At 41.7% G+C, this 107,739-nt stretch overlaps 2 protein-coding genes across 8 annotated transcripts in view; both read left to right on the top strand.

Annotated features, from left to right (window-relative positions):
• Positions 1–11,324, top strand: part of stpg1 (sperm-tail PG-rich repeat containing 1) — a 14,555-nt gene extending 3,231 nt beyond the window's left edge. The window contains exons 4-8 of the mRNA XM_034161199.1: positions 869–1,048; positions 1,150–1,258; positions 1,364–1,526; positions 2,365–2,555; positions 11,251–11,324. Coding sequence (XP_034017090.1) covers positions 869–1,048; positions 1,150–1,258; positions 1,364–1,526; positions 2,365–2,555; positions 11,251–11,324 — 717 coding nt within the window. The remainder of the gene's footprint in view (positions 1–868; positions 1,049–1,149; positions 1,259–1,363; positions 1,527–2,364; positions 2,556–11,250) is intronic.
• A 7,319-nt stretch (positions 11,325–18,643) lies between these two features.
• LOC117502395 (MAP7 domain-containing protein 1-like) lies at positions 18,644–86,915 on the top strand. 7 transcript variants are annotated; one of them, XM_034161426.1, is made up of 18 exons: positions 18,644–18,964; positions 50,012–50,227; positions 52,377–52,445; positions 54,679–54,699; positions 65,506–65,669; positions 68,166–68,274; positions 69,465–69,599; positions 75,545–75,664; positions 77,836–77,963; positions 78,501–78,643; positions 80,187–80,422; positions 80,635–80,959; positions 81,458–81,638; positions 83,792–83,896; positions 84,003–84,053; positions 84,141–84,195; positions 86,443–86,697; positions 86,803–86,915. In XM_034161426.1, the coding sequence occupies exons 1-18, from the start codon at positions 18,898–18,900 to the stop codon at positions 86,811–86,813; spliced, it is 2,391 nt and encodes a 796-aa protein (XP_034017317.1). In that variant the 5' UTR covers positions 18,644–18,897; the 3' UTR covers positions 86,814–86,915. The 7 variants fall into 7 exon arrangements, with proteins under 7 accessions (XP_034017317.1, XP_034017315.1, XP_034017316.1 ...); XM_034161424.1 differs by having other exon boundaries at positions 77,812–77,963; XM_034161427.1 differs by having other exon boundaries at positions 18,645–18,964; positions 69,495–69,599; positions 77,812–77,963.
• The last annotated feature ends 20,824 nt before the right edge of the window (positions 86,916–107,739 follow it).

The raw sequence follows: 107,739 nt of genomic DNA, 5'->3' as shown, positions 1-107,739 counted from the left end.
TTTGAATCATGTGCGCTTGCATCAGCCAAGCTTGAACCTTCGTGCGCATGCGTGAGTTTTTTTCACGCCTGTTGGTTGCATCATTCGCCTGTGGGCAGGCTTTGAGTGAGCACTGGTCCACCCTCCTCGTCGGATTTTCATTGTCAGGAAAATGGCTGAGCGATTGGAGCAGCGCTGAATCAAATTTTTCCAGAAACTGAGAGACAGCCAGGTGGAAACCATTCAGACGATTCAGACGGCTTTTGGTGAAGATACTCTGGGCATCACACAGATTAAGGATCATTACAACCAGATTAAAGATGGCCCACAGCGGCGCAGGGCGCCGCCCTCCGAGCGGCGATCGACAGGCTGAAACGACCAGATCATTTCCAAAGTGAAGGCTGTGTTGATTGATGATGATTCAAAGCAATATAGTTTTTTAAAAAAAATAAAAAGGTCAGATAGTTTTCTAACAGACCTTGTATACAAAGCCACTGAATTGGGCAGCATGGTAGATTAGTGGTTAGCACTCATGCCTCACAGCAAGAAAGTCATGGGTTTGATTTCCACCTGTGGCCTTTCTGTGTGGAGTTTGCATGTTTGCGTGGGTTTCCTCCGGGTGCTCCAGTTCCTTCCCACATTTAAAGACATGCTGGTTAGCAGAACTGTCAACTAGATCTCCTTTGTAAAAGAGGTCTCAATCTCAATGGTACTAACCTGGTTAAATTGTGTATGTGAAGTCTTCAAGTTACATGTAGTTTGAAAATAGCTTGTTTGTCCATTTCTTTCATTTCTGAAGCTTAGGTCCAGTGGCCATCAAAGCCACTGCTGCTTGTCTTGAGATTTTGAGCAACATAAATTAACTTGGCATTATTGTATCATCGACTAGGCTGCCGGGATTCCTCGTCACCCACAAAGAAACATCCCACCACCAAATGCATACAATCTGCAGGGCTCCTTCATAAACAAGTACGACTTTAACACTGGAGTCTCCAGAGTGTTCAGGCTGCCTGTCGCCGTGCAGCTGGAAGAGCCAAAGCATCAAAGTCCAGCCCCAAATCAGTACCACGTACGTACATGTGTAAATAATGCATGTATTGAGTGCGTTCAGAGTGCATCCTTTGAGATGTGTGCTGTAGAGTCGGAGCCTTGTCGTTTGTCTCTGTGCAGGTCTGCAGCAGCTTTAGTAAAAGTAAATGCTCGATGTCCGGTACCTCATCTTTCCTATCAAAAAGTGCACGCAACTCATTCTGTGCAAACACAAACGTGCCGTCACCATGTAATTATGTTCCTGTAAACCCATGCAAAATCTCATTTAACCATTTTTTTTTTGGACTTCATTCTGTTTGTTGTGTATATTTAAAATGTTATGCATTTCTTAAAGGTCATTATAAGGTGAAAGATAGTTCAATCTTTCTCGGCCCAAAGACAATTTTGTCTCCTTTTAAATCAAAAACTGTGAGAGTACCTCCTCCAAAGGACTACTGTGTGCCAGGTCCAGGAGCATACAGTCCCCATCAGGCCCCCACACCGGTGAAGAGCAAACTGTGAGCAAACTTACATTGTATCATATATCACACTATGGTTGTGGGTATTAGATAACTGAATGTTAATTATAATTTTTACGTCCACCAAGGACGTAATAAAATCATGGCCATTTATTTATTTATTGGTCTGTCTGTCTGTTAGCAGGACTACATAAAAAATTACTGCACAGATTTTGATGTAATTTTCACCACAGATAGATATTAGGCCATAGAAGACTCCATTAAATTTTGGAGGTGATCCAGATCCAGATTCTGAATCAAGATTTCACTTTATATAGGTTTTGAAAGATTATGTCAAAACTACTTCAGGGATTCTCACCAAATTTGCACCACAGATAGATATTAGGGCATGCAAGACTCCACTGAATTTTGGAGGTGATCCAGGTCCGGATTGGCAGACGTCAGAAATCTTTTATTGCTCTTGTTTTAATTGTAATTTTATTGATGAGTCCAATAATGCACCCATGTTTTGAAAAGCCTTCCTTCAAATGCTTTTTCAATTTTAAATTTGCTTTTTCATTTGAATCGTGAGCAGTGTTTAGCAGGTATTGTTTCAAATTTATAAAGCAAAAGTCATTTTCTTTTTCTTTTTAATTTTCTGATAGAATGTGTATACTTGAAGATGAAAATTAAAATTCAAATAGGATCATTAAATTTTATGTATGAGTCAAGTAATGCACCCATGTTTTGAAAATTACAGCGCCTTTCTGCTATTGCTTTTGAATTTTCAAATTTGCTTTTTCCTTTTGAATTATGATCACCAGATGCTTCCATATGTGGGAATATTTTCCCTTGTCATTTGTTCCGACATACCTAAAAGTGTAATCTGTCTTTGAAGGAGGAGATATTATTTGGCAACATCAGCACCTCCCGTCATTGTTCCTAAGGACCCTCCCTTACCAGGACCTGGCCACTATGACATCACAAATAACAACAGTCCATTGAAGCATCACATGTCTTCTGCTGCATTTGCATCCACAACTGACCGGATTCTCCATGACTCACGTGCTGCTCTGGGACCCGGTCCAGGTAATGCTATGAGAGAAAAATCCAGGACATTTTCTTATTTATTTTTGGTACAGCATGTTGTGTTACATGGGCGACACGGTGGCTTAGTGGTTAGCACTGTTGTCTCCCAGTGAGAAGGTCCTGGGCTCGCTTTTGACCTGGTCCTTTCCGTGCAGAGTTCTCCCCGTGTTCGTGTGGGTTCCTTCCGGGTGCTCTGGCTTCCTCCCACTTCCAAATACATGCAGGTTAGGTAGACTGGTGACTCTCAGTTGACAGTAGGTGTGCATGAGTGTGTGAAAGACTTCCTTAGTCTATATGTATGTCAGCCTTGAGATAGCCTGGCGACCTGTTCTAGGTGAACCCCACCTCTTATCCAGTGGTTACTGGGATAGACTCTCGCCCGACAACTGGCCCGGCTTTGAATTGGGCCGGATACTGGCCTCCATCTTGGAGTGAGATTTCCCACTCCTAAACGACCGATAGGAGTCTAGGGCTAGGACAGACTCCAGCTCCTCTGTGACCTGTAACTGGAATAAGTGGGTTTACAAAATGGGTGGATGGTGTCTTGCATTATAGAAAAAGGTCATGGATACAAGTGGTAGAAATGAAGTTCCTCCATTGGGTATCTGGATTTGCATTCAGCAACAGGGCGGGAAACTCAAATATTTGAGAGTGACTCTGAGTAGAGCCGCTGCTTCTTTGCATTGAAAGGCCCCAGCTGAGACAACTCATTCGAGCTGGAGAGGTTATACGCGTATCTCCCCCAAATCAGTTGAGAATGTCTCTGGAACCCCCCATGAAGAATTAGTGGGCTTGGCCAAGGATAGGGAAGTGTCGGATGAGCTGCTTGTGACTCGGACCTGCATAAGTGTCATAAAATGAATAAATGAATAATTAACATCTGTCCACTGTTGAACTCATTAAGATACAGGTCAGTTTAATGAGAACTGGATGTGCAAAAATAAGGTTTTGTCATTTAATCACAAAATAATTTCTGCAGTCTGGCAGTGTGAAGCTGGTTTTTCCTTTAATTCTTCTTTTAGACAAAGCCGTGGCACATTTAAAAAAGGAAATCCCCCTTTGGGATTTGAGGAAGCTCTTGGTTGAGCTCATTGAACATTCATCTCTGTCTCTTGGAGCGTGAAGCAAAAACGAACAGTAACTCTCTTACACATGGTGATCTGAAATTAATGCAGCATTTATTATACCGCACTGTGCACGAGGTCCACACAGACATACGCTAATGTCCTGTGTCCATCTGAACTCAGACTGCTCAGCAGATTTCCTGTTAAAACTGAACTGTGGCCAAATGCTGACATGAAAAATTTTGGATAGATACCATTTTTATGGATGTGAAACTGTGACTTTTTCCCCCAGTTGTTTGCCATAAATCTCTGCAACCACTTTTCTTTTAATTAAGAATTGTTTTTTTCTTCCTGTACTCTTAAAACAACAACAACAACAAAAAAACAAAAACAAAAAACAACAACAAAAACCAGGGCATAAATACTTAAAAGGGGAGGAAGTGCATGTGATTTTTGAAGAGTAGAAATGTATGTGGCTTATGTCATTAATTTGCTTCGAGGAGAGGCACACGCCTGGGCTATGGTGCTCTGGGAGCAAAATTCACGGCTCCTAACGACATATACTGGGTTTGTGAGGGAGTTTAAACAAGTGTTTGATCATCCCAATAGAGGCGAGACCGCTTCGACCGTGCTGCTGTCAATGAGACAGGGACGTCGGAGTGCAGCCGAGTATGCAGTCGACTTCCGCATCGCGGCTGCGAGGTCCGGCTGGAATAACGTTGCACTCCGCGCCGCCTTCATAAACGGACTGTCTCCGGTCCTGAAGGAGCACCTGCTGGCTAAGGATGAGCCGCGGGATTTTGACGGGCTGGTCGACCTGGTTATATGGTTAGACAACCGGTTAGAAGAACACCGTCGGGAGCAGGGCGAAGGGCGTGGCCGGGCGCGAGCAGTCCCTCTTCCTTCCGGGTCTGAAAGGGTGCCACCGTCCCCACGTTCCACAGTCGGAGAGCTCCGTGGAGTTACAGCTCCCCCTGCTGACGAAGCTATGGACACGAGCAGGGCTAAAGTAAAATCAAATGACAGACAACGGAGGCTGGCTCGTGGAGAATGTTTTTTCTGTGGCTCTCAGGAGCACATACAAAGGAACTGCCCCAAGCGGTTAAACTTCAACGCCCGCCCTTAGAGACTGGGTTAAGGGTGGGCCATAACATACACGCGGGGAGATCCCGTAGATCTGCACGCATCCCAGTGACGATCCTGAGTGGGGATCTTACCCTTCACACTCCAGCACTGGTGGACACGGGGTCTGAAGGGAATCTGCTGGACAGCAGATGGGCCAGGGAGGTAGGGCTCCCTCTAGTGGCTCTACCTTCCCCATTGAAGGTACGGGCACTAGATGGCACCCTTCTCCCATTAATCACACACCAGACACCTCCTGTGACTTTGGTGGTGTCTGGAAATCACAGGGAGGAAATTGTGTTCTATGTAACACCTTCTACCTCCCGAGTGATTTTGAGATTTCCATGGATGTTAAAGCACAATCCCCGGATTGATTGGCCGTCTGGGGTAGTGACGCAGTGGAGTGACACTTGCCACCGGGAATGTTTAGGATCCTCGGTTCCACCCGGTGTGACAGCTAACGAGGAGGTTAAAGTCTGTCAAAGTCCAATCTGTCAGTGGTGCCTGATGAGTACCATGATCTTGCTGACGTCTTCAGCAAAGATCTGGCACTCACTCTTCCCCCGCACCGTCCGTACGGTTGTGCCATTGATTTGATCCCAGGCGCTGAGTACCCGTCCAGCAGGCTGTACAACCTCTCTCGTCCTGAGCGTGAATCAATGGAGTCCTACATCCGAGACTCCTTAGCTGCCGGGTTGATCCGGAACTCCACCTCCCCGATGGGTGCAGGTTTCTTTTTCGTGGGCAAAAAGGACGGCGGACTCGTCCATGCATAGACTACAGAGGGCTGAATGAAGTCACGGTTCGTAATCGATACCCGCTGCCTCTGTTAGATTCAGTGTTCACGCCCCTGCATGGAGCCCAAATCTTCACCAAATTAGATCTTAGGAACGCGTATCACCTGGTTCGGATCCGGAAGGGAGACGAGTGGAAGACCGCATTTAACACCCCGTTAGGTCACTTTGAGTACCTGGTCATGCCGTTCGGCCTCACCAATGCGCCCGCGACGTTCCAGGCATTGGTTAATGACGTCTTGCGGGACTTCCTGCACCGGTTCGTCTTCGTATATCTGGACGACATCCTCATCTTCTCCCCGGATCCTGAGACTCATGTGCAGCATGTACGTCAGGTCCTGCAGCGGTTGTTGGAGAATCGGCTGTTTGTGAAGGGCGAGAAGTGCGAGTTTCACCGCACTTCTTTGTCCTTCCTGGGGTTCATCATCTCCTCCAACAACGTCGCACCCGATCCAGCCAAGGTAGCGGCGGTGAGAGATTGGCCCCAACCGACAAGCCATAGGAAGCTGCAACAGTTCCTCGGCTTCGCAAATTTGTACAGGAGGCTCATTAAGGGCTATAGCCAGGTAGTCAGCCCCCTGACGGCCCTGACCTCCACTAAAATCCCCTTTACCTGGTCGGACCGGTGCGAAGCTGCATTTAGGGAGTTGAAACGTCGGTTCTCGTCTGCACCCGTTCTGGTGCAGCCCGATCCCAATCGGCAGTTTGTTGTTGAAGTGGATGCCTCTGACTCAGGGATAGGAACTGTGTTGTCCCAGAGCGGAGAGTCCAACAAGGTTCTCCATCCTTGTGCCTATTTTTCCCATAGGTTGACCCCGGCAGAGCGGAACTATGACGTCGGCAATCGGGAACTCCTAGCGGTGAAAGAGGCTCTTGAGGAGTGGAGAGACCTGTTGAAGGGAGCTACGGAGCCCTTCACGGTTTTCACGGACCATCAGAACCTGGAGTACATCCGGACCGCGAAGCGTCTGAACCCCAGGCAAGCCCGCTGGTCACTGTTCTTCGGGTGTTTTGACTTCCGGATTACCTACTGCCCCGGGACCAAGAACCAGCGATCTGATGCCCTGTCCCGGGTCCATGAAGAGGAAGTCAAGGTCGAGCTGTCAGATCCACCGGAACCTATCATCCCCGAGTCCACTATCGTGGCAGCCCTCACCTGGGACGTGGAGAAGACCGTCCAGGAGGCCCTGGCACGGAACCCGGACCCAGGGACCGGCCCAAAGAACAGACTCTACGTCCCACCAGAAGCCAGAGCTGCTGTCCTGGACTTCTGTCATGGGTCCAAGCTCTCCTGTCACCCAGGGGTGCGAAGAACCGGGGCAGTGGTCAGGCAGCGCTTCTGGTGGGCATCTATGGAAGCCGACGTCCGGGAGTATGTCCAGGCCTGCACCACCTGCGCCAGGGGAAAGGCAGACCACCAATGGGCACGGGGTCTCCTCCAGCCGTTACCTGTGCCCCACCACCCCTGGTCTCACATCGGCCTGGACTTCGTCACGGGCCTCCCGCCGTCCCAGGGCATGACCACCATCCTCACGATAGTGGACCGGTTCTCCAAGGCGGCCCACTTTGTGGCCCTCCCGAAGCTCCCGACGGCCCAGGAGACTGCAGACCTCCTGGTCCACCACGTCGTACGTCTGCATGGGATTCCATCCGATGTCGTCTCTGACCGTGGTCCCCAGTTCTCCTCGCAAGTCTGGAGGAGTTTCTGTAGGGAACTGGGGGCCACCGTGAGCCTCTCGTCCAGGTACCATCCCCAGACCAACGGACAGGTAGAGCGGGCCAACCAGGAATTGGAACAGGCCCTTCGCTGTGTGACCTCGGCGCACCCGACAGCCTGGAGCAACCATCTGGCCTGGATCGAGTACGCACACAACAGCCAAGTTTCATCTGCCACCGGCCTCTCCCCGTTTGAGGTGTGTTTGGGGTACCAGCCCCCATTGTTTCCGCTTGTGGAGGGAGAGGTCGGGGTGCCCTCGGTCCAGGCCCATCTGAGGAGGTGCAGTCGGGTGTGGCGCTCTGCCCGCTCTGCCCTGCTCAAAGCCCGGACGAGGGCCAAGGCCCATGCAGACCGCCGGCGATCCCCGGCCCCTGCATACCAGCCCGGGCAGGAGGTTTGGCTATCGATGAAGGACATTCCATTACAGGTAGACTCACAGAAACTGAAGGACCGGTACATCGGCCCCTTCTCCATCATCAAGGTCCTCAGCCCTGCCGCGGTGAAGCTGAGGCTGCCAGCTTCACTGCGGATACATCCTGTCTTTCATGTCTCCCGGATCAAGCCTCACCACATCTCTTCCCTCTGTACCCCCGGACCGGCACCACCTCCTGCCCGAATCATCGATGGGGAGCCCGTGTGGACAGTTCGCTGGCTCCTGGACGTCCGTCGTAAGGGCCGGGGGTTCCAGTATCTGGTGGACTGGGAGGGTTATGGACCCGAAGAGCACTCCTGGGTGAAAAGGAGCTTCATCCTCGACCCGGCCCTCCTGGCCGACTTCTACACCCGTCACCCGGAGGCGCCCGTTGAGGGGGGGGGGTCCTGTTGTGTGGGCCGCTGAAGAGGAGGTACTGCTGGCCCACCACCAGAGGGTGCCCTGCCTGAAGTGCGGGCTTCAGGCACGAGAGGGCGCCAGAGCAACCGGGAGTGGCAGCTGTCACTCATCAACAACACCAGCTGTCACTCATCATCATCATCCACATCTCCATAAGAGATAAAATGTAAATGAGTCCACCCACCATTTTAACCACACTTTAGATCTTGTTCTGACATATGGCATGGAAATTGAAGACTTAACAGTATTCCCCGAAAACCCCATTTTGTCTGATCATTTCTTAATAACATTTACATTTACTTTAATGGACTACCCAGCAGTGGGGAATAAGTTTCATTACAGTAGACGTCTTTCTGAAAGTGCTGTAACTAGGTTTAAGGATATGATCATTCCTTCTTTGTTATGTTCTTTAATGCCATATACCAACACAGTGCAGAGTAGCTACCTAAACTCTGTGAGTGAGATAGATTATCTCGTCAATAGCTTTACATCCTCATTGAGCACAACTTTGGATGCTGTAGCTCCTCTGAAAAAGAGAGCCTTAAATCAGAAGTGCCTGACTCCGTGGTATAACTCACAAACTCGCAGCTTAAAGCAGATAACCCATAAGTTGGAGAGGAAATGGCATCTCACTAATTTAGAAGATCTTCACTTAACCTGGAAAAAGAGTCTGTTGCTCTACACAAAAGCTCTCCATAAAGCTAGGACATCTTACTATTCATCACTAATTGAAGAAAATAAGAACAACCCCAGGTTTCTTTTCAGCACTGTAGCCAGGGTGACAAAGAGTCAGAGCTCTATTGAGCCGAGTATTCCTTTAACTTTAACTAGTAATGACTTCATGACTTTCTTTGCAAATAAAATTTTAACTATTAGAGAAAAAATTATCCATAACCATCCCAAAGACATATCTTTATGTCCGGCTGCTTTCAGTAATGCTGGTATTTGGTTACACTCTTTCTCTCCGATTGTTCTGTCTGAGTTATTTTCATTAGTCACTTCCTCCAAACCATCAACGTGTGTATTAGACCCCATTCCTACCAGGCTGCTCAAGGAAGCCCTACCATTAATTAATGCTTCGATCTTAAATATGATCAATCTATCTTTATTAGTTGGCTATGTACCACAGGCTTTTAAGGTGGCAGTAAATAAACCATTACTTAAAAAGCCATCACTTGACCCAGCTATCTTAGCTAATTATAGGCCAATCTCCAACCTTCCTTTTCTCTCAAAAATTCTTGAAAGGGTAGTTGTAAAACAGCTAACTGATCATCTGCAGAGGAATGGTCTATTTGAAGAGTTTCAGTCAGGTTGCAGAATTCATCATAATACAGAAACAACATTAGTGAAGGTTACAAATGATCTTCTTATGGCCTCAGACAGTGGACTCATCTCTGTGCTTGTCCTGTTAGACCTCAGTGCAGCTTTTGATACTGTTGACCATAAAATTTTATTACAGAGATTAGAGCATACCATAGGTATTAAAGGCACTGCGCTGCAGTGGTTTAAATCATATTTATCTAATAGATTACAATTTGTTCTTGTAAATGGGGAGTCTTCTTCACGGACTAAGGTTAATTATGGAGTTCCACAAGGTTCTGTGCTAGGACCGATTTTATTCATTTTATACATGCTTCCCTTAGGCAGTATTATTAGAAAGCATTGCTTAAATTTTCATTGTTACGCAGATGATACCCAGCTTTATCTATCCATGAAGCCAGAGGACACACACCAATTAGTTAAACTGCAGGAATGTCTTACAGACATAAAGACATGGATGACCTCTAATTTCCTGCTTCTAAATTCAGATAAAACTGAGGTTATTGTACTTGGCCCCACAAATCTTAGAAACATGGTGTCTAACCAGATCCTTACTCTGGATGGCATTACCCTGACCTCCAGTAATACTGTGAGAAATCTTGGAGTCATTTTTGATCAGGATATGTCCTTCAATGCGCATATTAAGCAAATATGTAGGACTGCTTTTTTGCATTTGCACAATATCTCTAAAATTATAAAGGTCTTGTCTCAGAGTGATGCTGAAAAGCTAATTCATGCATTTATTTCTTCTAGGCTGGACTATTGTAATTCATTATTATCAGGTTGTCCTAAAAGTTCCCTGAAAAGCCTTCAGTTCATTCAAAATGCTGCAGCTAGAGTGGTGACAGGGACTAGAAGGAGAGAGCATATTTCACCCATATTGGCCTCTCTTCATTGGCTTCCAGTTAATTCCAGAATAGAATTTAAAATTCTTCTTCTTACTTATAAGGTTTTGAATAATCAGGTCCCATCTTATCTTAGGGACCTCATAGTACCATATCACCCCAATAGAGCGCTTCGCTCTCAGACTGCAGGCTTACTTGTAGTTCGTAGGGTTTGTAAGAGTAGAATGGGAGGCAGAGCCTTCAGCTTTCAGGCTCCTCTCCTGTGGAACCAGCTCCTAATTCGGATTAGGGAGACAGACACCCTCTCTACTTTTAAGATTAAGCTTAAAACTTTCTTAAAGCTGGATCAGGTGACCCTGAACCATCCCTTAGTTATGCTGCTATAGACTTAGACTGCTGGGGGGTTCCCATGATGCACTGAGTGTTTCTTTTTATTCACCTCTTTTTGCTGTGTATGCACCACTCTGCATTTAATCATTAGTGATTGATCTCTGCTCTCTTCCGCAGCATGTCTTTTTCCTGATTCTCTCCCCTCAGCCCCAACCAGTCCCAGCAGAAGACTGCCCCTCCCTGAGCCTGGTTCTGCTGGAGGTTTCTTCCTGTTAAAAGGGAGTTTTACCTTCCCACTGTTGTATGTAGACCATGGTATTTAGCAGCCCTTACTGGTGGTTCAAGGCACCCAGTGGAAGATATGAAACAAAAACTCTGATTAAAACCTTTTATCTGCTTCTTGCAGGGGTGGTGGCCAAGTGGTTAACACGCTTGGTTTCAGTTCAGAAGGCTCCGGGTTCAAATCCCACCCCTGCCGCATTTCTCCATGTAATGTGGAGTTATGTCAGGAAGGGCATCCAGCGTAAAACCTGTGCCAATTCAACATGCAGATCCACCTTGGATTTGCTGTGGCGACCCCAAGTGCAAACAAGGGAGCAGCCGAAGGGACCTACTTAATTCATGTGCAAAAAAAAAAAAAAAAAATCTGAATTTTGTCTTCCTCTTTTCAGGGTTCTATGAGCCACGATTGTTGTCAAAGCAGTCCTTCCTTTATAGTGAGTCAAGGATCTGGATTCCTGTTTGAAGCGTATGTACATATTCATGTTTTATTTGACATTTGGTTTATATTTTATTAAGAAAAACAAGTGGATTTTTTTTTAAGCAATGAAAGAGAATGTCTGGGATATTTTTGAAACAGCGTTTTATATGAGGCTGAATGGTGATGAGATAGTAGCAAAAATTTTTTAAATCCTTATTTTTTAAATGAGTGCAACAGCATCGCAGTGATGCGAGAGTCAATGCGGCTGGCGGTGCATTCAGACGTGTGCCACAGTAGAACAGCTGAAAGCATGAGATGACACCACCATGACAACTGCTGGAGGGCAAGCAGCCGGGTGGAGTGTGACTCAGTGTGAGAGCAATGTGACTGAGTGGGCATGAAGCAGAGATGGCATTTCAACTCAAAAGACAAATGCACCCGTCGGTCAACCTTTTTATAGCCACGATTACAGCGACATCAAGGTCACAGCACTTACAATTTGCATCAGAGATGGAGTTTACAAGATGATACCACCAAAACATCTTTGTCTTGCTTGCTTTTATGCTTAGTCTGAACATGATATCTCAAAAACTATAAATTATACCGTCTTTTAATTTGTCAACTTAAAAGGGCATATAATGATGCTAAACTGATTAGGCATGGGTTAACTTTGATACACCAGATCACCCCAAAAAACAGCTGTGTTGAGCTCATGCAACACACCATAGATGAGCCCTGCCACTTGCTGAACACTGCCATCTGCAGGACATGTCAGGGGCCATTACAGGGACGAATCATATCATCACATGCATGATGGAAATTAGGAGCAGTTGTGGGTGAAGTTAGCTGAATGAGCTTGTTTGTCTGTTTCTTTTGTTCATCCAGCTAAAACCCAACATCATCTTCTTCTAAAGAAAAGAGCTGGAGATTCTTTTTTCCTCAGCGTGCTCTAAAATGTTCCATGTTATTGTCAACCGAGCAACTGCAGACATGCTTGACTCCCACACTGTAACAGCTGATGATATATCCAGACTGTGACTTCACTACCCTGCTCTCCAAACATGTGTACTCGTCCTGTAAAAGCAAATCATTGGGTTCTTAAGTGAGAATTTTTCAAACTTTCCTCTGGTCCTGACAGAAGTTCTGAGTAAAACTTAAGGTTCTTGTTTGGAGTGATTCTGGGAGAGATTTATAGGGCTTTGGTGGTAGTATCATGTAGGAGGGTAGGAGGTGCAGTTAACAGCATGCCTCTGTGGGTTTATGGGAGTCTCCCAGAACCTCCCTATGTCTCAGTCAGGTGCAGGCAAGTGTGGACATGCACTGCCTCGGAGGAGATGTAGATAGGAATGCTTTGTAATGTCCAAACATAAAGATTCAGTCATTGATCAAGAAGAATTTCTTTCACACTTAAGTGCTCTTGTAGAATTTATATATCAAATACGGGGTCTAACTGTTCCAGGGAGATTAAGAAAGTCACATTTTGCTGCATGCATTAGTGTACCGTTAATCATGTCAACTAGGGCTGTTGCTTACCAGCAGAAATAGGGTCCATGCCAAGCAAATTGGAATTTGACCTGGAATTGAGACAAAACTCACTGAATTTTGGAAATGACAAAATTGGAATTGGGTATTTTTTTGTCAGCCAGATCGATCAGCTGATGTCCGAGGTTCGTGAGTTAATGTCTGTTAGGTTGAATTGTTGTTGCTTTTCTAGTGTGTGCATCATTTCATAGTTAAATTTTGAATCACTGGGGCAGCGTGGTGGTTAGCACTGTTGCACTGTCTGGCTTCCGCCCTCATCCGAAGACATGCAAGTTAGGTGAATTGGAAATGTTATAATTGCCCAGATCTCCCTTGTAAAAGAGATATCAATGGGACTAACCTGGTTAAATAAAGGTTAAAAAAAATCTGAATATCAAAAAGCAGCATCACCAAATGCAACGGTAAGCTAAATAAATGCATGAGGTTATACTGTTACAACACAGGGGTTACAGAGAAACCTTTTAGAACACATACTGCATAGCCTGCCCTTCAAAATCCCATGACTGTATTTATGAATTATATTTGCAGACACTCCTTCACAGACACCACGGGTCCACATTAGCCATGATGGAACTGCTTCTTTTCACAGAGTGGATAATGGATTGATTCACAATGTTTCAACCAGGCTATCTCTGGCTTCCATGTGCAATGTTGGAAGGATATTACAAATAAAAACATGTTGAGTGGAATTGAAAGTTCTTTCTTGGTTTTTAATTTATTTATTTTGAGAACAAGGTGCATTAACCGATAAATCACCAAAAAATTTATCGGAAGCTACAGCTAACCACTAACTTTCAGTATTGTCCGATACACTCTCAGCTACTGACAAGCCGATTTTGAGTTTAAACACTGCCAGTGCTTCTGACTGAATCAAAGGCAATCACAAACCCAAACATAGCCAGTGAGTCAGTGCTTCTGTCTTTGTGCACCCTGCCCACTGCTGTAGGGAAGCATCATTTACCTTGACAGCATACAGTGGTCCAGCTGTGAGACAGATGTCTTGAAAAGGAAAGCAGGTTTGACTTATGGTTTTGATTTATAAACCAAATTAATCCAGATAGTTTAACTACATTGTCAAGTCTGTCATTTGTACAAAGTGAAAATATAACACATATCTTTTAATTTTAAAATAATGCACTAATTCTGAAGTTTTGAACATATTAACACACACAGATGCCAAACTGCATTATGGGTAAATTGAACCTCAATTTAAATTCAGTTTATTCACATTATATAGTGCCAAATCACAGCAGAGTCGCCTGAAGGTGCTTCACACAAAACAATTCAAAAAACAAATAAAATGAATTAAAAGCATAGTAAAAGAGTAAAAAAGTAAAAAGCATAGTAACATACGCATAATATGCCAGTATGTAATATGCAATCCAGTAGATGGGTCATGAAGCTTTGACTTCATGCTTTGTTTGTGCTCTGATATGCACTGTCAACTGTGGGACCTTATATGTAGACAGGTGTGTGTCTTTCCACATCGTGTCCAATCAACTGAATTTACCCCAGGTGGACTCAATTAAGCTGCAGAAACATCTCAAGGATGATGAGTGGAAGCAGGATGCCCCTGAGCTCAATTTTGTGCTTCATGGCAAAGACTGTCAATACTTAAGTGCATGTGATTTATTAGTTTTATTTATTTTTAATAAATTTACAAAAATATCCTAAATATTTTTCACATTGTCATTATCAGGCATTGTGTGTAGAATTTTGAGGGAAAAAATAATTTAATCCATTTTGGAATAAGGTTGTAACATAAGAAAATGTGGAAAAAGTGAAGCACTGTGAATACTTTATATCTTGTAAAATGCAGTCAGTAGATAGATAGATAGATAGATAGATAGATAGATAGATAGATAGATAGATAGATAGATAGATAGATAGATAGATAGATAGATAGATAGATAGATAGATAGATAGATAGATAGATAGATCAGCCTATTCTCTCTCATTTATAAACACAATAACTCATCTCAAAATCTCAAAAAACTTTTTTCACATCATCATTATGGGGTATTGTGTGAATTTGATTAATTTTGGAATAAGACTGTAACATAACAAAATGTGGAAAAAGTGAAGTGCTGTGAATACTTTCTAGATGCTCCGTACATATGGAAACTTTGTGGACCTAACTGCTCACTGACACACTGAGTGGTGGACTCCAATAGTCATATGTATGCTCTGCAAATCGCAAAGAAAATAATCTGCAGCATATATTTGTGACAGTCCCGACTTCTAATTTTTCATTGTTCTTCTAACAATTGTTCTTCTAACATCATTCTTCTAACAATTTTCATTGTTACGCAGATGATACCCAGCTTTATCTATCCATGAAGCCAGAGGACACACACCAATTAGCTAAACTGCAGGATTGTCTTACAGACATAAAGACATGGATGACCTCTAATTTTCTGCTTTTAAACTCAGATAACTTGGCCCCACAAATCTTAGAAACATGGTGTCTAACCAGATCCTTACTCTGGATGGCATTACCCTGACCTCTAGTAATACTGTGATAAATCTTGGAGTCATTTTTGATCAGGATATGTCATTCAAAGTGCATATTAAATAAATATGTAGGACTGCTTTTTTGCATTTACGCAATATCTCTAAAATTAGAAAGGTCTTGTCTCAGAGTGATGCTGAAAAACTAATTCATGCATTTATTTCCTCTAGGCTGGACTATTGTAATTCATTATTATCAGGTTGTCCTAAAAGTTCCCTGAAAAGCCTTCAGTTAATTCAAAATGCTGCAGCTAGAGTACTAACGGGGACTAGAAGGAGAGAGCATATCTCACCCATATTGGCTTCTCTTCATTGGCTTCCTGTTAATTCTAGAATAGAATTTAAAATTCTTCTTCTTACTTATAATGTTTTGAATAATCAGGTCCCATCTTATCTTAGGGACCTCATAGTACCATATCACCTCAATAGAGCGCTTCGCTCTCAGACTGCAGGCTTACTTGTAGTTCCTAGGGTTTGTAAGAGTAGAATGGGAGGCAGAGCCTTCAGCTTTCAGGCTCCTCTCCTGTGGAACCAGCTCCCAATTCAGATCAGGGAGACAGACACCCTCTCTACTTTTAAGATTAGGCTTAAAACTTTCCTTTTTGCTAAATCTTATAGTTAGGGCTGGATCAGGTGACCCTGAACCATCCCTTAGTTATGCTGCTATAGACTTAGACTGCTGGGGGGTTCTCATGATGCACTGAGTGTTTCTTTCTCTTTTTGCTCTGTATGCACCACTCTGCATATAATCATTAGTGACTGATCTCTGCTCCCCTCCACAGCATGTCTTTTTCCTGGTTCTCTCCCTCAGCCCCAACCAGTCCCAACAGAAGACTGCCCCTCCCTGAGCCTGGTTCTGCTGGAGGTTTCTTCCTGTTAAAAGGGAGTTTTTCCTTCCCACTGTCGCCAAGTGCTTGCTCACAGGGGGTCGTTTTGACCGTTGGGGTTTTTACGTAATTATTGTATGGCCTTGCCTTACAATATAAAGCGCCTTGGGGCAACTGTTTGTTGTGATTTGGCGCTATATAAATAAAATTGATTGATTGATTGATTGATAATTTTTAATGTTATGAAATAATATGAGGAAAACTCAAGAAAAAAAAGATGTATCAACCACAGCAAAGACTCTGGACCAGTCTCTAATCAATCACACTGTTGAGTCCTGAACATAAAGCCCTTCGCCTTAAGTGGGTCATGCATTTTTAATTACTGTCTGAATAAACTCACATACTCTACACTTAGTGTACCACTACGATCTCATTACTTTATATGCTGCTGCTGACTGAGCTGAAAAAAAAAGAGATTTTTTTTTTCCATGCACTAAATGCCATCTTTTATTAAAGGAAACTGTGATGAACACGGAACCCCCCCCCCCCCCCCCCCCACCACCACAAAAAAACAAACAAACAAACAAATAAATAAAACAATGCCATCTTGATGTGATTTATAAGTGCATCTTTAAAAACTTTATGCCAACTTTCTTTGTCCACATGGAAGCCAATTCTTGATCAAAGGGAGCAACAGAGAAAAATGAAAATTGACATTGTGTGTGCATAATAATGACAGTCTTTAATAAAAACTATCCAAATATTTTGATTGTTCTAATATGGATCATTCAAAAAGTGTTTAAGACAGTCCAAGTGTAATATTAATTTATTTATGTGCTGATTTATTTATTTTTAACTTTGCTGTGGGTCTAGTGAGTTTTCAATGTGTATTTTTTTCATTTTTTTTTAATGTTACCACATATTAATGCAATTTTACAGCTCCTTAAAAAAAAAAAAAGTTATTTGGCTGTTTGTTTTTACAATCGTCTAATTAGCATAAGTATACTAATGGTAATAACCAAGCGGCAACGCTCACACTCCCATTTTGACCCCATTGCAGAAGTCATTTTTCTTGTACTTCCTTAACTGGCCACTTGAGGCTGGCTCCAAAACAGAGCAAATTTCCATAGAAGCCCATTTTTAAAACTTCCAATTTTAGAGCATAAATAAACATGTTTACAGCCTGGTACAAAAAAGGTTTTGGCGTCTATGGGTAGTTTCCTTCTCCTGACAACTGTATGGGGTGAATTTTTCCAAAGTTATTAGTTTAAGATGTTTTATTGTGGGTGTGGTTGCTTTGTGTGACAGCAAATGTGTCCATTGACTCCTCTCCTCGTTTGGAGTTTTTTATTGCAAACGCCTGGTATAATACGGCTTGTTGTGTGGTGAAACATCCTAACGGATCATCTAAGACTTCCCTGTTGCAATATTGATGCTGAGTGAAACTAGCGTCTTATTTAATATTGTATGCTAATGGTGTTAGCACCTTTAGCAGCAGTCTGTAGGTCCACTTAATGTCTGATTAATAAGGAATATGCAGTGGATACTTTTACTGTTCACACCAAAGTAAACCGTTATGAGAACCACCGCACAGTCACCAAAAATATGAATTAATAAACACCAAAGCCGAGGTTAGCTGCTGGTTCTGAGTCAGAGAGAGGGGCGTGTTCAGATGCTCCACCCCTTTATGCATTAATGAGTTCATCATGTGCTGGTGGGACTCTCAACATGGTGATGCCCAGAAAAGTATAGTCTCTGGTAATTACACAGACAGAACTTTAGTACACTGTTATTACAACTCATGGCTGTTTCAGCTGAAGTCATCTGATGGATCAAACTATTCATGGGGTTCAACAGTTATCACAACACGTCTGGACTGCTATTTTAGTTAAACATTGGTTAGATAAACCTAAAAAAAAATTAAATAGTTGTATTTTTTTTTATGTAAAATCCACTTTTAACTGATGTTTGTCCTGGTATTTAATGAAAGAGTGGCCTTCTTTAATTTTCCAGTCAGATGGTACAGGCCAGTGATCCGGCATGTGGCTTTGGGATCAACTTCATCAAAGCAGCGACAATAAGCAAAGTAAGAGCTGTAGCTTTCAGAATAAAATCCAGTTGACGACCTTTGATGAGTTCATTAACAAATTAATTCAAGTAGCAAAAGTTAAATTCACGGTAAAACTCTAAATATATTTCTTTATTGTTAGATTACAGCTAAAGGTGAGGTTCGCAGGCTTTCTTACATTGCTTGTTAGAAAGTCTATGGGAGAATCTGTATAGGACAGTTAAAAGTCAACAACACACATCTTTACAAATTTATTACAGCATCATTCCAAACCGAGTTTGGGTTATTTATTTATTTTTAAACTACTCGTGAAATTATTTGCATTGTTCACATTCGCGACACTTGCAGTAACATGACTCGTGTTTCTTCCGTTATTCTCGGTAGCTTGACTGCAGTTCTGCTGATCAGGACTCTGAAGCTTTTTTTTTTATTCTCACACAGATTTTCCGCTAAAGACAAACAGCATTGGATTTACAGTGCCTATTTTAATCAGACCCGGCTCTAATCTGTCGCTTTAGACATTCCCCGTCATTTTAAAATCGGACCTTTATTTATTTCCACGTTATTGTGAGTCACTTTTTGGTTGGATTTACAAAGGGCGTGTTTGGGCGATCTGATACCGGGAGTTTGAGGAATGACAGCAACTGGAAAACGACTGTGATCCGCCTGAATGGAAAACATGGATATTAAGGAGCTCGGGCACAAATTCGACGAGAAGGTGACACTCACGGAGAAATGTGAGTATACGGTCGACATTAAATGGGTCAGGAATAACGTTAGAGTGAAGTGGTGACGGTGGCAGGGTGGGGAGCTGGTATTTTATTATGTTCTGAGCACAACACAAGTGTTGTTTTGCAGTTGACGACTCTTTCTTTTCTTTTTATTGATGTATTATAATGGGATATTTGTTCGTCCTGACGACCGGTTGCAGCTCTTCCACACCAGTGTGTGGAATCTCTGCGTCTCTCTGCCTCGCCGGCGGGTCCCTGAACGCACCACGTCCAGACCGCAGACTCTCTGTTGCCATCAAACGGCCCACATACATCCAGACTGACAGGCCTCAAACTGGAGCTGGTGGCACAAAAACAGCCAACACTCACTCTAATCACAACAAGGATTCAATATCTTGCACAAGGGCACTTCAGGAGCGCAGATCCTTGCTGACGCAGTGGTCTCAAACTGGTGGCCTGGGGGCCAGATACGTCCTGCGAGGCAATAATTTTACAGTCCTTTGTTGATATTTATACTGGATTTTTGTCTGCCATTTTTACATAGTTTCAGCCAACACCAACATTTCAGATGTAATGTTTTGAGAACATTACAGTTCTGTAAAAGCAGCTGGTATGTATCAGAATCAGAATTTTTAATTCCCAGCAAGTTTTTAAATTAAATCAGGAGAAATTAAAATCTTTACCAAGGCTTGGATTCACTCTCTCAATAAGTTATTAGGAGAAAAATGAATCTGAAGACATTTGGCTGTAAAAGTTAACACTTTTCTTTCTTTGGTCGAGTGTTTTATCTGCCAATTTTTCTTACATGGATTCACACAGAAAAAAAGCTGAAGCTTTAAAAAGGTTTGAAGGGGTTTTTGAAGTGACTCTTATGATAACAAATGGTGGCTAATAAAATATCATAAACTAAAAAAAATGTTAGGAATTGGAAAACACATTTTGTAACAGTCAACAACAATAATAACAAGGTGATCAGAGATAGCAGATTTCACCACATTCACACAACTAGTGGAATATAACATGTAATAGACCATTTTTAATCAAATAATTTGTGCAAATAAAGAAATATTAAATGTTTTCAATAAAAAAGTGTATATAAACATTTTTCAAATATGTATATATTTTATTTTTAGAATATCAGTTGGGCTAGTGACCTAGTCATGAAGATCTGTTGATCAGTTGTTCATCAGTTACACTCCATTGCAGATATTTTTCAAATATGTATATATTTTATTTTTAGAATATCAGTTGGGCTAGTGACCTAGTCATGAAGATCTGTTGATCAGTTGTTCATCAGTTACACTCCATTGCAGATATTTTTCAAATATGTATATATTTTATTTTTAGAATATCAGTTGGGCTAGTGACCTAGTCATGAAGATCTGTTGATCAGTTGTTCATCAGTTACACTCCATTGCAGATATTGTCAAGTGCAGAAACGCAAACAGACAGACACATACACATACAGAGGCACTAAAACAATACTTCACTCCTATCATGATTATTATTATTATGATTTATTATTATTATTGTTATTGAAAGGGTAATTTCAACAATAGATACAAAGTGCTTTGAAAATGTAAATACAGCAAACAAATATATAATAAATGCAATAAAACAACAGTCAACAACAACAAAAATGATGATAATAAAACTAATAATAATAATAATTATTATTAAAATAGTAATTTCCAACAATAGATACAAAAGGCCTCCTCAAGTCAAAATGCAACAAATAAATATATAATAAATACTACAAAACACCATACATGCTTTAAAAATTAGCAATAAGATCACAAAAAACAAACATTAAAACATAACATAAATTCTAAGATAAAAGTTAAAAATGTAAAAGTAATTTTCTGCTCTGTGTAAGCCTGATCCTGTTAGAGCTCAGGAGCTAAGCAGTGCAAGACCTGGTTAGTACTTGGATGGGAGACCTCTTTGGAACACCAGCGGCTGTCTGTGTTTCTCCAAGTAACACTGGTGTTGCGTCAGGAAGGGCATCCGGCGTAAATCTTGAGCCAAATACCAATGCGGATCTGGCTATATCCGCTGTGACGACCCCGAACAAAAACGGGAGCAGCTGAATGGACAACAACAATTAAAGAGATTCCAAGTATTTGTGCTGCATCCTTTCATCATTATCTCTTGTTGCTTTGGGGCCATAAGTAATATTTTGCTGCTTTAAATAAAATGACACCTCTTACAAACGTTGTAATACAGACAAGAAACTACAGTCGACCAAAAGGTTTTTTCCTCCCAAAATGAGACGTGCTGTATTTCTTTACAAATTACATCCTGATGTGCAGCACAGCAGCTGCAAGAGCTCAGCTCAGATATATGGAAAGACATTAATGCCAATATTGTCTGAAAGGAAATGCTTTTGACAAAAACTACACATTTTGTTTATTCCTATTTATGTCCAGAGATCAAGAATCCACCATGTCAGTTTTTGTTATAGTGTTGTTTTTTAGGACATCATATTTATACAAATAAGAAGTGTTCACTATGGTCCATGAAGTATAATGAATATATTAAAAGAAGTGTGACAGTGTATGTTGTACACAAATAAAAGAATGAAGATTGAATAACAAGACGCATGCGATTTTTATTTTGTCATTGGGCAAAAATACATCTGTCAGATTTTCACTCTGGATCCAGCCCTGCCTTCTACTTGCTGGCATCTTGGAGCTTTCAAGTACTTTATTTGGTCGGGGCGGACACTTTAGGAATGTTATGTTTAAAATCACTGCATCCCTCATTTTACCAAAACCAGAAAAATGATGTGCAGTATACCGCTGCTGCACACTCGTATGCATGCATGCACCTTTAAGTCACTGTTGGAAGGTGACTTCTGTTTCATGGGAGCCCCCCCACCATCCTTTCCACTTGATGTGGAGAGCGTTGGATGCTGCAGCTCTTTATTACCATGCAGGGAGGTTGTCATGGCATTCGCTGCCTGTGCAGGCTTACACATGAGCTGATGTGGGAGGTTAAGCGAACAATTTATACATCTTCAACAAAGTGGCCGACTTCAAAAGACATTTTTTGTGCCTGAAATGCCGTTTAACACGTGACCTCTGTGCCATTTCTTCTCTTGGGGTGTCATTTTTGGCATCGCGGTTGATTTATTGACATAATGAATCACCTCACATAGTGTTTGAGCAAATTCTCAGTTTAGATGACAAACAAAGGTTCATTTTGATTCCAGTCTTGTTGTGACTGTCGCCTGATGCACTCAGCGTCAATCAACGTATGATGTAATGGGGGAATGCTAGACGCCGAAAAAGGCAGCAGCGTTGGATAAACAGAAACATTCTTTACCTCTGGCTCATTTCAGAGAGCAATGCGTCTCATTCTTGTCATTAAAAAAAAAAAGAAGTCCAGCCAGGGTTTGTTTGTATTTTACAGCATGGTGTGCCTGCAGAGCTGTAAAAGAGGATCATAATCTGTTTTATTCAAGCGTAAGGTTGATAGTACTTTGCTTTCACTCTACTGCATGCAGACTCTTTCATGTTATTTAAATCCCTAACACCCCCTCCCACATTTACTCCTCCTGACCTCATCTTCTCCGCCAATCCTCATTACCTCAGCCAGCAAGGTCATGTGATCTGTTGTTTTGTTTCAGTCCAAATTGCTAAGAAATTTGATGAATTGATAATTGCTGTCAAGAGGTAGAACCTATTGGAGCAGCACAAAATATACCCCCCTGCCCAGACTATATCCAGAGTTAAAGAGGACTAGCCTGTTTGATCCAGTATGGTTCTCTTAGATCATCACACACAAAACCAAAGAGATCTGAAGACCGTCCTCTCAGTGGGTGCAGAGATGCGGAAAACCAACAAGAACCAAAAGAACAAGATGCAGCCCTTCATTAATCAATGCTGAAAAAGAATAAAACCAATAAGAAACAAAAGAACAAGATGCAAACCTTCATTAATCAATGCTGGAAAAGAATATTGAAGATTGGATGGACGGTAACTAATGAGGAACCACAGGAAAGAACCAGACAAGAACCTCTGCATATTCAGATCCTATAAAGAAGATGGAGATAGTTTGGCCAAACCTTGAGAAAGCCACCAGACAATATAACAAGACAAGCACAGAGGTGGAGGGCCAACAAAAAAAGAGGGCACCCCAAAAATATCTGGCACAGAGATATTGATGTTGAAGCTGGAGTGGAGCCAGACCTGGAACACCATAGAAAAGGCTGCATGAGACTGGACATCATGAAGAAGTGAAACTTCCAATGGCCTCTGCTCCACTTGGAGCTAAGTGCAAAATAAGAAGAAGCCTGTTTTATATAATATGGAGCTATTGTTAGGGAGTATTACTTATTACTATTATTAATCTGCTGAAGACACGACCTTATAAACTAAATACATAGTTCACTTTTATATTTGTTACCAGGTTATCTACAGCTATCAGCAACAGGTTGGTTGTTTTGGACTAGGCTAGACTATACCAGAGCAGCTGACACTGTGGGATAGGAGTTGGCTGACCGGTACATATAGATTGGGTTTTGATTCTAGCTCTGTGCTTCATGCCACCGGTCTGTGTCCTTGGATAAGGTACTTTATCTGCATTGTCCCAATACACCTAGCTGTAATGGGTACAGTCCTTCGCACACAGAAAGACCACAGGTGGGAATCAGTCCCATGACCTTCTTGCTGTGAGGCATCAGTGCTAACCACTGAGCCACTGTGCTGCACATATGAATCCTTTGTAAAAATTTCATAATGATATATAAAAACTTGTGAGCTCCAGGCTGTTTACAAACAAACAAACAAACTGGGGCAAAAACATAACCTCCACCCAACTTCGTTGGCGGAGGTAGTAAATAGATTCATTATATTGATGCCACACACACACACACACACACACACACACACACACACACACACACACACACACACACACACACACACACACACACACACATACACATTTCATGCTGCGGTATCCGGGGATTTGAACCAATCCAGTGGGCCTTATGGCCTATATAGTACTTATTTCACTACTTCAGACTATACCTAGGCCTTGTATATTTTGGCGATGGTGGTGGGGGTTAATCTTGTCTCCTACACTAGGTTTAATCAGAATCTAAACATGGATTCTGAATTGTTTACTTTTTGAAAAAGGCGTAATGAGATGGTTCATATTTTGATTCATTTTCCAAAAATGGAAAAAAAATCTACATTGGGAAGTTGATGAAGCCTGCCAGCCAGATGGTCACGTGAAATCTCTTCAGATTGGGGATAGTACAGATACACGTATTGGCAGAAATATCAGAGAAATATTCCTGAATTGTGCTGTTTTGTCAGAGGTTTCCGCTCACTGAGTAACTTTGTGTTGCTACATGGAATCAGTGAACCAATGCCATTAACTTTTTAGCCTGCAGGTCTTCTTGAAGCTGATGGTGGGTGGGGGAGCAGTTTCTTTGAAGAACAGAGGTACTGGCTTTTTTTTGTGCTCTGTGACTGCTGAAGTCAAACCTAGCCTCTCCAAGACGTGACATGTTCAAAGACTCTCTGTTTGTGGTTCACGATAGGAGTGGCACCGGCTTCCTTCACCCAGACAGTTTACTTGTGCAAAACAGACAGAAAGCTGAACTTTAAAGGACAGAGGCTTTTCATCAGTGTTAAGCAAAATAAACATTTATTCAGATTGTCTCTCTTGATATCGGTGCTGTTGCCATGCCGATGTTGTCATATTTGCTCTGCAGTCACAGCTTTGTTCGTGGAAGTAATCATAAGATGTGGACTCCCTTTGGCCGCGTGAGTTTCCCGGTAATCCTGACGTCATTTTTTTGGCGCGTGTTCAGCAACACAGTCAGTCAGCAAATGTAGGTTTTGGCCTAGAAATCTCTTTGGTCTGCATTTTGCTTTAGCTTTATATTTATCTTCCATTAAAAGAACCCCATGTTTTGGTTTCCAGCTTGAAGAAATTAATGATTTAAGTGCACAATACAAAGATCTCACAGAGGATTACACATGTTTTTATGGCTGATGTTGATCTGAATCATTTAATTATTACTGGTTATTCGTCAGACATAACAGTGAGATAAATCTTGAACGCAAACAATTGGTCAGTTGATTAGTTGATTGTCACAAAAAAATAATTTTAATAACTAATTAAGTCATTTATCAAGAAAAAATGCCAAATTTGAACTTATTCCTTGTTGAATGTGAGGATTTGTTATTTTTAATAAACTGATTTTAACTGGATTATAAACTGGGATACGATAAACAGTGATAAAATAATAAAAATGTTTGTTTTTTGTTTGTTTTTATGTAAACATTTTAATCTGGTTTAAATCATGCTTTTTCCCATCACTGGATTTTAACAGCACTAAATCAACATTAAAATTACTTCAGCAGGCTTCAGACTGGTTAAATTTCATGTTATTTGAATTTAGTTTGTACTTTATTTCAAACTGTGGTCGTGATAATGGATAAGATCACTTTTTTACAACCTTATACATGTTAAAACATTGCTAGTAACCCACACAGTAAAATCATCAGGGTTAAATTATTCACTGACAGTGAACATACGAGGTCTGTTAGAAAAGTATCCGACCTTTTTATTTTTTTCGAAAACCATATGGATTTGAATCACGTGTGATTGCATCAGACAAGCTTGAACCTTCATGCGCATGCGTGAGTTTTTTCACGCCTGTCGGTTGCGTCATTCGCCTGTGAGCAGGCTTTGTGTGAGCACTGGTCCACCCTGTCGTTGTTTTTTTATTGCAAATAAATGTCTGAACGATTTGGAGCTTTGTTGCATCAATTTTTTTCCAGAAACTGTGAGAGACCTCCAGGTGGACACCGTTCGGAAAATTAATATGGCTTTCAGGGACGATTTTATGGGGATTATACAGATTAAGGAGTGTTACTGCCGCTTTAAGGACCGCCCACAACTGCTGAGAACGCGGTGCGCTTCCAGCGCCAATCGACAGGCTCAGACCCCGCTGAAACAACCAGATCATTTCCAACGTGAAGGCTTTGTTGATCCGGGACCTCGTCTGACTTTCACAAAAAGGCACAAGTCGTGGACATCAGCACTTTTTCGGCACATTCCACTGTTACAGGAGTTTTTTTCATGAAAAGAAAAGCGGAGGGACGCGCCACGGAGCTGTTCATTACGCGGCACAAAACCACCTCGGTGTTGGTCTCACAGGACGGCTTTCAGGTGGATTTCAGATGGATTCCGGTTGCTTTTCAGTCGTGTGATTATCCGATTGTGATTGTGCATGAGCTGGACATGCCCCAACATGTCCTGGAAGGCTTCATCACGGCGTGGTTTGCGCCATGCAGCTCCACCGCGACGCGCGGAACTCCTCCGCACGTCTGTCTTGATGTGCTGATGTCCACGTCTTTTCACAATTCCTGTGCTAGTCAGACGACATACCGGATCAAGACAGCGTCCAGTTTAGAAATAAATGGCACATTCCACTGTTACAGGAGTTTTTTTCATGGAAAGAAAAGCGGAGGGACACGCCACGGAGCCGGAGCTCTCACAGTTTCTGGAAAAAAATTGATGCAGCAAAGCTCCAAATCGTTCAGACATTTAGTCGCAATAAAAAAACGACGAGAGGGGTGGACCAGTGCTCACACAAAGCCTGCTCACAGGCGAATGATGCAACCGACAGGCGTGAAAAAACTCACGCATGCGCACGAAGGTTCAAGCTTGTCTGATGCAATCATACGTGATTCAAATCCATATGGTTTTTGAAAAAATAAAAGGGTCGGATACTTTTCTAACAGACCTCGTATAGTCCAACTCTGAGCAGAGTAGGACCATATGAACACTGGCAGTGTTAGTTTTTCATTGGTGATTTTACAGTGTAGCATCTGGGTGTTCTACTCGTCTTTGATGACTGCTTTGTTTGTGAGAAATGCTTTTTTGAAAAATTGTTTTAGGAAGTTAATCCATCGGCACCCACAGCGGGAGTTATAAATATATCATATGCTCAAAATAGCAAGGAAATCATGCTAACAAGCTACTTAAAAAATAAAAAAAATAATCACTGACATGTTCATGAGACAAAGCTTCTGAAGAAATACAGGTCAGATCTGTGTATTTTTCCCATGGTGAAAAAACAGTAGACTATATGTCACTCAGTGGGGAGTCAGTCAGTCAGTCAGTCAGTCAGTCAGTCAGCCAGTCATGCAACATTTCACTTGTGAACATTACTTCAGTTGTACTGGTCCAATTGTCACCAAACTTGGTTTATGCATCAAACCTATTGATTTTGGGGTCAATGGGTCAGAGGGCAAGGTCAGTGGAGCTTACTTTGTAAAAATCTTGTGAGTGCAATAACTTCTTTTTATAAATGCCCGATTGTCACCAAACTTCGTAAGTGTGTTAGGTATACTGACCCCAAGAAGCCTATTGCCTTTGAGGTCAAAAGGTCAAAGGGCAGCCAAGGACACTGGTGCATATTTTGCAAAAAAACCTGGGAGCACAATTACTCATTTCCTTATTACCTGATTGTCTCAAACTTCAAATGTGCGTTAGACATGGTGAGAAATCACGGCACTGTAGTTTGTGCCACTTGTCAATGGTATATTTATCAACATTTTCCCATGGTGCCATGGGTTAGTGCAGATTATGTGCTTATTATTTAAAATTTTCTGCATGTGTAAAAGCTTAGGACTCGGTCAGCATTCTTGCCATCCAGTTACTAAATTGTAACTGCGTTTATCAGCTTAAACAAACATGAAAATAATAATTAGTTGCAATTGGAGGAAAATCGCAAGACAAAACTCCACAGGCTCCCACCAGGCACACTGCCCTCAAATTTCCACAGATGTGCCAAATGGGTCTCACATGTGGGTGAGATAGCGGCATGTTGGGAGGGCTGAGTTTGAAAGGGATTGGCCGGAATGCCCGAAGAAGTGGACGCGGAGTGAGTCGAGGATAGCAGAAGGAAATATTCTGTCAGATCGTTCCCTCGTGCTCCACGTCAGTGAGGCCTGGGAGCAGCTGCTATAAATCACAGCTATGACACACAGGAAAGGCGAGGAAATGCCCCGTCCTGTTCCTGAGCATGAAGAGAAGGAAGGAGGACAGAGCTTCCTGATCGCTGTTGCACAGATTAATCACATTTCCGTTTGTGTCCGCCATCGGAAGATGCAGAATTCATGAATGAAGCGTCGTCATTAATAATCCTGTTTGCAACAGAATCCTTTTAAAGATTGATGTGAGGCAGAGTTTAGTCAGAGAACAAAGAACTGTCACGTCACATTTCGTAGATTAGTCACGACACACCTTCATATCTGCTTTCTATTTTTTAAATTCTAGTACTGTGGGAAGGAAAAGATAAGTGACATCAGGTGACAGAAGAGCCTCACGGCAACTGTTTGACTTCGTCTGAAGGAACATGACAATAACTGTGGAAATGTCAATCATGATGTTTTCACCCAAATATCATTTTGTTTGGTTATATTGTGACTACTGGGTTTTGATGCAGATTTTCAACAAGAGCGCCGTGCTCTTACAGCATTAACCTCCGCTGACACTAGTTTCCAATTCCACAAATTTTTATCTTGAAAAAAAATGTCATTGTCAAAGTCCTGTTAGAAGTGGCTTTTCATAAGCTAAATCAGATGTGATCAAATGTCAGGAGTATGTATTTAGTTCATGCACTTGAATGATGGTGTTTTTTGTGGTGTTGTCAGCACGTTTGATTAAGGTATAATGTAAGTATACATTAAATACGGTTTTCGGTGTTAAATTTAAATGGCCACAAAATCTGTAATCTGGATCAGATCCTGATCAAATTTTGTCAGTTGATAAAGGATATCATCCTACATAACACTCTTCAATATGAAAGAAATTCAGTCTTTTTTCCAAGATTTTTCCTGATTTTCACCTATGAACTTGAAATTGAATCAGTTCTTGCCTATCAGGGTATTTCAATTTAACCAGGTTAGTCTCATTGAGATCAAGATCTCGTTTACAAGGGAGACCTGGACAGTTATAAAGTTTCCAATTCACCTAACCTGCATGTCGTGGATGTGGGAGGAAACCGAAGCACCTGGAAGGAACCCACGCAAACACAGGGAGAACATGCAAACTCCACACAGAAAGACCACAGGTGGGAATCAGTCCCATGACCTTCTTACTGTGAGGCATCAGTGCTAACCACTGAGCCACTGTGCTGCACATATGAATCCTTTGTAAAAATTTAATAATGATATATAAAAACTTGTGAGCTCCAGGCTGTTTACAAACAAACAAACAAACTGGGGCAAAAACATAACCTCCACCCAACTTCGTTGGCGGAGGTAGTAAATAGACTCATTATATTGATGCCTCACATTCTCACACACACACACACACACACACACACACACACACACACACACACACACACACACACACACACACACACACACACACACACACACCGATGTCAATGTGCTGCTCAACTGCACACCGGGAGCAACTTGAGGATTAAAGTGTTTGCCCAAGATACCTTGGTGATGTTCCGGTCTGACGGGGAATTGAACCAAGTATCCTCTGGTCACAAGCCCGTGTCTTCAACCTGATTAAGCCCGTCAATTGTGTCCTTGGGCCTTTTCCACAGTTTCTACTGCTGCCTGCTCAGGTTTAATTGATCAGCATTAAGGAATTCACTTCCTGTTATAAACAGGATGTTTCTTACTTCAAAGAAGATGCACTTAACACCCCTATTCCACAGGGCGTCATTCTATTACGATCCCCCACGATCCAGAAGTGCTAAAACAGAGCCTACTCCGGCATGCCTCCTATCAGATTGGCTTATAAAGTGCAGAACTGGCAATTGGCTGGCTTATAAAGCACATACCTGGCAACTCGCTTAAAAATGAAATGTGCCCGGCTGCCATCCCAACTAGAACCGCAACGAACGTTGCTTTCACTTCAAATTTTTATCCCGATGGAGCACAATCAAACAAGTTAGCTGTGCTCCCGGCCCCCGTTTAAAGATGTTTGAACATGAGTGAAGTGTTATGTGTCGGACGCAGCTCGGAGAACCGACCAGCGTTTGAAGGACCCAGTATGAAATAAGCAGAGCACGGTACAAAGGCTAACTGAATTTAATACATAACAGTGAAAATGTAATAACAGAAAGGTGCGGCCTGGCGTGGTGCGCTCCCAGCAGCGCTAACGGTCCGGAGCCAGAAGCTGTTTCGGACCCAAGGACCCCGCCGACACCCCCCAGGTGGCCGCAACAACCGAGGCTGTGAAAGAAGGAACCATTATGTGAGTCCACACTCTACACACAGAACACTTAAAGGTGTACAAACAGCAAACACTTCCTGGCTTGATTACTGATCAGCTTCCCAACCTGCAGGCATGGAACATCCCGTTCACAAAACTCCACCGCAGTGGAAGCTGATACATGACTAACATACAGCTCAGTACAATAAGGTGTGAGGGACACCACATTTACTGACTGTATAACTGTTAGTCACAAAATCCAACGTACCTCAGGAAGTGTGCTGACGAGCGTGAGACCTCACCCCCTCCTCTTTCACAGACCGTGCATCAAACCTGGACATTCTCAGCGTCCGCTGCTGATGAGATGGCTCCCAAGACGACGATCTCACCCGTCTGGTCACAAGGTCGAGTCTCTGGCAAATACACACTGTGCACTCCAGTCTTAAATGCCAACATGTTCCAATCCATCCAGATGCACCACAGCTGTGAGTCCTGACGAGTCGCAGGTGATCAGGGTGAGGTCCTGACAGCCTCAGCAACACAGCCACTCAGTCCCAAATGCACGCCACCTGGGAGGAAAACAAAAAGACAAACAAACCGGCAGCCAGGCCCCCCCAGCCATATAACATGAAGACTACAAACACCCAGACGTGACTGCATAATGACGCTGATTTAGTGAATTGGGATGAAATGTTTGAACAGCTCGAAAACTTCACCCTGATTTCAAAACTGGTGCTGATGATGGCCGTAACTACTGCGTATACCAAGTTTGTTCAAAATTGACAAAAGATGGATCAAGAAGTTACTGTGATGCTTCAAATCATGCCCTGATTTGCTATTTGGGATGAAATGGGAAGGAGCGGCACTCTGTGGAATAGGGGTGTTAAGTGCATTACGTTGGACAGTTGACCCCAAGTATTTAAACTCGTCTACTTTCACCACCTCTACTCCTTGTAACCACACTATTCCACTGGGCTCCCTCTCATTCACACACGTACTCAGTCTTGCTCCGACTGACTTTCATTCCCCTTCTCTCTAGAACATATCTTCACATTTATACCCTGGACTCAACCTGCTCTCCACTCTCACGACAGATCACAATGTTATCTCCAAACATCATAGCCCATGGAGACTCCTGTCTGATCTCATCCATCAACTTGTCCATCACCACTGCGAACAAGAAAGGACTCAGAGCTGATCCTTGGTGTAATCCCACCTCCACCTTGAATGAGTCTGTCATTCCTACTGTGCATCTTATCACTGTCACACTATCCTTGTACATGTCCTGCACTACCTTCACATACTTCTCTGCCACTCCAGAATTCCTCAAACGAGGAATTCTCGTACAATACCACAACTCTTCTCTTGGCACCCTGTCATAAGCTTTCTCGAAATCCACAAACACACAATGTAACACCTTCTGGCCTTCTCTGTACTTTTCCATCAGTATTCTCAGAGCAAACATTCCATCGCTATTGCTCTTTCTAAGGATGAAACCATACTGTTCCTCCCAGATCTTCACCTTTTCCAAGCCTAGCTTCTTCTACTCTTTCCCATAATGTCATGCTGTGACTGATCAACTTTATGCCTCTGTAGTTACTGCAGCTCTGCACAGCACCCTTGTTCTTAAAAATAGGAACCAGCACACTTTGTCTCCACTCCTCAGGCATCCTCTCACTTTCCAAGATTTTGTTCAACAATCTGATTAGAAACTCCACTGCCATCTCTCCTAGACATTTCCATTTCCATACGTACACTGGAATGGCATCTGGACCAACTGCCTTCCACTCTTCATCCTCTTCATAGATGCCCTCACTTCATCCTTAGTAATCTCTTGTACTTCCTGATTTACTCTCTCCACATCATCCAGCCTTCTCTCTCATTTTCTTCATTCATCAGCTCCTCAAAATATTCCCTCCACCTTCTCAGCACACACTCCTCTCTTGTCAGCACATTACCATGTGCATCTTTTACCACCCTAACCTGTTGCACATCCTTTCCAGCTCAGTCCCTTTGTTACAAGTCCTTTTCCTCCTTCCTTACTATTCAACTTCTTGTACAGCTCACTATGTGTCTTTTCATTAACTTTCGCCACTTCTCATTTCACCCTACACTGCATCTCCTTGTAATCTTGTCTACTTTCTTTATCTCTCTGACTATCCCAATTCTTTTTTGCCAACCTCTTTCTCCTTATGCTTTTCTGGACATCTTTGTTCCACCACCAAGTCTCCTTGTCTTCCTTCCACTGTCCAGATGTCACACTCAGTACCTTCCTAGCTGTCTCCCTCACCACATCTGCAAGTACTTTTCCAGTTGTCCAAAATTACTTCTCCTCCATCCAGTGCCTCTCTCACCTGCTCACTGAATTTCACACAGCAGTCTTACGCCTTCAGCTTCCACCATCTGATCCTTTGTTGAGCTCTCACTCTTTTCCTTTTTTTTCACTTCTAAAGTCATCCTACAAACCACCATCCTATGCTGTCTAGCTACACTCTGTCCTGTCACCACCTTACAGTCTCCAATTTCTTTTAGCTTGCATCTCCTACAAAGAATGTAGTCCACCTGGGTGCACCTTCCTCCATTCTTATAGGTTGCCCTGTGCTCCTCCCTTTTCTTAAAGAAGGTATTCACCGCAGCCATTTCTGTCCTATTTGAAAACTCAACTACCATCTGTCCATCCACATTTCTGTCCTTGATACCATATCTATCCATTACTTCCTCATCACCTCTGTTCCCTTCGCCATCATGCCCATTGAAGTCCGCTCCTATCACCACTCTTTCATGCTTGGGCAGACTCTCCACCACCTCATCTAACTCACTCCAGAAATCTTCTTTCTCCTTCATCTCACAACCTACCTGTGGGACATATGCACTGATGATATTCATCATCACCCCTTCAATTTCCAACTTCACACTCATCACCCTGTCAGACACTTGCTTAACCTTCAACACACTCTTACGAGGTCTATTAGAAAAGTATCTGACCTTATTATTTTTTTCAAAAACCATATGGATTTGAATCACGTGTGATTGTGTCAGCCAAGCTTGAACCTTCGTGCGCATGCGTGAGTTTTTTCACGCCTGTCGGTTGCGTCATTCGCCTGTGAGCAGGCTTTGAGTGAGGAGTGGTCCACCCCCTCGTCGTGTTTTTCATTGTTTAGGAATGGCTCAGAGACTGCCGCTTTGCTTGATCAAAATTTTTTCAGAAACTGTGAGGGACATCAAAGTGGACACCATTCGAGAAATTCAGATGGTTTTTGGTGAAAATGTTATGGGCTTCAAAGAGATTACGGAGTGTTACTTTTGCTTTAAGGATGGCCCAGAGCGACTGGTGGTGCGCCGCGCTCTGAAGCCGCCATCGACAGGCTGAGCGACCATTTCATTTCTAAACGGATGGCTGTATGGATCCGTGACCATCGTGTGCAATTTCTCTGGTCAAGAGCTGGACATCAACCATTTTCCGGCAGATTTCACTTTTAACAAGAGATTTTGTCATGGAAAACCGAGCAGAGGCTTCGCGCGTCACGATGGATTCGCTACTAGAACGAGACAAAACCACCTCCGTTTTGGTCTCACAGGACGGCTTTGAGATGGCGTTCAGACAGCTGTCGGTGCTAAACAATGAAAAAAACGACGAGAGGGGTGAACCACTCCTCACTCAAAGCCTGCTCACAGGCGAATGACGCAACCGACAGGCGTGAAAAAACTCACGCATGCCCACAAAGGTTCAAGCTTGTCTGACGCAATCACACGTGATTCAAATCCATATGGTTTTTGAAAAAAATAATGTCGGATACTTTTCTAATAGACCTCGTAACATACTCTTCCTTTAAAATGACCCCAACACCATTTCTCTTCCTATCCTCACCATGATACAACAACTTCAACCTACCGCCTATGCTCCTGCTCTTACGTCCCTTCCACTTGGTCTCTTGCACACACAGTATGTCTACCTTTCTGCTCTTCATCATGTCAGTCAGCTCTCTCCCTTTACCAGTCATACTGCCAACATTCAAAGTCCCTACTCTCACTTCCACCCTTCTAGTTTTCCTCATCTCCCTCTGTCTGTGGATACATTCTCCTTCCCTTCTTCTTTTTCTTCACCCAGCAGTAGCCCAGTTTCCGCCAGCATCCTATTGGACAACGGCACTGGTGGTGGTTGTTGTTAACCCGGGTCTCGACCAGTCTGGTATGGAAATTTGACTTGTACTCTGCATGGTTATTTTGGCTTGTTTTACACCAGATGCCCTTCCTGATGCAACCCTCCTCATTTATTTGGACTTGGAACTGGCACTCGGAGTGTACTGGCTGCACACCCCATGAGGCTGAGATTTGATAAACTTTACGGATGACGCCCTGCCTCCTTCTACCCTCCTCATTTATCCAGGCTTGGGTGCAGCACTCAGAATGTACTGGCTGCACACCCCATGTGAGCACCGTTGATCTGACCCTGATAATATGAAACACTTTTTGAGCACAACGCTGTACACAGAATAACTTTATTTTTGGGTGTGTAATGATCTATCATCATGTGGCCGATCAGATGATTTCCTCCTTATCTTTCTTTCTGCCCTTTGAAACCTTTCTCATCTCCAGAGGCGACTCTTGAAAGGCCGATCACAGAGTTGCTAACGTGTAGCTTCTGCTGTTGCACCAGCTGGCCGATTACTTCTGCAGACATTACTTAGCGAGGCCACAGCAGCCCATCAGTCTGTGGTTCTGAAGTGAACGGTGAGCTGGAAGATGAAGGCTTGAGTGCTGTTCTAGTTGATCGGTAACAAACACTGCAGCACTGAATCATATAGAGAGGCTTTAGGCGGTTGCAACATTGATACTGTTATCAGTGCACTAAAACCCTGGTAGTTGTCTCTTTAATTTAATGAAGCAGCAGATTAGTTGAGTGCATGCCTTACATTACAAAGGTTAAGCTGGTGATACTGTGTCCAAAACGTGCAACAATGCTGATCCCCAAAACAGTAAGACTAATAAATGTAATAACCCTGCATCTGGCAAAAATAATCCGGATTCTGATTTTAGTCAAAATTGATGTTCTATCAAACATGCATGTAGTGAAAGCAGTGTGTGTGTGTGTGTGTGTGTGTGTGTGTGCTCCCCCAGCTTTTAGATCATCATTTGTTGACCTGTTGTGACCAGACTCAACGTGATGAAGACACTTTGCAGCTGAAACTAGACCTCGGCTGAAATTAAACTTGGTCCATCACACCTCGCCGTGCTGCCGGGTCAACATGAGTCAGACGGCTTCAGTTATGCCCTACTATTCCAGGCCAAAACAAAAGTGCTATGGAGCAGCTGTGGCCTGTATAATACGTGTGTCGATTCTTTTGTCATGTTTCCATCACTCGTTTCCATTCCAAACAGGCAATCTCAACTCTGTACGAACTCCTAGACCAACATCGAACAGAAGATATGAAATTGAAGCTCAGTATTTTTGTAGGACAAGTATCTTATTGACATGCTATTTCCAAAATAGAAGGTTCCCAGTTCAAGGCCGTTTGTACCCAATTCTGAATGTAATGTGGTGTTGTATCAAGAAGGGCATCTGGCATAAAACTTTGTCCCAAATCAGCATGCCTACCCATATTGATTGGTTCATCAACTCCTCTCAGGACCTTTAGCCAGTTTCCATCAAATTTGGTTTATGGATGAAGGTTGACCTTGGAATTGCCATTAGAGGTTGATTCTGACAAACATTAAGGTTATTGGGGTTAAAAGTCAAAAATTTGATTTTCTCTTTCCAGTAAATGTGGCTCACATATGTAGTTGGATTTAGTGAGATCAAACTTGCAAAAGGTCAGTCATTGTCCTCACGGTCATGTCCTCCTCTCAGGTTCTTTTGTTGATTTCTACCAATCATGGTATGTGGGTGAAGACTGATTTTAAAATTGTCTTAAAGGGGTTTATTTGGGCAAAGGTCACTGGAGTTCAGGCTTACCTTTTTGATTTGTACCAAAACTTGCCACACTTGCAAGGTCAGCCAAAGGTCATTCATTCAGGTTAAGTCAAGGTCCCTGGGGTCAGAGGTCAGATATCCACCCAATAATAATGGGTGGAAAGATATAATCAAGAGGCATGCATCTATCCTGGTACTTCTCCAGTGAAAACTAGTACTAGTACTAGTGCATAGCAGAGTGCAAATGTTAAGGTGCCTTCACATATAACACAAATGAACATAAATGAGGCCGAATCAGGCTGAATGGGAGGAAAATGCCAAACCTTGTGATGTGGTCGGGAGGGACAGACGGTTGGACAGTCATGTATGGATGCTGTACGACCACCAAGAATGTGGGTGGATCTCGTGGTGACGGATTCGTGTACGATTGTGTGCATGCGCATGAACACATGTGCATGTGCTGTGGCCGAACGGACGTGCCGACTGCTGTGAGACAGCTGTAAGAGGCATTCGAGTGCAGTTCTAATTTGTGCGCCATTTCGTCTCATTCATGCTATGTGTGAGGGGCCTTCAGGATATGATCTAGATATTCTGCGGGCAAACAGACTGTTGGACTGTTGCTCAACTCAATAATGCTCTTTGTTTTGTATACTACTCTGCTTTCCTGTTTCGTCAGCTTGGTAAAACTTTGTAAAAACCTTGTAACTGTTAGAATGGTCTAAGCAGTGGTTCACCCCTCTGAGCCTGGACTGCTTGAGGTTTCTTCCTCAACATCATCAAAGGGAGTTATTCCTTACCCCTGTTGCCTGTGGGTTGGTAAGGCAAGGTTAGACCTTATTTATGTGAAGCGCCTTAAGGCAGCTTTGTTATGATTTCGCACTGTATAAATGAAATAAATTGAAAAATTGAAATCGGACCTTGGTGGATGTGTGCCCTCTATGAGTGCCTCTAAGACCCCCGTCACACATAGTAAAAACAGGCAGGCAAAAATGGCCATAAGCTGAATGTTATTGGGAGGGAAAGAGGTGTGTAGATTGTGGGCGGATCCCATCCAGGCTGCCTCGTCCACACCTGCATGATTGTATCCATAGCATATTTAGACAAAAGTTAGACAACACAGACTGCTGTCAGACGGCCTTAAAAAGCACAGAAGACTGCCCAATGTCCAAATGTCTGGATGGCAAACACGGGACTGGAGTGGGAGCCAGTGCTCTGTCCTCCCTTTGCACAGTCCCTCCCGTTACTAGACATCAGAGTACAACCAACGTATGGACCGGACTCACGCCATATGTGTCAAAAGCATTGGTGCTGTCACTCACTCACTCCAATGCAATCATATCTTCGCACGTCCTCTCTTTCCCAGCACTCACTGACCTCACAGCGGGAGATCGCATGTGTGTGTGCATGCGTAGAACAGGTGATGAAATGATCACTCAGCTCTGTGTGTGTTCATAACGGCTGAACGAGTTGCAACACTTGGCGTGCGGTACACGTATGTGCGACGCTGTCAGCCACTGGACACCTTTTGCTGCTAAAGTTTGCTGGCAGTGGGCCAAGCTTCCCCATGCGCACACCATTCGTCAGACGCCGCCTTTCCTGCGAACTTTAATTTCTTTTTTTTTGCCCACTCCAGCATAGGCAGCACAACGCAACTCTGTATACCGCGACTTCTGGTTGGATAATCGGTGCGGCATGTCACATGGGACTTATTTAAACTGTGGTTGTTTGCAGCACACAGCACAGCCGGGTGAGAGGGTTTCACCACAGGCTGTGGTCCCTGGCTCCTGTCTGCCCTGTGCTGTGAAACACTCCTGGGGCTGTGCCAGAGGTGAGATTCATGTTTAATAATGTTGTCATAGCCTGGCGAAACAGTTCCACGTCATACCTAGTACAGAGTTAGATGGTGATCCAGTAATAAGCGAAGTGCGCATCTCAGGCCGTGCGGTGCATTATGGGTAGGCAAAATTTTTCAGCTACCAACCCACAAGCTATGGCGGCGGAAAGCAGCGAGGAGTGCTGTGATTTGGATAATTTCAACCGCTGGAAAGTTTTTGATTTAAAGCGTTTTTGTAAGCTCCGCGGATTGCCTGTTACAACCAGGACTACGTATGGCAGTGGAGAGAAATGGAAAGAAGAGCTGGTTGTGCTTGCGTGTGCTGCATCTGTACAGAAACTACCATTAGTGCCGACGGAGGAAGCGCACACTGCTGTTGAAAATGACCAGTCCTTGTTGATAGTTGGAGACAAACAAATTTCTGACCCCTTGAAGGCAACTGACGGATGATTAGACGAAGTCCAGAGACAGAAACTGTGGATATTGCAGAATATTTGCTAAGCAGGGATGAGAAATCGCTACTCCGCCGGCTTCGTAATGACAACAATGATGGTGAGTCTCACATATAACCTCTTTGGTGTCATGTTTGTTTTGATAAGTTGACAGACATACAGTGATATGTGCATGCATGCAGTTTGTTTATAGAACATGTCAATTTTACAATATTATGCGCCGTGTCATTCATGGCGTGACATTACAGTCATACGCTGATGCACGAAAACCGCGGCACGGTCTCAGGATATTGACAAAATAAATGTGTGCAAGAAACTTACAATTGTAGTCCGTCTTTTACGTCCGTCTGAATCTTTCTTTTCTGTGGCGAAATTGTGTAGAACGAATGGAGGTTTACAACCACATTTTTTCTTCTTTCCGTCTTTGTGTGGACTCGGCGGAGCTTTGCAGTCGTGTGTTTTCAGCCAACTTTCAAGCCTATAAATTCCGTTCAAGCATTTGAAAACAGCACAATGCGCCCCTGTCATTATTGTATGTGTCGTTTAAGGCTTAAAGCCTTTGAAACAATCCCTGTAAAAGCCTTAACTTTTACAGTCCGCTAATGCTACTGTATAAGAAATTCAATGGGAGCAGTGTGAGTGTGGTAGCTGGGATTTTTGCCCCCGTTTGATCCACGCATGCGCAGATGCGATGCGCACTTCGCTTATACTATGTATATTACAGCAGTGAGATCCATTCAGGTGCGAGCCTCTGATGCTTGCAGTGACTCATTGATATACATGAGACAGCAGTGGGACCCATCTCCCCACGGTGTCACAGATATGATGGGCACAATATTTCACATTATTTATCAATCAATCAACTTTTTTCTTGTATAGCGCCAAATCACAACAAACAGTTGCCCCAAGGCGCTCCAATTTATGTTGCCCATAGGAAGGAATGGAAATATATTATACTGTAAGGTCTGTTATGGATATAACAGCCTGTTCAGATCTGTGGCAGCGTGTGCTGTGCGGTGCATTGACCTGCAGTGGCACATGGTGCTTTTGGATTGACTGCGTGCGGTTCACATCCACTGCATAGGATGAATACGTGCCACATACATGTTATTATATATCAACATTTACTTTGCACTCCCTAGCCGGGGTCCAGTGGAGGTGGACATACGTGGCACAAGCAGGACGTACTGGCAGGCTTTGCCGTGACCGATCCATCTCAGCGCTCAATCAGTCGCAATCAGATCGTTTCAAATGTTGTTATGACACCATCAGAATATGTAGATTGCGATTAGATGGTGCACAAACTGCACATAGATCGCCATCTCGGCGGCACCAAGAGTGTTTTGAACTGTGCAACACACTCGGGACAACGGAGTGAATGGGACCAACTATGTAGACTGCCCTGAGACTACTGTCCGTCCGTCTTCAGACCGCACCTCGACACTTCCCGACTGTGGGTGGATGTGTCATTCTGACGCCTTTGTGTGATGGCGGTCTAAGTTTCCTTTATGGTGCTTCTGTTGCTACACCACCCTCTGGCTCTTAGTGTGTTGTGTTTGAAAATGAACATGTGTCAATTTAGAGGATCATCTTTGTATCCTAAAATAGCCAAGACTTTGTGTCGATGACACAAGGACAGTCTGCACGTCACTGCCACTAATCAGCTTGTTGTTTCTCTGAGCTTTTGTGACTTTTGTGTCTTGCTTATCGTTGCTGCGCCGTTGAGATGACCTCATGATGAGATCATGGCTGAGGACGAGAAACTCCATCACAGAGAAGTCACAAACCACGGCTGAGCTATTTTTTGCATGTCTTACTGAGATGTTTTTCTGAGGACACACACTTTAAAATGCTTTAAAAGTCTTTTCTTGCTGCATGGAGAAACCACCTTTTACCTTATCTTCAGTATCAAACACAAGTTGGCGAATGCAGATGGAGGGGAAGGTGAATAATTGATGATCCACATATGATTCACTCTTGCCTTTATTTATTTATTTTGTCTTATTGAGTGGGTAACCCTGTGGTTAAAAGCATCTGTAAATCCCTCCCAGGTGAGTGACATCCTGTTGTCGGCTTCCTCAATAGTCCCAATGACTATGTTTTGAGCTCTCACAGTCCTAACTGCACTATCTTGGACAATTTTGTTTATCCCCTTTACACAGGGATTTGGAGCAGACTAAAAGCTGGTTTCTGGTTTGCTACACACCCTCTCTGACTCTCAGACATTGAGGCCTACAGATCCTTTCATCCCAGAGATTTTAGATTGAGTTTAGAAGACTTCTTTATCTTCCATTAATAACAAAGAAAAACACAATAAATCCAACTGATTAAGCAAATACAAGCCCAACAATGAAGACAATGTAGAACAATTCAGTTTAAAATTGAATTGGGGCAAACTGTGGGGAAGGTTGTGTCCTAAATAGATGGTGCCCAATTCAAGATCACCTATGACTAGGGCGGAGTATCGAATGTTGATGCTTTTGTGGCACCGATTGCAATGCTTTGATACTACTGAATATCGAAAAAATTATTGTTTTTTTGACACCAAATTTGAATAAAAAGATTGTGGTAAATTTTATGGTTTTTATTTTTGTTGTTTGTTTTTATCAAATGGAAAAATGTCATGCTGCTGAAACATAAGGGTTCAGGCAATTTATGTTTTTCATGTTGTGAAACTGCTCTGAATTTCACATGGAAATGAAAAATAAAACCAACGTAACATGAAATGTCATTTTCTTTTTGTTGAAATAGTTGTTTTTTTTAATATTCATATCCAAACAAGTATTGTTCAGGAACTAGTATCAAAGCCAAGATATCAACACTGGTGTAGCAGACTGAATGGTCCATCCCTAAAAATCGGTCCACCTTTTGCATCTGCGCCTGTGTCATTATGGACCACAGCAGCACGTCTGAGATGGACTCTCTTCACCCAAAGCAATCAGATTAATGTGATTATTAACCATCAGATGATAAAGGTAAAACCTCTTAAATTATTCTAAAGTCAGTCTTAAGCAGAAATGAGGCAAAATTCCGTGATGCTTTGAAATGTCCAATGCATGGTGAACGCATCAGCTAGCGGCTCATTTAGCCTCGGCACTTTGCTCGCTTCTGCTGCCTTTTATGATGAAATAATGCTGAGTTTATATGGAAGTGATTGTTGTACAAAAGCTTCAGATATCTGTCGCTGAGATAGATGATGACTGGAGTGCAGTTTGAAGCAGAAACGAGGTGATAATCCATGAACCGTGTCATCGGGGGGACCGATTTTTAGGGGGACTGTTCGGTCTGCGAAACCGGAACCATTATTGAAATTTTTTGAATGATAACCACGCCGACCTGTGATCCATCATCCTTGTACATCTAGACTTGCATCAGGAAGAGCATCCAACGTAAAATATACATGTGGATCTCTGTGGTTACACTGTGGAGACCCTGAGCACAAAATTGGAGAAGCAAAAAGAAACTAGTTCAGAAGCTGAATATATGAAGTGAAAGCCTTTGAAGCACTAACATTATTGGTACTGGTAAATTGTTTGCTGTGATCTGACACAGGCTCCAACAGATTCAAGCTTTTAGGGTCGTGTTGGACTTTGATGTTTCCTAAAATTTATGGTTTCCTGAAATTTACCTAATAAGTTAATTTAACCCCCCAAAATTGTTGAAACTGATGACATAAAATGCAACTGGTACCAACAAATTTTTTGAGTTAAAGGAGCATTCTTTATTGGGTAACTTATGAATATAGCGCAATGGTAAAATACCCTCAGCTATATGAGCATTGTCTTCTTTATAATTTGCAGTTGTTTAATTGGTACCCCAGTACTATTACATATATATATATATATATATATATATATATATAAATTAAATTATTAAGATCCTATCGTCTTACTTACAATTTGTACATGTTCAATAAAGCCTCTCTATCAATCAATCAGTCATAAACAATATTTATGTTTATGAGCTGTTGACAACAGTGGAAGTTATTTTTTAGTTATGTCTGCGAAATGTCTTGTAAATGACTCCAGAGGTGTTAGGACACGAAATCTTCGCAAAACCCAGTAGCCATATTTGATGGCCTTGTGTAAAATTTATTTGGTGCCACTTCAGCTTTTTGCATAATCAGTTTCAACATATTTTTTGAGCTAAATTATTTATTTATTTATTTTACAGTGATAGATTGCTTCAATTTTTGTGCATCACAAGAGGGAGCTGGACAGTATGTTGGTAATTTAACACCATGATCAGAAAGCCAGAGGACAAATCCTGCTAATTTTTTTTTAAATGTTTATTGAGTGTATTGAGCTCACACACACCCTGTGATGGCGGCTCTGCAGACACCAGAAGTGTCGTTGTGTGTTTGGACCTCCAGGAATGTTCTTCCTCTGCTTTTCCCAGGGGCGTGGATGCTTGTTACCCAGCTGAGTTTCCGTTTTTCCCCTGCATAGACCAAGAGTCCATCAGCTGCACCTGTGAAAATGTATAACCAGACAAACACGTCCTTCAGAAAGTTTTTACATCTTTCGCAATTTTCCAGTGCCGTTTCATATGATTATGCATATTTTGCTAAGATAAGGAAAGAAATGGCCTTGTTGGGATACAAATGTAATTTTTAATCAATTTTACTGTGCAAGTTCCTGTAAGTCCTTGTTACACAGACATGCAGACGCTTATAAAAGACTCACAAATGTGCACGAGAAATGTGCATGCCAGGGATTCCTGAGGTTGACCCGACCCAGATCAGATGCTCCATTCCTCTCTCTCTCTCGCTCTCTCTCTCACACACACACACATACACACACACACACACATGCGCGCGCGCACACACATGCACATACATAGAGGCTCTGTCTTACTGTACGTACTGTATGGCTCAGTACAAACCAGCCGCTGCACACGTGCACCCCTCCACCTTTCAAGAAATAAGCAGATCAGTGTTTATATACTCACTAGGGCTGCACAATGTGGTTCAGATCAATATCTGATGGCTAAAAATATTTTCCTGACATTTGTACATTGCATTTTGCCCAGTGCATGCAAAACTAAATGTGCAATGCAGTGACTCCAGTGAACATTAAAGGAATATGGCCACTGAGCTTTTTAAGATTTAAGGCATAAAAAGAATTTCCACTGGCAACACTGTAATTTTATTTATTAGCCTTTAAGCAGGGGTTTCATAACATGACACTACCAATATGATCAAAATTCACATTGTCGAGAAAAAATGAATAAAAACATCCCCTGAAGGGTAAATTTACAAAAGAAGGGACGACCTTGAACTCCTGACCGGCAGTGACGATTGAGACCGATAGTGACATAGATCACGCAGGGCCTTCAATAGACTTGTGCAAAGCATTATGGGAAGAACAGGGTGGCAGCCAATCAGATTAGAGAGGTATAATGACGTGCTCTGGTGTGCGTCTCACTTTGGTTCCTCCTCCAACATTGTGGAAAACACTCCAAAACTGTGGCATTTATGTGTAAAGCTAAGATGTTTCTCATTTATTAAGTAAAAGCTAGTGAGAAATAAACACTTCTAAAATGAAAAACGCTGTTTTTGTAACCTATTACCACCTCTGGAGTGATTTACAAGACATCACGGACGCCAGCGTCACACAACGTATCAAGGTAACTTCTGGCGCTCATGCATGTGTATATATACACACACACACACACGTATCGTCCTGCAGATGGCGTAGAAAATAAAATATTTTTTTATGGAATTTCCCCCCAGATAAATATGTTCTCTTGATTAAAATGAGTTAATACTTTCAAAAATAAACTGATGTTATAATGCTGGAATTTCAGGGGAAACTCAGTTTTGTCAGTTTAGTGAAATGTGTGTGGCACTCTAACTTTAATTAGTGATATACTTAATTATTACTGAATTATAAATATTATCTCAAGTACAAACAAAATCCTAAAAATGAAGTGAGCTTTTCCTAAATATGCACATTTTCATTGAAATCAATTTTAAAATAAAGTTTAATTACATGTTCACAATGAAAATTATTTTACACATAAAGGTCAGATGTATGTGGGTATGTCCACCTTTCACTGGCCTGTTGCCTAGCAACAGTATCCATTGCAGCATCCCCACACACACAAGCCCCCCTCAACACACACACACATGGCCCCAACCCTAACCTCACCTGACACACACACACACACACCCCGGGATCACTAGTATTTATTAACCATGTGAATTACAGCGTGTCGTTTAGTTGAACCTGCTGAGTTTGCAGACTGTTTAAGCATTATTTCATATTATTTAATCTCAGCCGTTCAGGATCATGTAAAACATTAAAATATCAGCATTATCAGAAGCCACGCTTGCTGCCTGTAATCCCGTCATTCACCTTGCGACAGATACGCCGTCCCTCTTAGAAAACAAATTCTTAATCAGCACGGGTGAACTCGTAGCTCTTGCTGACATTTAATGTGGCTGTTTTGCTCTTATGTGGCAGATCGCAGCATATTTAATTCTATTGCTTGAAAACAAATTTGGATGTTACCACCAACAAGGCCCACACACGAACACCGCCTGCTGCACCACATGCTGCCATGTGCGATTCCTTTGGAGTCCGGCCTGCGGTCAGTGTGCCGTCCCAGAGTGCCTCTGTATAAGCCAGACCCTTTTATGGCCGACATTCTCACCAGGGTGCTTATTGCTATTTATAACACCAGAGTCTCTCGCAGTGACACAGAAACCTGAGACTGCTGTGGAGGATCGAGGAGAGACTTCATGTTGAATTTGTGCTTCCGTGTTAATTGGAGTTAAAGCTCACATTCAAAACAATAAAATGTATTGACTGAAGAGGCAGTGGCGGTTCTACATTGAATTACTCCCCGGGTGAGACCCGCTCTGAGTGCCCCCCCCCCCCCCCCCCCAATTTTTTTTTTCACAAAGAGCTATTTTCTTTAAAATTATAAAACAGTAAGGTGCACAATCTCTTCCCACCTCCAGCATTGCCAAAAGACAATGAGGCAGTTCTGCACAAAACAGTTTAAGTTATCAGAACTAAATTAAATATACACTATATACATAAAAGTGGCAAATATATATAATCTGACTCATCATTCAGATGGGGAAAATGATATGTATTTTCAATTAAAATTATGTTGAGGCAGGTTTAACACAGAGAGAGAGAGAGAGAGAGAGAGAAAACTGCTCAGTATTAGTCTCCATGAGTTCAAAATTGTGTGAAAAAGGAAACAAAAATCAGATTTTTCATAAGTTTTGTGTCTGCCGTAGTGCCCTCAAGCAAAGCACAGTGTGTTTTCTGCAGCGGACTTTAAGACAGGTTGAAGAGTACGTGCTGAGGTCATTGACACGTCATTCAAATAAAAAAAAACCTATGTATTTTTAATAAAAATTATGTTGAGGCAGGTTTAGCAAGAATCATAGCAAGAAGTCTAACAAACACAGGAGTTAAACCACCAATTAACATTAGCCCTTAATTCATACCATGGATTCCCCAGAGGTCAGTCTGTGAGTTTAAGCTCCAATATCAGGTTGCTTGTAAAGGAATATTGGTTTGTTTGAAATACTGGGCAGCAAATAAGAAGTGAGAAGATTGATGAGTGTGAATGCATGTAATTATCCATGATAGTAGCAATAATAATTTGGGTTATATCATGATGCCTGGAGAGAAATTGAACATATGACATAACGAAGTCGGGCTTGTAACTTAAAATGATTTAACTTCTTTGATTAACTGGATAGGAGGGGCTTTAAAAATACACCTTTGTTTTTTCTTTAAAAAGTACACTGAATGAGTTTTCAGAGGCAATAAACTCATAAATCCTTATTATAGGTTGATAATACACATAGTGTAATATTGTGCAAGACTGACACATTTTGGCAGAGTTATGGCCATTGATTAACAAACTTAGACCCTGTCGGTTTCATGAGTTGGTGCCTGCATTCTAAAATCTACTTCGTTCATATTTTTAGGATGAATTTCAGTAAACTTGGTACAATTCCTTGTTGTTATCGGAATGTAGCAAGCACCTGTACCAAAGCAGTATTTGCCAGTGGGTGATATTGCGCTCTTTCATCTTCTTGTGTTTCTTTTTATTCTTTTACATGTTAAACACATTTTAAATGTATTTATGTATTTTTAAGAAAATGTCTATGCATTTACACATTTTACAGCCTTTGCAAACGTTTTAAAGAACTTTCTATAAATTCACACATTTTACACCCTTTTCAAACATTTTAAACGTGTTTATAAAAACTTCTATTTTTACCTATTTTAAACATCAGATTTTTTACATTTAAACATCTCTGTGTTTTTAAATGTCTTTGACATAACTAACACATTTTAACATAAATAATATGAATTAAACTTTTATACACATTTAGTCTCTCATCTAGTCTCATCTCTTGTTTAGTGTGAGCAATGAGTCTGGGTCTTTGACGTGCACAGGCGGCCGATGTGGGGATGCACTATGGAGAGGAGCCAACAAAGATTGTCCTCTACTTCTTTTTTTTGGTTGCCCTGAATAGTGTTGCAGATAAGAGAATATTTAGAGCGGAATCCTGCAAATGGTGATAAAAGCATCAAATTCACTCAGACAATCCTCTTTTGAAAAAAAAACAAAAAACGATTGGCCACTTGAATTTTCAGTTGGTGTTCACGTAGGGGTCAATTGAAGAATTACACAGGAGTCAAAATTAAAAGATGCTCCAATCATATTGAAACCTATGCCACATTATTTGCCTGATCATAAAGGTTCCAAAAAGGTATGGTTTGGACAGTCTGTAACTGAATTCTATGAATTTATGGGGTAAAAACAGCAAGAATGGTGACAAAGTTCAGTGTCGGTTTGTACAGGGGTCAAAAGTTAAAGTTGCTCCAATTTTGGTAAAAAGTGATGCAAATTACTAGTTGAGTTAACACGGTTTTAAAAAGGAATAGTTTGGACCATGTATCATCCTTACTTAATCATGTTACAGGGTAACATATGTCACATGTCGTAGAATCCAATAGACGTAGACCTTGTTTGACCTTTATTTTGGAGACCAAGCATTCAACACTGTCAAAACTACTCCATTTATTAATCCTATTAGCTCAACCAATAATTTGCATCACTTTTTACCAAAATTGGAGCAGCTTTAACTTTTGACCCCTGTACAAAATGAAACTGAGTTTTGTCACCATTTTTACTGTTTTTATCCCGTAACTCCATAGAATTCAGTCACAGATAGTCCAAATTATACCTTTTTGGAATCTTTATGATCAGGCAAATAACATGGAATTTTTTCAATCTTTTAATTTCGACCTCTGTGTAATTCTTCAATTGACCCCTACCTGACCACCGATTGAAAAGTCAAGTGGCCAATCTGTTTTTTCAAAAGAGGAGTGTCTAAGGAGTATTTTTGTTGAATTTGATGCTTTTATCACCATTTGCATTTCAGTTATCTGCTGCACTAAAACTCAATTTCCGCACTAAAAATTGATCCATTTTGCTCCTGGGTTGTCAGCTAACAATGTTTTCGTTTTCTTTTTTTCGGCTTCTTTTTTTGTTGGTTAACAGTGTTTACATTTATTTTTTTTGCACCCCCCCCGAACAACTCTGGCGCTCCCTAGGGGGAGCATGCCTCACAGTTTGAAAAGCAGTGATTTCAAGCCATTCAAAGAAGACTTCTTGCACTAAGAAAAAAGTGCTGCATGGACATGGGGCCTTGCAGCACATTGAAACTCTGCTTTTTCCACAAACACAATTTTTATCCCCCAAAATAATCAGATGTAATCTTTATATGAATCCTAATTTGGGCTCACAGTGTCTTTTCTTACAGCTACAAATTACTGCAAAATAAATGGAATTCAAATGTAAGTCAGACTTGGTGCACAAGTTTGACAAGTAATCGTATTAAGCAAGAATTTTTTTTTTTTTTAATCAAACCCAAATTCATTGCAGCTTCTACATGAAGCTCTGTGCTGAAGCATTTGGAGAGTTTCCCAGTGCTAATCTGTGATTTATATGGTTCGGTGAGTATTTGGATGGGACCAAGGAGAGTGTCATGCTCTGTCTACCTAAAACTCGTGCCTCTCACCTTCCTTCCTCACAGCGTCTGAGCTCCTCCTCAACGTTTCAGCTCTGCTTTATCTCCTCTGCTTTCGTCTGGTCAAATTCTACTTGCGTTTCCCTCGCTAACACGTGCTCAGTTTGTAATCAGCCTGCTGCATGTTTTTTCCGCTCTCGTCATCCTTCGGTTGTCCTCACACCATTCTGCACACCCTTATCGAAGTGCAAAATTTGTCTCATCTCGTATTCCTGTGCTTTGTCACTCCCTGTCCCCAATGATGCGTCACTACAGATGTGAGCAACGTGACAGCCAAAGATGACGGTTTCGGTTGTGTGGCTGAAGCTAGCAACAGTTTCAGCAGGCAGTCAAGCGTGAAAACAAAGTAGAATAGAGATTAAAATAGGCTGTGTTTTGTGGCTTCTGGTCAGGGTCAAAGTTCAGGAACTTCTTGAGCAACACATGACAGAAAACAGGATGTTGAATATTTCTGAACCTGCTGTGGTGTTGGTGAGGAAGTGGTATTTTTACACACTGTCCCAAAAAGAAATTTTGTGTCCGGAAATGAAGTACAGAAAATCATCTCTGGCGAGTCTTGCAGACTCATGAAATGACACCATAATTGTCCAGATAAACACATTTTTAGGATGATCTTAGCAACTATTTGGTTTAGAGGAGTGACTCAAAGCTTAGCTTGATCAACTGCTCATGTGTCATTATGAGATACGAGAGCTTTTGGTGAAATTCTGTTGTACCTGCATTAATGGTAAATGTCCACCAGGTGGAGATATTCCATTTCAAGAACCTTGGAACACAACAACCATTCTGTTGTTTATAATAGTGGAGAAATGATGCCCCTATAGTCCGCAAAACATATTTCCGAGATATCTGCAACCAACAGGACAAGATTAAGAGATTGTCTGGCTTATCGGTCTGGCCTCTTTCTACTTTCAGTGAAAATCATTCTGTTGCAGAATGTTAGAGTCTGAGTTTATGATGGTCCTGGATCAAGATTTGATCCAGACTTGGCCATCAGAAGTGTATCTGTATGAGGTGAAAGTGTTGAACGTTCACATCTGTGAGTCCTCTGCCTTTGACATTATGAGACACCAGGGGTCAAGAACCCATGGAATCTTGAGGTCCAAGTCTTTGGTGTCCTGGTGCTTCCTGTCTTTTTGTATGGTTCTGAGATGTGGTTGTAACCAGTGACCTAAGGCATTGACTCAATGTCTTTGGTATGATGGGGCTCCCTGAGCCTAGCGTAATAACCATTTACAGCTGGGTGGACTGTGACAATGCAGATATGGGGTCAGGAAGTGAACCCAGGTCTACATATTTCTAGCCTTCCTACCCCACTGAGCTACTCAATCTCTATACACTTACAGGAGAACAAAGAGAAGACGTGTCCTACGTGTATTACTTAGAGATGTTAATGGTTTAATGAGGTACGGGTATTGTGCTAATGAAGCTAGTGAGGAATCCATCAGTGGAGGACGTGACCTGGAGGAGATGCCAAACATAAGTGGACAAAGACATCAGTGAGAGGTTGAGGATCCTTTTATTTTGATTTTAAACATTGTTGCTCATAGATTTGTGTTTTTCTGTCTTCCAGCTCTGCCACTGCAGACAGATTCTCAGTCTATCCAGAATGGGGACAAATCACTTGGGAAGGATCTTCTTAGTCCAAACGACTCAGCCATCACAGATCTGTCTCTGAAAACAGACTCCAGTCCCAAAACAGACTCCCCCACCAAGACAGATGCCTCCTTCAAGACAGACGCCAGGCCATGCACCCCTGGCAGCAGCACCAGCCCTCAGCCCAAGAAGGGTAAATTATTACCTGTAGACACATTGTTCATTTATCCATCCATCCATCCATTAATGAAAGAAAGTGTCCATTTAAGGGTCACATGGGGAGCTGGAGCCTATCTCAGCTGTCACTGGGTGAGAGGTGGGGTACACCCTGAACAGGACGCCAGTCCACCACAGGGCTACATATAGGCAGACCAATACACCCACACCTACTGTCAATATAAAGTCTCCAGTTCAACTAACCTGCACGTCTTGGGGAGAAGAAGGCAACAGTGCTAACCACTAAGCCACCGTGCTACCCCACATTCTACATATTATTTCAAATTTTTTCCCATGGTTGGAAGTTGTCAAGATTATAACATTTCCTTTCTATAACACACAGTCTATTTTCTACCCTTGTTTTTATTTTTTCTTCAGTACTGGATATTATATTTTCTCAAATTGGAGAACAAATTTTCTACCTCCTTGCATATAACTATTTTTTTTTTCAGAGGCACAAACTATGCACATTTTGCATAAACCATAACAAGATTTAAATTAGATTAGATAGCACTTTATTGATCCCTTGGGATGACTGCCTCAGGGAAATTGAGGTTCCAGCAGCATTGTATAGCAGAACACAGGGTATCAAAAATGAAAATAAAAAAGAAAAACAGTTTGCAATATAAATACCAGACATACTGGTCAATACTGGTTTATTAGTAGAGAAGCTTGAATCTTCGACTGGACTGGGTTGCTTGATGTGAGGATGTTTCGCTTCTAATCGCAGAAGCTTCCTCAGCTAAATTTCTTGCTGTGGTAGTCTGACTTCTGTCTTGACTCTTGTAGAGAAGACAGACTCTTGAAGATTCAAGCTTCTCTACTATGGAAACCACCTGGACAACTGAGAGCCTTCACAAAAACTGGTTTATTAGCTACTACTGTTCCTCTCATTTCCGTCCTCTGTCTTCCTGTTACTCCTCCTCTCCCTGAGTGAGGAGTTGTACAGTCTGATGGCCTGTTGGTCCTGTACTTGAGAAGGAGCAGTCTGTGGCTGAAGAGGCTCCTCTGGTTGCTGATGACAGAGTGCAGAGGGTGACTGGCATCGTCCATAATGTCCAGCAGTTTGTCCAGTGTTCTCTTCTCTGCCACCGTCACCAGAGAGTTCAGCTTCATGCCAACAACAGAGCCAGCCCACCTGATCAGTTTGTCCAGCCTGGATGTGTCCTTCTTTGATGTGCTGCCCCCCCCCCCAGCATGCCACAGTGTAAAAGAAGACGCTGGCTACAAGGACCGGTAGAACATCCACAGGAGTTTCCAGCAGATGTTAAATGACCGCAGCCTCCTCAGAAAGTACAGCCCGCTGTAAAAGATTTATAAAAGATTTTTACAGTCTTTGGTATTAATGTCAGTGTATTGTATCATTATAGACATATAGTGGTGTCTGAAAGCTGACTTTTATTTGCTGTGGGGCATCAGGATGTAGAGTGTGGAGACAGTGATTTTGGTCAGGGGGTGAAGGAGGAGCTGGTACATTAAGTGATGAACCACTGGAGTGGGACCTCCAGGTGAATATGATTCCTTTTTTTCCCCCCTTTCTGTACTTCACAGTGTCAGAGTAAATGTACAGCTGTGCACAAATACTCTGAAGGTGGGGACGGAGGAAAAGGCAGGTTGCTATGGAGATGCTGGCCAAAGTACTGCAGGGCCCTCTGTGATTGGCTGAGAATACATGGCATACATACAGTATTACACATCATAGAGAGACACACAAGCTCAGCGAACACCGCAGGGGTCCCGGTTTTCAGCGGCATGCAGCTCAGTCGTGGGTTGTTGAGACTTTTGAAAGAGCCACAAAAAACCTACGCCTCTCAAAATTTATATAAGGCGCGCGAAACAACACTGCAGACATGCAGCGAACTGCTGTTGCTAAATGTTTAAAATATGCTGTGGTTGTGACCTTGATAATAAATTTGCCACTCGATCCTGCAGAGCTACAGAAAAAATTACTATGAATAACAATAATCTGTAATTTCATGTTTTTATTGTAATGGAAAGTAAAGTTTTTAGAATTAAAGCACAGTATAATTTATACAAAATAAAACACCCTTGTAACACTGGCAAACATAAAAAGATGCTTGAACACTTTATTTATTTATTTATTTATTGTCTTTTTTCATCTACAGATGCAATGAGCTCAGAGCAAAGACAGAAACTCGCCAAAGAACGACGGGAGGAAAGGGCCAGATATATCGGTAAGAAAACTGCATGAAATATTTTGATGGCTAAAGCCCTATTCTTACATTTACAGATATGGATCCCAGTTTGAAACCTTGCTCATATCTTGGTAAACCTTTGAGGGTGTTGATAATGAACCAGGATATTTCGTCATTGTGCTGTTGTCTTATTTTAACCATTGCCAGACTTGCAAGATATTTTAACAATTCCTTTTTTCTGGCCTGAGCTATGACATGCTTTTGGTAATCACTTGCATTTTCATGACATCACCACAAGGTTTTCCAGAAGCACTAAGGTGGTGCTATGGTTGTTTTTGCATATATCACATCTACTACTATAAGCAACAGGTTCGTAGTGTCCCACAACTCTTGAAGTGGAGCAGTATCTCCACTTGGTGGGCACTAATTCAGGTATAATAGAGTTTCACCAAAAGCTTCAGTGGTACAATACTGGTGCGTTATGTCATCACACCACATGCAACCATGATCTTCACATGCAGGTTTGTCACGCTCTCTAAAAGTAAGGCTAGTATCTCACTGGGCCGTGACTGTTGGAGAGAAGTTGGAGACACAAAATCGCGACAAAACATGCAAATTAGCAAGATTTTTTCATTTGGAATCTGACTGAATTGGTACTAACAACACGTTAGAGCATGTCGCCTGAATATGGGCTGAGTGTCGCAAGGACTGGCGGTGAAAATAGGGCAGAAATCACGAGTAGTCTGCAAACACACCACGCATATGCCACTCGAATGCCACACAGAACTCTTGTGAATGTCAGGCACCACTTGTGCAACTGAAATGATCACCAACAAAGTGCTCAGGATGGGTAGGGACTGCTATTATGCTGTTATTATGTGAAAAGTGGCTGTGGAAATACCCCAGACTGTAGCCACGAGGCACAGCCCTGTAAATAAAAATAAAATAAAGTAAATAAATAATAATTCAAAAACCAGGAGGAAAAGTGTGGACAATGCACTCACCGACTTGCAGAATGACATCCATGAGCTGTGTCTCCTCAATATTATTGTGTCTGCTGGATCGACTGTTGTCTCCTCTTGGGAATGACCAAGATATGATCCTCTGCTTATACCAGCCGCCACTAGCTGGGTTCCGGGATCTGCTCTTAGTGCTCGGTACATGCATGGGCTCCGGGATCCTCTGGAAGTGCTCCTCGATGATGCGCTGGAACAGCCACCTCTCCATAAATTGCAGAGGATAACGCAGTAAAGCATTACTCTTACTTCCACTGCAGCCCACAAAAAACAATAAAAATAATCATAACGAATCTGGATCGCGTGCCTCATCCTTATCCTCTGTACATATGTCATTCAGCATGCTGTCCCTGCCTGCTGCGTGGATGCTGAACTAGTTTGGCCGGGCCTCTCCCAGCGCTGTTCCTCTCCGATCATATAAAAAGAAAAGTGTGCCATTAACCCCTCACAAGTTTTCTGACTCACGGAAACTACATCAAAAAGGGTTTGAGACACCCGTGAGGACTCTGTGACTAGTTAGACAGATAATTTGTTGCTGCAGAATTTTTGGTTTGTTCAAAATTCAACCGACACGAAAGCGACACTATGTGACTCATGCGAGGAGAATGTAAACCCCTGCAAAAGCTGTGTGAAATTTTGCGAAGTCCCCCGTGGCTGTTGGTTGCAACCTGGTCTCATGGCAAGTCGTGATTCAGCAGCACGAAATATACATTAATCTATTGGTTTGTGATATTGTGACGAAAAGCGCCTCATTTTCGTCATAGTAGCACAAATTCATTCTAATTAATTCCGTGATGGCTGCACAAAATTAAACGTGAAGTGGGGGAGTCGGGGTGGTTATGGTTATGGTGGGGGGAAAGAGTAAGATTAGGTTATGGTTAAGCTTAGGGTCGGGGGTAGGAGTAGGGTTAGGAATAGTGAGTTAAAAAAAACCCCGTCACGAAAATTTGACTCATTTCATCACAGGAGCACAAAAAAAAAAAAAAAACGTGAGACTGGGCTGCTGGTCGCAAGCTGTTGCAGCCCAGTGAGATACTAGCCTGACCTTCTAGGATGCAAATCCATGAAAGAACGTGTCTTTAATTTAAAAAACTGGATATTGGTAGGTTGAGAAATTGACAGTGATTAATTTGATTCTTGCACATGTTCCAATCTTATCGTGGGGTCTACCTCCCTCGTTCATGCTCTGTTATGCTGCTCTCACGTGACTGACAGTTATTGATGTCTGTTATTGTCTCTCCTTGCATGGCTCTCAGAACAGCAAACTCAGCTTCAAGGTAAGGGGCTCTTCTGAAACCCTCAGCGTTCACGACAGTCACCAACATTTGAGATTAATCTACCTTGTGATGGGACTTTTTTGTTTCCTTTCTTTCCATTTCGCCTGCTCCAGCCTTATCAGTCGCTGCCTTTCTGCCATACATGAATCAGTCATATTTTTTATGTTGTTGTTGTTGTGGAAACTTAAACCTCATTGGTTTCACCTTTAAGGCTGAGTGAACTTAATTGTAGGGATGTCCCGATCAGGTTTTTTTTGGCCCCGATCCGATTCCGAGTTATCTGATTTTGAGTATCTGCCGATACCGAGTCCCGATCCGATACTTTAAAAAACTGAATGAACAAATGCTAAATATATAATATTTTCATTTTAATCATCTTATTTTATTATTTATCACTTAAACAGTGCACTTCTCCTTGAGGTAGCTTGAACAATCAAGTAAACTTTTTTAACAGTAATCAGAAATTTTGAGGTAACAAACAACAACAACAAAAAACATTTCCAAGGATTTTTCTTCAGAAAACTGCTCTATAAATGAGCAGTCCTGTGACACGTTTCTGTTTTGTACAGATCAGTGGTTTCTGCACCGATTTGTTTTGTAGAGATCAGTGGTTTCTGCCACTAGTCTTCCATGTTTTGGCCCGACGCGTCGTTCCTATTGGACAGCGCAAAGCTACGTCACAGCTCAGAAAGTTGGATTGGGTTGAACTTTGACCGCGTCAGCCTGGCGACAAGCGGAAGTGCGCGCTCCCGCGGCGCTTCTGACACCTCTAAAAAGCAACGCGTCTCATTGAAAATAATGCTTTTTACACCGATTCTTGACGCTGATTCTTGACCGATTCTAACGCTTCCTTCCTTCCTTCCTTCCTTCCTTCAGTGTGAAAGGCCCATTAATCTGTAATAATGAGCTTGAAATAGCGCTGATCAAAATAATGAGGATAAAATCTATATCAGATTCCTGATCGGGATGCAACGTCCGATTTCGATCAAGTCTGAAATAATGTGATCGGGCCCGATTTCCGATCACGTGATCGGATCGGGACATCCCTACTTAAGTGTGTCATCGTTTTCATTTTTAAAATGTTTTGTGCTTCTATTCTTTTGCATTCTGACTCAGCATGTGTGGACCTGTAACCAGTGGTGGGAACTGCTAGATGAAAACATAGCTTTGATAACCGCTAATCCGCTAACTGAAAGTTACGTGTGATAATAATAAACCAACAGACCACTAAGAAATTTAGCTGAAGCTACTGCTAACTGCTAACTTTTATTATATGGATTTAGTTACGTGGAAGATGAGCAAGTCAAGTGGCTTCCTGTCTAGATCTGTTAGCATAGCATACAGCCTACATTTGCCATTAAACATCAGGTTCATAGTTTGTGTTTAAAAACAAGAAATTTGGATCACAGTATTCTGTCAGAACCAGTCAGACCACAGGGTCATGGTGGATTACTGTCCACCTGGTAAGCGCTTTAGGAGCCACAGAGTGAGGATGCAAGGATGAGGCTGCTAATGCTAATACTGGCTAATGCAACAGAGAGACCCACAAAAAACTTTTTTTTTTCCATCAAGAATGCAAACTTAGTGGCCAACAAAATGAAGCAGATCTGGAAGTTACCATAACTTGCAGATTCACACACAGGATTGTTGTGTTATGATTATTAAACGTGGCTCAGAAACGATACTGCTGGGAGAGACTAACAGGCTAGCACTGCAACATGCGCAGCTAACTTTTACTTCAATTTTTAATGTTTGTAAACTTAATGTTAGAGGAATTAAACTTAGCAGAAACTAATTCAAAATTAGCTGATAAGTTAAGATAGTACTAAATTACTATTTTAGTACCTTGTTACTATAGTAATAGGGTACTACTTTATTGAGCCCACACTGGGAAAATTCAGTTGTTACAGCAGTATAATCAAGAAAAATGTAAAGAAGTGGAATACAAATTTCCAAAGAAGGAAAAAAAATCTGTGGTGCATCAAATAAGTTAGCTTTACTAATTAACAGTTAGCGGATTAGTGTAACTGTGCCCACCACTGCCTATAATTACGGCGCTGACTTCATGGCTGTCAAATAAAACTTTTGATGGCCCAAACACATATAGAACAACAGTTCATCTACCTTTGGATGCAGGTGTGACCAATCAATCAGGGAAAAGCTTGATGCCTGATAATGCCGAAGGTGCTCAGTGTGAAAAATGCATTGTCATGATGATTTTAGACAAGGTCTCTTAGCCACATTACAACCCCTGGCAAAAAATAATGGAATCACCGGCCTCGGAGGATGTTCATTCAGTTGTTTAATTTTGTAGAAAAAAAGCAGATCACAGACATGACACAAAATTAAAGTCATTTCAAATGGCAACTTTCTGGCTTTAAGAAACACTATAAGAAATCAGGAAAAAAAAATTGTGGCAATCAGTAACGGTTACTTTTTTAGACCAAGAAGAGGGAAAAAAAACATGGAATCACTCAATTCTGAGGAAAAAATTATGGAATCATGAAAAACAAAAGAACGCTCCAACACATCACTGGTATTTTGTTGCACCACCTCTGGCTTTTATAACAGCTTGCAGTCTCTGAGGCATGGACTTAATGAGTGACAAACAGTACTCTTCATCAATCTGGCTCCAACTTTCTATGATTGCTGTTGCCAGATCAGCTTTGCAGGTTGGAGCCTTGTCATGGACCATTTTCTTCAACTTCCACCAAAGATTTTCAACTGGATTAAGATCCGGACTGTTTGTAGGCCATGACATTGACTCTATGTGTCTTTTTGCAAGGAATGTTTTCACAGTTTTTGCTCTATGGCAAGATGCATTATCATCTTGAAAAATGATTTCATCATCCCCAAACATCCTTTCAATTGATGGGATAAGAAAAGTGTCCAAAATATCAACGTAAACTTGTGCATTTAATGATGATGTAATGACAGCCAACTCCCCAGTGCCGTTACCTGACATGCAGCCCCATATCATCAATGACTGTGGAAATTTACATGTTCTCTTCAGGCAGTCATCTTTATAAATCTCATTGGAACGGCACCAAACAAAAGTTCCAGCATCATCACCTTGCCCAACGCAGATTCAAGATTCATCACTGAATATGACTTTCATCCAGTCATCCACAGTCCACGATTGCTTTACAGGGTGATTCCATAATTTATTCCTCAGAATTGAGTGAGTCCATATTTTTTTCCCTCTGCTTGGTCTAAAAAAGTAACCGTTACTGACTGCCACAATTTTTTTTCCTGATTTCTTATAGTGTTTCTTAAAGCCAGAAAGTTGCCATTTGAAATTACTTTAGTTTTGTGTCATGTCTGTGATCTGCTTTTTTTTCTACAAAATTAAACAACTGAATGAACATCCTCCGAGGCCGGTGATTCCATAATTATTGCCAGGGGTTGTAGATTTAATAAGTGCTTACATTAGCATAAATAATGTGACCACATTTAAAGAGGAATTTTGATGTATTTTTATCAGTGATGTATGTTTTGTTTGCTCTGAAATAAGTACTGCCTTGCATTTTAGAGCAATAAGCAACTAGAGTACTGTGTTCAAACCTTTGCCAACACTGGTTTCCAATTCCACAATTTTTTACCTTGGAAAATATTTTCAAAGTTCAAAGTCCTGTTAGAAGTGGCTTTTCATAAGCTAAAATAAAATCATTGATCAAAAGAGCTTTTCAATGTTAAAAATATCCGCTAAATCTGCAATACGGATCAGATGCGGATCAAACTCAGTTTATTCATTGAAAGTGCCCGTTTGCACCTCATTGTCACAAATGAGAGTGATTGAGGCACTTTTTTTTATTGAAATATAATGCAAAATTTACATCAAATGGGCTTTTAAATATTAAATTCAAATGTCCACAGAATCCACAATCTGGATCAGATCTGGGTCAAACTTTGTCAGGTGATAGTGAATGCCAGTCTGCACCTCACTTTCAAATATGAGAGTGATTGTGGCATGTTTGATTAATATATAATGTATAATATACGTACATTAAATGGGATTTTCAAAGTTCAATTTAAATGGCCACAAAATCTGTAATCTGGATCAGATCTGGATCAAACTTTGTCAGTGGATAAAGATAAATACCATCCTACATAAATTTGAAAGAAATTTGATATTTTTTGTCTTCTTGAATATGATGCCACAAGCTTGGTGCACCTATCTTTGGGGAGTTTTGCCCATTCCTCTTTGCAGCACCTCTCAAGATCCATCAGGTTGGACGGGGAGCGTCAGTGCACAGCCATTTTCAGATCTCTCCAGCGATGTTCAGTCGGATTCAGGTCTGAGCTCTGGCTGAGCCACTCAAGGACAATCACAGAGTTGTCCTGAAGCCACTCCTTTGATATCTTGGCTGTGTGAGTCGTTGTCCTGCTGAAAGATGAACCATCGCCCCAGTCTGAGGTCAAGAGCACTCTGGAGCAGGTTTTCATCCAGGATGTCTCTACATTGCTGCATTCATCTTTCCCTCAACCCTGACTAGTCTCCCAGTTCCTGCTGCTGAAAAACATCCCCACAGCATGATGCTGCCCCCACCATGCTTCACTGTAGGGATGGTGCCTGATTTCCTCCAAACATGACACCTGGCATTCATGCCAAAGAGTTATGAAATTTTGAAAATTTGTTCAGTGTTAATGATAGGGATTGATAGGGATGACTCTTGTTTTTTTTAAGTTTTAGTTTATGCACTCCTCAAAGTAACAGTTTATTAGAACTTAAATATTTGAAGTTATTAGTACATATATCAGTTGTGTTGTGTAATCAATCACATCAGTTTTTTTTTTTTAGGCCTGCCAACTTTTTCAGGTTTACGACATGCACAGTCACAGTCCTTTTGAACTCAAGTCAAGCCTTGGGTCCTGGAAGGTAACCACCAAGACAGAGGACTTCTACAGCTCTTTGATTATAATATTGTTGTCACAGGGCTGACAAATGGAACTTTCTACTCTAAGTCAGATCGGGACCCAGCTGCTGTCTGGCAACATAGCAGTTTAATTGAAGAGGATTAATTGTTGCTTAATTGTTGCCCCGGGAAGTGAGCCACAGTAGCATGGAGAACGAAACTGTCATCTGCGGGAAGCTGCTGTAAAAGCCAGCAGGAAGCATCTGCTTATTTACTGTTCTCGGGATTACAGCGTAATAAACACAGCGATCTCCATCTGTTTGAACCATTCTGTTTGGCAATCAATCAATCAATCAATCAATTTTTTTTTATATAGCGCCAAATCACAACAAACAGTTGCCCCAAGGCGCTCTATATTGTAAGGCAAGGCCATACAATAATTATGTAAAACCCCAACGGTCAAAACGACCCCCTGTGAGCAAGCACTTGGCTACAGTGGGAAGGAAAAACTCCCTTTTAACAGGAAGAAACCTCCAGCAGAACCAGGCTCAGGGAGGGGCAGTCTTCTGCTGGGACTGGTTGGGGCTGAGGGAGAGAACCAGGAAAAAGACATGCTGTGGAGGGGAGCAGAGATCGATCACTAATGATTAAATGCAGAGTGGTGCATACAGAGCAAAAAGAAAAAGAAACAGTGCATCATGGGAACCCCCCAGCAGTCTACGTCTATAGCAGCATAACTAAGGGATGGTTCAGGGTCACCTGATCCAGCCCTAACTATAAGCTTTAGCAAAAAGGAAAGTTTTAAGCCTAATCTTAAAAGTAGAGAGGGTGTCTGTCTCCCTGATCTGAATTGGGAGCTGGTTCCACAGGAGAGGAGCCTGAAAGCTGAAGGCTCTGCCTCCCATTCTACTCTTACAAACCCTAGGAACTACAAGTAAGCCTGCAGTCTGAGAGCGAAGCGCTCTATTGGGGTAATATGGTACTACGAGGTCCCTAAGATAAGATGGGACCTGATTATTCAAAACCTTATAAGTAAGAAGAAGAATTTTAAATTCTATTCTAGAATTAACAGGAAGCCAATGAAGAGAGGCCAATATGGGTGAGATATGCTCTCTCCTTCTAGTCCCCGTCAGTACTCTAGCTGCAGCATTTTGAATTAACTGAAGGCTTTTTAGGGAACTTTTAGGACAACCTGATAATAATGAATTACAATAGTCCAGCCTAGAGGAAATAAATGCATGAATTAGTTTTTCAGCATCACTCTGAGACAAGACCTTTCTGATTTTAGAGATATTGCGTAAATGCAAAAAAGCAGTCCTACATATTTGTTTAATATGCACTTTGAATGACATATCCTGATCAAAAATGACTCCAAGATTTCTCACAGTATTACTAGAGGTCAGGGTAATGCCATCCAGAGTAAGGATCTGGTTAGACACCATGTTTCTAAGATTTGTGGGGCCAAGTACAATAACTTCAGTTTTATCTGAGTTTAAAAGCAGGAAATTAGAGGTCATCCATGTCTTTATGTCTGTAAGACAATCCTGCAGTTTAGCTAATTGGTGTGTGTCCTCTGGCTTCATGGATAGATAAAGCTGGGTATCATCTGCGTAACAATGAAAATTTAAGCAATACCGTCTAATAATACTGCCTAAGGGAAGCATGTATAAAGTGAATAAAATTGGTCCTAGCACAGAACCTTGTGGAACTCCATAATTAACTTTAGTCTGTGAAGAAGATTCCCCATTTACATGAACAAATTGTAATCTATTAGACAAATATGATTCAAACCACCGCAGCGCAGTGCCTTTAATACCTATGGCATGCTCTAATCTCTGTAATAAAATTTTATGGTCAACAGTATCAAAAGCAGCACTGAGATCTAACAGAACAAGCACAGAGATGAGTCCACTGTCCGAGGCCATAAGAAGATCATTTGTAACCTTCACTAATGCTGTTTCTGTACTATGATGAATTCTAAAACCTGACTGAAACTCTTCAAATAGACCATTCCTCTGCAGATGATCAGTTAGCTGTTTTACAACTACCCTTTCAAGAATTTTTGAGAGAAAAGGAAGGTTGGAGATTGGCCTATAATTAGCTAAGATAGCTGGGTCAAGTGATGGCTTTTTAAGTAATGGTTTAATTACTGCCACCTTAAAAGCCTGTGGTACATAGCCAACTAACAAAGATAGATTGATCATATTTAAGATCGAAGCATTAAATAATGGTAGGGCTTCCTTGAGCAGCCTGGTAGGAATGGGGTCTAATAAACATGTTGATGGTTTGGATGAAGTAACTAATGAGAATAACTCAGACAGAACAATCGGAGAGAAAGAGTCTAACCAAATACCGGCATCACTGAAAGCAGCCAAAGATAACGATACGTCTTTGGGATGGTTATGAGTAATTTTTTCTCTAATAGTTAAAATTTTGTTAGCAAAGAAAGTCATGAAGTCATTACTAGTTAAAGTTAATGGAATACTCAGCTCAATAGAGCTCTGACTCTTTGTCAGCCTGGCTACAGTGCTGAAAAGAAACCTGGGGTTGTTCTTATTTTCTTCAATTAGTGATGAGTAGAAAGATGTCCTAGCTTTACGAAGGGCTTTTTTATAGAGCAACAGACTCTTTTTCCAGGCTAAGTGAAGATCTTCTAAATTAGTGAGACGCCATTTCCTCTCCAACTTACGGGTTATCTGCTTTAAGCTACGAGTTTGTGAGTTATACCACGGAGTCAGACACTTCTGATTTAAAGCTCTCTTTTTCAGAGGAGCTACAGCATCCAAAGTTGTCTTCAATGAGGATGTAAAACTATTGACGAGATACTCTATCTCCCTTACAGAGTTTAGGTAGCTACTCTGCACTGTGTTGGTATATGGCATTAGAGAACATAAAGAAGGAATCATATCCTTAAACCTAGTTACAGCGCTTTCTGAAAGACTTCTAGTGTAATGAAACTTATTCCCCACTGCTGGGTAGTCCATCAGAGTAAATGTAAATGTTATTAAGAAATGATCAGACAGAAGGGAGTTATCAGGGAATACTGTTAAGTCTTCTATTTCCATACCATAAGTCAGAACAAGATCTAAGATATGATTAAAGTGGTGGGTGGACTCATTTACTTTTTGAGCAAAGCCAATAGAGTCTAATAATAGATTAAATGCAGTGTTGAGGCTGTCATTCTCAGCATCTGTGTGGATGTTAAAATCGCCCACTATAATTATCTTATCTGAGCTAAGCACTAAGTCAGACAAAAGGTCTGAAAATTCACAGAGAAACTCACAGTAACGACCAGGTGGACGATAGATAATAACAAATAAAACTGGTTTTTGGGACTTCCAATTTGGATGGACAAGACTAAGAGACAAGCTTTCAAATGAATTAAAGCTCTGTCTGGGTTTTGGATTAATTAATAAGCTGGAATGGAAGATTGCTGCTAATCCTCCACCCCGGCCCGTGCTACGAGCATTCTGACAGTTAGTGTGACTCGGGGGTGTTGACTCATTTAAACTAACATATTCATCCTGCTGTAACCAGGTTTCTGTTAGGCAGAATAAATCAATATGTTGATCAATTATTATATCATTTACCAACAGGGACTTAGAAGAGAGAGACCTAATGTTTAATAGACCACATTTAACTGTTTTAGTCTGTGGTGCAGTTGAAGGTGCTATATTATTTTTTCTTTTTGAATTTTTATGCTTAAATAGATTTTTGCTGGTTATTGGTAGTCTGGGAGCAGGCACCGTCTCTACGGGGATGGGGTAATGAGGGGATGGCAGGGGGAGAGAAGCTGCAGAGAGGTGTGTAAGACTACAACTCTGCTTCCTGGTCCCAACCCTGGATAGTCACGGTTTGGAGGATTTAAGAAAATTGGCCAGATTTCTAGAAATGAGAGCTGCTCCATCCAAAGTGGGATGGCTGCCGTCTCTCCTAACAAGACCAGGTTTTCCCCAGAAGCTTTGCCAATTATCTATGAAGCCCACCTCATTTTTTGGACACCACTCAGACAGCCAGCAATTCAAGGAGAACATGCGGCTAAACATGTCACTCCCGGTCTGATTGGGGAGGGGCCCAGAGAAAACTACAGAGTCCGACATTGTTTTTGCAAAGTTACACACCGATTCAATGTTAATTTTAGTGACCTCCGATTGGCGTAACCGGGTGTCATTACTGCCGACGTGAATTACAATCTTACCAAATTTACGCTTAGCCTTAGCCAGCAGTTTCAAATTTCCTTCAATGTCGCCTGCTCTGGCCCCCGGAAGACAATTGACTATGGTTGCTGGTGTCGCTAACTTCACATTTCTCAAAACAGAGTCGCCAATAACCAGAGTTTGATCCTCGGCGGGTGTATCGTCGAGTGGGGAAAAACGGTTAAAGATGTGAACGGGTTGGCGGTGTACACGGGGCTTCTGTTTAGGGCTACGCTTCCTCCTCACAGTCACCCAGTCGGCCTGCTTTCCCGGCTGCTCGGGATCTGCCAGGGGGGAACTAACGGCGGCTAAGCTACCTTGGTCCGCACCGACTACAGGGGCCTTGCTAGCTGTAGAATTTTCCACGGTGCGGAGCCGAGTCTCCAATTCGCCCAGCCTGGCCTCCAAAGCTACGAATAAGCTACACTTATTACAAGTACCATTACTGCTAAAGGAGGCCGAGGAATAACTAAACATTTCACACCCAGAGCAGAAAAGTGCGGGAGAGACAGGAGAAGCCGCCATGCTAAATCGGCTAAGAGCTAGTAGCTACGCTAAGCTAGCGGATTCCTAAAAACACGCAAAGCGAATAATGTGTAAATAATTTAGAGGTGATTCAGCAGAAGGAGTGCTTTAGTTAAGGCACGTAAAGATTACACTGGGAAACAAATCGTAATCTAGATAACTAGATCAATCTAACTGCGCAGATCAAACAGCTAACAGATACAGAAAAACACCGCTGTGCTCCGGAACAAGAAGTGATACAATACCGCAGTGAGAGCCGACCACCAGTAGAGTCAAGTAAAAAAGTAAAAAAATAAAAAAAATAAAAAGGTAAAAAAGTAAAAAAGTCTTGAAAAAGACTATTAGTTCAAAGTCCAAAGCAGCAGGTAGCAGTCTCTGTGTAAACAGTCCCAACAGAGAGCCAAAATTAACAGATACAGCAAAACAATCAGTGGTAGGTGCTTCCTAAAATGGGGAGATGATGGTCTAGCAGTTAAGTGTTGCCTTCAGACCAGAGGATCATCGGTTCAAAAACCCAGCCAGACCAGAAAATCACTAAGGGCCCTTGGGCAAGGTCCTTAATCCCCTAGTTGCTCCCGGTGTGCACCCTGACATTGAGGTGTGTCTGTTTGAATGGGTGAATGTGAGGCATAATTGTAAATCACTTTCAACTTCTGATGCAGATGTAAAAGTGCTACATAAATGTAGTTATTTACCATTTAAAATCTTTCCGGGTTTATACGCTTTAATATAACACAATGCTAAAATACCCTCGGCCATATGTGTATGCAAATAGGAAACCGAATTAACCTTTTGACCCCTTAGAATAGGTCTAGGTTAACCATTTTTTAACTTGTCCAAGGTCTGTGTCCCAAGAATGTTTCCTGTGAATTTGAAGACCCTGGCAGTAATAGGACTGGAGTTATGCTGAGCACAGACAGACGGACTGACTGACTGACGCAACGTCTTTGCAATATCCAATGGCCATATTTTGGCCTCGGATAAAAATGTGAGATGTTGTTGGTGCTATGACCAACACAGGGACGACAGATGCTGGAAGCATCTACAAGGTGTTTGAGACAGACATGTGGTCCTCGTCCCTGAGTGTTCCTATGATTTTTTTTTTTTTTTTGGTAAGGTTAGACCTTACTTGTGTGAAGCACCTTGAGGCAACCTTGTTGTGATTTGGCGCTATATAAAAAGAACAAAATTATTTTTTTTTGCCTCCCGTCCCTATGGTATCCCTGCAGCTGCAAAGAAGGCCCAGTGGCTGGAGAAGGAGGAGAAGGCCCGACGTCTGAGGGAGAGCCAACTGGAGGACCGCAGGAGGAAGCTGGAGGAACAGAGGCTGAAAGCTGAGAAACGCCGAGCGCTGCTGGAGGAGAAACAGAGACTGAAACTTGAAAAGAACAAGGTGAGGGTAAATTATGGAAGGCACGCGGGAAAACCATCCATGCCCTTAGGGAAACAGTTTTAACCAACAATGCGTGTTCTAACTCACCGCAACAAACTATCGAACTAACAAAAGAAATACTTACATGCAACTCAAAGTTCATCTCAAATTATTAAAAGACTTAGAGTTTACGTTGATGTGCTGCGTTTGACTTACAGGTCAACACGTGTGTTTGGGCTCGCTAAAAACTGATTTTTTGTTTTTCTCTCAACACTTAAAATATCTACTTAATTTTTACATACTCGTACAATGTTATCACTCAGTAATTCTTGTGCAAGTACAAGTGCAGAAGTTAGCAACATTTTTTTAGCACTAGCTTATGAGCTAACTAGCTAGCTAGCCGTGTTGGTGACAATTTCTGATTTCACTTTGTCAAAACAGATTTTTTTTTTCTGTGGGGTTGTAGGTATAAATTTTAAACTAGCTGTAACCTCTCCAAAAGCTGGAAAAGTATATTAATTTAAAAGTAGAAAAAGTGCTTTTTCATGTTTCCAACAGCCACGTTGAAAGTGAAACTGTTAGCATGCCACTTCAGGGGCTATTTTCTTTGACTTCTCCATTTAGGAAAAAAAAAATTGTTTTATGACTTCAAGATGAACAGGCAATAACACAGATGCCTATTTCTGCTTGAAAGGGCTTGCTAATTAAGACATGGAAAATGTGTCTGAATTTCAAAATAAGGCAGCACAGTGGTTTCATGGTTAGCACTGTTGCCTCACAGCAAGAAGGTTGTGGGATCATTTCCCACCTGAAGCCTTTGTGTGTGGAGTTTGCATGGATTCAGTTTGGGTGCTCCGGTTTCCTCCCACATCCAAAGACATTCACACTAGGTGAATTGGAAACTGACTGTTGGTGTGTATGTGTGTGATCGATTGAAATAAATTATCGCTCCATTTTGGTAAAACTAAGTGTATCATATTTGGGAATAAGTCCAGGAACTTAAGCAAAAATTTATCATTACATGATGTTGAAATTGTAACAGAATTTCTTGGTCTTTATATTGACGATAGATTAAGCTGGAAAACACATATTAACTATGTTAAATCTAAAATATTAAAAGCCATTGCAATTCTGCATAAAGCTGAGGACTTCCTCTCCCAGCATGCATTAACCACTTTATATTATGCATTACTTGTTCCATATATGACATATTGTGTCGAGGTTTGGGGAAATACGTATAGAACTAATGCTAAACCAGTTTTTCTGTTGGAAAAGAAAGGCATCAGTAATAAACCATATCGAGAGCCAACAAATCCGTTATTTGCTTGTCTGCAAATTTTAAATTCTGGGACTTGGTTGATTATATTACAAGACAGATTATCCATAAAAGTCTCTACATGTCCAGGATTTGTTTAAAATGAGGGCTTCCAGCTACAGTTTGAGAGGAACATTATTATTTGAGAAACTGAAGATCCATACTACTGTTAAAAGTCATTGTGTTTCTGCCAGGGGTGTTAACATTTGGAATAATTGTCCTGATAATATTAAAATACTTGGTACATTGGTTGGTTTTAAAAGGCTTTACAGAAAGAACATATTTACCCATTATAGTTTGAAGGATTAGGTTTACCATTTTTGTCATTGTTCGCTATTACTTGTTTGGTTGTGTTTTGAAATTTCAGTGATTGATTAAGTTAAATTGTTCATCCACTTTCTTTTTCTTTTTTTGTATAGTTGTCATGAGTATGTGTATATATATATATATAAAATGGATGGATGAACATATGACACAATTAAGGTTTGGGGCCCTATCTTGATCATCTACAGCACTTGCAGACTGTAATTGCATTTGGGATGTTTCCAACTCCATTTTACATTTTACACACAGCAGAAACATTTCTCAACATTGTACCCAGTGAGTCAAAACTTCACACATTCTCAAGAAATGTCTGTTCCTCAGAATGCAAAAGATGGAGGACCACGCCCTACTTTTTCTGGGTCAGGCTCAAAACTTCTCAGTCGGCCCTCATATATGTTGCTTTGTACGCTTCTTTGTTTGCTGCTTTATGTGCTGCTCTGTGCACTACTTTGTGCACTGCTTTGTGCAGCTTGTAGGATAGTGTCCTTAATCGTTTTACCTGAAAAGCTAAATATTTGGAGTTTCTTAATGATAAGGTATTCCACAAATTTGCACAGTAATCTTGTTTGCAAAGTCATGAGTGTTCACTTTTCTGAGAGGAAAAAAACTGACACAATGACAGTGTTTGTGTAACTCCAAAACTTACAACCACTGAACACTAACCTGTGATTTGGACCCATCTTCAGCATCGGCAATAAGGCCAAGTATCGGCTGCACATTTCCAGTGGGCAGAAGTGCTGATTTTCCACCAGTAGCTACTTTGATTTGACAGCTGCTGCCCCAGTTGTTGGTCTTCTCCCAGAGCTAATATTAAACCGCTGAATGGGTGCAAACTTGTTCAAAGATCGACTCACTCTTTCCCGCGTGCTTCTTTTCAGGAGAGATATGAGGCGGCCATCAAAAGGTCGACAAAGAAGACGTGGGCTGAGATCCGCCAGCAGAGGTGGTCCTGGGCGGGTGGACTCAACCAAACCTCCCGCAGGGAAAGTGAGTTTCAAATTAACCACAAATACACAAACATTCATAGAAACCCAACACAAAAACACACACGCGTTAATCTCCACAGCAACTCATGTCTGCGTATGAAACAATGTCCCAGTTATCACGACTCGGTGGTCCAAATGATGCAACCTGAAGCAACAGCAGAGCTTTTTTTAAGAGATAAATAGAAACATATGACCTAATTTACATTTATGCTTTTTACATTGACTCTGTTGTCATGAATGTTGGGTAAAATTGAAGTTGGTCACTTTTGAAAACTAATCACAGAGGAACCAGGATTTGTCCTGAACCAGTTTTGTCAGGAGACAAAACGGTTCTGTTATGGACTCAGATTGATGGCCTCGTGTGACGGACGGCCTCTTTTAGCTACTGTTGTCTGAATGATAGAAACGTGCTTGTGTTGGTTTTGGTGTTTTACCTGACCTGCACATGAAGTAACCAAATTGTTTTCTAACTATTCCACACCTTATCTGTGCTTACCTTAAAGCTACAGTGTACAGGATTTAGGGATGTTTATTTGCATAAATGGAACATAATATTAATAACCATCTGTTCATTTGTGTATAATTAGCCACAGCAATGAATCAAAGAGATTTTTCAGCCCTTCATATCTACATGGAAGCGGGCCACCTCATGGAGGCTGCCATGTTGCACCGCCGTGTTGATACAGTCGCCCAAAAGAGACAAATGCTCTCCGCCTTTTGCATTTTGCAGTGCGATCGGATGACTGAAGAATGAAGAGGAATGAATCAGTGGTTGCTCCCATGGTCTATCGGTTGCTAGTGCTAGGCTAACAAGTTGGAGAACTCTTATTTTTGTGACATGGAGGATCATACATATTGATTATCACAAGAAAAGTCACGAGAGCATGAATCCTTGCCACCAAAGAAAAAAAACATGAAGAGAAGCCATAATGCAATTTGCATCCTCATCACCAGATGACACTGCATCCGACACACTGTAGCTTTAAATTTTTCCCTCATTAATCCACACCTAAATGATGAGAATCCAGTTTTTCCTGGAGAAAGATGAGTTCATGATGTGCTCTTGCACCCGACTTTGGTGGAAGTCGGAGACTGTTACCTCGTCTGTCTGTTTGTCTTGCCACCAACTCCTATCAGTCCACAGCTTTAACCTGTCAGGGGCCGCCTGCACCCCGGCCGCCTTGTGAATAGCTGTTGTGTGTTGCGTTCTCTCCGGTGCAGGCAGATGCTCGGCCTCCACGGTCAACTTGCCAAGACAGGTGGACCCTGTCATTAACAACAGGCTGTCCAAGTCTGCTGCCACCCTCTGGAACTCCCCTAACAGAAGTAAGGACGACCTGACGTCAGTGTCCAACAGGCTTCCTCTTCCCTCCCCCTCCCCTTACCCCCTCCTCACCCGTCCTTCCTTCTCCTTGTACCCTAATCTGGTTTTCTTTTAGTGTAACTGTTGTCTCTGGTGGCCTGCCTGCCTGCCTGTGCTTGGTTACTGGTCATTTTATCACCTACTCCCTGCTCTTCTCGTCTGCATTGTGGTTAATAATTTGGTTTCAGTTGGTGGTTGTCTTCTGCATTTTTGATCACTTCAACGTCACTGAACCATGCCTTTTTTTTTGCCTGTGGGTTTATGAGTTCTCTGTTGCATCTTGTCACAAAAAGTTCTTTTTGGTTGTCCCCCCACCAGTTGGTGCTATGGTGTGGAGATGGTGGAGGTGGTATTGTCTGATATTTTGGTTCCATGCCATATTTCATGTAAATCTGCAGCCATGTTCCACAGAGATTACACCTCTCTTGCTGGATTATGTGATAAATATTTAAATTGACTATTAACTCAAAGTCATTTCATCAGATTCCTGAGTTTCTGCGCGTTCATAAGCAGCGGTCTTTATCTGAGATTTGCCGCGCCTCATAACATGTCATTAAAAATCATGTCACCCACAGTGCATTCATCTTTTAACACTCCCCCCGTCACCACAATTCACATCCTCACTCATACAGATCCTGCAGGCTCACAGAAGGAACATTTTTGCACAGAACTGCATTTCTGCAGAATCCTGTTTTTGATTTACACTCACATCTTTATCAGGAGATGTTCTGCACAACGGAGAGCATTGAGGTGGCACCAAAATACGTTCAGGTGAACAGTAGATCATCGTGCAGCCCCCTCTTGCCGCATTGGAGGGGGAAGAGGAGGAGGTGGAAAAGAAGGATGGGTTCACGGGACCAGTGTTGCTTAGCAACAGGCGGAAGCAGCTTTATCAGTCGTCATGTTTCGAAAATGATCAGTCTGGCGTAAACAGCAAAGGTGACTGTGCTGTTATGTAAAGCTGCTCTTACACCTGGCCGAATTTGGTGCTGTTTCACGCCAAGATGCAACGTGGTGCACCTCACCTGATTTTTCGAAGCAGGTTTCGCCTGGCTGTGTTTGGTGCCAAATCTTCCTGAGCAGGCACACCACTCAGCAGAAGTCAGAAAGGTCTTTTTTTTTTCTCAACTTTGGTGAACTGGATTGTGCTCATTCTCAGCTCGGGATGTCCGGGGCAGGTCTGACGGAACTCAATGTGACTTCAGACGAATTTGGTGAACATTCTATCTTTAACTCTTGATATCTCAGGGGAATCTTTTCCATGCTGAGAGTGAAAATTTGACACAGAGTTGATTTAAATTTAGTGTGCCTTTCCTAACGGATCTATGCCGAGCAGCATGCTGATTTTCCGGCGCCAAACTCTGCCAGGTCTAAGGTGCTTTAAAAATGACACAAAGGGATTTTAGTGTATTTGAACACATTGAAATCATCCAAATCCAACTCAAGAGCAGCTTTGATATCAAGCTTGTTTTGCTCACTGTGGGAATGATGTCCATGTTGGAGTTGTTTGTTTTAGCCATCCTTCCGGTACATTTGTTGAATGTCATATTTTGTGAATCTTCATGCTGACCTTCAATAATAGCAAACATCCTGATATTAAGAAAATAGGCGCTGCAAAACGTGATAAGTAAGTCAGACTCAAAAGTGACATTAACTCAACTTGGTTATCATAAATATGGTAGATTAGTGTTCAATAAACAATATTTTCATACTGCACTGAAAAAAGAAAACTTGGTTTAAATATGTAAACTGGTTACACATGCTCAGAATGTGTCCAAATATAATTTTCTTACGTTTCAAATTGAGAAACCTCTTTAATGGTGTTAGGGTTTATTGTCTTAATCAAGACACTTTGATTTACAAGAGTATTCACCATGTTCTAGTTGCAGAACAACATGCTACCTTCTGCAACACAGGACCAAAGTAAAGTACTTTCTTTACATGAATTCATATAACCCATGCCATTTTCATTTTGTTGTTTACTTTCCACATATATACTCTAAGGCTGTATGAGCAAACCAAAGAAAGAAAAGAAAAGCTAATCAACTCCCAGATTTAAGAGTCAGAATGTCAGATATTTTGAGTTAAATGAAAACATGACACGTGTATGAATATATATAAATGAAATGAAGAATATCAGTAAATGTGGCAGGTTGTCTACAAACCAGAAGGTCTTGGATCAATACCTTACTGCTTATGTGTGCCCTGGGCCCAGTTTCATAATGCGGTCTACTCTTGTTTAGTCGACTAAACTCACTTAGTCGAATAATCTTTGACGTTAGTCATTGGACAAAGCGCTTAGACGGCTAAAGTTTTGCGTTAACCGACTACAGTTTTTAGCTTGCTACAGAGGAGGCTAATCTTATTTGAGTTGAGAAAACTTCAGTATCTTACCTCAAAAATGGCGGCTCTCATGTACCACCACATGATGGAGCAGGAAGGAAGGACAGCCTTGTGGTGGGAGCGGGTGTCTTGGGACCAGAATAATCCATTGGAGATGTTTACGGACACTGAGGTTGAACAGCCATAAATGTCTCCATTGGAGTGCTTCTGCCCGCCTACAATCCTCTTCACTGTGGACATGATAGCCACAGCCATCCGCACTTGAGGAGGAACAATGCCCTGCGAGCCCTTCTTCAGGTTTTGATTGCGCTGAGTTTTTACTTGTGTGGGACCTTTCAGCAGGTTATTTGTGACACCATCCACGTCTCCGTGTGCCGAATCATGACGGATGTTAGTTCGACACTTATCCTGCACTTTGGGTGATTTGTCCAGCTACCTATTGAGGGACACTGCGATCTCCTCCCAAGCCCGTCTTTTGGCAGCTAGGGTCGATGTTGTTCCTTTGGAACACTCAAGAGCACCCCTACTTCGCCTGTATTCCTGAGCTTCCTCTGCTTTGGAGAATGTAGGGGCCATTTTACGGGAGGGCTTTTCCTCTGGTGCAGTGGAGTCGCTATGGTTGTAGCCAGTGGTGGGCACAGCTAACTAAAAAGTTAGCTTCGATAACCAATAATCTGATAACTTATCTTTTATGACGCCAAACCGATAAACTGCTAAAAAAATTCATCTTTATTACAGATAACTGATAACTTTTAGTATTGATTTGGATGCGGCCACATCAGATTACACTGTCGGCTTCTGATGAACCAGTTTCACTTTAAGTGCCGCAGGGGCTGCTGGGTAAATTCAAGGATCACAAACACAAAAAGATTGCACAAAAAATGAATGAATAAAAAATAAAAACCCAAACACGGTCATCATCTTTCATAAGCAGTAAAACACAGTATTAGAAGTCACAGTTTATTTCGGTATTATATCCACCGTCATTTATGAACTAAAAGCTGCTGCTTTTTTCACATGCTTTGAACCCTGCGGCTTAAACAATCAAAAGACGTCATTAATGCATTGATTGGCAGAGTAAAAGACATGTAGTAAATATAAATTCTTACCTGTTAGTTTCAGTGGGATTCATTAAATTCTGAAGAAAATATTCTACATAAAGCGTCCTGATTATCCAAAACAGTGTCTAAGAAAAGTCCCTCTTTAACACAGCTGCGCCGTGAGATCTCCTCTCTCCCACTGAGTCTTGGCGATTAAATTATGCCCTCAGCCACAAAGAAATAAAATAAAATAATTTTAAAATTATTCCGTTTTGTTTCTGTGTCGAGCGGACGGTAACACTCACTGTAACGTCCAAAGTGAACCTGAACTACATTACCCACAATGCTCCCTGCGTCGACCGGCCAATCACGTTTTGTGCTTAATGATGAGGTTATCAGCAAGCGACAGCCACAAACACACAACAGACGGACTAAAATGTTTGATTTCAGGGTTTACAAATATTTTTGACCATTAAACTTTGCTCGCTTTACCAGCACAAAAAAAAAATGTTAACTAACTGAAAGTTATCAGAACTAAATTTATCGGAATATAATTGGTCCGCTGATGGTTTTAAAAGTTATCTGAAAACCTAATCCGCTATCAAAACATTAGCTTCAATAATTATCGGTTATTGGATTAGCTGAACTGTACCCACTACTGGTTGTAGCAGACGACCATCCTGGAAGCAAACAAAACATTCATGCATTGGAGGCATTTTTGCAGCAGCACCACTCGCGAGGCCGCTTATGGCCGTGAAAATCATCAACTAACGTTAGACAGCTAATTTTCAAGTGTAGCCGTCTATGTGAAATGGAGATTAGATGGCTAATGTTGGGCAACTAACCTTAGTCGACTAAGTTAGTCGACTAAAATATTAGACTGCTTTATGAAACGGGGCCCTGGTGTAAAGTTCAGACATTATTAGACCATATAAGTTGATTTAAAAAATTCATCATGTTTATTTTACTTGAATAAAACATGTCTTTATGGTTGAAAATTTTGAGTTAAATAGAGTTTAACATTTTGAGGTAATCTTTTCAGTTTTTACAGTGTAATCATGTGTCTTGCTTACAGTGGCATAGCAGAGAGTAAATTTAGCCTAATCCTTTGTAATTTCATGGATTTAAATGTGCACAGTAATTTTTTTTACATTTATGTCATTTTATTTTTTGAGTAATGATGTTTTTGAGTAAAAATTAAGTAAAATTAATTTGGGTTTGCTCTTTACACTATCAGATGTCTGTTGTAAAACTGTCTCATTTTGTGATGATTTTAAAAAAGTTGTTGATTTTTAACTTGTCAGATTCAGGTTTCAACTTGAAGTTGAGTTTTGGAAGTCAAATGCACATGATTTCTCTTTAAATGTTAATCTGCATAAAAACATTTTATAGGTGACATTAAATCTGCACATTTCAAACTGATCACTGAGATTGTTTTTCCTACAATGCAGAGGTGTAACTATTTCTAGGCATGTCGCAAAATATTCAATTTTGCTTGTGTGATTTCATCAAATCCCATTTACAGTTTCAAATAAAGTTTGGCTACATAATTGTTTATTCTGCCCCAAACCAGTAATCAGAAATTTATTCACTATAATTGCTTAAAAGGTAAGAAAAGAATAGAAATCTAGACAGAAGTGCATGCATCTGTGAAATATAAATTTCTATGGATATTATTATGTGGTGCTGGGTAAAGAAAGTAAAATAAATAAATAAATTTAAAAAAGAATCCAGAATCATCCAAGTTCCCTGATGGAATGACTGAAATTTTTTGTGAAATCCTGCTAACAATCAAGAAATAGTGAACGCTGCCCCTAACATAACGGCCTTGATGGAAGTAACAAAAGTAGCTCATTAAAATATGACAACTCTTAAAGCCACTCTGATTGGTTTAACTTTAGGTCAGCAAGTACACCCAGAATTAAATGACTATATAAGATCCGTTTGCATCCTATTTTGCACTCTTATTTTATACACAATGTAAACAACAAAGAGGAGTTGGACACACCCCAAATTCATTGTTGATTGTCAAGATAGGGCCCCAACATCCTTTTTAAGATATTCAAGCATGTCATTGCTTACATCTTTTTGGCCCCACCTCCTATATTAACCAGTGACATCATTTATGAGGGTCTATGAGAAATGTTGCATTTGTGTGCGTTCATTTCCCATCGTGAACTTCTGTACAACACTCGGCATTATGTATATGTGCAATGTTGTCATAAAAATCAATTTGTTTTCAGCTGCGTCTTGCTTTTTTTTTTTTTTTATTGTGTAGCCGTGTCTGTGCCACATGCCTTTTTTTAATGCCATACCTCAGAAACTCAGGTAATCTCAGAATTCCATGAATTCATAATGTGAGTTGTGCTGACGTGTCAGTGTGAGCGTAGTGTAAAACTGCGTGTGTAAAAGCGACACGCCTCCTGAGGTGTGATTACTGTATGTACATATGTACGTGTGAAGGGCTCACTGCGTTCTGTGCCTTGTATTTGGAACCCTACGCTCACAGTGCTCTCTTGTGTCAGCCCACAGTCTGCGTCTGAGCCCATGGGAAAGCAGGATCGTGGAGCGGCTCATGACACCTACGTTGTCCTTCCTGGCCCGCAGTCGTAGCGCCGTGACCCTCCTCAACAGCAGCGACTCTCGTGAGTGTGAAACATTGCATTAGATATTTTGTGTGCATTGTGTCTGCAAACAGTGAGGCAGGATGGCATCTGTGCATTTTTGACAGAAAAACTGTTTTTGACCCCGAACTGATAAATAATTGAGAATCCTGATCATCTGTGACGTTTCATGTTGTTTTTCTGTCTGTTTACATCTGCCTGCTTACACATAATCTGCATTAGGCTTCATTGAAGTATCAAGAGACATTTGATTGAATAATTATGGATATTCTCCTTGATAACTAGAGTATGAAGGAGTCTGAAAACCACACTGGATTCAAAGGATCTAATTTGTAAAGTAACATTGTGGGATGTACAGAACTTTTATGAATAATTTTAAAATAATTTATATTAATTTATTTTAAAACTAATAATAAAAAAAAATATTTAGTTAAATGTCTAATATTTACTTATCAGAAATCTTCTTTTCATATTTAAAATTATACTTTTTTTTTAGTTGGTTTGCAATAGCTTGTAAGAAAACAGTTTGTTTTACAATAATTTTATTGTAGCAAGCACCAGGCAGTATATCCACAACACAATAAATACAAATACAAGTAAATAAAGTGAGGTTTACAACTTGATAATGAGATGGTTAGTTGAAATAATTTTACATTTAAATTGTAAATGGACTGCATTTATATTGTGCTTTCATGCTCAAAAGCACTTTACATTCCCACATTCACATGCATAGTCACACTCACATGCCCATTCACATGCACACTGATGTCAAAAAGCTACAGTGTGCCGGATTTAGACATTTACTGGCAGAAATGGAATATGGTATCCATAACCATCTGTTCATTAGTGTTTATGTACCTGCAACAATGACTTTTTGAGTTTTCATGAGCTTAGAATAACCCATTCATATCTACATGGGAGCGGGCCCCCTCATGTTGGTATAGTAGCCCAAAAGGGACAGACTTATTCCACCTTTCACATTTCCGGCCACTCGGTGGCTGGAAAACTGAAAAAAAAAAAAGAAAAGGAATCACTGATTGCCCTCCTATAAACTGTGTACTGGTTGCTAGTGTAAGCTAACAAGTTTGAGAACTGTATATTTGTTAAATTGAGCCTCACATTTCTTATCACAACAGAAGGTAAGGGAGCATGAATCCCTGTCGTTAAAGATGCAAAAACGTGGAGAGGAAACAAAATCGTAACCGACAAGACAGTTCAGTCTGCAATGTCACCACTAGATGGCACTAAATCTTAAGATAACATCAACTTTATTTATCCCGAAGGAAATTATTTTGCCAGAGTACCGAAACAGTTCACAGTGTTTTTTTGTTTTTTTTACAGTAAGTACAACAAATTAATGCAAAATGATTGGAAGACATTTGCACATGATGTTCAACAATATTTCACATCTGAGTAACTGAATACATTCATTATGTATTGATCCCACAGAAGGGGAGGAATTATACAGTCTGATTTCCACAGGTAGGAAAGACCTGTGGTGTTCTATGGTGCACCTTGGTGGTCTCAGTCTATGGCTGAAGGTGCTCTGACAGGACGTCAGTGTGGCATGCAGGGGGTGGGAGGTGTTGTCCCAGATGCTGAGCAGTTTCCTCAACATCCTCCTCTCTGACACACTGTAGCTTAAAAAAATGTAATTTGATATTTGTTGAAAAAGGAATAATTGTACATTAGAAACTTGATTTTTCTGATGATCCACTGATGAAAAATGAGACACCAACATCAAAAGCACTTGTACGTTACACTGCACGTGGCATTCACGAAATGCAATTTTAAAGTTCAACATGAAAATCAAACTTGCAGGTCCTTTATGGAGTTTTCTTCAACAAATTACTCCATTCATCTGTTAGCATCTTTTACAGTTTTTGAAGTATCTTGCTTAGAGTGAAGACAAAAAATAAGCTAAATAAACAAAGTAAACCGTCACATTCCTCATTTTCATCAGTGACCTTCACCAACAGACGATCATATGCTTAAGATGTCATGAATAACATTACAACAGAATGAGATCACTGTGTCTTTGTGAAGTGGTCATGGAGCGTGCGTGTTGTTCCCTTTGAAGAACTCTTTTTGATTCTCCCTGCATGATGTGTTTGTGGGCCCTGACCTCGGCCCTGCTGCCGTTCTCTGAATGTTTATGTGTTGCTCAGACTCTCACCACTGCTTCCGTTCAGCCTCTGCCAGCCCGCTCAACGCTTGCTCTCATCACCACCCTCACCAGAACGCCGCTGAACGCTGGAGAGTGTCCTCCGCCAGCACGCCCGACATCACCCAGCGCCAGCACAGACGAAACTCCACGCCGGTAACAGCTGCATGTGCACACAAACATGGTGACAGTCATACATGCACAAACCTCCTGCACTGTACTTTTGTAACCATGTGTTGATTATTTTCAGTGAAATTAAGGTTTTGATTGGCAGCACTTAAATTTACAGTTACATCAAACTGGTTAAATTGCAGTTAATATGTCAGGATGTATTTATTTAATTATCTCAATTATAGTATTTTTTTTTTAAAACAATCCTCTCCTGAAGTGGGCGGGTTTGCTAAATCATAAATTGGACAGGTAAATATCAGATGGGTGTGAGCATGGCTTGGCGACTGGTTCCTATACCTCTCGATTTTTCAAAGTGTGACCAGAAGCACATAAATTCAGTCTTTTTTGGTAGCTGAATTAACCAAATATTATTCATGTGTAATCTGACATACCTTGAAATAGTACTGGGAAGTATCTTCAACAACGGAGTGATTTAATTTTTAGTGTCAGGATGTTGTGACTAGTTTTTGTAGATGACCAAGAAGTAGTAACTTATGTGTCTTACGGCTCCACACCCCCAAGGTTGGCAGAAAGAAGAAAGAGAAGAAAGACAAAGAGAGGGAGAATGAAAAAGAGAAGAATGCTCTCACAAAAGAGAAAGTGCAGAATAAGAGACAGACCACTTCATCCGCCAGTGTGTCCCAGAGATCCCGACCAGAGACCAGGTATTATCTGGAAACACAGACCTGCACAGAAAGGAACAGAGTGGAAAAACAGCTCACATGCTCATGCTGTAAATCTAAATGAATTTTAAATTAGGTTTTATTTATTAGTTTGTTTTTGTGCTTTATTGTTGGAGCAGGTTAAAATGTGACAGATGTCTGATGTGCTGTAAACTAACCTTGTAATAATTGATTATTTAGTCAGCAGGAAGTCTGTGAAGAAGAGTTTTGTAGTTTGTGTGAGACTGAGCGTTAAACCAGTAAACACATCCTCCTCTCAATCCTCCCACGTGTCACCCAGGTTCACGGGAAAGTGACGAGTGAATGTTTCAGTTCCGGACACTCGTATCTTCCATGTGACCACATTATACTTTAATTCATTCAAAACTTTATTTAACCAGAATTTTAAAAAAACTCATTGAGATTAAAAATCTCTTTTACAAGTGTGTCCTGGCCAAGAGGCAACACACAAAACACATACATACATAAATACATATGACATACATCATTTTAAAATAATCAACATCTAAAAGCATTGACAGACAGACCTTTGATTCATCAGATCCTTTAAAAGATGTTTAAAATGACTAAAAGAGACCAAGTCCTTAAATTGCAGCTCATGCTGAAGCTGATTCCAAGCAAATGGGGCAGCAAAGTTAAAAGCTTTTTTGCCCAAATCATTGCGGACTTTAGGCAAAGACATTAAATACAGGTCCTGTGAACGTAAATTATATGTCCTCATAGTTTTCTGTCTCAGGTACGTAGGTGCACAAGTAAGACGGAAGGAGACATAGCCTTATAAATAAAAATATTCCAATGGATTCAGCGGTGCAAGAAAAGAGAAAACCAACCAGCCCGAGATTAAAGAATGCAGTGATGAGTGAGAGTCTTCAGGTTGGTGATGAACCGCAGGGCTCCATGGAACACTGTGTCCAAGGCGTGGACACACTGAGCAGTTGAATGCATGTACAGTATGTCTCCATAGTCCAAGACTGACAAAAATGTTGCATTCACAACAGGATCAGGAACCTTAGTAGTCTTTCCTGTAGTGCTCTGAAGTGCTAAACAAGGTCAGTCCAGCAGGTCTGGGAGCTAATGCCATGTATTACTACATCCACCACACTACAAAACCACCTTGGTCCTGGATGGATAAAACTGGCAGACAAGCAGTTCATTCCCACATTCCGTAGGTTGGCAGATGATGTAATTAGTCAGGTGTCCCCTTGGCCTTTTTTTAACAGCCGCCGGCATCTTCAACACAGAGGCACCTGTGTGCTGGATCATGCTGAGAGAAACGTGTCACATTTCCAAAATGTTACAGCTGATGTTCCCTCAAAATGCAAATAATACTCCTCACCTACGCATCACAACGTTACCCAAACATTTCCCAAAGAGTCCTAGTACCAAAGACCGAAGACATGGTCAAGAGTCACAAACATACAGTAAGACAGGAAACACGAGGTGCTAGGAAGTCCTGATCCCTCACCACTGATATTTACAGCTGCTCATATGTCATCTCTGCTTCCATCTCGTCTCTGCTCATCAGCACCCCAAAACCCAAAAACAGACCTCCATCACCTGCCGCCCCCAAAAGTCGACCACTGTCCCCCCTGGTGTCAGCAACGCCACAATCCAAGACTCCCACAGGCAAGAAGACACCTCCTCCGTCTGCCAAGGCCCGGCCCAAACGTGCCCAGACTCCAGCCAGGGTACAGCCTCAGACGGTCAGCGTGGAAGCGAGCCATGAGCCCCAGCAGCCTGACACCCCAGAGGAGAAAAAGAGTGAGTGTTGTTGCCATGGCTACAGTATCTAAGATTCACGGTGACTGTAAACAGCGCTGTAAGCATGGACAGTTAATCACAGAGTGGGTGCCAGTGGATTTGGGTAAGATAGCTTTAAGAAACGGTGCATAAGTGTAAAATTACTGACATATTAAAATCTGGACTGCCAAATCAGACATTTTCATCTACCTTTGTTGTCTTGTCTCTCAAAGACTCCAGCAGTGTTCCTGCCATTGTGGTGTCCTCTGCACCAGTCACGCCTCCTTCCCCGAGCCCACCGATCGTAGCAGCAGCAGCGTCTCCCGCTGTGCCCAACGTGGAGCGGGCTGCTTCTCCTGCCACAGTCTCCCTGAGTAATCCCACTCCTGCTGCCACACCACCCACTGCCAACGCCCCAGCTGCACCAGGCAGCAAGCCGTCAGCGGGCACCAATGATCCGGAGGAGGCCGCCCGTGTTCTGGCAGAGAAACGCAGACAAGCCCGAGAACAGCGAGAGAGAGAGGAGCAGGAGCGCCAGGAGCAGGAGCACAGGAACAGGTTGGGTTGAATGTCGATATAAGTGCAAATACGAGAGAAACCTGCTTTGCATTGGCATTAATTTGTCACATCAGGATGTTTATTTCAGGTACTGACGTCCTGTCTGCAGAAATATGTTTCACAGATCATCTGTGTTGTTGCTTAAAAGTTGATGTTTCAGTTAACAGATTGACTTTACTTCTGTTAAGGGGGTTATATTTATGTTTATGTTTACATCTCTTTATTTGTTAGATTTTTTTCATACAACTTGTTGAAAAGTTGGAGCTATTATATAGATGCTCAAGGGACAGTGCCAGGATAATCACATTTTTTTAAATAATGTCACACAGGTACTGCATCATTCAAATAAACTGTATTTTAAAGCCATTCTGAACTTTATTTGTTCAATTTTAGCCCAAAAATGTAAAATAAAAGTCTCAGGCTACAGCTGATCTTTCTGTAAATACAGTTTGTGTGCAAAGTTGACATTCATGTATTCATTCCCATTTTTACTTGCAGGATCCTGCGGGAGGAGGCAATGGCACGGGAGGCAGAGGAAAGGAAACACAGAGAGGAGGAGGCACGATTCATGGCTGAGCAGCAACGTCTGAGAGACGAAGCTCAGAAAATTCAAGAGGAGAAGGAGGCGCAGGAGCGAGCCAAAGCTGAGCAGGAGGAGAACGAGAAGCTACAAAGACAGGTTGGGGCTCCTAATTTGACCTCTGGGTGGTATTTACTGCACACTTTTCTACAGAATACAACTATTTGGAGCAGTGATGCTTCACATCACACAAATTTAATGGAGTTTGTTTTGGCTTCTGCCCTTTTTGCTCGGGGATCAGACATGTATCCACATGCTGATTTCACATGAGTTTATTTTTTTTATGCCAGATGCCCTTTCTGATACAACGCCACATGTTTATGGAGGATAAACACAGGTGATCTTGAACCGGGAACCTTCTGTTTTATAAGCAAGAACACTTGCCTCTTGCACCACCATGCTGCTGAAATCTGTGCCTTGATTTAAATCAGTGGTTCCCAAACTTTGAGCCCCCTCCTCCACACACACACGTCTTTTGTTTCAAACCACTGGAATTTTTAAACATTGTAATTTATACAAAACTACAACTTCTTATTCAACAAAACATAGTTAAAAAAAGTGACAAATCACCTTGACAGCAGAATGATTAAAACAGACATGCATCACGCATTTTGATTTTTTTATATTTCTCACAAACATGGCCATGTTGTGCTTGCAGTGCTAAATCATGATCGTCACCAATGTTGCCAGATACAGCTGATGCTTACCAAAGCTGTTCCAAAAGCTGACAGAATGCACCCAAATGTTATAACAGTTCTGGTGTCTTTTTTATTATAAAAAGTAATGCAGCCAAAGCATACATAAAAATCCTGCAGCAACAAACCACTTGTTTGCAAAAAAACTACTTCATTTTCCTTGCCACACCTCCCCTGCAGCATGTGCCCCACTACTGAGGAAAAAGGAAGCAGAGTCTGTTTGAACCGGACTAAAATGTGCAGGTGTGAAAACATAAAACCTGCATAAAAATACCACACAAACATCCAGTTATACCCACTTCATCCAAAAGCTGCAGAATTCATCAGTAACATGTATGTGTTTGGATTGTGTGACAAAGAATAGAATAGAATACACAATGAAATTTGTTCTCTGCTTTAACCCATCCTATTTACAATTAGACACAATCCAACCACTAGGAGCAGTGGACAGCCACACACCAGCACCCGGGGATCAACTCCAGATGTAGAGATGCTGCCTTGGTCAGGAGCAGAGAAAGGAGCAGACCCTAAATAAGCATGTTTTAGATTGTGAGAGGAAACCCACACAGACACAGGGAGAACATGCAAACTCCACACAGAAAGGCTGTGATTCGATCCCACAACCTTCTTGCTGTGAGGCACCAATGCCAACCACTAATCCACCATGCTGCCAAATGAAAAGTGTTGTCAGAAGTGGGATTCAAACCCACACCTCCAGGGGAGACTACGAGCTGAACGCAGCGCCTTAGACCGCTCAGCCATCCTGACAGTTGATCGGTGTCACGTATCAAGTTAACTGTACGGTCTGCACGCATCTTTAATATTGATGAATCTCTACATGGGATGCCCACGTTATAAACAGCTCATGTCTCACTGGACTAATCGATCTAAGGACTGGTCGTACAGTACGCGTGCAAACCCAAAGATCAGACTCCAGTGTGACCCTCTCACCTGCTGACTCCCAAATTACAATTTTAACAAAAAAAGGTATGGACAGTTTGTGTCAAGCACAAGTCCTAATATTCAGCAGTCTGTTGTCTCCAGCTGATAACCTCCATGATGGCGATGAGGGAGCCGGGCGCTCATCTCTCCAATGAACTGATCATTGGATAAGCAGCAGCACGCCACACCTCAAGCTCTCAACTCCCCTTTTCCACTCAATCAGTCCATTGATCTGCTCCAATAGCTTGCTCGTGCAAAAGGAAAAAAAAAGCAGTACTTATGTGTTCATTGTTAATCCATTTAGATTTGTGTCCACAAAGTGAAAAGTACCATTTACACTAAAAAAATCAAAAGGATACTGTGGGTGAAACTGTGGGCTGTGAAGCAGCAGGTTTACAGATGTGATTTATTTTTATTACATAATTTTGTTTTTATTGTTTTGTTACGGCGTCCAATTTTCCAATGAGGCGTTTTATAGAGTTGCTCAAAGGCTGCAGAAAAACTGAGTATGTACTGCCCCCTGGTGGTGAAACCTTGACTGATATGGAAAGCGTGAGAGCTGGTGTGACTTTGTTTTCATCATCATATTATAATTATTTTCTTCTCTTTTGATAGAGAGAGGAGGCTGAAGCCAAAGCCCGTGAAGAAGCTGAGCGTCAGCGCCAAGAGAGGGACAAACACTTCCAGAAAGAAGAGCAGGAGCGACTGGAGAGAAAGAGGGTAATTAAACCAAAAACAAGGCGATGAGGGAGCTGAATATATTCAAGTTTAAAAAAATAACACAAAAAGAATGCACTTGATGAACATCCTGCTCTAATTTGCACAGCGCCTCGAGGAAATCATGAAGAGGACTCGGAAGAGTGATGCAGCAGAAAAGGTCGGCGCCGTTCCGTTAAACCAGACCAAAAGTGTCAGCTTCTTCATGTCTGTTAAAACAATAACATTTTGTTCTCTGTGATCACAGAAAGATGTCAAGGCCTCCTCGCAGGTCAACGGCAAGGAAACGGAGTTCAGCAAGGGTAACTGTAACACCTCAATTTAACTTATCATTCTTGATACAGCCAAATCTCACGAGAATGGTTCCATGGACTTTACACGCCACATTCTTGCATCCTAAGATCAGATGAGGAAAGCTTCAAGCTCAGTCATAGTGCTGTTAGAACCTGGTAACAAGCAAAATGAGCTGCCACTGCAAAATAAATTCAACAGTCCAGATATCCTGAACATAAGTGAGCATGTAGTGAAAACAAACCTGAACAAGGCTTCCAGATGATTGCAGTACTTTTTTTTAAACATCACATGATGTCATCACGTGACGTCGACGTGATACATTTGTTAGCCCCAGAGCATGAGATATGTTCATCAACAACCCTTTTTCCCATGACTGACGAGACGATGACGAAACAGCAGCAGTGTTCTAAAAACACTGACAAACTGTGTAAATGTGCGTTACTGCTGATGAATAAAAATGAGACGAAAATGTTTTGCAAGAAATAAAAAATAAACAAAAACTCCCTCCTCATTTTCATCTACTACACAAGAAGAAACACACATCCAGTCCAGCTGTCATGTGTTTGTGCCAGCAGTTCTTCTACTGTACTGTCGGCTATGTTGCGTATCCTCTTGTTGTGCCCACTGATAGTTTTAGTTTAACATATTATGGCTACGACACAGGGTTCTCACCAGCATTATAACAGCATAATGGTCCATTACGCTGTTACAATAAAAAATTACACTGCAGTTGGGCCGTTACTTTGTTTTTGAGAGTGTGTAAGGGGAAAATAATAATTTCTCTATGTTGACTGTGGACCAACTGGTTCTGACTAGAAGCACCACATCCACAATTAAAGATGTCAGTCATGACTCATCTTTTCTGCTGATTAAAATCTCTAACCGGGACTCTTTTTCTGTGAAAATCATCCACTGCTTCACACACAGTTTTTATTCATTTATTCATTAATGTGCCTTTCTTTGTGGGGCAGCCAATGACGCAGTTCTCTGTCGTGGACTGGAACATTAATATCTCCCACTTCTCTGATTCGTAAACTAAAGTTAGTGTCCCTCATGAAAATAATAATAATGATAATATCCTCCGCTCCATGCCTGTGTATGTTGAGAGATTTGCTCTGCGGCTCTCTGCCGAATAAAGGTGGAAAGACGGATCATTCCACAATCAATAACTTAAAAGTGAATTGCCATTTTAAATCAAATGACATCTCTTTCCAAACGTTGTAAAACAGACAAACTACAACCAACCAAAACTGTTTTTCCCCAAAATGAGTCGTCCTCCGTTCTGTCGGGGAGAACTTATCCCAGTGTTAAAGTCTCAGCGCTCTCCCAGTCTGAGTACAGCCGCACTCCAGCGCTCCAGGTGCAAGTATTGTAGGGGAGACCGGGGCCGAACTAACATTTTACATTGAGTCTGCTCGGCTATAAGAGTCATATTATTTAACACCAGTTTTTATTTTATTTTATTTTGTTGGTGTTTCTAATAAATATAAAACATCAGAACAAGTGCATCATTTGTAAATGTGTATTGAATCAACAAACAAGACACTTTTAACAAAGTTGCATTGAATATTCATTCATTCAATTCAGTTCAATCAATATGTTTGTTATTCCAGACATTTAATCAATATTTCAGCTGTGGAACACAAGTCAACTGGAATGAATAAACAAAAATTATCTCTGCAATAAATAGAAAAGACTCAAATGGTTTGACTAAAACTTGACTAAAATACCTTGAGTTCTCATTTGACTAAAACTAGACTAAAATGTTGAGACTTTTAGTCAACTAAAACATGACTAACAAAAATTATATGCGAATGACTAAATGTGACTAAGAATGAACTTTGACACAAGACTAAGACTAAATTGAAAAATGGGTGACAAATTAACATTACCAAACATATAGTCATTAATGTATTTTAGACAGTGACCTCTGATTTGACCTTTACTTGTGACCATGACATGACCTACATTGTCAGGGGACAGTCCACCCATGGCTCCTAAAATGTACAAATGACATCAGAAATCAGCCCAAAATTGCTTGCAGTGAGCAGACCTGGCAACATTTTGCAGAGAAAATGAGTGAGTGACCTTCCGTGGGAGATATGCCGGCCTGCTGACTTCTTTTTCAGTCTAGGAACACGATGTAGCAGGCCTGAAATGTGTCGATAATGACCCTGTGACCCCGTTTTTAAAACAGCTACAGTTACATGGGGGGGGGGTAAAAACTATTCTAAATATGTTTAATCTTCCCTCAGTACCTGGGAACTTGCAGAGCCTGAGCGGCGTGGCCCTCTGCCAGTCGCAAGGTGGTCCTGTTATAAATGGTGTCCAGTCGGACGCACTCCAGAATGGTCTCTCAGCCAATGGCGAGGGAGCTAACTTTGGGCAGATGATCCAGCTGGGCAGTAGCGGGAAGGCGGCGCAGCCACAGGGCGGTCCAATCCTGGCCTTCGAAGGAGGCGAGCCCTTCCTAATGAAAACGGGGCCGATAAAGTCACAGCATGTTGCAGGTGAGGGGGACATCACTGACTTTAAACTGTTCTGATCACTACTGGAGCTCCTTGTTTAACTAATCTAACTTTTTATTCTCTCCTGTGCCCCCCCCTTTCCGGCAGAGGTCCTGTGAGTCCCCTACGGAGACACCACTCAATGTCTCAGCTTGATCTATGAGTTCATGTCACACCACAGCGGCTTTTTTTTTTTTTAACAGTGTGCCAAACAAATAAGGAACTGTGCTGACACCGACTCTTTATTATCGACAGTCTGTGTCACAGAGGACAAAGAGCAACAAACCAACAAACAAATCTCAGCATCCCCCTTCTCCCCCTCCAAAAAACACACACAGATATATATGTAAATGCAACAAGTATTCACGGTGTGTTCTGGTGCAGCATTTGTCACGTTTCATGCCGATATTACAGTGCACCTTAAACATGACTGACAGCATAAGGACTTTTAGAACCGATGTTGGACACACATAGTATTTGACAATGGTTGTTATTATTATTTCTGTTGTGATATTGTACTGTTATCTTAATTTGCGCAATGTGTCTTTGTCTTGAATTGTTGAGTTATTTAACACGGGGAGCTGCGTGAGGACTGGCCACAGACTGTGTATGTAAATGTGTAATGAGCCTGGCTGCCTAGGCCTCCTGTTACAGGAAATCTGTGAAATAAAGCTTTATGAAATGGAGCGGGAGCTGTGCATCGCTTTTGTTTGTTTGTTTTTTCATATAATGTCCAACATCACACCTGACACAAAGACGTATGAGCACCTAACACTTATAACTCTGCTTTCACACATTTATGTTTAAATTATGATCTTTGGTGAGGGCAGTATTTCCCAGCAAACAGGTTCATGCCTGGAGATGTTTGCTGAACTGTGTCCGGTCTGCTTAAACAAAAAAACAGATTTTTCTCCTCATGCACATCGCTAACGCGCTTCCCAGTGTTGGGGAGGTTACTTTAGAAATGTAATAGGATAAGTAACATAACTAATTTAATTACTTCATCGGAATAATGTAACATTTCTTTTGATTACTCTTCTAACAAATGCTATAAACTAGACAATAATGCCAAAAAATCCTAAAAATATATATTTAAACCTGCCAGTGTCGACCTCACAACAATGATTACTCTCTTTTCTGTCCCCTGAGCGGCAACATTCCAAAAAACAATCACATTGGGACAAAAGTGAGCAGTTTGTGTGGAACAAAAGTTGCCAGGTTTGTTGCTATCACAAGGTAAGATTTTTAGTTGGTAGGGAAGGACAAAAGTTGCTAAAGTGGCAACACTGAAACAGAAGGGTTTTTTTTAAAAAACAGACAGGATGTGGTTGTGCAAATAATAATAAAAAGACCAATCAGATTTGTCTCTTTTTGTGTTTTGGTGACCCACATTGTTCAGATTGTTGTCATTCCTGCATGGCAAAGCTGTAAAGCAACATAGGCAGAATGAATATTTTACACTTTTCATTAAATCCAAATGTAATCCCTTTGTAATCACCAATATTTTAATGACTAACTGTAATTTAATTACATATATTTTTCTCGGGAACTGCATTGGATTACAAATGCTCATGGCTCATCTTCAACTGCTTATCCGGTGTTGTAGACCGAACAGTCCGCCCCTAAAAATCGGTCTGCCTTTTGCATCTGCACATGCGTCATTTCGGACCACCACAGCACCTCTGAGACGGAGTCTCTTCACCCAAAGCAATCAAATGGATTAATGGGATTATTAACCATCAGATGATAAAGGTAAAACCTTGTAAATCATTCTAAAGTCAGTTTTTTAAGCAGAAAAAAGGCCGTTTTAAGCAGAAACTCAGTGAAATTCCATGACACTTTGAAATGACCGATGTGCAGTTAAATCATCAGCTAGCAGCTCGTTCAGCCGCAGCACTCTGACCACTTCTGCCACCTTTTATTACGAAATAATGCTGAATTTATGTGGAAATGATTGTTGTACAAAAGCTTCAGATAACTGTTTGTGAGACAGATTATGACTGGAGTGCAGTTTGAAGCAGAAACAAGGTTTTAATCCGTGAACCGTGGCTAAAGACACATGCGCAGATGCAAAGGGGAAACAGCTCTAGCGGGGGACCCCACACTTCCCTTTCCCATGTCAAGGAGGCATCCTTATCAGATGCCCGAACCATATCAGCTGGCTCCTTAACACGAAGGAGCAGCGGGTCTGCTCCGAGCTCCCCACAGATGACCGAACTTCTTACCCTATCTCTAAGGGAGACACCAGCCACCCTCCTAAGGAAGCCCATTTCAGCTGCAAGTACCGCAATCTAGTTCTTTTGGTCATGACACCAACACTCATGACCACAGATTACAAATGCATTTATTCTTAATATAATCACATGTAATGCCAACAGATGGTGCTCACTCACCGGGTGGCTAAGATCTAGATGTGTTTTCTGGGCTACCGATCAGCTCAGCAGGTGATTTCTTGATTTCACAGATGATCGGGACTTTAATTTGAGGGGAGGAGCCATGTGTTGAAGCTATATTCTTTGTGAGGAAAACCACCCTAATGAAAGTGGAGCAGTACTGACTGTGTTACAGTGTGCAGAACTGAAAGTGCTGACTGAGCCACAACAAACCCACAGTAGACCTCTACAGTAGTGGTGGATGTAGAGGGAAGGTTGAAGGAGTTGTAACCCCCCTTCTCCCCACCTTCAATGAGCCACCAAAGATGTGACAGAATACACAAAAAGTCTTGCATCAACAATGGCTGACTGAAGAATGCTGATGGAGGCAAATTAGAAGATTTCTAGTGTTTAAAATTAAAAAAATAAATATAGTACAATGTTAAAATACCCTTGACCGTATTTGTGTTCTTTAATCTGCAGTTGTTTCATTATGAAGATCCTATTGTCTTATACAAGTTGTACATGGTCAAAAAAGCCCCTATCTACAACCCCTGGCAAAAATTATGGAATCACCGGCCTCGGAGGATGTTCATTCAGTTGTTTAATTTTGTAGAAAAAAAGCAGATCACAGACATGACACAAAACTAAAGTCATTTCAAATGGCAACTTTCTGGCTTTAAGAAACACTATAAGAAATCAGGAAAAAAAATTGTGGCAGTCAGTAACGGTTACTTTTTTAGACCAAGCAGAGGGGAAAAAATATGGAATCACTCAATTCTGAGGAAAAAATAATGGAATCATGAAAAACAAAAGAACGCTCCAACACATCACTAGTATTTTGCTGCACCACCTCTGGCTTTTATAACAGCTTGCAGTCTCTGAGGCATGGACTTAATGAGTGACAAACAGTACTCTTCATCAATCTGGCTCCAACTTTCTCTGATTGCTGTTGCCAGATCAACTTTGCAGGTTGGAGCCTTGTCATGGACCATTTTCTTCAACTTCCACCAAAGATTTTCAATTGGATTACGATCTGGACTATTTGCAGGCCATGACATTGACCCTATGTGTCTTTTTCCAAGGAATGTTTTCACAGTTTTTGCTCTATGGCAAGATGCATTATCATCTTGAAAAATGATTTCATCATCCCCAAATATCCTTTCAATTGATGGGATAAGAAAAGTGTCCAAAATATCAATGTAAACTTGTGCATTTATTGATGATGTAATGACAGCCATCTCCCCAGTGCCTTTACCTGACATGCAGCCCCATATCATCAATGACTGTGGAAATTTACATGTTCTCTTCAGGCAGTCATCTTTATAAATCTCACTGGAACGGCACAAAACAAAAGTTCCAGCATCATCACCTTGCCCAATGCAGATTCGAGATTCATCACTGAATATGACTTTCACCCAGTCATCCACAGTCCACGATTGCTTTTCCTTAGCACATTGTAACCTTGTTTTTTTCTGTTTAGGTGTTAATGATGGCTTTCGTTTAGCCTTTCTGTATGTAAATCCCATTTCCTTTAGGCGGTTTCTTACAGTTCGGTCACAGACATTGACTCCAGTTTCCTCCCATTCGTTCCTCATTTGTTGTGCATTTTTGATTTTTGAGACATACTGCTTTAAGTTTTCTGTCTTGACGCTTTGATGTCTTCATTGGTCTACCAGTATGTTTGCCTTTAACAACCTTCCCATGTTGTTTATATTTGGTCCAGAGTTTAGACACAGCTGACTGTGAACAACCAACATCTTTTGCAACATTGCATGATGATTTACCCTCTTTTAAGAGTTTGATAATCCTCTCCTTTGTTTCAATTAACATCTCTCGTGTTGGAGCCATGATTCATGTCAGTCCACTTGGTGCAACAGCTCCAAGGTGTGATCACTCCTTTTTAGATGCAGACTAACGAGCAGATCTGATTTGATGCAGGTGTTAGTTTTGGGATGAAAATTTACAGGGTGATTCCATAATTTATTCCTCAGAATTGAGTGAGTCCATATTTTTTTTCCCTCTGCTTGGTCTAAAAAAGTAACTGTTACTGACTGCCACAATTATTTTTCCTGATTTGTTATAGTGTTTCTTAAAGCCAGAAAGTTGCCATTTGAAATGACTTTAGTTTTGTGTCATGTCTGTGATCTGCTTTTTTTCTACAAAATTAAACAACTGAATGAACATCATCCGAGGCCGGTGATTCCATAATTATTGCCAGGGGTAGATTCTCACAAATCCAACAAGACCAAGCATTCATGATATAGACACACTCTTAAGGCTATGAATTTTGACTATTAGTAAAAAAAAAAGTAGAAAAGGGGTTGTTCACAATAATAGTAGTGTGGCATTCAGTCAGTGAGTTCGGCAATTTTGTGGAACAAACAGGTGTGAATCAGGTGTCCCCTATTTAAAGATGAAGCCAGCACCTGTTGAACATGCTTTTCTCTTTGAAAGCCTGAGGAAAATGGGACGTTCAAGACATTGTTCAGAAAACAGCATAGTTTGTTTAAAAAGTTGATTGGAGAGGGGAAAACTTATATGCAGGTGCAAAACATTATAGGCTGTTCATCTACAATGATCTCCAATGCTTTAAAATGGACAAAAAAAAAAGAGACGCGTGGAAGAAAATGGAAAACAACCATCAAAATGGATAGAAGAATAACCAGAATGGCAAAGGCTCACCCATTGATCAGCTCCAGGATGATCAAAGACAGTCTGGAGTGTGACAGAAGACGTCTGTGTGAAGTTAATTTATTTGCAAGAATCCCCCACAAAGTCCCTCTGTTAAATAAAAGACGTGCAGAAGAGATTACAATTTGCCAAAGAACACATCAACTGGCCTAAAGAGAAATGGAGGAATATTTTGTGGACTGATGAGAGTACAATTGTTCTTTTTGGGTCCAAGGGCCGCAGACAGTTTGTGACACGACCCCCAAACTCTGAATTCAAGCCACAGTTCACAGTGAAGACAGTGAAGCATGGTGATGCAAGCATCATGATATGGGCATGTTTCTCCTACTATGGTGTTGGGCCTATATATCGCATACCAGGTATCATGGATCAGTTTGGATATGTCAAAATACTTGAAGAGGTCATGTTGCCTTATGCTGAAGAGGACATGCCCTTGAAATGGGAGTTTCAACAAGACAATGACCCCAAGCATCCTCCGAGGCCGGTGATTCCATAATCTTTGCCAGGGGTTGTAATATGCACATGTCACGGACATGAATGAGCGAAGCTCATCAGCATCTCACCATGCCATTTAGGTCCTTCAGACTTTATTTTGAGTAAATGTTTCAAGGGAGCATTAGCATGGCAAAAACCTTTCAGCTTCTGGGGGAGCTGTGCCCCCCAGACCCCCCACCTTTTTACGCATTTTTCTTGCCTCTCACATGCCTGGAAAAGCTCCTCGCCATCTAACCATGTCTTTTAGGTCCTTCAGACTTTTTTCAGTAAAATGGTTCTTGGGAGCATTGGCATGACTGAAACCTTCCACCTTCTGGAGGGGCGTAGCCCCCCCCACCTTTTTAAGCATTTTTCTTTCTTTGCCTCTCACATGCCTGGAAAAACTCCCCTCCACCTAACCATTTCCTTTAGGTCCTTAAGACTTTTTTCAGTAAAATGGTTCTTGGGAGCAAGAGCATGACTAAAACCTTTCAGCTTCTGGGGGACTCTCCCCACCTTTTTAAGCATTTTTCTTTTTTTGCTTTTCAGCTGACCTCCTAATTACAGCCCTCTTAACCCCCTGCCACTTAAAGCATTTTTTTTAATGCAGATGTAAATTAATCTTCAAAGTTTTCAGCTAGTTGACAGTAGGGCTGCACAATATGGCCAAATTATCGTATCTCAATATTGTCATATAAATTGTCATGTAAATGTCACTTATATACATGTTGTCCATATTCTTGAGCTGCTTAGGTGGGTAGGGAGAGTTCCCATGCGATAAAAAAGCTTTTCAACCTACCATCCCTGGTTCTCAAGACCAGACACCTAGTGGCTTTGCTCTCTCTCTCTCTTTTTTTTAAAAGATATTTAGGTGTACCTTAGTAAACACGAGTACAGTTCCACTTTAGATTTGGAATGTATAATAGAAGATATACCTTACTGAATTTTCATATCAATATGATATACGATATGACTATGATTTGACACAAAGTGCAGCAACAGTGAAAATTAAACATTCTTAAACAAAACAGTAATAATACCACACTCATTTTGCACTCATCATAAGGTTAGGATACTGTGCTCTCCAAAAGCATTGGAACACTTGGAATTTTACACATTTTAATTTGTTTATGCCATTTTAAATACTAGTAAAACAAACAAATAAAGAATTAAAATTTCTAAAATTATCTTCCTCAAACTGAAAGCAAATCTCTAAAACTTGATAAAACCTGTAAATAATAATCAGTTTTATTGCCAGTTTTCTTTAGACAAGTCACGGGATGGATACATGAACAATATGTCTTGGACTTTATTTACATCAATTATGAAGAAATACAAAAGTTTCCTTCACCAAAACATCAAATCTAGGCTTTCATCTGAAATGTACTTTTTGTCAAATTGTAGCTGGATGTTCAGTTCTTCTTTTTAAGAAAATCCTCCTCTACAGCACTTCATCAGGAAGCTGGATTTTATATTTTTAATTAATTTATATCAAGTTGTAGAGATCGGCTTTCAGTTTGAGTTAAGGAAGATAATTTTAGAAAAAGAAATGTATTTGAAATAGAATAAACAAATTAAATGTGTGAAATACCAAGTGTTCCAATACTTTTGAGGGCAATTGAGAAACTGAGGAGCAGCATCTTACTTTTTTATATATAAAGTGCAGCAGATAAGAGAATATTTAGAGTGGAATCCTGCACATGATGATACAAGCATCAAATTTGGCACAAATAGTCCATAGACATGAACTCTTTAAAAAAAAAAAAAATAATAAAACTGATTGGCCACTTGAATTTTCAATAGGCAGCCAGGTAGGGGCCAATTGAAGAATTACACAGGGGTCAAAATCAGGGGTGGGCAACTTGTTCCAGAAAGGGCCAAGAAGGTGCAGGTTTTCTTTGCAGCCACTGACTCCACCAGGTGATTTCACTGATTAACTGATTTAATCTGCTCAAAGTGATATTAATCAGTGAAATCAACTGGTGGAGTCAGTGGCTGCAAAGAAAACCTGCACCTGCTTGGCCCTTTCTGGAACAAGTTGCCCACCCCTGGTCTAAATTAAAAGATGCTACAATCATATAGAAAACTACACCAGATCATTTGTCTGATCATAAAAATTCCAAAAAAGGTATAGTTTGGACTATGTGTGACTGAATGTTATGGAGTTATGAGGTAAAAGCAGGAAGAATGGTGACAAAGGTCAGTTTCAGTTTGTACAGGGGTCAAAAGTTAAAAGTTGCTCCATTAATTTTGCTCCAGCTGTATATGTGCAGAATTTGATGCTTGTATCACAATTTGAAGGATTGTTTCAGTTATCTGCTGCACGAATAAGCCAACATGAAGCAGCTGCAGTAGTTTAAAAATGTGTGCATAAGGCCACCCGAATTAAAGGTGAAATGCTGCTTTTAACAACCTGGACCTCATTTCTGTCATAAAATACGGTCGTTTACTCACCAATATAAGTTTGGTGTCATTAAAAGTCGATAATTCAAACATGTTCAGTTCAAATCTGGAGCAAACATGTTTCTTCTTCTACTAAGGTGGATTAGAACTTTTTGTGGTACACAGCACACACTACTGGACAGGAGGAACCTAGCAGCCAATGTGACACTGATTTGAAAATGCAGGTCTTTCAACAAGACGTGTGGTGCCGTGACATGTCAATCATCTGTGTCCAATCGGATTTCAGGAGAGTCCAGTGAAACTCCGGCCTCCGCTCTAGCTCCACCCATGGCAAGAAGTTTTTTTTTTTTCCTTTTTTTTTTCCAAAACTTTATTTCAACAAATACAATAACGAACAAAGCACAAGGCCACAAAACAGTCACAGTCACAGTATCACCGTTATAAACTGAAAGAGATATACAAGATATACAAGAAAAATAAAAAAGAAGGCGTCAGCGTGTGTTTTCTTTTTTTTTTTAAGTCTTTAGAAAAAAGTTCAAAGTTCACAGGGAAAGTTCATAGTTTTGAAAGTTCATAGTCTTTAGAGAAAGTTCAAAGTTCATGGAGAAGAGTTCGTAGACTTTAGAAATAGCTCACAGATAAGGTCATCAAGTTTTTGGTTCAAAGATCATTGCTCGACAACTGCAAAAAATAAGAGAAGAGTTTCATGGCTTTCGGTTGCTTCATATGTTCCAAAGATTTCATGTAGAGGTCAACGTCATTCTTGAAGTAGGAAAATGTAGGGGGACATTTTTGACATTTGCTTCTGTGGATACAAAATTTGGCAAGACATAAAATGACATTAATACAGAGTTCTTCTTTCTTATTCTTACTCAGAAAACCAAAGGTAATATTATCTCTTGTAAAATTAATTGTTGATGGAAATAATGTTTTGACCCAATTAAGTAATTCTGTCCAAAAGGATTGCACCATAACACAGTAGAAAAACAAATGGTCCGTAGTTTCAACATTTTTAAGGCAAAATGAACAGTTATTTTCTTGAATGTTAAAATGTAACCTTAGTAATTCTTTAGATGGGTAAATATTGTTCATAATTTTGAAGTGTGTTTCTTTAATTTTTGGAGCTATAGGAAAGGACAAATACATCGTTCTAAGTTTGGAAATAGTCTTTTTATGGCAAGAAGTGTTTGACATTTGAACATTTCCTGTTTCACTGTGACTGATAAATTGGTACTTCCTGTTTGAGTGTGAGCTTGCCACTGAGTTCCTACGAGATTCCATGGGATCTCATCTGTCAATCCAGGAAGTGTTTGACATTTGAGCATTTCCTGTTTTACTGTGGATTTGAATTTTGGCGCTTTCTGTTTAGGATGCCCTGTACCATGAGTGAGCTTTGCGCCACTTGCGCGGCGCTTCGCTCATATCAATCAATCAATCATAATATTTATGTTTTAAGAGTGGAAGTTGTGCAAATCAAGGAATATTTGTAGATCACCCTCTGTGCATTTGCAGGTATTAATGAGACAAATTTAACTCCATATGAAGTTAGCTTTGAGTTAGCGGATGTTAGCATGCATGCTGACGTTTGCGAAATGTCTTGTAAATCACTCCAGAGGTGTTATCAGGTTACAAAAACAACATTTTCAGTTTTAGAAGTGTTTATTTCTCGCTAGCTTTTACATAATATATAACAAAGAGGATATATTTACACAAACAAAACGGGGTTTTGCACCTAGCTACCAGCCTGTGACATCACCATGCTAACACCTGCGAAATATCTTGTAAATAAGTTCAGAGGTGTTATTAGATTCCAAAAACAGCATTTACAGTGATTTCTCTCTGGCTTTTACATAATATATGAGAAACATATTTAAACACACAAAACAAAGTGATGTTGGAGAGACCAACATCACTGATGTTACAGTGCAGCTGCAGCTCTACTGTGGTTGGCTGTTACACCTGCCACTCAAAAAAAAAAAACTGAACAGATTGAAACAGAATGTGACTTTTTAACCTCTTAACATTCGTAGGTTAGCCATCTTTGAACTTGCCCAAGGTCTGTGTCACAATAATGTTCCCTAACTTTGAAGACTCTGGCAGTAATAGGACTGGACTTATGCTGAGCAAAAGACAGATGGACGGCTGTCCGGACGGATGGTCATATTTGATGGCCATCAGGTAATGATGACTAGAGAGTCCATATTTAGCTTCACAAATTACGTGTTATGCGGGCCGCTGAAGAGGAGGTACTGCTGGCCCACCACCAGAGGGCGCCCTGCCTGAAGTGCGGGCTTCAGGCACGAGAGGGCGTCGGAGCAACCGGGAGTGACAGCTGTCACTCATCATCACCACATCACCATAAAAGCCGGGCAGCAACTCCACCTCGCTGCCGAGATATCATGTACTAAACTAGGTAATATTCTCTGCTGTGTCTGAACGTTGACTTACGTGTGATCTGTTTGCAGCCGTTGTCCTGTGGTGCCCTGTCAGCTGGGTTGGCGGTCAGTAAGCATGCCGACGTCTTCGCCTCTCACTCCAACCAGATAAGCGGTAACAGGAGCTGCTGTTGTGTTCCTATTTCGGAGGTGGAGGTGCTCCCTCCCTCCCGTTCTCAAACTGCATTTGTCTGTATTCCGTTGTGCACATTCCCAACAGGATATCTCGGCCAACGTCATGGATCCCGAGGGGCGTCAACCATCGGATGAACCACCAATGGAAACGCTAGGTGCACAGGCGCCAGCAGGAGGCGTGTTAGGTGAGCTGCAGCAAATCTTAACCGCCTTCACTGCTCGCCGAGCAGAACGTTATACTCAATCGGAGGATGGAGGCTCTCACCGCTCGGGTGGAAGCGCACACACAGGGCGCTGCTGCAGCGCCTCCTCCTGCTGACCGAGTGCCAAATACAGACATTCCAGTGGTCGTTCAACGAACCCCCCCCCCCCCCCCCCGTCCCCTGAAGCATAAATAAGCTCTCCGGAGCCGTACGGAGGTTGTGTCGAGACGTGTGCAGACTTCTTAATGCAGTGTTCGCTCGTCTTTTCACAGCGTCCCGTCATGTATGCGTCAGATGCAAGCCGGGTGGCTTATGTAATAAATCTGGAGAGGCACGCGCCTGGGCTACGGCGCTCTGGGAGCAGAATGCATGGCTCCTAACGATATATACTGAGTTTGTGAGGGAGTTCAGACTGGTGTTCGATCACCCACATAGAGGCGAGACCGCTTCGAGTGTGCTGCTGTCTATGAGACAGGGGCGTCGGAGTGCAGCCGAGTATGCAGTCGCCTTCCGCATCGCAGCAGCGAGGGCCGGCTGGAATACTGTTGTACTAAGTGCCGCCTTTGTAAAGTGCGGGCTTCAGGCACGAGAGGGCGTCGGCGCAACCGGGAGTGACAGCTGTCACTCATCAACAGCACCAGCTGTCATTCATCATCACCACATCACCATAAAAGCCAGGCAGCAACTCCACCTCGCTGCCGAGATATCATGTACTAAACTAGGTAATATTCTCTGCTGTGTCTGAACGTTGACTTACGTGTGATCTGTTTGCAGCCGTTGTCCTGTGGTGCCCTGTCAGCTGGGCTGGCGGTCAGTGAGAGTGCCGACGTCTTCGCCTCTCACTCCAACCAGATAAGCGGTAACAGGAGCTGCTGTCGTGTTCCTATTTCGGAGGTGGAGGTGCTCCGGCCCGGAGGAACTGTTTTCTGTGTTTGAGGATTTACTGAGTGTGTATCCACACACCCACCATTAACTGTCTCTGCTTCCTGCCAGCAATACCAGGTCTGACAGCCGGAGACGGTGGCCACCTGGAGATTCAGGACTTGATGGCTCCGGTGTTCTTCAGACCCGTTGGCGGTGGAAGCCGTGTGGGACCCGGCTCTTCTCTGGACAGACGTCTTCTATCCTCGAGCCTGCCCACACGTCACTTTTCGTATAATTGGTTATCGTTCTCAAACTGCATTTGTCTGTATTTCGTTGTGCACATTTCGCAACATTAAATTGTTATATTTTGGCTTATCCATTGTCCGTTCATTTATGCCCCCTGTTGTGGGTCCGTGTCACTACACTTTCCCAACATTACCTTAGAATATAAAGAAAAAAGCTAGAGTTTTTTTTTATTTTCAAGGCTTGGGACACACACACACACACACACAAACAAGTCAAAAACCACCCCTTTACCAGAAATCATATCTGCCCCTGTGCAGTCACACATTTTCTCCAGAAGGACAATTGCCAGCTTTTAAACAGAGACTCCGTTCATGACCAGCCTGTTTGCTTGGTTGCGGTTGTCTGTTGCGCTGAGAGATGCCTCAGATGTAACAGCCAAAGCATCAAATGTGTGTGTGTTTGGGGGGGGATTACCGTCCACTGGCTATTGTGCTGTCTCATGGACATACATTAAAAACCTTGTGGTCACATTTTTTTTTTCCTCCATAACTTTGATGTCAAACAGCTCCCACGACTTAGGTCTGCCAGAGTCTCAAATGTGGACCTTGTTTCAGTGAGATCACCCTGCCATTTGGTCATTCGGCTCAGAGCCCCTGATGGACATGTGGTCCTGTCCGTTTCTGTTTGCTTTAGGATGATGCAAATTTATAATTTGAAATTTAACTCAGCTCGGGACAAGGCTGGAAACAAAAAGTCTCACATGAGTAAGGAGACCTCATATGTTTAAAGTCTGATGTGTGCCACATTATGGATGTTTATTTGTACATCAGGCAGGTGTGAGGTCTAAAATATGAGATCTACATTACAGTTTAACATAAACATCTAATGCCTGCAAGAAAAAAGCATCACGGTTGTGGTCATTGGTTTCAGTGTTGGATCTGGTTCTGATAGATGCACGGGAGCACTTTTGTGGCTATCTCCGGTTCCACATGGGGCCTCTTTGTTTACTGGCCAATCACAGTGACACCAGGGAGACTAATCTGAGGGAATTAGAGAGTCCTTCTGTGCCTCTGCCTCAGTGTGGTGTGCCCCAGCCATCGGAAAACACAAGGTGAGTTCTTTTCTCTGTCTTACATTCATATATTTGTATGGCTGCTATTGAAAACATTTAAAATATTTTAGAGCTTCGTTGTGAACTCAGTTTCCTCTGATGGAATAGATTTCTTATATAGAATATTGAAGATTGTGCTTCAAATCAAATGAGATCTGCAAATACAGAGACCATAAAGACACTAGGGGCTGTGGCAGATTGGTAGGCTAAGTATGAGTTCAATAATGTGATCATCTTGTTTAGGACACAATTTCCTAGTCAAGAATACAATTCATTGCCTGCTGTAAATTTGACCTTTGGCCCCAATGATCCTGACCTTTATCAAAATGATTAAAATGTGTCTGACCTTGCCAAGGCAATTCTGGAATTCACTGACAGATGTATTCTGTCTTTGGTCTAAACTGAGTTGGAACTCAAATTCCTTCACCCCAATGACCTTGACCTTTGCCAATATGAACCTTTTAAAGGCAATTCTGAAGTCAGCCTTCATCTGCAAATCAGGTTTGGCAGAAACCAGCGAAAGATGTGTAAAGAGCAGGCCAACAAACAGACATGACCTTGACACAAGTGATGATCTTGAGCTTGATCCCATTGACTGAGGAATGACAAGTTTGACCTCACCAGGACAATTCAGAAATGCACTTACGTATGTGTGTCAATTTTAGTGAAAATTGGAGTGGAAAAATAAAAATTATATGTTGACCTTTGACCCCAATGATTGACATTTGAAAAATGTAACCCCAGCTGAGCAGTTCACCACCTGCCTATGTGTACCACATTTGGTGCAAATTGGTGCCAAAAAATTATTACTATGACTATTTTTTGACTATTAACCCAAAGACTTTGATGCCATTGACTGACATCTGGCAATTCTGACCTCACCTGGGAAATTCCAGAACTCAACTATTCATGTGTGCCAAGTTAGGTGGAAATTAATCTTAGGTGGTAGCACAGGCCAGTGATTGCCTGCTGAGCATTACTGCTTGCCACACCTTCAACGTTGCCAAATTGGGTAGCTGCAGGGTCAGCTGGGAGCCACCCTTCATTGATGGTTCGCTCCATTAATCCCGAAACATCTCATGGTGGTGAAGCAACGGCAGGGATGTCTCCCTGCTGCCCCCTGCAGCTGACCATAATACCCTTGCTTTCCCCACACCTGGTCCTTCCTTCTTAGCCAAAGTCAGAAGCTTCCCTGCTCTGCCTCCTTGGCCAGATCTTTCAGGGTCTTTCTGAGTTTGGGGCCTTTGACCCCCATGCTCTTCAGAAAGCACTGGATGGATGCTCCCAGGCACCCCCTTAGCCGACTTCCACTGGGTAGCTGGCAGCTAACTACCCAGCCTCTCTGCACTTGGCTGTGAGGTCCAACTGGTCTTTTTTCCTCTCAAAGGCTGCCTCCATTCTTCCCTCCCATGGGACAGAGAGCTCTGCCAAGATCACTGCCCGAGCTGTGGAATACCAAAGAACAATGTCCGGCCAAAGGTTGGTTGTAGTGATCTCTGTTGGAAACCTGAGCTACCGATCAAGGTCCACTTTCAGGTTCCAGTCACAAGTGCCTGACAGTGCTGTTCTCTTCAGACTGATGTTACAGACCCTTCCTTGCTCTCTAGCGAAGTAGATCAGTTGCGTTGCTGTCAATGGTAGGCACTTCCTGGCTGTTTCAGCCCTACAAACCTCCAGGATCTCCACCAGCTTCCGCAAAACTCAGCCATGGTGCCACCTGTACTAACCCTCGGTCAGTGCTGTTTTGCAGCTTGACAGGATGTGCTGCAGGCTCGGATTTGGGACATTGCAAAGTTGGCAGTTCTACTCTGAGCCATACCACAGACAAAGGTTGCTGGGGCTTGGGAGGGTGTCGTGGGTGGACCTTATGAGGAATCTGAGCCTGGCTTGGGGGATCTTCCACATGTCAGCCCATGCTACGGTCCTTCGAATTACTCCCTTCCAGGTCATCCAGCATCCTTGCTGGTGTTGGCTAAGGGCTCAAATGGAGCTCCTCCTCTGTTCTGACCAGCTTGGAGATCACTAGCTCTTTCTGCTGCTTTCTTATGGCTTTAGCCCACCACTTCAGAGCAGTCCCCCACCCCAGGCCAGTTCTCCCCGACTGGGCCCTGCCACAATTTCTTGGTGTTTTGGCCTGCTGATGGCCCGATCGACTGCCAGTTCTGCTCTCCACTTGCCACCTGTACGGACTGGGGCGTTGATGTTCTGTTCACAAAAATAGAATAAAATAAAAATTCTAAATGTTGCCAAAGTGAACTTCTTAAGAGCAATTCCAGGATTAACCTTTATCCACATACCAAATTTGGTTGGTGGAAATCTAACACCGGCGTTCACCTGAAGTGCAAAAAGCACTATCTTATTGCCTCCTCTTGTACACCAAAATGTAATCCGTGTATCTCTGTGGAACTTCACCAGTTTTGTAGTTAAAGGTTAAGATGACTTTCTCTGGGCTTTGTCCTAACTGCAGACACAGACACTGCTGTGCACCTTCTTGCAGTAGTTTCTGTCTGGAATGGTCCCTGTGCTATCTCCTGTGTCTCGGCTTCAAAGTCTCACCTCCCTGTTTTATCTTTCATGGTTACTTTCTAACATTCCAGCTGTGACTTTCATTCCCAGAGACTACAAGTCCTGATAAATGCAGAGCGCACATTCATGCATTTTATACCAGTGAACATGTGGAAAGATAAAAGGCCACTCTGAAAGGTGCAGTTTTGTTTTATTGGGGGGATACTAGTCAATATCTGGTGTGACCACCATTTGCCTCATGCAGTGCAACACATCTCCTTCGCATAGAGTTGATCAGGTTGTCAATTGTGGCCTGTGGAATGTTGGTCCACTCCTCTTCAATGGCTGTGTCAAGTTGCTGGATATTGGCAGGAACTGGTACACGCTGTCGTATACGCCGGTCCAGAGCATCCCAAACATGCTCAATGGGTGACATGTCCGGTGAGTATGCCGGCCATGCAAGAACTGGGACATTTTCAGCTTCCAAGAATTGTGTACAGATCCTTGCAACATGGGGCCGTGCATTATCCTGCTGCAACATGAGGTGATGTTCTTGGATGTATGGCACAACAATGGGCCTCAGGATCTCGTCACGGTATCTCTGTGCATTCAAAATGCCATCAATAAAATGCACCTGTGTTCTTCATCCATAACAGACGCCTGCCCATACCATAACCCCACCGCCACCATGGGCCACTCGATCCACAACATTGACATCAGAAAACCGCTCACCCACACGATGCCACACACGCTGTCTGCCATCTGCCCTTGACAGTGTGAACCAGGATTCATCCGTGAAGAGAACACCTCTCCAACGTGCCAAACTCCAGCGAATGCGAGCATTTGCCCACTCAAGTCGGGTACGACGACGAACTGGAGTCAGGTCGAGACCCCGATGAGGATGATGAGCATGCAGATGAGCTTCCCTGAGACAGTTTCTGACAGTTTGTGCAGAAATTCTTTGGTTATGCAAACCGATTGTTTCAGCAGCTGTCCGAGTGGCTGGTCTCAGACGATCTTGGAGGTGAACATGCTGGATGTGGAGGTCCTGGGCTGGTGTGGTTACACGTGGTCTGCGGTTGTGAGGCTGGTTGGATGTACTGCCAAATTCTCTGAAACGCCTTTGGAGACGGCTTATGGTAGAGAAATGAACATTCAATACACGAGCAACAGCTCTGGTTGACATTCCTGCTGTCAGCATGCCAATTGCACGCTCCCTCAAATCTTGCGACATCTGTGGCATTGTGCTGTGTGATAAAACTGCACCTTTCAGAGTGACCTTTTATTGTGGGCAGTCTAAGGCACACCTGTGCACTAATCATGGTGTCTAATCAGCATCTTGATATGGCACACCTGTGAGGAGGGATGGATTATCTCAGCAAAGGAGAAGTGCTCACTATCACAGATTTAGACTGGTTTGTGAACAATATTTGAGGGAAATGGTGATATTGTGTATGTGGAAAAAGTTTTAGATCTTTGAGTTCATCTCATACAAAATGGGAGCAAAACCAAAAGTGTTGCGTTTATATTTTTGTTGAGTGTAAAATCAATAGTAAATTTGCAGCATTTGGGCTTTTAATTTTCAGAGCTGGGTTTGATTTCTAGTCCACCCAGCTGCAAAATGTCTTGCACTGGCATTCAGAATCCAGTGATAAGCCCAGGTGTCGCCAACCAATCGGTCCCCCTGCCTTCACTGCACGTGTGTCATTTTGGGGCGTCAGCAGCAACTCACCGATTATCGCCTCGTTTCTGCTTCAAACTGCACTCCAGTCATCATCTATCTCAGCGACAGATATCTGAAGCTTTAGTACAGCAATCGTTTCCACATAAATTCAGCATTATTTTATAATAAAACAAGGGACAGTGATCAGGGCGCCACAGCAGCATGGCACCAAACGGCCTCAAAGACGATTTAATCAATGGTTGACTTTTGGGTGTGAAACCAGACTGCTCTGGATACTGAGCAGCAAGCAGCTGGCACTGAATCTTACTGAGAATTACCCTTGTTCACCATGGACAGCAGAGGAATACCTCATGTGATCACCCTTTCTTTTCCTGTGAAGGGCAACAAGACCTTTATTCCAGTCAGTTGGGATGATAGTTGTCTGCCAACTATAAGCAAAGATAGTTTGCAGTGCCAAGAGCACACCATCTCTACCCGTGTGAAGAAGTTCAGCCCTAATGCCACAGATCACTGCAGATTTACTGCCCCTTACTCTGTCACCACCTTTGAAATCTCCCAGAGATTAGATGGTCCACAGCTGCCTGGAGGATCAGCCACCAGAACCCTGGCAAAGGCCATGTCAGCACCATCTTAGGAAGGAGGATCAACCTTTAAAAAGTAGCCATCCCAAAGGGCGAATACAGCAGAGTCATCTGTCCGGGTTCAAAATAGACAAAAAGTAATCAGCATCTACAGAAACAAACAGAACCACAAATACCTTAACACGTAAAATAAACCGATTAAAGCTTATTTTGAAGTTGTACGTTTGCTTTTTAACAATACTGATCATGTGTTTCCTTGCTACTTGTCTTCTTTATAAAGAATGATGTCATCAGTGTGCCACAGGCTTACACTTTTCCATAATGACTTTGATGAATCCTTCTGCAACCTGGAATTCCAGTCAGTGAGACAATAACCAGCTTGTAAATGTGAGCAATCGACAAAGAACCGTGTGTGATCTGACACCGTGGGCTCGGCAAAGGTTTGTCTGGGTTAAATTTATACTCGGCACATCCGAGGATGCTACACCTGCCGTGCAAATGAAATGACAGTGAATAAGCATTGTTTACATATTGGTGTATAGGTCAACGAGAAAAGGTTTGATGCCAAAACAAATTGTGTATATTCAAAATGGGAAAGCAGCGCTTACACCTGCAGATGGAATGAGCTGTTATCATAAAACAATAATAATTCATCTGTAATCGTGGTATGAATGATGTTGTTATTACATCAAAGACATCATGAAATGATGTCATAAATGGAAAAAATAAACAAAATAAAATAAAAATTCTAGGAATGTCTCTACAACCACTAGGGTGAGAGCAATGTTCCAAATCTTAAATCAATCAGCTAATCATTTATCGTTATGTGGTAGAAGTTATATTGTGCAATGACATCACAATAGCCTGAAAAACATATTTCCTGGATACCTGCGACCATGGCTGCAGGGGGTTTGCAGGTTCTCTCTGGGTAGTCCAGCCTCCTCCCATAGTCCAAAAACATGCATATTTGGCTAAGCTGTGGTGTGCACCAAGTAATATTTTTCATCAGATGCATGATTATGTTGCAAACTGCCCAAACAAGTGGCTTTTGGACTGTTGGCATAGTTTTGATTTTGGTGTCAAATTATTCCTGACATACAAGCCATTCCTCTTCTTCATGACATCGCTATATAGGATAGGCTTTCAAATGCAATTCTTTTTCTTCTGTAAAATTTATGTTTTTTATATGCAAAAAGAAATGTATTGAATTGCTGTCCACTTAAATATAGCCAAGGGTCATTTAATCAGGCTCAAAGGTCAAAATAGCAATTCCAACAGCAATTCTTTGTGATTATTATGGAAAAAAAATGTTAAACTGGAGCAAATTGCTAACTGGGCTCTCTGAGTGATTTAAGTCCAAAATGCACTGCTTAGGTTAGTATCACTGAGCCGCAACTGTTGAAGAGTAGCTGGAGACACACACAAACAAAACATGTGAATTAAAGACAATTTTTGTTGGAATCTCAATGAATTGGTACTAACAGCATGGACTGGTGGGGGAAAAAGGGCCAAAAATCACAAATAGTCCACATACATACAGTGCCTTCCAAAGGTATTTCACACATTTTAATTTGTTTATGCCATTTCAAATACAAAAATTAAATCAGGCTTCTCAATATAAAAAATTCTAAAACTATCTTCCTTAAACTCAAATTGAAAGCAAATCTCTACACCTTGATATAAGTTAATTAAACATACAAAAGCCAAGATGATGGGTTGCATAAGTAATGCTACGCTTTGGTATTATACCTGTAAATAATCAGTTTTATTGATAGTTTTCTTCAGACAAGTCAGGCAATGGATACATCAACATGAATATGTCTTGGACTTCATTTACATAAATTATGAAGAAATACAGTGTGGCACTCTATGGTAAATCTGTATGGAGTAGACAGTTCTCAAAAACTGAGCGACTCTGCAAGAAGGAGAGTGAGGAAGAGTGAGGAAAGCCACCAAGACATCCCAGAAGTTACAGGCTTTTCTGTGGCTGTGATTGGAGAAATTGTGCATAGTGCATGTTTTACATTTTGTATCCCTGTTAGACAGCTTAATGATGAAGTGGTGTAGAGGAGGATTTTCATAAAAAGAAGACCTGAAAGTTCAGCTACAATTTGCTAGAAGGTACATCTGAGATGTAATCTTAGATTTGATGTTTTGAAAGAAAATCCTCACACTCCCCCCCCCTTCATGGACCAAACACCCCGCTGAATGCTGATTCTGAACACTCTATTCAACAAGTTGAATAGACTGACTCAACTAGATACATTTGTAGCAGGCCATGATTCAGGGAGGTATCACAAGGTTGTTCACCTTTTTAGCCAAAGATAGTTCAAATGATTTCTGTTACTTGTCATCATAACATCATAGCATCACATTCAAGATTGTACAACACAAGTTCAAATGAACAATAATAATAATAAAAAAACAGGTTATAAATGATCTTTTCTCTGCCCTTGTATTTTCTGGTGAAATATGCAACAAAATGCAGGAAATGGCACCTAAAAACTCTAAATTTTATGAGGAGGGCATGCCCCCCAGACCCCACAGCGCAACCAAGACACATTCACAAATGCAACCCCCCCTTTACAAAATTCTGGATCCGCCCCTGCACACAGCAGCCAAGGTCACTGCAAACTCTCACATTATAATTGCAGTCTTATTAAAGTGGTGATATTCTCCACCATGCTGTGTTTTCAGTGGGAGAGACAAAAGTGAAATAAAATAAAATATGTAACTTGGATGAGCAGTTGGCTAGGTGAATGGCATTCAGAGTGGAATTTGTGTCTGGGATGGCACAGGGGACATTATGTGCCTCAGTCTGATTAAAAATAGTGCCCTTCAAACAGAGTGGGTTTCACTGACACCACAGATACCCCACAGAGACAGCTGTGTCTGCTCAAAGTATGAAGATCTGCCACTGGACAGACACACCATATAATAATAATAAATTTAAGAGGATGTGACAAAGTCGTAAAATGGTTACAGGGTGTAAAACGCTGGTCATGAAATGGGTTTTGTTTACATGCAAACCTTAGTTTAATGTTCTGCACAGTATACAGTGTGGGAAAACTACAGAAGTGGACCCTGACTATATTAGAATTTTACAACAGTGCAAGACTTCCATAAGTGTGCAAAGCTGTGGTTTGGATACAGACATAATGCTTAAATTTCAAGACCTTTGATGCATTTCAGATAAATTAAACCCTATCCCTAACCCTTATTTCAATCCTAAACCATTTAAGAGAAAATAACTTCTTAGAGTACATTTATACTGGCAGTTATACTGCTATCAAATTACTGGAGCTTTCAGCTAATACAAATAAACTGTTCAACAATAA

The sequence above is a fragment of the Thalassophryne amazonica genome, chromosome 20, assembly GCF_902500255.1.
Source record: "Thalassophryne amazonica chromosome 20, fThaAma1.1, whole genome shotgun sequence".
Classification (NCBI taxonomy): Eukaryota; Metazoa; Chordata; class Actinopteri; order Batrachoidiformes; family Batrachoididae; genus Thalassophryne; species Thalassophryne amazonica.
This window is presented reverse-complemented; position numbering and strand designations above follow the sequence as displayed.

What these genes read in the sequence shown, in the direction of transcription:
- LOC117502395 (XM_034161424.1), top strand. Translation starts at nt 18,898, where the DNA reads ATGGAAAACATGGATATTAAGGAGCTCGGGCACAAATTCGACGAGAAG. An exon ending in CAGCCCTCAGCCCAAGAAGG is followed by an intron (nt 50,228 to 52,376) that starts GTAAATTATTAC and finishes TTTCATCTACAG; the next exon opens with ATGCAATGAGCTCAGAGCAA. An exon ending in TGAAACTTGAAAAGAACAAG is followed by an intron (nt 65,670 to 68,165) that starts GTGAGGGTAAAT and finishes GCTTCTTTTCAG; the next exon opens with GAGAGATATGAGGCGGCCAT.